We start from the raw sequence: 144,179 nt of genomic DNA, 5'->3' as shown, positions 1-144,179 counted from the left end.
GGGCGGCAAATCCAACACACTGAAGGCATTTGGTCTCAGTAGAAATTTCCACAACAAAACACATCTCTTCGTCAGAGTGAAAAGACGTGTTACTGCACATGCATGAATGCTACAGGCGTGTTTACTGCTGAGCTTAATTCAGTGGAGGAAATTGTTGCAAGACTGTTTTTTCCACTTCCACTTTATCATTATGGAGCAGCGGCAATTGTTCTCGTTGGAGCCTTTGTGTCCCAGGCAATTTCCACAAATCAGTGTTGAATCTTACAAAGCTCTGTTTGACTATTTACAGACATCTAGTTGAGCAGGAGTGGACCTCAACATTACAAAAATATATATATATTTCTTTTGAGAGTGGAGGAAAAATGTTTTTTTTCAAGTCAGCTTAAATACAACAGTTACAACATCTGTATGATATGATGCTTATACACAATCACATAACACACTTTTGTTGAGCCATGTACTGCAGTTATTAGTTTGGACAGTGATACACCCCCTCCCCTAGAATTCATTGAGCAGCGGTACGCCAAGACACAAAGCAAATTACCAACACTACCAGACGAAAAGAGAAATGAACAGGGAAGTATAATTCTGCCCTATTTCCCTCAAAAATAACTTGAGATCAACTACTACATGAAATCACTACATTAAACATTTACACTAATAAAATCACTTAACGGTCAAAAAGAGATTATCATATCTCTTTTGTTAATCTTTTGCTCTCCAGTATTTAAACCAAAACACTACATTTTAGTTTGTAATCATTATGTCACATCTTCTCCCAGCATCCCATATGTTCACCGGAATCAAGCTTAACCATATTACTTCTTTACTGGTGGATTATTTTATTCACTCAAGTGGCCGTTTGTTTAAATTCCTCCAACCGTCATATGAAGATAATATTTTTGTTTACACTTCAACTACTTGAGAAGTTATTTACACCTGCTTCCAGACATAAACACCCACATTTCATTTTAATTTTGGTAAGTATAGAGTTGATTGTATATCATAATTGCAATATTGAAAATATAATAATAATAATCTCTCTGTATTAGACATTGTCTGGCAACAGTAACTGAGGGCATGGTCTTTGGGAAGTGTCCACTGGAGCCATGCTGGGTAAGAGGGGCACCCTTGCTGTGTCATCAGCCTGACATCTGAGAAAATGTTTATTTATTTATTTTGCAGCAGGGACCTGTGCGTCCTCTCTTACAGCCTCATTTTGTTCAAGCTGTCAATATTCACATCTGATGTAAAGAGCCTCTCAGAAGGCTTCTCACAGACTTGGTACAAATGAGCTGATGTTAGAGTTGCCAGGGCAACAAGCGCCATGATCTCTGATTGATGAACCACAATCTCAACCCAAGCATCAGGAAGTAGCTGGTGTTTATACACACCCGCAAAGATTCTTTGCTCCTGCACTAATCTGCCTACAGCTGCTGCACATCCTGGGAATTCAAATTACGTGTTGTTTTTTGGAGCAAATGGTAATTTCTCAGAACGAATACAGTGAGCGAGTCTGCGCATTTTAAGCTCGTAGATAATCAGTAAATCAGAGATACATTATACAGTTTTTACACTGTAGCACGGTCCGTCTGGAGATTTGACTGTGCACGGTTTACAAACAGCCTGCACTTTGCTTCAGTGGAGAGCGAATCAGATCCCTGAGGACAGGGTGAAAGACAAATCACGCACACACCAAGTTCATATTTTCGGCTGTGCAAGAGTACCTTACATGATTTCTTTTCCATTCCGGTAGCTTGGAGGCAAGTAAAATAGAAAACCCCCACCAAGCAGCATTTCCTGTTGATGGTATTAGCATCACCCTTCGATCCCTCACCCACCCACACCCCCCACCTTTCTCTTTCTGGCTGTCTAATTAATTCAATTCACTAGGCTTTATTGGCATGAATGTCAGGTGAACAATACTGCCAAAGCAGCAAGGATGATACAATTCAATAGTAACACAGGAGAAAGAAAAATAGGACCACAATTCATCCAGTAAAATAAATAAATAGATACCTAAAAGAATAAAAGGAAAAAAAAAAAAACTGTCCCTCACTCTCTTTCTCTCTCGTCTTCTGTCTCTTCAGAAGCATTGCAGCTTCACCAGAAAGCCATGCAACAATGTTCACTGACGGAATATCACGCCAGTGCCCTCATCAATCGAAGAGACGCTGTCAACACATGCACACACATACACAGACACGTGACCACTCACACTCCTTGTGATGTGTCCACATGCTTGACACCACAGCCCTGTTATCCCAGTGGAGCAAAGAGGGCAGTGCAGGGGGTTTTACAGGAGATCCGGGACCAAACTGTCTTTATTCATTCCCTCAGCCTGGCGGTAAAGCCCCGGACGCTGGTTGGAATCCCTGCCTTCCACTCTGCATGTATTCCTCCTTGTCCGTCTCCCTTTCTGACAAGTCTGTGCATTGAGCAAGCAACCTCCCAACTCCACCACAACACTAATGGAAGCAGAGGCCTTTATCTGGCCGGGGAACAGGATTTCATCTACAGAGCTGCCCCCCGGCTACGGTACACACAGAGGCATGCATTAAGCCGCACCGATACTCTCAGAGAAAAGGAAACAGAATTAAATTTAAAGGTAGCTCACACGAAGACAATGTGAGGTCCTGATGGTGCCTTTGTTTGTCTCTCCTCTTGCCATGTTATGCCGCATCTTGAATATTGAAATTAATAAGAAAACACGATTTGCATTATGGTGGTCACTCACCGAAAAAATGTTTGTAGATAATGAGCAGAGACACAGCAAAGCATCAGTGTGTACAACACACAGCAATATGTCACAAGTTCCATTCAAATTTAGACGTGCTGGGCTAAAATGATTGGCTCTTTAATTAATTGCATTATCATCAGCAAACACAGTGATTTTCTCCAAGCTGTGAAAGCTCCTGAGAGAAGACAGATATAATGTAGTTGAGGCCACAATCCACTCAGCCAGTGTAGGAGGAAATCAACAGGATGCAAAGGGCTGCCACATAGTCACAGTGCCCCCTACTGGCCGACACAGTATCGACATCCTGGGAAAGCAGAACCCTTGGTACCAGATCCAGCAGGAAAAAGGCGAGGGGAGGGCATATGTGCACACAGCAATGGGACACTCAAAGAATGGCATCCCCTCTAAATATGAAAAGGATTTTCCACCAAGTGTTTGGCAGTCCGTGCAGTGCTCATGCATACTCAATTTCAGGGTTGCATTTGATAGAAAACAGCTTTACATGATAGTGGGATGTGAATGTGTACAACTGAGATGGAAAATATTCAGCCCTCCAGCCTCCCATGTAAAGCATTTGAAGGATGCCAGGCGGAGGCTCAGGAATAGAGCGAGAGTGTATCCATGTTTGCACCACAAAGGTTCAGAGGTTTACACACCAACAGAGAGATGCGGGTATTAGTATAGCCCAAGCGTGCTGACTCTACATATTCAAATTTATGTATTTCTACGTCCTTTTACTCAACTTTATCAAAATATTCCATTATGCATTAACCCAGATTTATACAATATTATCTTTCATTAAGCTGAACAGCTAAGAGACTTCGCTTACAGGTCATGTGGAGAGAAAAGCTGAGGCGGATCCATCGACACTGAATAATGAACAACTGTTAGGAAACTGTGAGGGAGCAGCTGTGATGAGATTTTAGTGGGATATCGGGACATTTTGGGATTCACAGCTGGAAGCTACTATTGTATAAAACATGGGTGTGTTGGCTGTCTCAAACTAAAACTTGAGAAATCCTTTAGGAATTCAGAATCAAAGACAGAGCATAAGCTCAGCAGTGAAATGAATGTCGTTATGCTGTGATCTCAAGCACCGCTTGTGGAGCATCACATCACTGTCCTGGATCATTTACTGCTGTACAATCTTAACAATGATTAAAGGTGATTTCTCCTTTAACCTCTGTGTTCGTAACACAGCGACTGTCCACACCAATATTACTACTACAGACAGACTACTTGTGCCGAAGCAATGATGTTTGTTGGGAAACAGCAGCAGCAGAATGGGCATATGGGCTGAACTGAGCATATGCTCCCAGTGTTCATGCTTGAGTCTGTCTCGACAAATATGGCAGACCCAGGCCAACATCCCCGGGCAAAGATCTGCTCCTTGCCCCTTGCAGACTGCTACCAAGTGTTAAGAGTGTGCATTGCAATAACAGCCAATAGGAGGGAGGATACTGGATAATAGAAAAGCTAGAAACACAAAGGTTACTGTGAATTAAAAAAGCTGTTAATTGTGCAGAGTTTGTCTGACTTACTGTTGAGCTGCTTTAAACAACAGAATGCATTTATATACAGTAATATTAAATTATGGAATATTTAATCTAGTTTACAAAAAAAAAAACTAAAAGTCAATTAATGTAGAAATGTTTTTCTATTTTACTCAATGCTTTTTAAATCTCACACTTCTGAGTCCATTTATATAGCGTTGTGTTTCTTGAAAGGTGCTATATGCAGCTGTGGCAGTCTGTGTGTGTTTATAGTGCACTCTAACTTCAGATATCTCCAATCACAATAAAGTACTTTATTTCTTTAAATTTCAGGAAAAGTAAAAAAAAAAAAAGGGTGTTTGGGACTTGTGTTGGTCCATTTATTATCCACTGGTTGTTAAGTTTGTCAGAAGCAGTAACCCTGTTTCTGTCATCAAAATTTCATTGACACCTTTAATTTTAACAACACACTTATACAAGTTTGGCATTTGATTTTATTGTTGCCCTAAAAAGAATATAGCCTACACGGAGAAAGATTAGAAATGTACAAAAGCATTTGCTTTATAGATCAATCCTTCTACTGAACTGTATGACCTTAAATAAATCTGAGATAGATGGCATTCGATTGTCCTTGCTGGCAATACTTCAAACGGTTGTGTAGTATTTCACCAGTGGTGGTGCAGTTTTAATTTTCCAATTTGGAATTCCTGTGTTATAGAAGTTTTTATACTCACACATGGGGTAAACTGCTTCAACAGTAATATTCAGTTGAAGTGTATGAAGTGGTACATTTTGTAATGCATACAACTTCTGATATATTTATCATCTTAAATCTGGCAGGTTCAAAGTGTGTTTTTACAACAACTCTTAGAAAATTAACAAATTAAACTAAATAGCTTGAAGAAAAAAATGGTACAAAGCCTGAAGAAAAAAAGAGCAGCTTTCTCTGCACATTGTGCTGCACAATGCCTCTTTAAACTAGTTCTTTTTTTCTGACAATAGTGCAAGCACACTCTTGTGAAACCAACAAAGCTACGAGCATCTAGCAGATAACTCCTCTATTCTCCTCCTCCCCCTCCTCCCCGGCTGAAAGAGGAGCTCTGCTCTCTATGCTCGTTCCAGTCAGCAGGTTCACATGGACGCCATCCAACTTCCCTGCAGTCTGCGGGGGAACAGAAGGTCTCTGCAGTAATCTGTTGCCATTTCCTTTACAACTCGGCAATTAACTTCACCTGGTGACAAAACAAAGATTATTCTCAATGTAATCCAAACAGCAAATGATTTTCGTTTTGTTAAAAAACACCCACAAGGGCCCCCATGGGAATTCAAATGACAGGTAATTGAAGTTTAATGGGTCTCAGTGGCAATAACAAGCAGTAATGAATATTAATATTTTAAAGGACCAGTGTGTACAATGTAGGGGGATGTATTGGAAGCAATGGAATATTCCTAATTATGTTTTCAACAGTGTACAGTCACCTTAAACTAGGAATCGCTGCGTTTCGTTACCAGAGCTGAAGAGTGTGTCCTCTTCCACAGAGCCTAGCACGATGCATCACCATGTTTCTAATGTAGAACAGAACCAAAACAAAACTCATGAGGGCCACGGTGGGTTCTGGTGAAGGCTCTGAAAGGGAGGGCTGATGGGAGGAGTAGTCAGTCGGTTGCATGTACCCCCTTATACAGAAGGACCATTGTTGGATTGCTTTTCATCCCTGTGCTTCACACATTAAATTCCAATTCACTAACATTAGTTATGCAGGGAACTAAGGAACTATGTATATATATATTCTTTTTTTTAAACGTGTCGGTTCTGCTATTGAGACAAAAAGGTAATAGTGCAGATTTGCTAAAGAACAGCATTCTCTATTTGCTGCTCACACTTTCCTCATATTTAGCTAGCTACATGTATAAACAGTGTAGCTGATCAAGCTGTAATGGGGCAATTCAGTTGGTTGATTTATTGCTGCTAAACAAACTAATATAACAGCTGTGTACACCCTTGTCCTCAAGGTCTGCCTGAACATGTGCCTGACGGTTAATTGGCTGAACTGCTGGGGCTCAAACTGCTAAACACACTGCCAGCCCCATCTTTAAGTTTGTCTTTGGTAATGGCCATCAGTAATTAAATATTTAATTCAATTTCACAAGTAGTAATGCAATTTCCGTTCGACAGAGATACAGGAAAACTATTGACCGTAGACGAGAGGTCGACTGCCCTTCACCTGATGTTCTATCAAGCTATCACAATCATTGTGAAAATATATAGCCTGACTTAATTTGTAACTATTCATCAATTTGTCAACAATTATTCAACAGTGATTAAAGAAGAAAGTCTTCAGACTAGTCAAGAGACTATATTTACCATTAAGCCATATCATAAATATTCCATATAGGCTATAGTTATATTATGTTGATAAAATTACAGAACTATATTTTTCTGGCAGCATTTTTACAATATCAAAATTGAAAACTATAGTTGTGCCTGTACTAACTGTGCCACCCCCACACTTTAAATTCCCATGACACCCCTGGTGCTTCGTATGGGTTTAATAGTTGCACTAGTGTAACATACAAGAGGCTGAAAAAAGGTGTCTGCTCGCAGCAGCATGACCTGCTGAATGGGAGCAGGATAGCACAAGTTTTTTCAGACCCACAGTTCACAGTGCAGCCAGACTCAATGCAAAAACAGATGGCACACTTAGAGTAGAGGCGACACAGAGACACATAAGCCACTGCAGTAGTCTGGCTCTCGGATTCTTCTTCAGAGCAGACTGTAATTATTCAGGGAGAGTCGGCTGAGCTGCATGCTGTTTGTCTGCGTCACGCTCACACACTTCCACACATTCACGCTGGTACCTGTCCACAGGCTGCACCTGTCAGACAAAGAGCAGCCTCACTGCAGAAATAGGAGTTCATGTGCCTTGCTTAGGGTGTTTACTTTTTAAGCTGAAAAAGGTTTCCTTAAGTTATCTTGGGTTTGCACCAGTTGCACTACTTACAAATGTGCTTTTCTAATCATTACAGCAGGGATTCCTAATCAGACGTACTAGTACCCCATGTGTACTTCTGCAGTAGCCAGGGGGGTACTTAGGATTGTAGAGTAGCTCAACTAATTTGACAAAATACAAATGAATGTATAAGAAAAATATATCCACATATTGAGTCAGCTGAAGACTATGAGATTGAGTCTTAAGTCTGAACAGCTTACTCAAAGTCCAAACAGATAAAAAGTAATCTATCAACAGTTGAAGTACATTGATTTATTTTAACTGTTCCTTCAGTACTTTCAACGATATTATAGATAAGCTTTATAATGTAACGTACATCTATCAACCCCAGACTTGCATTTCTAAAACATTGGGACAGTTAAAAAAAAGTAACCATACACATGTAGGCTGCTATTTTATTCAGTTGCCTGATATGAAGGATCCATTGTGTGTGGAGAAAGAGAGACAGCTGTCAGTTAGCGGGTCTGGACAGTGGGTGGTTGATTAACGTACAAGTCTGTTTATCAGGTGGTGCAAATTCAATCATATTATACTGGGCGGGTGCAGGTATGAAAAACTCACTACGCTACTCATTGCAGCCTTTTAGCTTTTGCATCTTAATAACAAACAGCAAGCCAAGTTATTCATGAAAAGCTTCACTATAATATTTACATAATTTCAGGGAAACTAAGCCTCCCCTGTCCCCGTGCTAGCACCACCTATGGCTAACAGCTGATTTATAGACAGTTGAACAAGGTAGTGAAGTTATGGATAGGCAGTAAAAGAGGTTAGCTGGGAAAAATGTCAGGAAGCTTAAGTAATACATAAATGATTGAAATAGTTCAATTATTCAGCTTCTGCCACTAACTGGTAGTAGTCTGAGCACACACTTGACCAAACTGACCCAAACCTTTGCAGTTCAATTATATGAGAATAAATTGTTGTAACAATACCACTCTAATAAAATTAAGAGTTAAATAACCTCCAGTTTAAAACCAGTGACACAACAGGGGTCTTGTGCCTCTGCTCTTATCGCTCCGTTATGCCCAGAACTTGCTGTGTGTTATCTCAAGACCAGGATTACTTGAATATTTAACTGTGGCAGACAGCGTGCCAGGAAATTTCAAAAGGCCTTTTTAAAAAAAAACATTTTATTCTATATACCCATCTCCCGCCAGGCAGAGCCACCTTATATTCAGTGAACTCAATTAAACTCTGCTGCTGACCCATTTCCCTGGCAATGAGCTCAGGGAAGTATATGACAAATGGAAGTTCACGCCTGCATGTGCCCAGAGGATTGCAGCTTCAAGGAACACGATCAGATCAAAAGTCTGAGGTAAGCATAATCACATGCAAATGTCCTGCATGCAACGAGCTCAGCGAGACAAGGAAAAACACACTTTCACTCACATCCTTTTATTTTTCTACAATATACTACGGTGACCAGAAAAAGGCAAGGTAATCACTACTTGCATCTGGTTAATGCAAACAGTCAGAATGTGTACTGTCTGCCAAGACAATAACCTGCACCAATGATATATCTGCTCACAGAATAACTTGCAGGCTTCAAAGAGAATCTATTTGCAGATGAAGTGGTAACGATTTTAGGACACAGGTTCATTAAAAGCCATTTCCTTTTAAGAGTGGAAGAGAAAGCTTGTGGCTCTATGGAGTCCAGTACCGCCCCTATCCGCTCCAGCATTGGGCCACTGGGAAATTCCTGCAAGCCTTATCAGCGCTCCTTAACTATTCTAAACTGACATCAATTGCTGTGCCGGCTTGATCCCAGGGGACCTTGTTAGCTCCATTTAATGGCAAAATGAGCCAACTTCTAAGTCCTGTACTGGCACTGGGGGCTGCAAGTCCTGGCTGCACTGCTGTATTAGGTGGTGAATGTAAAAAGTGATCACACTAATTACTGAGGGGACACAGGTCTGGGAAGGCTAAACACTTGTTAGCGCATGGGACCAGTTTGTCTTGGCAGTCACAGACATACATTTCCATACAGCAATTGCATTATAAAATACCAATGGCATCTGGCATCACTTGAGTATGCATTACCCATGGTTATTGCTACAGTGTTTTTTTACATAGACTGTCTTAATGGCATACAATAGTAGTTTCATAGTGTACTATATTTGTCCTATTTTACATTAGACAATATTTTTTTAAATATTCAAATCTGGTTATGATGCAGTAACAGAATTTGCTCATCCCCAACAATCAGTCAGTGCCAAATCTATTCTTGTGAAGGTAAAACTAGCTGAGTTTTTCTTCTTTATAACCTACGACTTAAACCTTTCATATGTAATTTCCATGAGTCATTTACTGTAATGGCAATCTTGGAAGCTATTGGCTATCCTCTAATGACAAATTAGTCTCTTGGGGCAATGCCCAATATTTTGGGGCAGCGGATATCCGGGCCAAGACTCTCTTCCGTTGGCTGTAAATTGTTTACAGTCCCACTCATTTATTTTATCACGCAAGTCAAATATTTCTTCAAACAAAAACACAAACAGTGATACTTTTTGTAGGCTTTTAAATTTCAGATGACATTTTGGCTAATCTCTATAAAAAGCAATCTGCATATGAATGCAGATGAATTAAAAGGCTGATAGCTGATGCATTGTAGTGAATGTGTTCCATCTCTTTTGCTCTCCACACAGACTGTTTCCATGGAGGCAGCCAAAGCCTGCGCAAACGTGATTGGTCAAACCAGAAACAGAAACCAGAGGCTTCTATCTCCAAAGATGTGTCCCTCGCCTACAGATTCTGCATATTATTATATTATACTATATACTATACACGTAAATAAAGATAAACAATCTCATTTCGAAGTCATCTGTGGATAGTCTGAAATCATATAGTACAGATACATGTTGTGTTTAGGTAGACTGCGCTGCATCTACAGCATTTCTGGTGACAAGACTGTGAAGATGAGTTTTGTATCTTGCACCAAAAAGTTGGACATGTTTAAACCAACATGTATTCCAGGCACACTGTCATAGGAAAACAATTATGTTGGAGGCTTTGAGTCTGTGTTATCCTGATTTAATTAAAAAGCTCATTGCCTTAACAGGACACTTGGCCACTGTATGCTTTCATTCCCAGGAGCCAAAAATAAAACATTACAAGTAACAAATGTATTAGTTGCTGGAGATGATAGTTTTTCTGTTTGAAGAACTTTTAGTCTATAATAACTCAGGGCTCAAGACTAACTTTTTTCACCACCATCTCTGAACCTCTACTGAAAAACAATTGTAACTGTTCCAAAGTGAATTAAACCGTCCCCAAATCAAGGTTGTTTCTTGACTTTGTTAGTGGCTAAATAAAAACAATCAAAATGTTGAGAAAATAAATAATTCAATTGTTTTTGCTCCATTCAAGAAACAAGTTATACACTGGTTATGACAAACAGACAAAACCGTTGTCATACACTTAACTGACAAATAATAAATAAGACGAAGAATTTATTAACAAACCTTGGAGGGACTGCTTTCACTGGGTCATAGTGCTGTGCAGGAAGGCCATGAACAGAGCTTTGCAGGAGGCAGTTGAGCATCTCATGCGACAGGCAGGACCTCCAGTCTAGCTTGATCCTCTTCATACTGGAGAAGCCACAGCAAGAGGAGCTCATGGGGAGGACGAGGTTGATCTCTGCTACCACCTGCATGTGCTGGAACTGGCCGTCCCTTCCAATGGCTGAATCAGCCGTTGCTAGAGCACTTGGGAATTGAGGTGCCTATAGGGACGGGCGATGAGAATCTTAAGGTCAAGTCACTCTCGCCTAGCTGCCTCCATGGATTCAGAGTCCTCACATGTCTCAAGTATTGGACGGAAGTGCTCCATGAAGACACTCAGCTCAGCTGTGCCAAATGTTGCCAGATCAGTGGTCTATTCAGGTCGGTTGGACAGGTCAAAAAGTGTGGAAGTTGCCTCCAAAACACTGGTCTCCAAACTCTTAAAACACTGACACAAACCCCACAGAAGCTGTTGGTGAGGCGAAGCTTGAGGGCGTTCAAGGTGTCATCATCAGCATTGCAACTTCTGATCTGGACACCCTACCAGGTACTTCCAGCTCTCAGGCTTGGGCCAGAGTTTGTCTACGGTTAAAAAAAATTAAAAAAGCATTAACATTTTAGCAATTTATTTACCAAAAAACATGACAATATAAAATGAAATTACGTAATTATAAAATGTTTAAATGTGTATGTATACGTTTCAATGACAAACAAAATGTTAATATAATTGTATTTTATTCTAGCACTTAGTGGCACTGGCGGTCGATCCGTTGTTCACACCCAGCGTAATGGCAGCACCATCACAACAAAGTTTTTTTCAGGTTCTTTTCTCCTACCTCAACAGTCCAGCCAGAATGGCTTCCAAAATGCCCTGGCTATGGGCATGGTCCAGGTTAACAATCTGGAAGAGCTGGTTCATTGGTTTGCAATTCTGAAGGAAGGTGCTGTAGATTATCTCCTGGTCCTCCACTGATCAGTCCTCTGAAGAGTCAGACAAGTTAGAGAGGAACCTGGCTGCAGCTTTTCCTGAAGCTCCTTGATGAAGCACGAACCAATGGCTGTGATGAACATGCGGCATGCTTGGTCATTGCTATTGCCGAGGTCCAGGCCATTTGTTTGCCTCCTCTTCAGCAATGAAGTAGGCTTTGTTGAAGAGTTTCACCATCTTTTTTTTAATTTCTGCAACCATTCTGTCGAAAGCTGCCACTAGCGCTGATGTTTCTGGGTGAGCTCTTGCTTGTAGGGCATCTTCAGCTGATTTGTGTGCAGTTGTGACCGTGTGCTCTTTGATGGTCCTCACTCTGCCCTTCTCTCCAGTGACCCTGTTGAACAGGCTCCGTGGCCTGAGCACGACAGCTCCTGCATGTTTTGCAGTACAAAAGTTGTGCAGTTCCAGCAAATTCTATAAATAGGTAGCACTTTTTCCATTCCGTAAGAAATTCTCTTTTACATTTGGCTTCATAGCTTCCTTATTTCTGTAAAGAAGTAGAAAATAAATTAGTTTGATTCAGTCATTATTTCACGATTCATCATTATGGCATACTATTATTGCTAACCCTATAGAAAAAGTCACATCAAAATGACCATAAACAGCTTTATCCATTTTTAGAAAGACATTTCATTCCCTAATGTTATTTTTCCCCATTAACTTTTATTATGAATTCAAGTTGATGGATGTTACTTCACGTGATGCTTCAAAGAAAAGTAGGTTTAATTTCACTAAAACCATAATTCCTCGTTTCTTCTCCCTTTGTATGTTTTTCTTGTGTCCTCCCACCGGATGTGTAGGACAGACACAAGTAAAACATGCAATTAATGGAAACATGGATTAAATAAAAAGTCCTGATGCAGCCCTGCTGCTGTGTGTTTGTTCACATGGGTTAGCTGTTAGCTTAGTTAGAGATCTTCTGATGCACCCTCAGTCCTGCCGGCTGCTGTGTTTCCATCTACCTGCTGTTATTTCCGTTAGCCAAACACACCAAGGCGACATTTATTTTTCCAAAGGATGCAAGGGCAGGTCGGCTCTGTTAACAGCTAACTAGCTCTCCTGATGATGTAGATTTGTTGTTCACAGCATTATCAGGGAGAAAATGACTTGATGACAGCCAGGGAAACACCAGGCTTTAGTTAGCTAGCAAGTAGCAAGCAGCTGGCCAGACTGTTTCAATTCAATGACTAATAAAATATACATTTGTCCTTACCTCAGACTCGGGGTTTGTTGGCGTACTCTGGCTCGCTGAATGCATGCTGGTTCCCGTTTCCTGCCACAAGTGTCTGTGACTGGAGGAGGTAGATGGACCTGAGTCGCGGGAAAATGTCGGAATCTTCATATCTTTCGCAGGTCTGGTACCAATAAGCAAGCCAGTGATATTATTACAGCAAGACGCACTCTGTTGTTGTCAGCGCGTCATTTACAAAACAATCATTATACATACAAAAATCCTGTTTGTCCCGTAGGCAACCCGGGGATAGAGCTCTGTCTGTCCCAAACATATTTGGGACCTTATAACCTTAGTCTTGAGCCCTGATAACTATTACCATATTCTTTTTGTGAAAGGGGAGACAAAGTTCAAAATAGTTGTGGAGATAATGAAGATCTAAGGAAGATGACTCATCGCTGCCCTTTAAAAAGGCCTGCTGACATTTCCTCCATCTTGCCAATCAGATCTGCACAATCGTATCCTGGGGGTGGAGGCCTCTGTACTTTTATTTAGCTCTAGCTTGCCAAAATGCAGCCCCCGACTGGATGCTTTTTAAAAAACTTATATTAAGCAGTTGCTCTTCGAGAAGCTTTTTGTACTGTGGACAATACAATCAAAAGTATCAAGAGCAAGCCATGATGTAACAACTAGTTGCTCTGGTGTCATTTCACGGTGGATGACTGCGATGGGCAGGCTCCTAGTCTTAGTGTAATTGTAGGATAACATGGAGCACAGTGGAATTGTAAAGAGGCAAATAATGGCCATAAAGATTTGAATCTTATAAGCCACTGAAGACCTAATTGTAAAATTTTGTCACTACTGTGTTTTTCAGGCTCAACAGCTTACCTTGCTATCCCAGATGTTCAGCTTTAAATTCCATGTCATGAATTTTATTGTCTGAATTTTGCCAAACTAATTTGAGAGAGCTCATTGACTTTGAACAGTTTACATGTTGGGCACTGACTGAATCTGTGAACAATAAACACACACACACACATATATATATATATATATATATATATACGCATACCCACACACATATACATGTATGAATATGTGTTAAGATTGTGAATTTGCTTATCTTGAAATTGAGGACCGAAATCAGACCACAAAAATCACACTCGGTTTTCAAAGTAAAAATATTTCAGTGCAATACAGTTTCCAGTTGACGTGAATAAATTGGGTGTTCAATAACCTCAAATCGTTATTACCTTTATTTATTACTGCATTTATCTCAATTTAATAAACAAAAACAAATGCAAATATAGCCATAAGCGGCAATGAGCAGGTTCGAGCCTTAATTAGCTCAATAGGAGGAAGCGGCTCAATTAGAGGAAGCAGCACATTACATATCATTTAGCTGACGATTTTATCCAATGCCCCTTCCACTTAGTGCATTCAACATGTATGAGGGGCTATTGGGGGTTCAACATCTTTCCCAAGGACGCTTTGGCATGGGCTGGGATCCGAGCCACTGACCTTCTGGTTTGAGGACTACCACTCTACCCCCTCAGCCACAGCCGACTACAGGAAGCAGCTCAATTAGAGGAAGAAGCTCAATAAGAAGGAGCAGCTCAATAGGATAGATTTTTGTGCTCCCTATGTGCAAAACTTAAAATCTTTAAACATAGCTATTCTACAATCGGGTATAAACATCTAATTAGTTTCCCGATGATTAGACAAATATTTAGAGTTATGGCCAATTTCTATACACGGCCGTGTTTTTTGACCAGTCCGGATCGTTGATAATAGAAATGTGTATCTCAGTCTCACAATGCTATATACTGAATTTGGTGTTGATGGATAAAAAGAAAAATCTAAAAGTAAATTTGACATTACTGTTTTTAAATTAATGCAAATTAGCTAAAATCCATCATGGCGACAGTTATGGTCCAAGAAGCTTTTTTGTAGAAGACACGGCTGGATTTGTGTGAAATTTCAAGTCAATCGGACAAACTATGTGAGGGGCGTGGCCTGTCAATTGTGATAGCGCCACCATGTGGCAGATTGGGCAATTTTTTGGGGCATTACTTGTACAACATTCCCAATGGATGTACCAAGAATTCCCGCAAAATATGCAAATGTTTGATAGGTCACGCCCACTTCCACCAATCAATTCAGCACTTTAAATGTTCATTTGTAGTTGCCCCTAGAACATTCCTACCAAATTTGGTAAAATTTGGTAGGAATGTTAGTGGTTACTGCGCTATAGATTAAGGGAGATTTTAGCACCACCTATGGGCAAAACTCTAAATGCTTTGCTTGTTCCCGTAGACGATACAAACATATCTTCCAAGTTTGATGATTGTACCAAATGTTGAGGAGTTATTGCCAATGTCCTGATAAGCTCCGCCCTTTGCGAAAAAGTTGTTTGTAAATGCGATCATCTTTTTTGACCAATCCTGCTCATTTGTAATAGAAATGTGTGTGTATGTTGTCAGTCTCACAATGCTGTCTACTAAATTTGGTTTTGATAGGATTAAATACCAAAAAGAAGATATCCCACTACTTCTTTTTCAATTAATGCAAATTGGCGAAACATTTATAACTGCAAACTTTTTGGTCCAAGAGGATTTTTTGTAGAACAAATTGAGCTGGACTTGTGTGTTGATTTTTAAGTCAATCAGACTTAGGGTGCGAGGGGCATGGCTTGTCAAAATTTGTATTTTTGAGGACTAATTACAGCGCCATTATGGGGTTGATTGAGCTCATGTTTTACAGAAAGTTGATTCACATCAATTCCAGTTATTGTGACAAGTTTTGTGTTTCTATCTAATTCCATCTCACAGGAATTTCAGGTCTAGAACCTTAATTAACCGACAATGTATCGAAACAGATATTTAGAACCTCTAACCGACCCAATCTTGCTCATGTCGGTTAATACTTTCCCCAAAGCGTGCATTCACAAACTGTCGGGTTTCTGCTACATTCATTTTGCAGCGGCGGCCCGGGTACCTTGTACTGTGCCGCATGACCATGCTGCATGTCTTCCCTTCTCACTCCCCAGCAGTTATTAGGACAAGCACAGTCCTTGAAGTTTACTTTGTGTTTGTTTGATTCGCTGGATAGTTTGAGACACGTATTTAAACACGTAAAAGTCCAACATTTTTTTAACACGCAGTCCACCCGTTACGCATAACGAGAAAAGGCATAAAATTATTGTTCATTAATCAAGGTAAAGCTTTAAATAATCGTGATATTTATTTGAAGTCAAATCGCTCAGCCCTACATACAGTAAAAAGAACAACAAAGGTTTTATTTTTCATCCCTGACTTCTCCGTCTGATGAAACCTGTCGGGAGTTGATGTTATACAAGCAAACGTGTTGATCACAGCTAAATAAGCAGCGCTAAGGTCATCAAGAGCTTCTTTAAATGAGACAGGCTAACTGTTACCAGGGCAACACGCTACACCAACTGGCAAACATGAGATCCCCAGACAATCTCAACATGCATATGTCTGTCTCGCTCTATCTGTAGGATGTGTGGCTCTGAGGTTGTGTGTTTACTGGTGTACTTTGTGAGTGTGTGTCTGCTAAATGGGTGGGGCTGGTCCCCATGTGTCTGTGACAGTGCTCTAGTTCAGTGAGTCTCAACCTTTTCGAGTCACGACCCCCCCGGAATAATCACGTTGGTACAGCACTGGGACATTTAGCTCACCATCTGTCTGTCTGACACTCTTCACCTCTTCAGTAGCTCTTTTGGTGCCTCATCATCTGTCTGTCACGCTCCTCATCCCCTCCGCTCTCTCTCCTCCTGTTCTCTCCTGATCATAGAAAGATGAAATCAGTGTATAACAGCCACAATCAAATCTCTTTTCTTATTTGATTATAAACAACTTATGTGTAGATGTATATTAAACACAGACTAAGTTATTGGAACACTCCATTAATGAACTATTCCATCCCATAGGGGCTAAATACAGTAGACATCAATACTCATTATTCCATATGGTCTCACTAGCAGCCCCAATTAAAGCAGCTACAGGCCAGTACTGAACAGATGTACATCAATCAGCATTATATTGCTGTTTCTTACTCACTGCAGTGTAATCAGTGGATTCTGTGGTCTGATAACATCATCTACCCTCTTCCCTTCATCTTTGTGATTTTGTTGCTCTTTCAAGTTCTCTCTCTCTCTCTCTCTCTCTCTCTCTCTCTCTCTCTCTCTCTCTCTCTCTCTCTCTCTCTCTCTCTGTTGCATCATAGTTGGTCTCTTCCATGACACACTGGTGCTCCTTAGAATTAGTTTTATTTATGGTAATTCACAAAGCTACAATCATATGTAAATGTGAGCCTCGGAACTGTGTTTTCACAAGTGTTGTCCCTTGTGACAAAAACGTTTGAGAACCACTAACTAGGAGCAGAAGAGGCCTCCTCTTCACCAGCCTGAGTCCTGACTCATCTGCTGCTACAGCAACAGGAGGTGACTCTTCCTCCACCTCCTCCAGCTTCACCTGTTGCCTTCATCCTTTTTGAAAAAGCCTAATATATTCTTATCCTTTTAATCCTGCCTTGGTATCTGGAGGTGAGCAGTGATCCAATTCACTAACATTTAGAAGTAAAAAAATTGGATTTGATCAGCCATATCCTATTATTGTGGAGAGCTTTAATGCATGACTGGAATGACACATTGATAGTTTTTCTACATTTACATAAATAAATATATGGGTAGTTTGTTGTTTAAAGGGAAAGCAAATGTGGTGCAGGAGATTATTAACATCACAGACACCACCAAATCAACAGGACTCATATTACCTTATAAAAAATTGACTATTATCAATAATGGCCATCTATGTTACACTGTGCTCCAGAGAGTCTGATATTCTGACACCATGCCATGTGATATCTTATGAGTTAGTGGAAGAACTTAAAGGGGACATAGCATGCAAATTCCACTTTGTTAGTGCTTCTACACGTTAATGTGGGTATCTGGCATGTCTACCAACCCAAAAACTCTGGGGAAAAAACACTCGCGCGTTTTGTTATGGTTCCTCTAAGTCAGAAACGTCATGCTTGAGTGACTCGATTGAGCTTCCTGGGTTTTGTGTCGTAACAAGGCACTGGAAGTCTCCCTACATCGCTCTCCCATGCGTGAGCTGGAATTTGTGTCAACGCCACACAGCCAGCAGTGTGGAAGACTTCCGCAGTGTTCAGCACTACTGTACGCCGGGTTACAGTAGTTACGCCGGGGTACACCGGACGCGGAAGCGCCGCTGCGAGGCAGCGCAGCGCCGTTCTCAAGCGCGCAGCCGCCTGGCTGTTCACACGGGACGAGCATTCGGGGTTCGGGGTGAATGTCGGGGTTCGGGGGTAAATGATGGTCTTCATAGCCCCCCCCTCTCTTTCTCTCTCTGTCTGTCTGCTTGTGTGCTTGTAGTGGATGGGCAGAGGGGGACATTTAATTATGTGATTGGGAAAATTAAAACTCCAGGACAACAGAAGGGGAATACAAAGTATGGGATGCATATTTGATAATTGATATCATATAAAATATGTAATTTATATCGTTTAAAATCATGGGGGGAGAGGGGGGAGGGGGGAGGGGGGAGCTGGCTCATTAGCATTTAAAGGAACAGTCACTCAAAACAGGTCACTCTGTGGAGGGCTGTTTTATACAGGGTAAAAAGGGTGCTGTTTTAAATGATCCTTGTGGTATTTTGACCAAAGTATGTTAAAGACATTTCATTAAGACCCCAAGGAACCATATCAACTTGTGGTAAAATGGGCATGCTATGTCCCCTTTAAAATAATTTTGGAGGTTGTGTTTTCATGTGCGTTTATTTATTTAGGATTACTAAATTATTTTTCTTTTCTTTAACATGTCTAGATTTTTCAACTTTTTTGGTTGATTTCTCAAAGAATATTTTTTATGGATCTTGATGAAAAATGTTTAGGGGACAAATATTTATGAGTGTGTGCAATCTGGTGCAGATCTAAATGAAATCCAGATCTAGAGAATTTAAACTTGGTTTCATAAGGCGACTTTTGGGCCTTGGCTGATGTATGTGCTCTAGTGAGTACCACTCTAGTTAGTTATTGTGAGGATGTGTTGTGGCTTCTGAAATACAAATCGTATTCTTGATCATTTTAGTTTTAAGTTATTTTAATTGTGAAAAATCAGGGCATGAAGAAAGGTCAAAGTCAAAGTTTTTCAGTGTGGGCATAGCATCTCCTGGAAGAAGCACATACCAATTTTACTTGATTCATATTGAAATCACAATGGTACACAAAAAAGGGGGTGCTAGTGCTCATGCACCACAGGCTTCCATTTTGTGTTTGAGTTAACATTCCAAAAGGTACACAAAAAAGATTAATTTGTTCCCTTTTTTATTGTATTTTTTTTTTTCTTTCCAGCACTAGTATCTCAGGTTTGTACTAAAACACAGTGGTGCTTTGAGCTACATGCTAACGTGTTCACAATGGCAATGATAATTTATAGGTAAAAGGTTTTAACATGTATTAGCATTAGGGATGCTACGATGTGAAAATGTTTCCACCAGGTGATTAACTTGTGAGTGACAAAACCAGCGTTTCGTATAACACCAGACATTTTACAACAAGACGTGTGTGCTTAGTATCCGTGGAGCGCTCACTGAGATCTTTAAGGTCAGATTTTGCTGCAAGCAACCTCGCTCTTCTGCTGCACTTAAGTTTTGTGTGTTTCCCATTAACTATAGACTGTGGAGGCTCGCTTCTCATAATAACATAATAGCTATAACTTGGTGTTTGGTGCTGCGCGTCGTTGTAGATCTGTGTGTATAGCTCTGCTGCTCACTCCCACGCTCTCTTAAAGACACAAGGATCCATCTCTCAAACATCCATAACGCTTTCACTGTCCTTTGGCACCAAATCCTCGTCATCCTTCTTTGTCAACTCTCCTCCAAGACTCAGTTACTCTGTGGTGTGACTGACCTGCAGCTAGAATCAGAAATTTAACTAAGTTTATAACTGCAACATCAGACTCAGAAACTAGTATTTTACTTATTCGATTTCTTAAATTCGATGAGCGTGGGCATTACCACTGATAAACAAAGAGTTTTTACATCTGTAATAAAATGAAACAGACACTGGGGCTGGTGGGAAAGTTAGGTGATCGGTACGTTCCTGAAAGCACCGGAAACACTGACCTCTGATGAAACACCAATTAGAATGCCAACATTTGCTGATTAGCACAAAGCGGAACATACAGCTGAGGCTGAAAGGAATTGATTTACAGGTCCTAAACCAAAGTCCTGGACACATTTTGACATGTTGCTGGTCCTAGATCAGAGGTAGTGATCACCAATTCAACCTGAGAGGGACACACATGGACACTGCCTTAGATATATTTCATGGCAATTAATTCAACAGTAGTTAAGATATTTCACTCAAAGCAACTAATTTCAACCTCATGGTGGCGCTACAGGAAAGGTTAGGTGATCACCAAAGTCTACTTAGCATCTGTACCAAATTTAATTTAATTTATCAAATGTTGTATTTCCACCTTTACACATTAGGCATTCCTTTCACTTAAACACTGAGTGCAGGAGAGTTTGACAAAGGTTCGACATAATGATCATCAATTGTGAATTTATATCCAGTGTATTAATTTGTGTAGGGAGGCCTTGTATTCTGGTTTGAGCAAGTACTTTACCTCCTGCTTTTTGTGTGGTCTTCAGGTGTGGTAGGGACTTCTTGACTTGCTGCTGTGTGAGCTACTGGAAAAGTGTGTGTTCGTGTGTGTGCATGCACTAGCATTAGGGCAGGGTCACTGAGGAGTAATAGGATTGCTCGACCCCGCTCCCTCTCTCGACACCCTGGCAAAGACAAGCCTCCTAAATCATCCTCACATCTCTGAGCAAGATGGAGGACCTGGCATCGTCTCTACCCGCCCTCCACACTCGCTGCAGCCATAACCACTCTCCCCACTGTGGCACAGACACTGCTCGCAGCCGTGATTTCCCCTGAACCTCCAGGACAACTGGAATATTATCTGCTCAGCATTCTGCAAATATCCAATGGAAGGCTGTACTCTAGTTCATTGCAGCTGCTCCGCAGATACTGTATACAGGCTCTGCTGCTGATACTCAACTAAGACTCTTTGACTTCACCTTATGATTCTTAAGAGGAAGCAGCGAAGTGAAGGAGCCTATTCTGCTGTTATTCATTATTCATGCTCAGCTCTTATTCCTATTCAGGGTCATGAAGAGGCTGGACTCCTACAGTCCTTTCTACACATGAAACCTTTCAGCAGGTAAAAGTTCCAAACTCAAGACAAGGATTTGTATTCAAAACTTGCCTTAACTTTTATTTGGGACATTGAGATGGACTACTAGAAGTGCTCAGACAATGTACCCACAGACCTAAGCCAGTAATATATTGATAGAAAGGCCACAATGAAAGAAAATAGAAATTAATTCCACTCGTCTTTTTCCAGCAATAAATAGCTGGCATGTCTCAAGACCAACACAGTGGGTTTTTATCATGTATTTTATGTGCATTTTATTGTTTCGGTTCTTTTAAATGCATTTATACTTCTTATTCATCTTCTCGTATTTCTGTTTTTAATAGAATAGAATTGCCTCTGTATACACTGTGCTAAATAAATAAAACTTGCCTTGCCTTTTATATGGAAGTCCCAAACAGAGGGATATGGCTTTATAGTCACAGCTCAGAGCACCTATTGCAGACCATGAAAATAATGGCCAGGTTTTGCTTTTTGACCTCAGATGAGGACAAAGGTCCCCAGAGACCAAATTTCACCAAGAACCACAACTTATCATAGGATGCTTCAGACAATGAGCCCGATTATCTTTCCTTCCCAAAGCAGATGAAAATAGTGTGGGCAGGGGAAAAGAAAAACAAGTTGGGCCTGTCCAGATTGGCACTGGAGGACACAAATCACTATTGCAGCCAATCAACAGCAGGGGGCGCTAGTGCTCATGCACCACAGGCTTCCATTTTGTGTTTGAGTTAACATTCCAAAATTTCTAATTCCGCCTCAAACCATGCATGAACTTACCATAACAGCATTAGACAAGTACATAATACAATTTAGCTATAGTAACAAATTACCCTACATACAAGTATGGGGTAAAATACAAAATCACCTGAACAAGCCAGTATGAGTGAAACCAGTCAAGCTCTATACCAGTTACAGCTACCCACTTCAAGTCTACTTATTAGAGTGGCATTATTAGCTGCAACAAATGATCCAATATAATAGAAAGAAAATGTATAGAACAATATATCATAAAGTGTAATTTTTCTTTTCTCCTTACACATTTTTTAAAATGACAATTTAGTTTCTTTCAGTCCATTTTGTTTGTGCCCACACCTTTACTGTTTAGGTTTACTGTCACCATCATCCTAGTCTACTGATGCAGCAGGCAGTTATTTTCAATGGAAAAACCCCATAGTACACAACCTGTACCCTACCTGCCGCAATTAATGACAGACCACAGACTGTAAATAAAGATTGAGGACACCATCCCCACTTCCTCCTACTATCCAGAAATGAAGCCACATTTTTAATCTCAAGCTAGTAGCAGCCAAAGAACCAGACGTCTCCCTGATGGAGCTGAAAGCCTTAAAGGGGACATAGCATGCCCATTTTACCACAAGTTGATATGGTTCCTTGGGGTCTTAATGAAATGTCTGTAACATACTTTGGTCAAAATACCACAAGGATCATTTAAAACAGCACCCTTTTTACCCTGTATAAAACAGCCCTCCACAGAGTGACCTGTTTTGAGTGCCTGTTCCTTTAAATGCTAATGAGCCAGCTCCCCCTCCCCCATGATTTTAAACGATATAAATTACATATTTTATATGATATAAATTATCAAATATGCATCCCATACTTTGTATTCCCCTTCTGTTGTCCTGGAGTTTTAATTTTCCCAATCACATAATTAAATGTCCCCCTCTGCCCATCCACTACAAGCACACAAGCAGATAGACAGAGAGAGAAAGAGAGGGTTTTTTTCCCCAGAGTTTTTGGGTTGGTAGACATGCCAGATACCCACATTAACGTGTAGAAGCACTAACAAAGTGGAATTTTCATGATATGTCCCCTTTAATAAAAAGATAAAAAGCAAAACAGTAAATACTGGACTTCTATTTATCAGTTGGCCAGAAAACATGCTAATGTTGCTCCTCGCCTGCTCAGAAAAAGGTAACTCCTAGCATGTTAGCAACATCAATGTTAAAGGTGCCATAAGTTAGCTGGTGTCGTATTAACAACTTCTTTCTGCTACCCACGAGTTGGCAAATAATGATGGCCATTAAAAGCATTTCTAGTTTCACCTAAGCAAGAGTTCTTCATCTACCTGTCACAACCTGGGGATGAACACACAGGCCCCCTGTGCAGACCGAGCTCCTACAGTTCACTGATTTAAAACAAACTGAATACAGCAGAGTGGTGAGGCAACATGTAGAGGAGCAGCCCTGCAGGGGAGTCAGTCCAGTGGACAGATCCAAAGACACACACAAGGAACCACAGGAGGACATGTTGGGTCAATTCTAAATGTGCAACACACACAGGAAGTGATGGGTCAATGACAAACAGGTGGGAGAGAAAACTGGAGGGAAACGCAGCGCAGACAGGAAGTAGACTCACAACAGACAGAGAAGGACAGTCCTTTCAAAATAAAACAGGAAACACCTCCAGAGCCCAGGCAGCGTGTAACACCAACACTGTTTCTGTGTACAAGTGTGTCCAAAACTTACATCAAGATAAAAATAACTCTTATAAGTTGATACTTATCTCAATATCACATTATTATTATTATTATTCCTTTCATGATTTTTGTTCCTGAGTGAATGTTTTAAACTCTATGAGCAGAGAATGACAAACACTTGATTAATAGCAAAACATTGGACAAATCTGAGATAGATGAATAATGTGATATACGTCCTCACTGCACAATGCATAGGCAATATATCAATATACATTCAACTTATCTTATGTTACGTTGCTATTGATGAAATGTATCTATTGATATTGTTTAATTGCCTTACGTAGAATAGTGATATAAACTGGTGGTGTTCCCAATAGCCTTCACTTCTACTGAATGCCTGAATGGACGGACTGATTAGGAAGGGTCCTAGGAGGAGGTGGGACAGAGGAGAATGAGAGCTGAACTATCATCTCTAAACCACACCTATCTGACAAATGAGCTCTTGAACAAAGTGTTCAAGAGCAGTGTGATAAGAAACATACTATAAAGAGAGAAACATTTTTACATTTGACTTTTTCATTTGGTCCATGTCAATCAATCAGTCAAATTTTATTTGAATAGCTGATAGTCACAAATCACAATTGGTCTCATAGGGCTGAACAAGGTGCGACATCCTCTGTCCTCAACCTCAACAAGAGTGAGGAAAAACTCCCAAAACAAACCCTATTACCAGGGGAACAAAACCCAAACGTAGAGACCTCAGAGAGAGCCACATGTGAGGGCTCCCCCTCCTCGGTCGGACAGACAATAGATGCCACGTGTAACTGAACGCATCAACAAAATAACACTATTTAGACACGACTAGAAGAAACAGTTTTTAACATAATGGAGAAGTGTGTCAATGTTTACATATTTATACATGTCATCTTTGTATACAGTGTATGAGTGGGACTAATAAATGAATTTATCATCTGATTTTTAACCTGAAGCTTTAACACTGTGTCAGTCCCTGTTTCAGCCTCATTTAATTCAGAGTGGTTCTCCAGCTTTAAATTGGACAGATTTAGTGAATTGTGATTCAACAATAATTAGATCAACAAAGTCAAATCTTATCTTACGGCAGATAATTAATAAAGCTGATGTAATATGAATCTGCAAATGTTAATCATTATTGACTGAAGCATTACAGACTTATCAGCTGAGGAAGCACTTACAGTCTTTTATTCTTCTTGGACATTTTGTGTTGGTTTTTAATTTGCAATAATTACATTCCCTCTGTCTCTCACTCTCTGTTTGTCAGTTTGCAACATCAGCTTGCCATGTGTGTCTCAGAATCACTATGACAACCAGGAGCAGATGAGACTATCTAGTTTACTGTCGTTGAATCTCACTCATAAATTTACGGCTATACAACTTCTATTTGTGGGAATAATCCAAAAGGAGATAAGAGAGCTTTTACAGTGTTTTGCTCAGAGAAACAGTTTACTCTGCTTCCTATCAAGCTGCTGATTCCTTGTTTGGTCTTATCACGTTTCGTCTCTGGGGGGTTTTTTTTATGGTGAATGAGCAGGATAGAGAAATACTTTGAAAGGGCTGAAGAGAAATCCCACGGTTCAAATGATAAGTTAGAGCTGGGCAGCAGTGTGGAGGGATGGGATAGTGATGAATTTGGCTTGATGTACAAGATCCTACAGTTAAGGGGGGAAAAACATGTTGTGAAAACTCTACAGTGGAGACTTCCAGAGGTAAAACATTGCAGGGTGAGCAGGCAGAGCACTGTCTGCTGAGAAGAGCGGAGAGATTAGTGCAGCTGCTTCTTTATCTATCAGCAGGTACGAATGCTGCTGTGTGCCCGCACTGCTGTCAATCCATCAAGATTGTTGTCTGCCTTCTCCTCTGGCAGTGGTGCTCCAACGGCAGCACGGCCTCTAATGGGAACAGGAAATCCAACCATTAGCACAAGTGAATGATAGCAATTTAATTGGTTCTGAAACACAAACAGTGGATTTACGAGAAGACTTGTTTTTAATAAGGCATCCAAAACACAACAGACAGAAAACACGTGTGTCGACTACAGATCAGAATAACGGCACCAATTGACGATTTGTGCAACTGCCCAAGGTCCCCAGACCCCAGGTTGGTCACACAGTTTTAAGACTGTGATTACTCGAGTTGATGTGTGATGATGTGTTGGACTTCCTGTAGTCGTCAAGTCACAGTCCAGATCTTAAAGCACGCAAAGATGTGTGGCTCATATGGCTTATTGACCGTTTTGTAAAGAATGGGAATGACCAGATGTGCAAACTGGTGAAGTCTCTACCTCCGTAATGCACCGTCATAGCAGGGGTGTCACAACACAAACATACATGTTGTATTTTATATGGAATTAATCTTGTGAAAATATGCTTTCTAATTGACATTAACAGGTCGTTTCAGTTTGAAAAAAGTTGCATTAAATCTTCTTAAATCAAAGATAATCAAGACAATAAGATCTATGACTGACACTAGAGATTATTTTTATTATAAATTTATCTCCAAATACTTTCTTGATTTTTTGGTTCATTAGATTTGATAAAAGTTTAAAAAGTGCCCATCTGTAAATTCTAAAGGATAAAGATAATGATATAGAGAAGATAATCAGGTTACTATCACACAAGGCATTAAAGCAAATGAGCTGGAACCAACCCTGAGGGAGGGGATGCTCCTAACAGGCTCTGTAGCTTGTGTTTAATGACCATCACCACTCATGAAGGTGTGAAATATTCCAGGACAGGAATATAGCAGACTACTCACTGATCATGTGGATTCAAGGCAGTTTATCAGTGCTGTTAACTTTATTTCAATGTCCTGTACCTGTGGCAGAAAGTAACACTTTGTAAAGGCTGGGCAACAATAATGGACTCTTGAACAAATACATGAAGGGTATCTTGTATTTTCGGTCAATGTTTCAACCACTGATTTCTCAGGGAAACTAAAGGCTGTGTGGGATTAGAATAAACAAACTCAATACCATTCATTCATTGTCTTCCACTTATCCTGGGCTCAGGTTGTTGATGTAGCTGGCTAAGTAGGGTCCCTCTCCCTGGCCACACTTTCCAGCTCTGCCTGGGGGATCCCTGAGATGTTCCCAGGCCTGATGGGATATGTAGTCTCTCCAGCGAGTTCTGGGTCTACCCTGGGGTCTCCTCCCGGTTGGGGGTGCCCGGTAAACCTCCAAAGGTCAATACCAACAGATTATATAAATGATGCATGTGAGTAATATGTCATGAAGTGAATTTAAGCACTAAACATCTTGAACACATTGTAATGGCGGCTGTGGCTGAGGGGGTCGTCCTCTACCCAGAAGGTCGACGGTTCGATCCCAGTCTTCCCCATCTGCATGCCGAAGTGTCCTTGGGCAAGATACTGAACCCCGAATGGCCCCTTATGGGGAAAAATTCCATAAATGCAAAGTATGAATGGTGTGCGAATGGGAATAAACTGTTCTGTAAAGCGCTTTGAGTCATCAAGACTAGAAAAGTCTTGATTTACCATTCTAATGTAACACAGTTTTTGATTACAATATATTAAGTATTACTTATGTAGCAATTAAATTAGAATAAGATTACTGGATTACAGGAGACAAATGATGACACAACAACCATTTAAAATGTTCATTATTATTTTTTTATTATGAGTGAAATGTGACTTTACATTGTTTATCACCCAAAGGGTGAGAATAAAACATAAATAAAACATTCTTACAAAATGTTGCATTAAATCACAAATGGAACAATTCAATTTTTTTTACATTTGATTTGTTTTATACAGAAATCATATTTACACATTTGCCCTTTTTTTTTTTTTACAATGTTGAGAATAAAACAGTTGTGTACCATTTTATTTTTATAGTACAAACATTTCCTTCGTTTCAAAGCCGAGGTATAAAAGCTCTCCTCTCTTTCCTGAGAAGATGCTAGTTTCTACTCTAGTGCATTTTATTGTTAAGATTTAAGGCTACGCAGGGTTCACCTGATGGACACACTCATCTCATGGACAGGCCTATCATCATCGGGGAAGGAGTTCATTTTCCTGACTCGCGTCTGCTGATTGTCCCTTACAGAGAGAGGTTTGTGGTTCTGCCCGGTCGCTCCCTCCAACCGTTAGAGCTTCCCCCACACATTAAAGCTGCTGCTGACTGGTTTCACTGAATAACCAATTACAATCTCTGACAACTTATTTGTTTCTGCAGTCAATTATAAATGCCGTGGGGAAAATGTCAGAATGTGAGAACCCACGCTCATCACATTATCTCTGTATGGCAATGACCGGCTGAGAAAAATATGTCAATTTTGCATAGTAGGGAGAATATTTAAAAAAAGGAAAAAGAATTTAAAAAACCACACTTTTAGTTGTTATTGTTGTGTAAGAGACGGGTCTCATTTAGTCAAAGGTGCAGTGCTCCCTAGTGGTCAAATGACACCTAAAGCAACAGAGGAAAAGAGAAGCCCATTCCTCTCTGTTTCTTTGGAAGGATTACACCAAAGCCATAAACAAAAGACATGAAGCAACTAATTGGCTGGCCCTGTAAGCCTCTTAGAAGACACACTATAATAAACTGCCTGGACGTGAAGTCAAATCCTCAGCACGGACAGCGAGTTAACAATCAGCACTTAAACATGAGACAAAAGAGGCAGTAAAGAAGCAGATCATTGACGCTGCTCTGTAATTCAACGGAAAGAGTCGTTTTTTTCCCCCATCATGTTCAGTTTTTATTTGCTACCTGTCCAGCAGGTAGTTGTGTGGCCCACTCCGGGCTCAGTGGGGCTTCAAATGTTTAACAGGTCAGACAGGTCACCTTAGAAAAATAGCATAAAAGCTACAAGCCCCTTTTAAAATTCTACACTAACTGCATCATCCTTAATGTATTTTAACAAATTTTCTTGCTTTGGATCATTTTTGCTTTTCATGAGCGTCAGAGCGCTCTATTATACTCCGTAGTATACAATGCAGATCTTTCATACTGATTAAATACATCAACATGTTAGGACCAAAGTGCTTAACAACACTGATGTGTGTTGACTCATTTGAAATGATTTTCGTCATAGAACAGGAACAGGTACCATATTCTGGTGGTTTTAGATAATGTCCCTTCTCTTTTTCACTAACCAGCTGCATCCTCCACTTCCTAAAACTATCTGACGTGTGCGTCTAGCCAGTCTATTGAAAGAGAAAGTTAAACTATTTAACAGAGAGAGGCCATCAGTATGCTACCTGCAGTCACATGCAATTAAAAAACATGAAGAAAACCCTGCACTTGTCGGCGCTCAGATGAAAGATGAGGGCTGCATAAAAGCCCATTGACAAGCAGATAAAGCGAGGATCAAGCTAATATCCGTCCAAGGCTCTACAACACACTAACAGATATGAATTGAGCCATTAGACACAGGCAGATATGGCTCAATCCTTTCATTGGTGTTAAGTCTGGGAAAAACAGACACGAACATCTGAAGGGTTTCACTCCAGAATGGAGATATCCACGATTTGAATAAATTAAAACCTCATAGAGGATCGTGATTGATGGCATCAAATCATTGTCAAGGAGTGCTGAAGTTATCAGCGCTTAGAAAACTGGAGACAAAGTTAGAGCCAGTAATCACATCTGCTTTTCAAATTGCGTGTAAAGGAATGTCAGGCTCCATTTTTCTTTCAGTGTGGATTTATACAGAAGCACTTTGGAAAGAATCACTGGAACAAACATGGGGAACTGTTGCTAGGACACAAAGTTTCGGCAGATGTGGTTTCAGCCCTCTATGATTAATGAAGGTGATCAGGAGAGAGGCGTTTCCACTGCGACGTTTACATTCATCTGTTTCAACTTGCACTTGGATGTGTCTGTTTCTCAGAGGTTAAATCCCCATGATTCTTAAACTTATATCAACAGCGATTTGGTGTTGATGCCAGGACGGACTGCTGAAAGAAGGCTGAGGGCGTGAGAACCATGACAAGGCAGTCAGGATAGTTGGTGGAGATGCTGAGGCAACCCACTGTGAGACATTTTCACTGTGAGTTGTCACAAAAGCATATTTTTCTTCAAAAAGAAGAAATCATAATGACTTCTTTGGAAAAGGAAACAGGGTTTTTGGACAAAGACTATCTAAATGTGCACAGCTAATCCATGGTTCCTATTTTAATAAGCTGTGAGTGTATGTGGGCCTATTTGCATACGATAACAGAATCCCCAAAAATATGCTTCTTTCCAGAAACTAAAAAACGCTGTGTTTGTTTTAAAAACCTTTGCATGTGACGTTAATCTGTTATATGATCTAATTAAGAGAAGTGAACAATGAGTCTTTTCAATGAAAATTGAAAGGTGCTGAAAAGTCTGGTAGTACACTGCAGCATCGTGTGCTACTACTTAGCAAGGACATGTTCCTCTGGATGTCAGAATGGCATGATGGGTTGATGGTGATGATGATGATGATGAGGAGGTACCGTTTCTCTCAGCAGAAGAAGATCTCTCCATCAAGAGGAGGCTCGGGGCGGTGCTGGTCGTCTGTAAGGAGGAGAAGAGCAGAGTCAGTGTCATCGTCCCAAGAGACGAATCTTCCTGAGAGTGGGTTCTGTTGTAATGTTTATTCTCTGGGGATGTTTAGTGAGCAGCATCTACCTGCTTCATATTGATTGAACCCTAAGCAGAGCTCACAGCGCCGTCATCGAGCTCCATTAAAGAATTGACAGAAGCCGCCTCAGTGAGCGGCTCAACGTAGCTGTTCTCACTGCTCATGTGAGAGCCAGAGTCTCATATCCAGAATTGTATTTATTCTTTCATATTTATCTAAGATTTACTCAAAACAAATAAAAGGAAATCCTTGTTCCTTTGTGTGCTGCTGATCCACCTTATTCTCTCTATGATGAAAATCACCACGAAAATGAGCAAGCTGCTCACAATCAGGAAAAAAAGAAAAATAGTTGTGCATGGTGGTGAAACAGCTGCAGAAACACTCAAGTTGTCTGATGATGCACAAACTATTATGAATATGTGATGCTTATAAGAAATTACTGACACACTCCAGACAGGAGAGTAGTAGCAGTAGTCAATGCCTGATTAGGTCAATCTGAAATATTTAACAAGTGTGTGGATCATTGCTTTTATAAAAGGACATCAGGGTTAGTCTTTATTTGTAATGATCAGTACAAAGTCTCCTCATGTTACTCTGAGCTGCAGTAACTGTGAGGAGAGTAAGAGTAAGAATAGGAAAAGCATCAAAACTATTCTGAGGAAAGGAATCTTTGTGAATTGAATATGTATTTATTGGAATTAACTCTTCCTCTGTTTATTCGAAACACTTTTTTCAAACCAGAACATCTTTTTAGCATTTGTCACCATAATTTAAATCCTTTTTGTCCCTGTCGGGTTCCTGTAGGAATGATGACCCTAGTTTTCCTAAACAGTTCAACAGCGTGGTTCTAAAAGTAACATCTCCCGAAAAGAGGTTTAGAATATCAACCATAATATTTTAACCATCCAATATAGACCACAAGCTATCAACTGCGTTTTGAGAAAAACATGTTTTATTCGCGATGTCAAGGAGAAATACTACACTACCCACAATCCTCAGGAGTAATTGCGATGTCTCTGATTCATGGAGCTCGCTGTTACCATGGAAATATTGACCACAACCATGAAAATCATATCAGCTACAATCAGATACTTCAGCGTTACATAACTTCTATCACAGAGCGACCGTGAGTTCTATTTCTAAAATGCTGTGTTTTTTAGAGATGAGGAAAAGAGTTTGAAGGTGAAAATCACAAAAAGGCAGGTCATGTACTGGAATACAGTGTTAGTGAGGGACAGCTTGTGGGTTTGCACTGGTCATGGGATAAGTAGGGTGTATTTCCTTCACTCTTAAAATAACTATGTAGACAGTCTTGTAACTTTGCCTTTTTTTCATTTTCTTTTTGCTCTGAATCAAATGTTTTGTGGTCAATTTCATTTTGAAGTTGGTCGGCCTGGTTCCAGATTTAAAACTCTTCAATATAAAAAATTTACTTCAGCGACCAGTCATTCTAAAAGTGGACATTCACCATTATGCTGAATGATTTGATTGATCAGTAGTTGGGCTGTTGACACATTTTAATATCATCCTCTGATGTCAGCCATGCAGCAGAGGTTGGTGATTTCCCCTGGATAAAAGTGTACCAGCTTCGCAATAACAGAAAGTTAGGCCCTAAGTTAGCTGGATAAAATGAAGAGTCTGACTTTGTGGTACCGTTGTTGTGCTGTAACTGTGCAGCAGCGTGGGCTGTGGTAACATTTACAATGAGATAAAGAGGACAAAGAAGCAAATTAATGCAAGCTGACACTCAGAAGCCACGTTTCCTTAAAAGACATGAGCAGACTGTACGCCCATGAGAAGCTGTACAAGCTGGGATTTGTACTACTAGTGATTAAACTGTTTAACGGTCGGTGAAGTCATATTTCTCTGTGTCATGTGGATTTGATACAGATGCTTTATTGAAAGTGTAATGCTGATGATTTTATAGGTTTTGTCACGCATAGTTAAGCACAAATAAAAATTCCAGACACATTAAACTTTGTCAGGACACATTTTGTGGCCGGCTGTGGCTCAGGGGGGAGAGCGAGTCGTCCACTTACCAGAGGTTTGATGGTCCAATCCAATCAATTGATTGGATTGTCCAATCCAATCAATGAGCAGAGTTACTTTCTGTGGTCAAGTGAGCCACCGTTTGCAAAAGCCTGGACAAGTCCATCGCTGCTGAAAATGTGATGCTTGTCTATTTGAGGTGTGACCGATGCTTGGAGCACACAAAAAGTTAAAAAGTTTGCGTTCTTCCGAGCACCTGTACCATAACAACTCATATAGATAAGCATCAGATTTTAAGCAGCAACTGACCTGACTGTGTTTTCACACACAACAGCTCCCTTGACTGCAGCAAGTCACTCTGCTCGTTTCACTCAACATCCACTGTCACTCACTTCTGTTGTGGTTGTGCTACTGTGGCTTTTTTAGTTGTGATGTCACTTTTGCATTTGTTTACTGTTAATGCACTTGTGTGAGACGTCACTGACACTGTAAACTGGTCTTAAGGTTTTTAATCTTTCTGAACGTACAGTATTATCTACTATTTCCAATAAGAAAATGAGATACAACTAAATTCAATTTCATAAAACTTTTAAAGGCAATAGTTTCAGAACAAGAGTCAAATACTTATTGAATTTTAGGCTTTTTGCCAGAAATCTAAGTCAAAGCCATCACCTACTATTTTGGCTGATTATTTGCCACCTCTTTTCTCACGCCACACTGCTCGCTCAATGTAAGACACTAAATACTAAATGTAAATCCACCCTAACCCTCCCTCTGTTTCATTCTCTACCTGCCGTCTGTGCACTCCCTCCTTTGCCCTTCTTCTTCTTCTTCTCCTTCCCCTCTTTGCTCTTGCTCTTGGCCAGCTGCAGAAGGCTCTTCGAGATCTGGTTGTCGCCCTTGAGGTTGGAGTTGGTGGAGGATAAGGTGAAGGGATTGAGGCCCTTTCCTTTGGGCTTGGACTGCTGGGGCTGCAGCCTGGGCAGGGAGCAGGAGGAGGAGGAGAAGAGCTCCAGTGGGTCCGCCTCCAGAGACTGGGAGCTGCTGGGGAACTGGGATTCATCAGACGTCGTAGAGGGAGTCCTCTGGAGGTAAAAGAAGGAGATTAGACAGATTAAACAGCTGTTGTCTACATCTGCAAATGAATATGGAAGAGATAAGCTAATTTTAATGTTTGTGCAAGCATATCTTGAATAAAATATGAGCTCAAATGTTTCCAGAAAATACTTTAATGGCAGAAGAAAAGAAAGGTTTTGGCAGAAAAACTTAGAAATTTAAATCTGCTGTGTGTCACGCCAAGAGTGCTTGAATTTAAGCCTCCAATATGGGCATCCATAAAAAAACAGCTGAAGTGCCACTGAGTAAAACACTGAATCCTTCCCGGCTCGGTTCAGTAAGTGATCCTCTGCAGCAGAGGGGGCAACAGAAGAGGCTGTACTTCTGCAGGGAGCAACAAATCATATGATTATTATTATTGTTATGATTTCCAAGTGTCCCTGCTTACCTCAGCCAGACGGTGCTCCTCCATCTTGTCGAACTGCCGCTGCACGGCCTCCCTGTCCCTCTCCAGCTTCCTCTGTGCGTCCCTCAGCCTCTCCAGGTCTTTCTGGTACTCCTCCTTCTTTCTCTGCAGCTCCCGCCTCTCGTCCTCCACCTTCTTGTGCTGCTTCTGTACCTCCTCCTCCTGCAATGGTAGAGAGGTGCATTGATAGATCTATTTAAATTATGCAGGACACAGCATGGTTCAGACTGAAAAGGAAGGTAGTCTATCATTGTTTCTGTTGATTAGGATAAGTCTGATAAATCTGAAAAATGGCCTCTGCAATAATCAGTTCTTAAAGTTAATATAAGTATCAACTAGTGTTATCGCCTTTACCACCACCACCGATGGAGGGTGAAGTGTTTGAGTCTACAAAACACTTTTGGAGTTTCAGGGGTAAACAGCGTTGCAGACAAGTCCAATACAATTGAAGTAAATGGTGACCAATTCTTCAAACGTAATAACAGACAAAAAACATAAAAGGCCTCCATACTGCTGGATTTGGCGGCAACACTGATTCCCCCCGAAACTATCCCTTTAAGGGCCCCGAGAAGTGACCTGTCCCTCCAGACGAAATCATTTTACATTCTCAGGAAGAAAAAGGAAGACACACAATAGCAAACACAACATTACTAATATCAGTTCCACAAAAAAAACTTCCCTTGAGGGAAAAAAGACAAAAAATAATGAGTCATGCGTTCAGTTTTCAAACTGCTAAAAAGCCCATAAGCTGCAGTGTTTAGTCATAGCCTCCTGTGGTTTACATTCATCTTCCTTGAAATCTGAAGTATCACAGCAGATCTTCAACTGTTTAATAGCAGATCATCCCACTTCAGTTTCTCTGCCCGGTCCCTGCCTTCTCTTGGAGTTTTTCTGAATCCAAGCCAATTATTTGACTGTTTGGTGCTGCAGCGTATAAGAGCAACAACTTCAGCTTTTTATCTCCACAAACCGTGATAGCAGGTTAAAAGAGAAGTACCCATCTAAGCAAACTGCAAGTCATTCCTTACTTCGACGAAATTCAAGCAGTTAAAAAAGAGAGGCCAGGAGCAGAAGTGTAACTGTCAAACCAACGCTCTGTCAGACTGGCTGGAATAATGACAATAACAAGAGTGATATTTATAGATATATTGATGTTAATAACAATAGCAGCACCAGTTAATAATAATAATTATTATTATTATTATTTATTTAATCTGTTTTCACATGAGAACGAGTTTCCTCAAACCTTCATAAAGAAGTAGATCTGCTCTTTCTTGTCTACCATGGAGAAACTAGACATTGAGAAGAGATTTAGAGCAAAACTCATTAGAGCCGTCCTTGAAATGAAGGCTCTAAAAGAAGGAAAGGCGTCTCTGAGGGAACAAGTTGAGCAGCCCCAGGACCAGCTAAAAGAGAAGGACGATCTCTTACAAAAAGAGACCAAGAAACGTCAGGCTCGCAGCAAAGCCTACATGGACTGCTTGGTCGAGTGTCAGGCCAAGTGTGAGAGTCTGGAGGCAAGTCTGCAACAGAAGCCGGCTCAGCTTGAAAAAAGCTGGAGCAGCGAAGAGGAGGTCGATTAGGAAAAAAACAGGCTCTGAAGGAGCAGGTAGCTGTGGTCAAGATGATACAGAGGAGGCTTGAGGATGAGATCAAAACCAAGAACAAGCTCATCAAAAGTGAAGGCGCACTCGCACCAACGCCTACATTGATTGCTTGGCCGTGCTCATGCTCCAAGAGAAGGAGCTGAATCAGAGTCAGGCAGACTGTGAGAGGCTGGAGACGAGACTGCGGCTGGGGACGACTCCTACGGAGGGAATGAGCAGCGGAAAGGTGGAGACTGTCAAAACTGGAAATGAGGCTCTAAAGGAGCACGTTCACAAACTAAAAAGTGAACGGATGAACCTCCAGGAGGAGGTCCGACATAAGGAGGAGCTGATAAAGAAAGAAGTCAGGGAAAGACAAACTTCCACCAAATCGTACCTCACCTGCCTGGACAAGCTCAGTGAGATGGAGAACGAGCTGGAGAAGGTTGAGAGGAAGTGGAGGAGAAAGGTGGAGCAGCTGGAGGACGAAGATAAACTCCTGAACCAGGAGACAAATCCCTCTCCAATGAAGAGAGGAATGAGTGGACGTTTGTCCTGGAACCTCTCACCCTTTTTCCTTCCCCCTTTCTTACCCCACCCACTCGCCACTCCTCCCTCCTTCCACATGCCCCCTCTCACTCCTCCCCCTTTCCTATACTCCTGACCTCCAACCCCCCACCCGTAGTTTATATGTTAATGATGTAAATTATGTAATCTCTATATATAAATATAACGAATAGTGTAACATCTACCTGTGAGTGTGGTTTCTTTCTATATTTAAATATGACAGTTGGAGTTAACACATCATTCATGTGTGAATCAGTTTGGTGATGAAATGAGTGCAGAGCTGAATTTGGTGCGATTTCAACATGTGATTCTTTTATTTTAATAAACTTTGAATAAACAGGCAACCAGTGACGGGTGAGACGTTGATCACAACAACAGGGACACCAGGAATTGCACTGCACTTGTAACATCAATCTGACATTTCTGCAGAAGTCAGTATTTGAAATGATGCAGTTTGCAAACTTTAATTTCGTTTCCTGAACATGATGCATTATCATAAATATTGATCAACTCTGAAATGGGCATTACTCTATAATGAATCCAACATTGTTAAATGCAGAAAATAATTGTGTCTGTACCGCATCCGTCACAACATTTTCTGTTCTATGAAAATACAATGTTTTTTTTTGTTTTGTTTTTAACGAGATCCTGAACTTACTTTTCACAACTTGCAAGTTTAATCATTAAAATCACAGTGATCGGTAACAATGTGAAGCTGACACCTTTGTTTACTGTCAACATTTTGCTACAAGTTGCTATTATCAGCGTTTTGTGTTGATCGGTAAGCATTTATCAAGTCAGTTTGGCTCTTTGCAGTAGGAGTTTGGCAAATTGAAACTCTGACATGAAAACAGTCAAGGCAAATGTAAAACACAGCACAATGCTTCTGCTATGAGCCTGAATGGGAAAGATACTGCAGTAATGTATAGGTGGCCCATACGTCATTGTTATTTAGACAATAACAAGACTCTTCTAAGATTCACTAAAGCAAACTGCAGAGTTCCTGACACGACGCTCCAATGGCCTTTAAGAGGTAAATACAATAAAAGGTAAATTACTGTAAAATAAAAAAAATGCCAGGGGTCACATTAAGAGCTAGAATGGTACATTCCTCCACCAAGGCCAAATAATCCTACACATGATTGTCTAGTTCTCATGTTGTATTATAAAAGAAAATAGAAAATGGAACCTTAATGATTTATTTGTCATAAAACAAAAGTCAAAGAAATTGAAAAAACATAAATCATGCTTCTGCACAGATGTTGTGGGTTCTTTCCAGGATCCATTGCTCCACCAGGTCTGGTGGAAATTGGTTTTGTAGTTGCATAATGCCACTAACAAATAAACAAACAAATAAACCAAAAAACTATAAATAAACCAACTAGAATTGCACAGAGTAGAGCAGATACCTCCACAGCTCCATACTCCCTTAGTTCCCTAAGCATACCTGATTTTTAATCAAGATCCATGAATTATTCCCTGGGGAATAAGTGATAATGTCTAAAAACACCCAATCTCACAATGTCTTAAAGAATTCCTGATCCCTGATCCGGACCAAAGTTTAATGGTAATCAAACCAACCAACAAACAAGTGGACAGGGGTGAACATAACCTCCTTGGAGTTAATTACAGCTGCTTAGAAACACACATACATGACAACACACATACATGACAACACACAGGACAAGCAGAAAGTGATGTTTGGTTACCTGTATGTGCACCAGCACCTCTTTTTCATTCAGCTGCTGTTCTCTGATGTCCCACTCCTTCTCCCTCCTCCTCTTCTCCTCAGCATGAGCTGCCTGCTGTCTCTGAAGGGACGCCACCTCCTGCCGCTGCTTCTCCAGGCTGCGCTGCTTCTCCTGCTCAATCAGGGAGCTGGGCCGCGAGGATGCCCGCGACAAAGACGTGCAGGAGGAGGAGCGCTCGCTCAGGGCCTGCCGCTGGTCCTCTATGAAGCTGTCCTGCTGGACCACCACCGCCTGGAATCAACGGGACCAGAGTCACAACCGACAGAGATTAGAGTCAGACACACCACTCCTGCTATAGCCTGGTGTTTGGCGAAGTATTAGAGACATTCACATTTTCTCTGTATGCACCATAGTGTGAGCATTGCAGACTCTGAGGGTCCACATATAGTTCAGTTTTCAAATTCACACAGAGAGCTAAAGGCTTCACAGAGTTGCATCATTTCACGTGTGATGTGGAGCACATTGGTTACATCTTACCTGCAGAGCGCTGAGCAGCAGATGCAGATTGGAGACACTGTGAAGGACCTGCTGTTGGAAAACAGAGACACTGAGTATCACAGAACCTCAAAACATTTTTTTTCTTTTTCTTTTTACGTAACAGAAAAATGCTGTTCAGCTGTATAAGGAGGAAACTGTTTTAATGTTGCTTTGCCTACTGCTGCCCTCGACTCTGCTGGTAGCTGCACTTCATTTAAAACATCGACTTTTTCATTTAATCAGTAATAACAGTGGATTTCATGTAATGTGAATTTCATAGTGCAAGACTAATCCAGCACTAAACCAACTTCAGTTTAAAATGATGAGTGACCTTTTCTCCATTCAAACAACGACAAAGAGACCAGGCCGCCGAGTGTTCAGCTGCTGCCAGTGTTTACCAGGACCCAAAATTCTCCAATGAATGTTTATTTGGAACTGCACAGACAAACATTTATTAACCAGCCCATCTGCACAATGTGTTCTGGTACCACACAGAAATACATCATTGGGTTCTATATAAGGAATCTAAGAGAAAATAATTATCAAATTGTGTAAATCCACTATTGCAGGTTAATATTTCAAAATTAAACCCTTTAGCGTCTTGTTTATTGGATTTTTCCTTGACCTTTCTTTTGTTTTGTGTTAAATTACAATGAATGAAAAAGTGATTGATTTTGTGGATTTCTTCCCACAACTTTTACAAAATGTGATTTATTTTAACAGTTAAGATACATACGATTGAGTGCAACCTTTTTCACGTTATGTTTTTTTTTTTCTTTAACTGGTTACAGAATTGAACATGATCTAAACCATCCTTCAGTGTTTCTCATGAATTATCTAGACTGTGGCGGCCCACCACATTCTATTTTGTTCCACCACAGTTTCATAATGAACCAAAACTATTTGTACATGTCTCATAATAACATAAGAGATCTCTTCATGTTTTGCACCATTGCTGCATTGTGCATTGTATTGTGTGCAGCGCTATTGGCCGTCCATGACATTTTTACCATCTACATAGACAGTCGGACGTCATAGTTTCAGCTGCAGTTGTGAGATGCAATTATTCAGTTCTCTCTCTCACATGAGAACTTCTCTTTCACTCACTAGTGTGTGTCTCTCCTTGCATTTTGAATATACTGCTATTGATTGGAACATCTATATTACTGCAACTACAACCACTGCTGTTATAGCGTCCTATTCAGCTAATGCATTTATCGATGCTGCAAACAATGTTTTTGCTACAGAGTTTTGACAGTTACCATGTAAATAGAAGCTCTGATTGAATTAGAGGGGCAGGAAGTCAGTGTTACCTCACTGTTCCTCTTCAGCAGCAGCAGCAGGTTGGCATTTCCTCCCTGCACATAAACACAAACACACACTGAGTACAGCCAGAACACAGTAATGCACATCCATGAGTGTGTGTGAGGATGCATACTGTACAGTATGAATCGGAATGTGATTATAACTGCACATGTGGGTGTGCTGTAAAATGTTATCTGTATCTGGCTATGATGATGAACAGCTGATACAGTTACACAGCAGTGCTGCAGCTGTTGCGTTACAATATGCTGAATCCATAATTTGTTTATTTTTCATGTACAAAGAAAACTGTTAAGTATGTAGATATTATAGAAAAATGCTTAAATTAGCTCTGCATTGTATTTTTAAAGATGATTCTGACTTCTGCACACACTCCCTTCTTGTAGTGCTCTTTAACTCTTTAGACCAGGATGAGATCAAGCTTCTCTCACTGGTATAACAACGAATGTCCTGATGTGTGAGCTCAGAGACAAGAAAAGTGCATTTGTTAGGCAGCGCACTGCGGCCGCTTGGTTCTACTAAAACATTCAGAAAACAATCATGTGCAGTCCAGCAGCTGGATATACGCAGGATAAATGGCAACAAAGACAGGCGTCCAGACAGTGGCAGCAGCTAAAGGTGGCCCATTCATTTCCATTCACTATTGAATTTTTACACAACTGATGGTCGCCATTAGCAACGGGACCTGGCAGGATAAGTCAAGAGGCTAATTCACTGAAAGAAGACAAGCAGCTTAATTCATCTTAATTTATTGTTAATAATGTAGGACAAATGCACCCCCACACGCAGCCTCAAGTTTTCATTGAGGCGTGGGGGTGTAGCGGCTTCAGAGTCAAGAATAATTAGGCGGTGAGAAACTGACCTTCTTTAAAACGCTGTCAGACTCCGTCCTGCGCAGATCTCCCGCCGTATCCTCGCCCTCGTCTCTGTCTCCACCTGACATAAAGGGAAACCACAGGAGAAAAGATGAGGCAGGCAGAAAAGAATCCACATTCAGAGGCAGGTTTACTGCAAGAGAATATGAGAACAGACGTGGAATAAACAAATAATCATCTCACATACTGAAACCATGTGAATATATGACACGAACAATTGATGAGATGATTATATAAAGAATATGGTCAATAGGTGGTCATTTTGTTCCGCACTGAGTAGATAAATAGGTGTTCAACACAATCGCGACTGCAGATGTACAACAAATTCTGAACAATGAACACAGACCATTGTCAAAAGTGTTTCTATATGGTTCTATATAAGTGGAAAAGAGAATACCAGAGGCTGGTAGATTAGAGCTGGAAACTAAAGAAAGAAAATAGTATTTTTGAGGAGGACATTTTTTTAAGAAAGTGTAATTAAAAAGAGAGAGAGTTATAAAAAGAAGCATATAAATGAATAAAGAGGTATATGAACGGTATTCTCTAGCTGATCACACCCATGTCAACCAACTCCGCAAAGGATACGGATAATCTCATCATAAGGAAAAGCTAAAAATCACACCTGAATTTCAGATACAATTTTTTATTGTTTAAGTGTAATATTTATACGTATTTTGTGCAAGCTGACAATAGTGAATATGTGCTTATATGTAAAACAGATATGATACAGATAATTAAAGTTGGCTCCTTCATCTTATTCATATTTCTGATAGTATATGCTCTTCATTCACAGCCAGTTTCTTTCGGTGCTGAAAAACCATTTGGAAGTTAAAAATGATCCTGCTTATGTAAAATGTCTTCACTCTACATTCAACATTCAGTGTCTCTACTGCAGAGTGGAAGGCTCATCCGACTCACAGATGCGTTGGGCAGGCTATCAGGAGACAGACAGTTTACTTATATATGAACCTATGCAGTCCGCGGCAATGGATGTGGTGACAATCAACCAACTGATGTCATCTTTCTCTGAAGATTAAGATCTGCTCGTTCATTATTGTACCAAGTGGTTGTCTGTAGAGTGTGGATTCTTGGTTAAGTAATACTGAATGGGTTACCTACTTGATTTTCTACACTGCATGTGCCTGTAACCTGGAAAAACATCAGGCTCGGGTCGAGTTCAGACACAAAGAACAGACTGACGAACGGGTTTGTGTTGGGCTCTGTTAGTTTCCTCTTTGGCTCGGACAGAAGGGCCCGGGCTACGCTCTAATTCTTTATTTTTGTAAATAATGCATCATGAAGAACTGCTGACCTACATTTATGCCCTGTTTGTAATGTTAAATGTTACATCCCTTCTATAAATGATGCTTAGCCTGTTCTTATATTCATTTATTTACTATAATACTATTATACACATTTAGTTTTTCCTTTGCCTTTTCATTACCCTCCCTCCATGCTCACACAAATCTCTTCACCACTGCTAAATCCTCCTTTAATACAATTACTAATGCAGTTCATTGGAGTTTTTGCTTTTAATATCATCTCATTTATATAATCATATTCAGTGATTGTCATTTGTTAACATCTCTGCTCCTTAAACAAAATAATGCGTAAAATGTAGTGTTTCACTGGTAGAAAAGCTATATATTGTTGTGTACTGATGCAAAAGTGTGGACATCATACAGCTCAATATCTGCCACACTGTCAGTAGAGTCCCACTCAGAGTTTGTGAGCCACAGTTCAGAGGTATCGCCCCAGGCTATGAGCCCCTTTGGAAACTTCTGCTCTACTGTCCAAGGCTCTGTCTAAAATGTTTTATCTAACTGCACTTAACAGGGGTTTTGTGGGAAGTGCCAGCCGTAGTGGATCCTGTTACTTGACTGCTAAGAACCCCTTTGAGGAGAAAAACTGAAATATTTAACTTTTCTACCCGTGGAGGACTTCCAGCAGTGTCAGCGCACATTTGCAGTGAAGTCATTGAGCCTGTACAGTTGTCTGGATCAGCAGGTGAGTTGACTGTTACAGGGACTGTTACAGGGTTCACAGCACATTTGTTAAACACAACATCAAAAGGCGTTCAGCAGCAGCAGACTTACTCTTGCTGCTGTGCATCTGGTGACTGTCGAAGCCTCCGAAAGTCTCGGCGCGACGCGGCAGACACACCGGCCCCACCCCTCCTCCTTCCTGGACACTGGCCATCGCTCCGCCCAGGCTGCCGTTCACCAGTGCCTGTAACGTCTCCACTGTCACACACACACACACACACACACACACACACCCACACAATGTGCAGGTCAGTAAGTGAATTATCCTGGCTAACTGTGTTACACTTCAGCTCTGCACTCATGAATCCCACCAGGCACTCAACCTGGCATAGGCTCCAGTTGCTAAGCAACTATTTGCAATCTGTTTGAACCAGAGAGCTCTTTTACTACAAGTTTAAACATCTTTTCCTTCAGAGATAATATATACTCTCGATATACATATGCAGTATCCATATGTAGCGTGCAGGACTCTGAATTCCCCAGTGAAAATAAGGAGAAACAAAGCTGTTGATGGTGGATGTGAATCCACAGTCAAACTCAATAAGGACAAAAAGCAGAAGAAATGACATTACTCCTGCCAATTCACATATCAAATAAGGACAATTACTGCCCTAGGCTTAAGAGGGAGGAGGCGAAAAATACATTCTGTAATACTGTAGCTAAACCTTCTGCTGAAAACCATTTCACAACTTTTTGTTCATAAATCTTTCCTGCATTAGAGCTGCAGACAAAATGTCACAGTTGCCAAACCTGCAAACTTTCTTTTCCTGCAGCATTATTTAGAAATCAGTGAAAGAGATGCATTTGTGTGCACTTTCTCAACCAGCCCAACATGATTTACCGTAATTCAACTCTCTCAGATGGCACCTACAAGAGTTTGTTGAATTTCAGGCTAGACTCCGACGACAGGAATTTTTTTAATCAGGTTCCAACACCAAAATAAGGAGAATCTGATATTCTTCTCTACAATCTTAATCATGTCCATACAAGATTAGAAAAAAAATGGTGAATCACACACAGGATATTTTTAAGATCAGTCATGTGACCTCAAGGGAAAGCAGATTTCAAAATGGAGAGTTGGCGTGAAGTGAAAACTTGCCCCAATGTTAATAAACACAGGCAGAAGGCTAAACTAGTGTGGATGAGAAAACGATCGGGAAGGCGAGGTCAGCACGAGTTATCTATTTCTGTAGTGAGATCAGTTATTATAGCTTTAACATACAGCAGTAAGATGCTAGCAGTTGTTAGCCTCAGAATGTTTTCCGATCTCTGTCTCTCTCACTGGCTGTTGTGGCAGTATTGACGTGATCATCGCCATTTTCAATCCTAAATATCAAACATGTAAGATCATTTTCAAAGCCGCCCCAGTGATTCTGTGGGCAGCTCAGGAGGCTGATGAACGGCCATATAACCCCTCACACTGCCAAATAATCTGGGCCGAACATCAGCACTGACTAAGATTCCCAAAGAAATTCTCCTGTGACTCTCGGTGGGACAGAATCAGGGTTAAATCTTCCTGGAACTCCTGTGTTCTGAGCCCAGCTTTAGTGAGTGAATATTATTTAAAATGCAAATGCACAGAACACAAGTTAGCTCTTGGTACGTCTAATATGCCAGGAGATGTTTGATTTATGATTACACAGCACTGCACTGCAAATGATTTACGACACTAGTGTTTTCTGCATCTTTTCATCAATGATGAGGACACAAAAAAAGTCCATTTCATTAGGTGAAAAAGTCAAACTGTCCTGAAACTAGTGGGATAAGTTTCTTCATGATTCAACCTGATCAAATGTTTTAAGGATACTTCTGACACTCTCAGGCTTGAAATACTCGTTATAACGGTATTTTTGCAAAAGTTTTACTTTTCAAGACCCGCTTATATAAATTTAAAGTCAATTTCATATGCAGAGAATGCAGCCAGCTTCTTTTCCCCACACTTCATTCTCTCTTTGTCACAAAATAAAGTATCTCTCTCAGTTCACTTCTCAGCTCACGCTGCTTTCTTCTCATACACATTTGATGAACAGGGGCTGCCAAAGCACCAAGCAGAGCTGTAATGAAATCCTTAAACACACTCTGGCTTCTTATATGTTTTCTACACGCTCTCTTTAAATCATCCCAAAACACAAACATCATCTTCCTCAAGCTTCTGCTCCCTCCGACTCTGTTGAGATCCAACTCCCACACAGATTACTTTCCAAATAATGCAAAAAAGGTGAACATTTTTTAGCTAGTAACCATTTTTTATTTAACCTAGCTAGTGGTCATCTGGCCCTCTACAGGTTGGTCCAGATGGAACTTTCATGCAGACCCAAAAACAAATAGTAGAGGAAATGTTTCACAATTGCATTGCGACCTTTCGGCAGAAATGTTAAGGGAAGCGAATTTGCTTGAAAAACTACAGAGTGGTGTTATGTTTGTTGCTAAGTTACTGTTAATTTACCAATCAATGTTAATGAATGATATTCGATAGCTCCCAGACAGCCCTTTAAAGCCTTGAGGAAAGACCATGTGAGGTGAAAGGGACAGATGGCTGCTGGCATTCAAAAAAGGTTTGCTGATTTTGCCCGTGACTTACGATCCAAATTGCACTCTATCTTGGAGTAATATCCAGTCATATATGAACACACTAACATGATATGCATGTTTTTTGATCATTGCCACTTATTGTGTTTTCATTCATTGATGATTTTTATTAATCATTATTACCATTACTATTTACCATAAAATATATGGGAAATTGAGATAAAGCACTGCCACTCTTTTCTCTATTCATTGGGGTTCATTCTACCTCAGTGCTGAGAACACTAGAAGAACAATGCATCTAGAGCCCATACAGGTATATGATAAAAACTCTCTTTCTCTCTTACCTTCCTGCAGGGCATCCTTCATGATAGACGCCCCCCTGGGGGGCTCCAGGCTGCAGGCTGATCTGAAGAAAAGCTTGACCTGCTGGCAAGCGTCTGTGGCTGGAGTCAATCCCTCCCACATGCCCCTGAAGAGCCGCACCTTCTCTTCCAACAGGGACATGATCTCTGTGTCTTTCTGCCTCAGCAGATCTAACCAGCAGAGACAGGTGGGCAGGAAAAGAGAGGAGGATGGTGAGAAAAATGTTTTGTGACATTAGGAGGCAAATTCATCCCAGTTTTCATTCTCTCACCTCTCATCTCCTTGGCTTTAGTCTCTAGTTGTCTCTTGTCATCTTCTGTCTCACTGGGAATCCCTTCATCCTCATCTCTGTCCCTGTCAAACCGAGAAAATAAAACATGTTATGTTAGTATTATATAATATTAGATCCTTAAACAACACTGAAACGAGGTCTGCATACATCTAAAAGTCTTTATCTATACCTAGCTATTAAAACATCTATAACAATTGCTGATATCAGTTAGGCTATAAATACATGAACAAATAAGTCAATCGTATTCATAGTATCATAAATATCAATGCCTCAGGTATTTGATAATTAATTAAAGTTTGTAAGGCAAAAATGCATTTTTCAAATTTTAGAGACTAAGCAAGTCTAATTATATAATTACTAGCTTGAGGCCAATCGATGATCAATCATTATGTCCATCATTGATATCACAGGACAACACATTAGAAAAACCTGAGAGTTCCAAAAATGTGATAGATATTATGTGTTTGGTGGAAAAGCCCGTCCGTCTATCGGTGGAAAACTTTTTTTTTTAATCTCTCATTCCTGCCAATAGCCTGATCTCAGTTTTATATTTTGATGGAAGTCAGACAGGGAGCGAGAGGGACAGAGTATTAAATCTCTCTCCTTCCCGCTGGCTGTAGTGGAATAATCCTCTGCTTATAGAGAGCTGCCCTTGAAGCCAATCCAGCATTAGACTGTCCCTGAGTACACCCCATCCCCAGGTAGAGTAGTGCTAATCCTCCTGACAGCACAGTGCTCTCCTGCAGCTTACCGTATATTACTATCTAGAGACCCGGGCCCGGTCTAACTCCTGGGTTACACCACAAATGTACTGCTGGTGAACTCTAAAAGGCCAAACATAAATGTAAAGCACTATGAAATTTGTTTCGCAATCGTGATTATGGGTTAGAGTGAATGGGGTGGGTCAGGTCAGTGTCTACATTTGGATTATAAAATTTAGATAAAAAAATACTCAATACATAAAACATTCAAGTATGTGCATATTTAACCTCAAGATGTTTTCATATAATACACTCTAAATATACTCTACTTACATGGACTGCATGGCGTCCTGGATCAGCTGCATCCAGGTGTTGCGTTCTTCTTTCGAGCTGGCCAGGACCTCCATCATCTCAGGCTTCTCGATGCCCGTCGTGATGAGGAACAGGCCGCGCTCTTCGTTAGCGACCTCCCTGATGATCAGCTTCTGGAGGGAGATGACCGTGGAGCGCTGGTCCTGCAGGGAGAGGAAGGTGGAGAAGGATGGGGAGGGATTGGAACAAGAAAAGATGACAGTGGGAGGGTCAAGGAAGAAAGGGGGAGGGAAGACAAATGGCGACGGAGGGGAGAGGATGGTGAAGGCGGGATGAGGGGTTGGGAGAGAAGAGAAGGGGGAGAGGAGGAAAGTGATAATTAGTGGAGGAGAAAAAGGATAGCAAGACAGAAACAAGTGCAGTGAAGACAGAAAGATAGACAGACAGAAGGAAGGTCAGTCAGAAAAAAGGAGGGTTTATAGAATGAAAAAGATGTAGAATAAAGGGTAAAGAAGACAGAATAAGGTTCTGGTTATCACCAACATTAGATTCAGCTGTCTTATAGCATCTGTCATCTGAAGCACGTTTTAGTGCAGTAACACCACAAACCGCTGTTTCATGTCTGTTCTGTAATACTCGGAAAACGTAACCACATCCCCACATTTTCCCTGATATCTCTCGTCTGAGGTTTAAAGAAATAAATATCTGTGCAGAGATGTAGTCTTAAAGTTCGAAGTTCAAGTTAGAGCCTTTTTCAGTACAAAACTCTTTTTGTGAGACTATCTTTCCACTTCAGCTCAGCAAAGAAACTGTCTGTGGCAAGATGGAATTCACACTAAAAAAGCCACAACCTTGGATGATGCCTCTGATTTGGCTTATTCAGACTCCTGAAGCTTCATATTATTGACCACAGACTCACAGAAACATATCATATCTCCTGTCTGGGTGCTGTGACGTCTGTTGGTAAACCTCAGAAGTGAAGCTGACCCCTCCCCAAAACTCACTCAGGGTCACGTGGCTGCCATCTATTTAGAAACACATGTTTTCCTCTTTTTCAATGTCAACAGGCAGAGCCTTTTTTTAATGATGGATGTGATTATTATGCCAGAGAGAGAGAGAGAGAGAGAGAGAGAGAGAGAGAGAGAGATATGATGACAGATCTTACCAGCATGGCGAAGACATATTTTTGGTCTTTTTCTTGGAGGAAGACAAAGAAGTCTGACAGGAGTAGAGCGTGAACATCTGGAGAATCATTGGGAGAAAAATCGATTTAAATAAAATGACATATTTCCATATTTTACTTACTTACAAAGACAAAGAGTCAGTCGGACATACAGTAAAGCTGCTTACAGACATGCACTGAGGGACAAATGTCCGAGTGAGAGGCTCAGAAGTTTCCCCAGAGTTTCTCCAGCCCCCTTGTAAAAACTTTGGATAATGTCTGCATGAGCCCATGTGATAAAACAGCGGGAAATCCTCCACAGGATTCACCGCAAGTGAGTGGGTGTGTTGATGACGCTTTTAACACGCGAGAGATGCAAAAAGGAAAAAAACTAAACGGAAAAGAATACCAAACTCGTAAAAGACACAGACGAAGATGTCAAGACTGCTTTTGGTTATACACGCCGATGTCGGTGTCAATGTGCTTTTAACAAAAACATGGGATCTCTGCAGCAGGATTAATACATTACATGATCCAGCCTCTATCTACTGCATCATCCCTCACCTGAACGCTCCAGAGATTTCTGCACTGCTGTGAAGGCGTCTTAGCAGAGAATCCCCTGCTACGTTGTTCATATGTGAAACATAAACTCCGGAGAAATTCCCGGACCCAATTGTGGGGACATTCTCCGGAGTTGATGTCTGAAAACTACTGAAGCATCCTCACCCTTTAACCTTCCCTGGCTGTTCTTCAGCTGCAGAACTCCGTCGTGGATCAGCCTCCTCCTCAGCAGATCCTCCCTCGCGAAGATCTGACCGCTCTTCGTCATCATGATGGATTTGCTGTCCATGCGACCATGGAAATCCTTCAGACGCCGCCTTTTCTCGTGCTCGTTCACCTTGCTGTCCACCGCTGCGATCACCTCCTTCACCATGCGCACAGCATCCGTCAGGTCCTCGTACTCTTCCTCACCCTCTGTGTTGAAGAGAGAAGTTAGAGTGGCAGCGGTGTAGCCTCAGGTTACATTACAACTATACCGTTAAACACTTAACACCATACCTCATTACCAATGGGATAAAAATCAAAGCTCACCATCAATTTGATTCACTTGTTTTATGAGAAAAATTAAGACTTTGAAGGTTTATTTTTATACAAGTTCAAATCAAGCACTGGCTGAAATGCTGGTAAAATCCATTTTGTAATTTAATGTCTGTAGACTAACACACTAGATCCAGATGGGTCTAGTTTATGCACAGCAGAAGGTGCAGTGAAACTTTGGTACCCATTTGGCATTTAACTGTGTCTGCTTTTCAACTCGCTCACAGAGAGAGATGAAAACATTTTCTGGTTTCAGATGATGGAGTTAGACACACACATCTGTATTAAGTCGTCTAACCTTCTTCCATGTGACTTTTGCCTTTTTCATTCTGATCTGTTTCTCACACCTGTATATTTTGCAGCACAAACCAAAATAAAACTCAGTGGAGATTGAGCTGTGCCAACGTTGCACTTGAGGTCACCAGATTTCTGAATATTTGTTTGGCTCGCCCACATTCCTCCTCCTTGACAAAGGGGCAAGAGTTCGCTGTGAAGTTTCCGTTAACGTTAAGATTATTGCATCTCAAAAATATACACAGTTATCTTAAATGTCAGTCCAAATCATTTGTATGCAACGCTGCCGGCGGTCTCTCTGACTCAACAGTTTCTGCTCTTCTGCTTAAATATAATATAAATATTCTGAAAACATCTCCTCCAAGTGTTCAACACTGACTTCCCACTTTCCTGAAAAGCTCCTTTCAACATACAATTAATGGGAATTTAAGATGTAGAGTATAATGCATTTAACAATGCATGCTGATGATTACCTATATTACTAAAAGCAGTTTATGCAATATGGATATTTTGAGGTGGGATATGGTCTGAGAGTAACATGGCACACTAGATTAACAGAACATTTTATTTGATTTATTTTGGAAAGTCCTGACCTGACCTATTGTTTCTGTTGCTGATCAGTATGACAGAGCTGTGCTGAACTGAACTTGTCCGTCAGAGTGTGGCCACTTCTCTACTGGCTTTTCTCCTAACAGTCTCCCCCCCGAAAAATTTCAAGTGCTGCATATTTTATTATGGAGATGAATGGCTAAATGGGGACCCAGTGCCTGAAGTAAGGGAATGATAGAGAACGTATGGTTTCCAGAATCCAGAATGTAAACCAACATTTTGTTAAATATATATTTATTTGCTTTTTCTGTGCAGTTTAAGTGCAATACCACCAGCAGGTTGTTAACTTAGCTCAGCACAAACGACTTATGGTCAGTAAGAAATTGGGTTGCATATACACACAGCATCTGTTGCACTTCTGTCCCTCCTGGGAGAGGGAGCCCTCACCTGTGGCTCTCTCTGAGGTTTCTAGGTTTTTTCCCCTGTTAATAGGGTTTGTTTGGGTAGTTTTTTCTTACTCTTGTTGAGGGACAGAGGATGTCACACCTTGTTTTGCCCTATGAGACAAATTGTAACTTGTGAATATGGGCTATACGAATAACAATGAATATAAAAAATTGATTGAATTTGATTGATGATATAGGTGTGAATCAAGATTGAGATTTTAATAATTGATCATGCAGCCCTAGTGCGAAGCTAAGCTAACTTGGCTCTGGCTGCTTTTTCTGACAAGCTAAAGAGAAGATAAATAAGTGAATAATAAACAAGTGTAATAGGTGAAATTAATAATTTTAATGTTTTGTCAGTGTAGTTTAAATTTCTGTACATGTCAGTTCTCGTTAGGTATCACTTCCTGTGTCACGATAAATGTTGCATTATTATTTCTGTTCAATTTTACAGACTGAGTAAAGGTTTGGGGTTTTAAACTTTTCTTTTTTGGTGGTAGATCAATTATGTATTTTATCTCCTCACTGTGTACAATGAATAAGCAATATATCGATTTATATTGGACTTTTGTTGCAATGCTATAAATGAAAATATATATATATATATATATATATATATCAAATTGTTGATATAATTTTATCGCCCAGTCCTATGTAAAAGTATTTACTTGTTTCATGAACAAATCAGCTGCAGAGTCATTATGTCTTTACTTATACTTACCATCTATGTTTGAGTTTTGGACTCTACATGTAACATTTCCTCCCAAAGAAAAATATTTTCCCCTTGAGGCTGCTGTACTTCAGTCCTCTACAGCACTAACTGTACCGTGTTTTATAGAAAAAATAGAATATAGAGTATAGAATATATTAGAGTTGGCAAGAGAGATTCTTCTTGAAGCACCTTAGGGATTAAGTCAGAGCTCCCTCATCCCACATGGAACTATAAACAGGCTTTGGGGAAGGATTAGAGAGAATGTACACAGTGGGAGGCCAACTGACGAGAGCTGCTTTAAATCAGATATAAATATGGTGTGAAATATTTGTTTCCTAAAACAAGTGACACTTCGGAGTTGCATCGCAGCATTACGACTTTAACGGCTCAAACACCTTCTTAAGTGTTTAGATGTGCTTTGATCTGCAAATCAACGTGTTACTCTAATGATCTATAAAGCTGCAACATTTTCTAGATCCTAATGCATTAATTGGACTTATTCTGTCTTATTCTCTGTCACTGGTTTATGGAAAAATCCTTTAGATGAGAGCATAATTAATGCAGCTCACAAGCAGAGGGTTTCAATTTAAAGACCAGAAACTCTCTTAAAGAATATGACAGAATATGATACTTTACTGCCTTTAAATCTATGACCTCATTTATTCTGCATTCAAGTGGAAAGAGTGCCATACAGTACTTTTCACTCATCTACTTTTCTTCCTATTTCTCTACCTTAATAAAGTGGGTAAGTCAAACTATAGGTTTGTGACAAGCAGGTATTGCATCAAGTTCTGCACTGACTGTACCTGTGTCTTTGCACACCAAGTCTGTACATCCGCCATCAAATACAAATCGTACACAGAAAGGCACAGAAAACTGCACACTGAGTCTAATGTGTTTTATTATTCTATTTGGTTCGAAAATTAGCAGGAGATCAAATGGAGTCAATTCATCAGGATGAATTTTTTATCCTCTTACATCTTGAAAAAGTCAAAAAAGAAAACTATTGGGTCCATCCAATCCTGAGTAACATCTTTTGAGTTGTTATGACAACTGAAGGCTACCACAGGTTCTCTTTCATGTTTGGAAGGGGAGGGTGAGGTGAGGGGTGTTCAGCTGCAACATGCAGCTTCACCACTAGATGTCACTAAATCCTACACACTGAACCTTTAAGCCAACTTCATCCTTCATGTGCACACAGTAAAATCATGGGTGAACACTGAGACAACACTGTTGTGGAGCTCACCTCTAGTGTGCTGTAGCATTCTCTGAATCAACACCGGGTACTTTGTTATCCTCTGGGTCACAAGCAGGATGCATTCTGGGATACCAAGCCTCCGCACGATGCTGCTGCTCATCTTTTTCTGGAAGAACCAACAAAAGGTCCCTTAGCAAATCATGCCCACACAACAGGTGGCTCAAAATGAGACAAGGTTTCAAATAACCAATGAGAAAACATAAAAACATATTTTCTGTAGAAATATAATCAAATATTAAGAAGGTGATTACTGTGATTATGGATGTGGCAATGACACAAGGCTAGAAAAACTTAGGCCTCTATAGTCGGGAAATATGGCTTTTATACAAATGTTTATACAAGTGTTTATATTACAAACATGGATTGAATGAAATGTACTGTGTATGCAAACAAATTATAAAAAGTAAGACAGAGATAGGAGGGTTAGCATTAAAACATATTTTAGATAACAGATGTTAGACCTGTCACTCAAAAGCAGAACAATGCATGCATGAGATGACACTTCTCCAGACAGTAAGTATACAAAAGCATGCAAAATAAAATGTGATAAACTATACATGCTGGACAGAAGTGACTAATATCTAGAGACCAGAATGTCCATACACCAGTTGATGCTCCCATAACCTTATTTATTTTACCTCCCAGGTAGGTAACGTTTCGGTGGATAAAATGAATACGTTTATCTGAGCATCAACTAGTGTGCAGACATTCCTGTCTTCTACTCCAAATGGTAACACTACTCTACAATAAATGTATGATAAACACATCAAGGTCTGAGATGGAGGCCTTACTTTAATGAAGGCTTTGAAGCGTTTGTCTTTGGTCAGCAGGTCCTTGTACAAGTTGACTGCTTCGTTGTGGCGACTGCAGAATCTTCCGTAAATCCTCCTCATACTATCCCCGCTGGAGCCAGAGAACTAGAGCAGAAAATGAGAAACTTTAATATGCAACATTAACACCACAAGTAAACGCTAAGGTAGAAAGCTGAAACTCTGTGGATTAGGGCTCACATTATCTGATTTGAACTGAATTGTTTTGTTTTAAAAACTTTAACAATATACTAGGAGAAATATAAAGAAAGTTTTTGCAATATTGAATACCTAAAGAATTTTTTATAAAAAACACAGACATATATGAAGCAATCGTAAGGACTACGAGAACTTGGTATACTACTAAACTGGAAAGGTCCCAAGAGGGTAATACAAACACAGTTGCACATGCACACACGCACGCACGCCCACGCCCACACACACGCACACGCACACACACGCACACGCACGCACACGCACGCGCACGCGCACACGCATGCACAAGATCCCGATCCACCCACTCCATCCCTTCTCTGACCTGGCTGACCAGGATGTCTCCTATCCTGTTGATGATGAATCCTCCATCCAAGCTTCCACCTTCTAGCTGACACTCTCTCTTCCTCTCCAGGAGGCGCAGGAGGTGCTGCGTGTGGAGCTCCAGGAGTTCGTCTAGAGCAGGGAACAGCTTCTCCACTGTCTGGAGCTCCAGCTGCGCCTCCTTCTGAAGGCCTTTACTGTACACTTCTGACATAATGCGCAACGTCCGGATGTGATGCATCTCCGTCTGCATCAGCTCTGGAGAACATACCAGGATATGAGACTTAGTCACACAATGACATAAAATGCCGTTTTAAATGCTTCCACAGATGTGCAGTATGTATCTGCCTCTTTCTTTGTCAGAAAACTATAAAGAGTTTAATTATATCCGTGACAAGATGTTACTGCTTGTTTTATTTCGCCAGGAATGAGCCACTCAGAATCATTTCAATCAAATGTATTTGCCACAATTATTTAATTGAAAGCTAAGCTTGATATAGAAACATGTGGGCAACTTTACTGTATAACCTTATCAAATGTTCCTTTTTTCCACGTTTTGTTTCATCAGTGTTGTGTAGTGAACTGTACCGTAGATGACATCTTGTCTCTTCACCAGCTCTTTGTCCAGCAGCTGCATGTACTGCTGGTCCACGCCCAAACTCCACGAATCAGCTTCTAGCTCCTTTGCCTCGGCCTCAAACTCCCCCAATAGCTGCCCATCCATCATCTCCGTCCCTAAGCCAACAACACACATTGCACTTAGACTGTTGTAATATAAAGCTCATTTTGTATTTAGTGGATCATATCAAATGCATTAAACAGCTTCTGACACATTCATTTTACATTACCTTTCACTTAAACTTTTTGCAAGCGCCGTTATAAGCCTAAAATGTTAGGTTACAGTTTTTCCCCCAATTATTCTGACACTGAATTACACTGATTTCAGATAAAAAAATAAAAAAGTTGACTCTTTCTGATTGAGGGTGCACATGTGTGTGTGTGTGTACTGACCTTCATCAGTGAGTGATTCCATGGACTCTGTGACCTGGTTGGTTCTGTTGAGGGAGTCAGTGGACTGAGAGAGATACCGCAGACCTTTAATGGGCATCTCATCAAACACCGGACTGAGTGGGGAAATAATAATGACAAAATGTTTTTAATTAACAGTGTTGTTTCATAACCAGTCATGACCACAGAGACACATTAAGATGCGTAAAAAACATGGCACACTGTGGATGCAGTGGTCAAATAAAAATAAAGCAAACTAACACCAAAAGCTGAAGCAATTGAAATGAACTTCATTTCATTTAATTGGAAATAGGAACCTCAGAGTCTCCTCATCCCACTTTATTTAGATGCACTTAAATATATATAGACACACAAAGACACACATATGCCAGCTCACCCAGCGATGTTGCTTATGGACAAACTCTTGGACAGGTTGTTGCTGTGGAAATTCATGATGCTGGTGGTTCTCCGAGACGATGGGATAATCAGAGACGAGTGATCTTCAGGGGACAAGATGGCCGACCAGGGGCGCTCCCTTGGCCCGCCAGCTGGACCAGAGACAGACACACAGTGCAGTTAGCAACAAACCTCCAGTCATCCTTAAAGGATCCTTGAGGGAGCCCTTATACTGCCTGTTTATTGTGTATTTGCTACAGTTGAATTTCACAACAGAGTTCAATCATGCATCTCCAATATAACAACTTTTAATAAGAATTTTGTTTAGCTAATTGAGTTTTATGTACAGAAACTATACTTTTTGCTAAATTTGGCTCAAATGACTGTTAAAAAATGACAATTACTCTGTGAATGGTTACAGAACATGATGACTACATATGGAATCCTACTTTGCGTTGACACTCACATTTGTTCCTCATGGTGACTGTAGAAAAGGAGCTTGAATCTGGGACAGAAAACTGCTGCTTGGGCAACTGGCCAGAGAAACAGCATAAAAGCAAAAATGATGAGCTCAAATCAACATTGGCGGCAAGACAACAGAACACTATAGAGTCGGTGGTGGAGTAAGTGTGAGGGGACATTTACCTTCATCTTCACCTTGGCACAAACAGGCAGGCTGTCCCTGCAGCCCTTGTGGACGGAAGCATTACAGTCTGGAAAGAAAAGCAACAGAACGCATGATGAATACAAGCCAGCCGGCTGCCGGGGGTGGGGGGTGCTGAGGGTTTTGTGGAAAGGTGGGGGCTAGAAATTCTGACTGGGTTTCATAGGCGGCCAGGAAACTCCACCAGCCCACTAATGAAAGCCAGACTGGAGCAGCGCGTGTGATGCAATCGAGAGGTAATACTTTGCATGGACGAAGGGGGGGAAAAAATGAGATGAGGCGGTGGAATGACACATGAGCATAAAAACTGAATTGCATGGGAACGTTTCAATTATGTAAACATTCCCAAATCACCATTTTGGAACAAGGGTCATCATGCAAGAGCACTAAAATAAGATCTGCTCTGTAATCTGATCCCGTTTAGTCGTCTGTTTTCCATTAGAAGTTACTGCTTTTAGACTGGGGCTGTAAAAGCAGAAAACTGTTGATTGTTCATACAACTGAACAACCGAAGCACCAGATCAGGAAGTGAAAGCAAGAGGACTATCTCTGCTTTCTGTAAAGAGAGAGACGTTTTTTTTAAACACACACGTTGCACAAGTAAAACCCACAAACTCACTAAATACATAGTCATGTTAAAATGTATAGTGCATTTCCGCTCTTGGGATTACATCATCACAGCTCACAGTGAGGGTGAGGGTGAGAAAAGTATAAAAAGGCAGTGATACTGGCAGGGTCAAAATTTCCATTTTCATTTCCCCCATAACTTGAAACTATGACCTCATGTTACAGTGAAAAAAAAAAATAAAGATTTGGATAAAAGTATCTACCTAGTAAATTATGTATTGTATCTACATATCTTCCTATATATACATATTCCTGCAGTGTTTTGTCTTAAATTGTCTTTCTTGCGGCATTTTCCTGTGTGTTGCACATGTCCAACTAATTCCAGCTAATCTGAGACAAAGGATCACTGTACTTGTCTGCTGAATGGACACCAGCCAGACATCTGCAAGCACAAGCCTCCAGAAAACACCCTCCGACATGTCTGTGGCTCCAACAATCCGAGTCAGAACGCCTGAACACAACGAGAGCTGTATCTGTCTGAAGTATCAGATGCAGATTGGGACCGCCGAGAGGGTCGCTGTGTTGCTGCTGTCTACTGCAGAACTAGTTTCTCCTTTTCAGGCTGTCTCGGGGGTTGCGCCAAAATCTTGTGCAATAAACTACATCCTCTTCAGAGCTGCTGCTGCTCCTGCACCAGTGGAGAACAATGCAAAAGATGTTTTTCTGTCTGTTACGAAAGCCTGACTGGGACATTAGAAGTGTGCCTTTAGGGACTTTCACTACTTCATACTGATCATGGGGGTGATGCAGACTAGAATGAGCCGTTTAAAGACAGTAGTTAGTATACAAGCCATACAATGTGTATTGAGAGGTACTCTTTTAATATAAATGAATGTGCATAATAAGTGTTTTCTAACAGGCAATTTAGATTTTCAATTTCTAGAGCAGTGCCTGTTCTAAACCTTCCTGTATGGAATGGGCTGTTTACTTGGCCTGCGGTGATGCTGGTTACAGCTTTCTTTCTGAAACTGTAAAAGTGACCTGCAGTAACCGAGCCGCAGCAAGTTAAGACCTGCTGCGGGAATCAGTCCACAGAAACTTGACTGCTGCACAAAAAACTGTTCATTCAAAGTTGAGTGATGCTCGACTCAGTACACTGAACCCTAAACTGGAGAATCAGTAGTTGTTATTGTGGACGCGCTGTTGTCATGATCGACAATATAGCCGTTTTCAGACATGACGTATGGGTAAAATCCGGAGAATCGTATATGCACAGACGCTTTCACAACAGCATCAAATCCAGTTGAATCCAGCAGGGGATCCCCTGCTATGTTCTCACATCGACTTCTCCTATATTTCTACAGACATTATTCTATGAGGTCAGGAGGATAAAGTCCACAGAAACTGCCGAACGTCTCACTTGGACATTTGCGTTCACACATTCACCTCATGCGGAGAAAATACGGAGGAAGTATAGAGTCCTGTGCATATCTAAAAGCAGCTTATGACTTGTGTTGATGACTCCCAGCCGCCCCGGTTTGCCTGTTCAAGGTTTATTAATATTTAGCATATATTCCATGTCCAAATCTCACTAAATAGATCCCAAATTTTTTGGGGCCATTAAAAATACACATGTTAAGTGTGAAACCGATAAGATGAACAGTTCACGAGAAATATGAGCCACAGACAGACAGAGAGTTTGTGGAATTTGTAAGTAGATGATTAACTAGCAAACAAAATAATCATTTCATTTATCTGTAAGTTTAACTTTTGACTGGTAGGCTATATACAAATATAAATAGGTGAGCAATAAGCAATAAGTGCATGGTCCAAATGTACTGACTGAGCCTCCACAGTGAGTTGATATGACCTCCCCTGCAGCATTATTCATGCCTAATGATGTACAGTAAGTTCACTGAGGAGGTTTTCTTCTCCCCTGTCTTCTTCTGTTTCTCCTCATTGTGTTTGTAACAGTGCAGAGAATTTAAATTTGTTTTCAGATTAGAAATGAATTTATGATGAAGTGAATACTATAAATAAAGGATCACAGGATTTAATGGGTTTTAAACAGACATGAAACAACAGGAGTTAACAACAAAGGAGAATACAAAAAACAAAACCAAACAAAGGTTCTTACGTGTGCAATGGAACGCCTCTTTGCTGGTGATAGCTTTGCTGCACTGGGAACACTGGGCCGCGTGGCCCGAGCCGACTGCAGTGAACAGGTGACCGTTCACTGTCTTCTTGTCCTTCTCTTTGCCTTCTTTGTCTTTCTCCCTCTTATCTCGCTCCTTCTCCTGCAAACACAGAATCATCCCGGTTAAGAACACGTACCCACGATGAACTTTACCTCAATAATTACTTAAACTTTTTTTTCTCCAGCCAATTAGAAGTTTAGATAAAAATAACACTGTAATTAAGATTAGACTAATTTACTAGGCATCAAGAAAATGTCTCAGCATTGGACTAGTTGCTTATGTTAAATTCCAATCTGAATCCAGCAGAGCAACATTATTACTTTGATGTACTACACAGCAGGGGGGCTCTGCGTATTAAGTGATGCATTATTTATGCTGACAACAAACTGTCTCATTAAGGGACTGTTTTAAATGTTGCATGTTTTGTTTCAGGACATTTTTCCATGTTTGTCTGGGATTTTCTCTCTAACACTGACATATTTGATACATTTTACAGGATAACTTGTAGATGTTTATAACGTTGGAGACGTTGGTAAACAGCACAAACAGTAAACATATTACCATATTAATAACCAAATTACATGTTTTTCTCAGCTTATATTCAAACCATTGTATGAGACGCTCCTGCCGGATGCATGACTACTGTCGGAGACACGCTGTCTGGGAATCAAACCTTTGACCTTTTCTACAACAGGGCAGTCTTTCTGCTGCCTTGGCATCGTTGGACAAGGTCATCCTCGGCTGTTGGTCATATCTGTACACTGAGCTGAATCACAATCCCATGAAGTGATGCCGAGAAGAACAGAGCTCTTGTTCTCTTGGATTTACATCACAGAGCCTCCACCCAAACCCAAAGGAAATGGGAAAATGGAGTTTCCAGCTCCTTTTAATGACCAGCCCTGGGCCTCTTGGTTTGAGGGCACCACAAAGCTCTGACACACTGGAGCTGGTTTGGTTCAGACGAGTCGGGATGCCATAAGACAGACTGGATGACAGCAAGCCTACGTGTTTATAGCCATTACAACACTTATGTGTCATTTGTTCTCAGTTTCTGCAGCAACAGCTGTTTAACCAGTGGTGAAACACACTGAAAAAACATCTATGAATGAACTTGAAACTTAATAAAGTATTTTTCACAGTAGCTAGAAAAAAACAAAAGCAAAACAAAAACAGTTCCACTTATTAGTAAAACACAGGAAGCAAAGGACGATTCTCAGCACATTCCCTTTGGCTACAAGCGAACACAATGGAAGAATGAATCACTTGTGACATCTAAACCAGCGATTTAAACAAAAAGATGTCCTCGTGAAATATAACGTAACAGGCAATGACTTCAGCGGAATAACACTTCAGCCACGAAAGGAACACCGGTCACTTTTAACACATGATATTGTGACAGTCTCTCTCTCCGTAATCTGACTGGGAAAGCAGAGCTTTCTGTTCTGTTAGCCTACCTCCAACCAACTTTTCCATCTCAGCGACAAGCTATGGCTCCCTGTGAATCTCCTGTATAACATCCCTGGATGTGGTCGAATGGCTGAAGCTACAACCAGCACAGAGACTACATCAGGAACACTGAAATGAGGAAATGACTGCATGGCTACGGGAGGTGCTATTTCTGCAATGACCCTTCGGTCCAGTTATCACACAACTAGACACTATGACAACACAGCACAAACTAGTTCCCCCAGAACATTCACACTTTTGATTTGTGCTGAAACTGTATCTCGGTAGTGTATTCAAAACAGAACAGAAGTAAAAAATGATTTAGATGTTTTTAATTCTGTCCTTCTTATTCACATTAATTCAATAAATAAAAAAGTAAGAGAGAGATGGGTGCTGAGGGGCCACTTTAACTGTCACTAAATACATTAGTCAATTATGGATGAAATTCAACAACCCCAATAAGGACATCAACGTTTTGTAATTGTCTTGGATTCTAAATGACGTATAAAATAATTTTGAGCTTTGACGGGAAGCGAGCAGCTGTAAGCATGTTCCGTCATAACCCTGTTTCTTTAAAAGCAAAGCAGCGACCAAGGTTAGTGAAGACATAAGAAAACCACAAGCAACTTCATCTTCCTGTTTTACTTCCTGTTCACCTCTGTGTCTCTTTGCAAGGGCAGACACATTTTCAGAAAGCACACAGACATTTCACCCCACTATTTATATCCCCAATTACATGGTTCAAAACTGTAAATTCAAGACTTTAAGACTTTTTAATACCACGAAACAAGCTGTTTGATACTAGATTCACAATCATACCGACCAGATAATATGGAAATCAGTAGGGCAATATGGCCTTGAATTATTTATTGTCAGGACATAGAAAGATGGATTAAACAATTAAAAATGACAAATTCATTCAGCAGTAGCAGTTGCTGCTAAAGGTCTAATAGGGATGACGGATACGCCGAAAGACTGCGCAGCCTTCTCTGCACACAATGTACTGTCACAACACTCCCACTTTTAGCTTACAGCCATGTAATGTCTCCTGACAGCCTGCAGCTCGATACAAAAACATTTTATAACTAACATTACTGCCTGTTGCGGAAAAGAGGAAATATTTTTTACTTTTGTAAATTCAATTTAAGACTTTTTTGCCTCCTTTTTTGAGGAAACTGAATTCAACTGTTTTTAAGATTTGTGATGACCTGCAGATATCCTTTTATCAGTGCAATTTAAAGGTATACGGGTTCAGGATTATCATTATTCATAATGCCATTTCTTAAGTCTCACAGGGAAATTACATTTAGGTAAATCCCCTTACATGCTTTTGTTCTGTATGTAAAAGAAAGATGACTGCGACCACATCTTCCACCTGAGATGAGGTCTGTGATGTGAAAAATGTTGTGGTCTCAAAAACAAACCCACTGGGGAAATGTGAATGTCGGGACATTACAAGAAACACAGACTTGCCCTAAAGCAAGACATATAACCCCCGGTGACCCAACAGGAGCTGCTCAGAGACCAGCAGAGGAAGATGCACAGGACAGCTTCCAATGTGAATGTGTGCACACATACAAATGTGGAGCAGTGTGAGGCTGAGAGGCAGCCAGTTGTTCAGTCATCCTTGCTTGAACAAATAAATGTTTAAGGAGGAGAAGGCCATGAAAGGACACAGAAGTTTGACCAAACAAAGTGCAGACACGGAGACTCAGCTCTGAGGAACAGTGCATTAAAGAGGCTATAGAGTTATAAATACAGAGCAAATATAGTCTACATTCAAAGTCCTGCTGCAGTTTTATTAAGGAGAACTAAATAAAACTCCACGTTCTCTCACCCTGGTCTTTTTGTACATCTTGTTCTTGAGGTAGCTGAAAGTCCGGCTGACTTTCGTCACACTCTTTCCGTCAGTGTCACTCCGCAGAGGCCCAGGCTCTTCCTCTGATATACTGAAACAGACACGCACACACACACATGCACAATATCCTTAACAGCAGCACTTTACATCACATACCTGTTCTCTAATTCTGAAAATGGTTGTTTTTTGGAATGGAATTTTTCCCACACAGACTCTTTATAGAACTATAATCATCATAGCTACAGTAAAAAACTAAAGAACTGTTTTCTGGTGATGTGTATTTGCAGGACTGACCTGTATGCTAGTGACCCAGAGGTGCTGGAAAACGACCTCATACCTGGAAAGAAACAGGAAAGGATGTAAGCAGTAGAACAAAGATTCAGGAGGTGGTATAAACAGGACAGGTTTTTTTTATTTGCTAAGGAAATGGTTCTTCCTCTGTCTATTTTGGGCAGTGAAAATCTCTGTTTAGGGGTTGAACACACTTGCAACTGTGCTGTCCTGGTTTCCCCTGAAGTGACGGAACGACCTTACAGACCTAATAGTTAAAAAAATCTGTCTGTAGTCCAGAAGCCTCTCAGTTCATGTCCTGGTTACAAGAGCTGGACGAGCAACACAATAATGCCCTTGAGCAATGCACTTCACCTTTAGGTACCCTCGGCCAGCCTGTGTGGAAGCTGACAACAAAATGGCTCTGGCACCGACGAGGGTGGCACGAAAAATAAAGGCCAAAAGCTGAAGCCAGTTCTGCCTTTAGATCCAGTGCCATTAATGGCTGCTAGACACTGGCTCAGAAAAGTATCTGGCTGCCAAACACCAATGCCTATGAACTCTGAAAATACAAAGTCATTTTTTCCCACAGTAAATGATACTCATTCTGTCAAAGACATGCTGGCTGCCACTACATTGTTTTACCCGAGCTCCACCCACAGTCCCCTACAGATTATCTAACTCTAGTAACTGCAGCGTTTTTCCCAAAGAATTTGATCCATATCGGTAACGGAGTGCAAGCAAGTGTACGGCAACAAACGCTTTTGTTCATTATGAAACTGGGGCGGGACAATTCAGAATATGGAGGGTCGCCACAGTCTAGATAATTAATGGAAAACACTGAACTGTCACTGTTCATTCTGATTATAAAATATATGGATAAATAAAAATACCAATAATAGTAATAATTAAAACAAGTGAAAATGAGCCAAAAAAAATCACCAGAGACTCAGTTGGCTTCAGCTGATCATGGGTATGCTTCTTTTCGAAGGAACTTCTCTGCCTCCTTCTAAACATCATAATTTATTCCAAATATTCGGACTTACACAGAAATATGCAAAGAATTGCTCGCTCTGCTCTGCATCAGAAAGTCAAACCCCCAAAACCGCATAATGAGGGCAAAGTTTTGGCCTTCCTGTGTTGCTAGCAACATAGTCAAGGAGACGGAGAACACTAATGGAAATATCTCACAGATAAGAAAAGGGAAGGAATGGCTCTGCGACTTTGACTAAAGGTGACAGGCTCACATTTATCTGCAGGGAAGAAAGAGCTTCTTCATTTCACCTGCACTGTTTACGATCATTCCTTTCCTCTTTCTCTGCTGATTGTGTTTCATTTTTTGCAAAGAGACAAATCCAAAGACTAATCTTGGTGAAAGGTCAGCTAAAAACAGGGCCAGGTAGGGAGACAAGAGATGCCAAGGTCTTATTTAATGTTGTCAACTGGAATTATTAACACAAAGCGTGCTGCCTATGTGAAAGGTAGTTTTCTACACCAGTGGCTTTGCTAGAAACTAATTGAACATTCACACAAGCAGCATTATATGGGCAGTAATTAGGGGTTTCCTTGTGAAAAGTTTGCTGCATCTGAACTTTTGGGCTCCATCTGCCTTCAGCATCGAGTTGTGTTGGGGGCGAAGTGCAAATCTGGCATAAATCCTACAGAGAGCACTCACCCTCTACAAAAGTGTTCAAATGGAAAGGTCGCAGCAAAGTTTAGGCTGTATATTTCTGCATACTCTCTAAGAATATTAAACATAATCCATTATTTGTATTTTGTGATTGAATGTTATGATATTTTTTTCAGAGTGGCAGATTTCCTTCAGCCGACCTTGTCTACATCTAATCTGAGTGGTTACAGAAATATTTTTGACACCTCCAGAGAGGCTGCATAAACACAATACTTCCACTCATGGGTGAACATCAATCCATCCATTATCTACTATGCTAAGTATTTGAGGGTGGTTGGGGAGCTAGAGCCAATCCCAGCTGACATTGAGGTGGAGTACACTCTGGACAGGTCGCAAGCATATCACAGCATACAGACACAAACAACCACTCACACCACCCACTCATATTTACATTCACACATATGGACAATTTAGAGTCTAGCTAACCCTAATCCATGTCTTTGGATTGTGGGAGGAAGTGGCCGGAGAAAACCCACGCAGACATCCATACTATTACGTTTGAAAACTGCATTTTAAACTAAAACGACATCTGTCCACACGATCATTTTGGCCCCTTATCAATTTGAATCCCCTTCTAACATTCCTGAGAAAGGATGTCACGTGACCACTCAAGTGTGTGCCGGGGTACACAGATTGCTCAAATAATAGCTAATCTCCTCCGCATGTACGCAGTTCTATCATTGTAAAATTCAGAGTTCTACTGTACAACAGCTGTTAGCAAAGACAACAGGGTCAGCAACGCTCGTAATTGATTATCCATGTTGTGTTCCACACGTGTAGCCAAGGCTAATGCCGGCTGTTTCCTTTTAGAAGGGGATCATGTCATAGAAGAGGAATGAGTGAAAGCTACGCCATGACAAAAAGACCCAATCACCAATTGGTTGTGAATGTCTATGTCGTCTTTTCCAAACATCTCACTTTCTACCCATGCAGACTGTGATTAAAATGGGACCAGCAGCGTTTTCAAACTTCTCTGTTTTAGCAGCTTTAAAAGACTGGAGTAGTGCAGACACCTGGCTTATCCGTAGCAGAGTTGATGTATTTTCAAATGAAAATGTAATAGTATGGATGTACCCTCAGAGATAACATGCACCCTCCACACAGTCAAGCTGGGATTCAAACCGGGAACCTTCTTGCTGTGGGGGGACAGTGCTGCCCACCACAGAAAGGGAAAAAGAGAGAATTACCGCTGGAGCTATCTATCTAGTGAGCTATTGCCGCACAAAGGGTGGACATCTGGACACAACTATTGTTTGGAATCCGACACCACAGCTACTTCCTACTGCAGCTACTGTGCGTTTACGGTACTCACTTAAGTTATCCTCATCCTCACTAGATGAAGAATCCCCGTAAATGAAATGAGACTTAGATTTGTTGAGGATTGGGGAAAGGTTGAAAGAGAAGGAAATTCGCCTCTTATGTCTCAGGCGTCCCACCGCTGAGCGGGAGGAAGCAAGGGAGGAAAGAACCAGAACAGGATCAGATCACTTACGAAAGAATAGTAACTTCATGGAAGCAGTGAAGAATGGTAGGGGATATGAGGTAGAATTGTCAGGATGGGGAAAAGCTTAAATTTCTGACAAATTAAATGGTGCCAAGACCAAGTAAGCTTGTAAATAATTGATTGAATAAACAGGAACCTTTCGATTTTACTTACATACTTATTTCACAACATTTTTATCTAGATAGAAAACAATGATTTCTCTTCATCTTAAAATGACTGATCTAATATGGTAAAGTAAAACAGTAAGAGGACCATATGAAATTCTCTTTGAATTATTTTTTTTTTATTGTTTAGCTTAGTTATTTACCACTTTATTAAATCTAAAAGTATAAAAGAAAGGCATCTATTGATGCGGCGGAATGTTACAAGTATTGGCCGTGATCAGTAATCATGGCCTCACAGCTTGTCACTCACCATCGATGTCTCTCTGGCTGATGGCGAGCATGGATACAGACTTGGTGAGGGGCAGGGTCATGGCAGAACAGCTATTTCGCAGAGGCCGATATCGCCTCGATTTCTGCAGGAAGAGACACAAAGTTTAGTGTGAGGTCACATGACAAAGTGACTGAAAAGGACAGTAAACCATGCATATATGACAGATATGGAACAAAACATCACCAGTCGCTTCATGTGAAACAGGAACGAGGAACTCTAAGGGGAAACTAGACAAATGGTTTGTGACGTTGTGTTGACAATTTGTTTTAAATTCAATGAGAGCGGAGTGAAGCCCCCTGAGGAGAGTAATGTTTATTAAAATCGTACTAATCCCAGAACTGAAAAGTCAGAAATTTCCCCCAAACTGTTTATGAGTCTTGTTTATGTGCGAGCTTTAAACATCAGTTTCTCCTCTCATGTGAATTAGGCTGAGGAAGTTTTTTGAGGATCCCTCTGGGCCGACTGTGTGACAGTATGAAGATATGACATCTAAAGGACAAATCTAATGAGTTTGTGTGTTTGTGTGTGTGTACTTGTACTTATATATTTGTGGGGGCATTTTGAGCATAGACCTTACTGAGTGAGCACATTTGGCCGGTTCTCACTTTTTTAAAGGCTCGTTTGAGGGTTAAGATTGTTAAGGTAAGGGGCTGGCATTATGCATTATGACTATGAGTGTCCTCACTAAGATATAAGTACAATAATGTATGTGTGTGTGTGTGTGTGTGTGTGTGTGTGTGTGTGTGTGTGTGTGTGTGTGTGTGTGTGTGTGTGTGTGTGTGTTTGTTAGCTGACCGCCTCTTGTAGTCTTTCATGCTCCCCCAGCTCCTCCTGCTCCTCTGTCAGAGAAACCAGTGAGCCCCTGTCGTCGCTGTCTTGTCGGGGGATCCTTAATGGCTCCAGGATTCGGGGCCCCTGGGGGGTGGGGCCCCTCAGTTCTTCTTGCACCCCACTGAGCCCCTCCAAGCTGTAGCTGTGTGGACAAGCAACAGGCAGAGGTGACCTCAATATACACTGTTCTTGTCAAGGTTTACTGGTTACACGCAACTACTGTACTGCATCAAACAAAAATAGACATGCACACATGCACCTGTTGATGGACTCACACGCACACAGCCCCACACACGCACACACACACACGCACGCACGCACGCACACACGCACACGCACACACACACGCACGCACACACACACACAGCTGGTCCTGCGTAGTGTTTAGCCAGCTGAGTTATCACCGGGCTCCCTAGCAGATTTATAACTGAAGCAGGTGCAAATGATTTCCTACATCAGCATCAACATAGAGAGCTGTGATTTACAAACCCAATTACATCGATCTATGACTGGAAATAAGAGGCCTTGAAGAATCCAATACAATGATTATGGAGAAGTAAACTACAGCTACATTTCAGGATGAGCTATGCAACGGCTCCGGCTGCAGCTCTATTCGCTTCAGGACAGATTCGGTGATAGTTAAAGCTGCAGCAGTAAATCTCTGCTATCTGCAGCCCGTGGCTCTGTATGGCACTCCATTATCCAGCAAATCATCAGTCCAGCACATTCAAACATCAGTAACCTAAACTGGACCAAGAGAATCATGACTTGGTGATTATCAGTGACCAGCGATGGAGCAGCACTCACTGAACCTCCGGGCTGTGAATGCAGTTGACTATATTTGTCATATTAAGGTCTCCATGCTGCCAGTATTATTACATACGAGCCTACAGAGCCAGAAGGTCCCCGGCACTGACACATAAATAAAACCAGCAGCTGCAGGAAGTGACTGACTGTTTGAATGACAGACTGGCTGATTAACTTCCCTGACTGACTAGGGCAGTCATACATCCACATGGGTATATACACCCACAACAATGACAAATGCAAATCAGGCAGCATTTAAATATGACCAATTCAAAGTAGGTCAAGTGCTCTTTGCAAGACAAAGTAAGAAAAACACACACACACACACACACACACACACACACACACACACACACACACACACACACACACACACACACACACACACACACACACACACACACACACACACACACACACACACACACACACAGTACCTGGGGGATCTAACTACTTCCACACCGTGACTGTGAGGAACATCGGGAGGGCACCAGCTGATGCTGACAGAGTGTGAAGTGGAGCGGTTAGTCAGCAGAAGAATGGAGGCGGACAGGAGAGAGGACTGATGGGAAGGTGGATAAGCGAGTATGGCAGAGTAATAATGATGCAGATAGTGGCGGATGTGAGGAGTTGCAGGGACGTCGGAGGAGAGCGACGATGTTCTGCCATCAAAAGGACTACTGCTCAGAGCGCAGCATACAGCTACGACAATTTCACACCATCACACACACACGTATTTCCTGCTGCAGCATTATGGTAACATCACACCCAGAGAGGAAGTAAACTCGAAAACAAAGATGTTAGTCTACTGATAACACTGTTGAAGCCACTGCGGCAGTGAGCAGTGTTGTTATTTCAGTCTGAATGTGAAAGATACCATCCAAGGAGAGCAGTGGTCTCTGACAGTAACAGTCAGGTCATAATTATTACCTGACAGACTGGCTGATATTAGTGTTCATTATTAGCTATTCACAGTTAGCACTTGCAGTATGTCAGCTGGATTCACAGCGCGCAAATGTTAAAGAAGCAATAAGCTCTTTTTTATGTTGATGCTCATCAGAATAAACGTAATCCAGAGTGAGTCCGTGATGCTCTGATTTTGGCTCATTGCAAACAATAAGAACTTATTGATCGATTGATTGATAAGAATCCTAATATTTCAGAACAAGATAAGAATGTTGAAGAAATCAGCGACGCTCATATCTGAGCTCAAAGGGCCATGTCTGACCTACTCTCTTCCATTGGCTCATACTACAACAAATGGAAACCACTAATACAGAGTACAGTAAATGATTGACGCAGTCTATACTGTAATGATATTCTCCTCTCACAGTATCTCATTCTGGTCTCCAAATAGGATCCTCTGGTCTCTGAGCCCATATTGTTTGACGGCGAATTAGCTTCTGTGGGCAACAGCTAATATTTTGGGGCTTCCTGTGTAGACAGTGGCTATCGTAAGATGGTCAAGCTCCGTCTTCTACTCGCCATGCAATGTTTACAGTGCAACTAGTTTTTATTACACGACTTAAACGTTTATTCACACAAAATACAAACAGTGATAGTTTTTGTAGGTGCTTTAGGTCCAGACGACATTTTGGCTAATCTCTATTAACAGCTATCTGTATATGAATGCAGATCAATTAAAAAGTCAATACTTTCAATGTGTTCTGCCTCTTTCTCTCCAAACTGACTGTTTACCTGCGGAGCGTACAAAAGCCTGCACAATCGTGATTGGTCAAGCTAAAAATGTAAACCAGAAGGCTTCCGGCCCCAAATACCTTCACCTACAGATTATGCACATTCACATGCATAATTTCTAACCTCTGTAGGGCTTTACTGCTACATGTTGCTTGGTTCCCTATCCCAAAGAACTAGACTACACCTACACTGCACTACACATAGGTCTGTTATCACCAGCCTCAAGGATGGATGCCTTGGCCAATTACAGGCGCAAAACTTTCTCCATCTTCAACAACCATCACGACAAGTCTAGGTCAATAGTTTGACTCAGCCCTAAAGAAATAAAAAATCTCTGCTATCTGTCATAGCAGCACGTTCACAAGCCGTGGTGCATACACAAGCCTTAAGCACAGGCCTGTGTGGAGCCACCACAGGTGCAAATCTTAGTGATAGTAGCAATAGTTAAAACTTTGAAGGCTGAAGTGGAGAAGGGTTCCACGCACAGTCATGAACAGCAATTGAACAGGGGTCGATGACACTGACTCATTCCTCATTGCTGCCTCCTCCCTCTTTCCTGCTTGACTTTAGTGCAGTTTTTCACACAGTCATTCTCGCATCTAACCATTCTGCACACAAGCAGAAAAACTTCAATCTTGTTTTTACTGCGGTGGCACACCGTCTCCTCCAGGATTGAACTCAAAACTCCACTGATGTCTTTACAGTTTTGAAAAATTCCCTACAGAAAGTTTTTACACCCAAAAAAATGCTCTGTTGTCAGTCTCTGGCCAACACAGTCCTGTGACTTCCCTCTTTCTGTGTGGCTGCTTGTTACCACTGCATTACAATACACCAGTGTGTCTCAACCATAGATTTGCCACAGTACATCGTGCACATTCCAGCGGGTGAAAAGAGCAACATTTTTCAGAGCGGTAGCCTGCAGGGATGGAGCGCAGTGCAGCAGAAGTTCAGCAAGCATACATTAAAAACAAAGTGGGAGATCCAAACACAGAGACGCACACACACACAGGCTACACCTACATGAAAACTGTCATTTCATGTCACCTAGCAACAAGCGTTAAACTGACTGTTGTGATTCATTGGTACCTTCTCCTGTGAAAGGTCGGCTTCCCCTCACCAGGGCTACGGATGGAACTGCGGGTGATCAATGAGACAGAGACAGGAAGTGGTGGATGATGTGTGAGATGAGTCAGGATATGAGGGGATGGCAGGTCATTAAGAGCATAATCAATAAATGAACAATTTTACTGATGAAGGGTCTATAAATATTCTGAGGATATAGCTCTGAGGCACACGCCACCATGTTGGAAGAGTCGTAACACATCACATTTATCCAGAGTAACAATCCTAATAGATTTAATAATTAATGAATAGATTTTGGGAAACACTTGTTTGCTTTCTTGCCAAGAGTTTGATGATAAAATTGATGAGAGCAGATGAAAGCTTGGTGACAATGGCTGTTTCAGCTGAACCTGAATGTCGTAAAAATAGCAGCTGTTAAAGAGACTAAAACAGTTACTTTTCTATTTTCACTCCAACATCGTGTCACGGGCCTTTTATTGCCAGACAACTACTCTGCAGACTTTCATCGACAGGTCGCTGCTCTAACATGAGTGTGAAGCGATATGTGTTAACTGATGACTACTGTGCGTGATGCTGAGGGTGTGAAGTGTGTGGCTTTAAGTGTCTGTGCAAGTTGAGGTGTGTATCTCTTGGCTCTTTGTGCGTCTGCATCTGTGTGTGTACAATTTTGGCAGCTCCCTACAAACATCAGACAAATGGCAACGCAGCTGGTCACAGCAGGAGGAATAACTCTACATGGCACAGAGGGAGTGACATCAGCGCATCCTAATAATACATCTGCACTCATCAGGTCTGCTGACGTCTAATGACAAACACCAGACTAACACAAGCTGCTAATGTCTGGACAAAGAACTAATATTGCTCTCTCCAAATCAGTCAACCTTTATCCACAATGTAATTAGAAATCATTCATCGCAATGAATGGATTTTAATTTAAACCTCTGCACAATCTCACCTCCGTTGGTTCATCTCGCCGTCCCCCCTGTTGTTCTTTCCGGGACCCCAGCTGTGGCGGCGAAGAGGCGACAGGGAGCGGATGCTGTTCCGGAGGAGACAAGAGCGCCGCGGCACCTCTGTCACTCTGTCTTTGGCCTCTTCTTCAGCTTCTCCCGCTCCTCCACCTCCGTCCGGACCTGCAGAGGTAGCCCCTGTCCGTACGCCCTCCTCTGGGCTCCAGTTGCAGCCCAGGTGCTGGCTGCCCTCAGGACTGGAGCTGGACGGGCCGACACTGGCGGTGTCGTCTGTGGAGGAACAGGAGATGGACACCTCGCTGGCACTGTCTCCTCCTGTCACTGGTTCGTCATTCTGCAGACATAACAAAAAAAATAAATATATATATATATAGTATAATAATAATAATAATAATAATATAAAGTAATAATATATACAATATATTTATATTCTTAAAATTCCTACTGCCCTGCATTGTTTACAGACAGGGAACTGTCAAAGTAAAAGAAACTCCATCCAAAAGTGATAGTTTACCATGAGCCTCAAGAAACCTGAGTCAAACTCCAACAAAATCTTTATTGATTTATTATTTCAGGGACCAGACATGTGTAAAAGTAGTGTTTTTTTAAGCACTCACTTCTGTCCCTCATTTAATCAAGGAGTGCCTTTGTGGAGAGAGAACTATAATTGGCAGTGTTAGATTCATGCTCTGCTCAGTCACACAGGAAGAGAAACCTTTAACCCTGAACAAGAAAGTAACTTACGGGAATTCAATATAGTTTCAGTTCTGTCAGACACATAGAGGTACAATAGAATAGAATACAAAACAAAACAAAAGAAGAGAATAGCCTATCACACTGTACCCATTAGCATTTCTTCACCAAAGCATGAGATGAATTAGGAGGAGTTGGAAGAGCTATTTAACCCACAGGAATGGCATATAATGAGGACCAAATGGCAAGGCTGAGGGATAATGAGCCAGAGCCGATTTATAGCAACACTGCCATTAAAACAAGCACCAATAAATAATGGCTACCATGTGAAAACAAATGTTATTTTCCAGGAAAATGTTTCTACTTCTTTTCTAGGTTTATACATGCCTGTTTGAAAGGCTGTCATTGTGATACGAGATTTGTCAACTAATATGCATCTTTGCAAATGATAAAATGCAAAATTCATGGTGGGTTTTACCTGTCTGACAGCTCTGTGACACAGGTAAGGAGTATAACTATGAAAGGAAATATTACTGTAATTGCGATCTGGCCTGACTCTGGTGGGAACCAGCTCCTGTGTGCGCACACAGGTTTGGGACAGTCCATTTAGAGCTAATCTGTAGGTGTGAGCTTTAACTGGGGCTATTGTGCAGCCAGCTGCAGTGTGAGAGCCGAGCATAGAGCTGCCTCTGTTGGGAGAGCGGGGAATGAAAGATCTGCTTTATGCTGCATACACGACTTCCTTTGGGAGAGAGAGGACGCATGAGTTTATTTGTGTGTGTGCGTGCGTGTGTGCGCACGCGCGTTCAGACTGCATGTGACTGCAGTGTATGTTTGTGAGTCACATGACTTTAGCTTCAGAGGAGAATTCAGCTAGGTTTTAAACTTGATTGCATATTTTCGGCTTTTAGACGATGCTCACATCCTCACACATTATAATTAATGAGCATGTAAAGTTATACTAAAAGAGAAATTTACAGTCCTGCATCGTGTAAAGGAAAGACAATTTCCCTACAGAGAGCAGTAAAGACATTAATCCTCTCAATTCAGCCTTCAGTCTTTGTTTGGAATCAAAGCTTGTGGACTTCATGGCACATTTCACCCGCCATTGTCTCTCTGCAGTGCCCTACCCCTCTCAGCATCATACTGTAAACTCCCAGGCAGCTGATTCCTTGCGCTGACTCTTCCCATTGTTGTTTACAACAAAAAGGGACATGCGGTTCACATTACCATAAGCATGTTTCAAGTGCCCAGCACAGCAGAAATTGAGAAATACCAGTATTTCAACTTTAACCAAAGGGCGCCCGACTTCAAACAGACTTTCAATAGCAGAGCCGAGTGACAGCAGGGACCAAGGCTTGCACCTCCCTGGCAGCAGCAGCATGGAACTGCTGGGCTTAAAAAGATGCTTAGTAGATGTTTGGCATCTCAGCCTTGGGTGCTGATATATAAAGAAGCTGAGCACAGACTGACAAAATAGCTTTATATACAGCCTATAATCCCAATAGGACAAATCGCAGGGGCAAACACAAAATGTTTTCTGACTGAATGTACTGTATGTTTAGACTGGAGCCATTAAAGGTGAACACTGCAGCAAAGTTTGTTTGCTTCTTCTTATTTTTATATTTATATTATATTTTTATATTTACTGGGCTCTGTAACAAGCTGGTTCAAACTCATACAGCAACGCAGTTTATATTACAGGGATTTGAGCCTCAGATAAACACTATTAGAATTGATCTCACACTGATTTCCAGGGAGTGGACGGTCATTTCCCCTGCTGGCAAATTCATCTAATTGGCAAACCAGTCCAGCGTGTGTGTCATGGAGGTGGCACTTTCCCACCCAACCCTGGCTATGAAAAGAAAATACATCAGCAGTGTGTCCGACCTTTCTGAAGACGCTGTCATATCCGGGCTCTACGTTCAGGAAGCTCTCTATGTCGCTGCCAGAGTCTCTGTGAGCTGTGGAGGGACAACTGGTGGTGCTGCCGGTCCTACTGGGCAAACTGGGAAACGCTGATGACTGTGAGGATCCTGTGAGACAAAACAATAACGTGTTAACGATTAAATGTCAGATGTTGACAGGAGGAGAGAAGAAGAGGAATGTTAACCATAAAACATTTTAAATTAGAGGAGAAATCTTGACATTCTGTTTGTGTGATTAAACTTAAATTCCATGTTAATATTTTCTCAGTGAGAGCACTCACTCCAAAATAATATATTTTCATTCACTGCTCTCAAACACAAGCAGGTCTGTTAGACATCAGTGCAGGAATTTGAGAAGGTGTGAAAAGCCTGCACGGATCAATGGCCAACTGTCCTCACTAAAGCCGTCTGTGCTGAACTGCAAAGGCAAACAATTACTGTTTGTGTGTTCCAAAAGGTCTAAGGGCCAGAACTGAAAATCTCACTTAGAGAAAAATTGCTGAAACTGAAAATGCTATTGATGCTACGGAGAGTGCAGCAAAAACAGTTTTTTATGACAGCGCAGCATCACATATACCATTAGTCACCCTGAGGCCAACTGCACCCTGATGTTAGAAGTAATTTACTCTTAGTAAACAGTTGTTTGCTGAGGAGGAATGAGAAATACCATGCGGACAAGTTTGAAGTCTGAACATCAGCTACACTGATGTGCACTTAAGTAGGTCACTTTTCCACCTGAACCACAGCCACCGATGTATTACATTTAATGTCTTCAAGACAAAGCAGCTTCAACAGAATGGTCTCGTAGAAAACTTTTGGTCTGAAGTCCCAGGTCGCTGCCTCTCAGCAAGGCCCCAATGTTTCTTAACCACAGCAGCTATTCAGTAGCAACACACCATGAGTCATTTTTAAGTAAAAATAAATAAAATAGCCCCCTTACCCAGCGAAAAGCAATCCATCCTCAAGTCTGCACACAGAACAACACTTCAAATGCAATGGTGTTTTGCAGCTTTCTGTACATGTAAGGACATGTACAGATAAGTATCCCACAGCTGACTAAAAGAGGAAGATTGTACCCGCAGCCACAGACGTATAACAGCAGGCTGACTTTAGCCAGCTGCCAAGAACAACTAGATGAGATCATTCACCGGGGTTTGTTATTTTGCATCATTTCTCATGTCTATTTTCTGCGTGAAAAGCGGAAGTCGTTCTTTATCCCTCAGGCTTATTTATCGTCCCCTGCAGTCATGTGAGCGGGAGGAAGTTCCATCTGTGCATGTGCGTGTCCTGTATATGTGGCCATACAGTGTAGCCCCTTTTCCACTGGACAAAACACCCACTAAAATCTGGCTTTTTTCTGCAATGGGATGGATACAATCAGCATTCACTCCCAAGTCAAATGAGTGTGCAGTAAACACTTTATCAGCTCCGATCGGCAGTAATGAAAACGTGACACTGAGGCCAACACACTAATTTCTTCTTCTTCACTTTGTCAGTCTAGAAGCTGATCCTCCACCTTTCTGCGCAGTGTTATGACGCACATTGAACTTCCGGGCATTGGCGGATTAGAAGCACTTTACGTTTGTGTACTTGTGTTTTTTACATCAACAAAAACAATGTGCAACAGTTTTTTCTTCATATCGTGAAAGATGCAACGCTGGCAAGACAGCAAGGTGAGGGAGCTTCTCAGTCTCAGACACGGTTGTGACGTCGAACATGACCCACCAGGTTAAAAAAGAAAAGAAATGCAAACTGCTGTTGGCAATGGGCAAGGAGTCAATCACCTTTATTTAGTGGATTTACCAGCGATTAAAAAAATCTGCGTGTACTCGCAAATGTTGGTGTAGAAGAGGTATACGAGTGTCCTCATAGAGGTGTTGCATTCCCACCAAAAACATCCAGAGTAGAGAAAACTAAAAATGTCAATATTTACTGCCAAGTTAAGGGATTATGAAAGTTTCCATCAACTGCAAAAATCAAATGTGACTGATCTTGAGAGATGAAGAAAAATGGCAGCAATTTTCCACGTTAATGCTGAACCAGGTCAAAGGTTGCAGTCAAATAGTTACTGTTGTTGGTGTTTTATGAAGAAAGAGGAGGCCAAGCAGAACTCGGGAGGAGAAATGCTTAGATGAATGAAAAAACTGAAAACTAGACATCATCAAAAATAATCTGTAGAAATGAGATGTGGTGATTAATAACAGACAAGACAAAGTATCTAAAAGGCCTCCTTGTCTAATAACACTCTTCTGTACATGTTCATACTCTTAGTCCACATAAGTCGCCACTGAGGCTACCTTAACGGATTTCCCTCAGTGCAGATAAAAGCAGCACTTATAGATTAAATGCCTTTTTTTCCTTTTACCCTTACATTTCCCTGTCCAATATTTTCTGAGAACACGACAGGTCAAATTTGTTCCAGTTTCTTTGTGTGACTGTTTGTAGATGGTGACAGAGCTGAGAAACCACAGAGGACTAAGCACTCTGGATACACTGTGAGGTCTAAGACTACATCACACTGCTCAGTTTTGTTTGAAAATGCATCAACTCTGCTGCGGATATGTACTCACTTCGGAGTTTTTGGAGCCGCTAAAATTGAGAAGTTTGAAAACTCCCGTGGCTACAGTTTAGTCAGGTCAGGCAGAAACGGAGATGTTTGGAAACGATGACATAGACACTCACAACTGCTTGCTGATTGGGTCTTTTTGGTCACATCATAGCTTTCGCTGATTCCTCAGGATCCTATCACATGACCCCTTTCCAGAATAAAACAACTGGCATAACCCTCAGCTACCAGTGTAGAACACAACATGGATCATCATTTACAAGCGCTGCTGACCGTCATGGGTTTCTGCTTCTCGTTTGTAGCCTAGCTCTTTCTGCAACTAACAACCAAATGCTTCCTGTGCACACCAATAGGTGCATGCCCAGAGTACAACAGTGGTTATGTAATATGTGTTTTCAGGTGTGTTAGTATGGACAGGGATAAAATCAAGTACAGAGCCAAAATGTTTGTATGGATAGTGATCGTTTTAGTTTGAGATGGTTGTATGGATGTAGCCGTAAGCACAAACGTTGTGCAGCACCAACTTTTTTAAATTTTTGTGTTAAAGTCTGAACAAGCAGAGCAGGTCCTCCAATCTCTCATGTTACCAGCTGGATGGGGCTATTACACAGAGGAGTTCTGAGAATCCTGAGGGTGGTACAAACATGAAGCTGCAAAATAAGCTCCAATTAGCTGAGGAAGAGGCCATCAGGGGGTCAGGAGGTGGGATGTTAGTGGGGGTAACAGACATTACTGTATGTTTTTACACGGCATTAATGAGGAAGCTACATTCAAGAGACTCACACCCTCAGGTTTTGCTTACAGACGTGTCACCCCAAGTACTTATGAGGTCTAAAACCTCAATGACTACCTTCGTCGCAGCTGTCGTCCATGTTTGTTTTCGCCAGGTGACTCCCTCACCCGTGTAAATTATGAGGAACGTCGATCTAGAGTGATGTAAAAGTCGCATTGAATTCAGAGATGGGTCACATGGCGGTTCAGGCTGAGGACGCGTTTCAAAAAATCTGATCTGTATCTGATTTAGACCCACATATGAAAGTGACCAAAATCTGATTTGAAAAGATCAGATTCCATGTGACTATATGTCATTAAACAATCAGATCTGGGTCACACAGGGGAGAAAAGAATCTGATTGTGGCCACTTGGGCCCGCTGTGTGAACGTAGTCATGTTCTTTACTTGAGAGGATGAACTCATCAGCTGTTTTCATAATTGAGTGGAATTAAAATTGTGCATTTCAATTGCACTATGTTGCCCATATTTGAGAACTGATGCAATAAAACATCATTTGTAATTACAGAGCTTGACAAAGCCATGAAAGGACATTATATTTAATTCTGATTATGAATGTGGTCTTCAGAGGTCTCAGCCATTCAAATCTTATTATTAAATGAAATTAATGTCTACATCCAACACAGTAGAGGTGTGTGACTCTATTGGCCACATTGTGACATGCAGAGGATTATTTCTGTTGTTTTCCCTTAGGACACGTATATAAAAGAAAATCTGCAGTAGAAAGGTCACAAGTTTAATTGCTGCAGTTCTGTTCATCAAATAATCACTGAACACTGTTTTCACAGGGCCCTATGTATTATGTTGTTTTATTAAATAGACTGTTACCTCATGGCTTCATTAAAAGCAGGTTTCTTGTAAATTATGCTGAATAACATCACAGTCCAAACACGAAAGCTACACTGACCTTTGACTGTAAGCGCTGCAGACAGTGGAGCGTTAACTTCAACACGGTGGATGTGGAAGTTAATGTAAAACCATTTTAGCATTAGTTCTTCATTTGCTCTTAGTTCCTCTGTGAACGCGTGTGAATGTGTGTGTGTTGGGTGGTGGTGCTGACCGTGGTGGATGATGGGAGGGTTTTTTCTCCACTACCTCGCACCTGTCCACCAAAACTAGCAGGGGACTGTGAGTTTTGTCAGCTGTCTCAAACACACACACTCACACACACACACACACTCTCCCTCTCACTCTCTCTCACAGACACAGACACACACACACACACTGAGAACAGGTGTAAAGTTCTCTGATGACATAGTGGGTGGTTAACATTGTTAATGTAAATTAGTTCATACAACTGGAGACTTTATATTAACTCATTTATTTATATATCTTTTATTTGACTTTCATTTGGAGAGAACAGTGGGCCCACCCAAGAAAAATATTACATTTCTAGATCTCCACAGGGGCAAACAAAAGAAACATATTTTCATTTTGAAACACATGAGCTCTTTTCATAGCTCAGGAGATGCTGTCAATGCTGAACCTACTCAGGTCAAACAAACAGTTACTGCTGTTGGTGTTTTCGATGTGATGTTGGTTAACGAAAAGCACAACTGAGGAGGAGAAATGTTTGTTGTTAGAGGAATGTAGCAGAGGAAAAACTGAAAAGTCGCTATGATGCACAAAAATCAATTCGTAGCAATGAGAACCTGGTGATGAATAACAGATAAAGCATCTCCCTGTCTAAAAACACCCATCCCTACATTTTCCTACTGTTAGTCCAGATAAGTCACCACTGAGGCTATCTTAACCGTTTCCCCTCAGTGCAGATAATGTCAGCACTCCTTTTACCCTACATTTCCTTGTCCTGTATTTTCAGAGAATATGGGAAATTAAATGTATGTCTTTGTGTGACTGGGCTGGTTGTTTGCAGATGGTGACAGCAGCCAGTCAGTCTTTCTACAAAGCTGAGAAACCACGAGGGACCCAACACACTGGAGACACCCTGAACAGGTTGAGCTGCACCAGCTCCTTTTTTAGTGTTCAAGTCTGAGGGAACAGAGCAGGTCCTATGCAGTAGATGGACTGAATTAATTCAGTATCATACCCAGTGAAGAGCAAAACACATTCACAAAATAAAATAAATTAAAAAAAATATATATAAAAATGAGTTGATTCTAGGCAATGTTTTGGAGCAGGATAAATTGTATATACTCAGAACTCTTATGTTAATAGCCCAAATTATTACAATCAACTTAAGTCTCACTTACTAACATATAACCAATGGACCCAAAGACTTCTGTTATACTGTACCTAGTTAACTTAACTGAAGAATCTAGGATGAGTGAAATATGTAAATCCTGTCATATGTCTAAATCTTTCCACTTATTTAAATGCTCCAACATAATTTTTGTACATAAAGTTGTTTAAGATTTTTTCAAAGGAACTTGTTCCATTAAATGTATTAAATTATTGAAATACCTAATGAAAAAAGCTTCTCATTTTCACTGATATATAATCTCTCCTTCCTCGAACACATTTTGAAAAGTACGCTTAACCATAATGTAATTTCAACCTTCACTTTTACACATGTCAAGACCACCTTTTACTCCCATATCTTTGTCTACTCACTGTTAGATTTTTGCCTTGAACGCAAGGCACACCCAACGTGTCTCCTTCTATATAAATAAGGGTTACTGAATTGAGTTTAGGAAAAACAGGCTTCACCCGTGATAAATGTAATATAGAACATAACAAACAGCAGTGTGCAGCAGCAGAAGCGTGACTCTTAACACAGCCTAGTGAACCACAGGCAGCCAGGCAAGCTGTGGCCTTCCAACAACACATTAACCATAGTGAAGCTGGTCCAGCTCCATCCTAAATCACAAACTAGGATCTGTACAAATTAAATTCCTGTATATAGTCTGTTCTGCACAAACCTCTAAACCAAGTGCTCTTGAGTCATGTTTGTGCATCTAAACCTACTCCATATCTGTATAGTATGATCTGCTTTTGATATTAACAAATACAGAAAGAAGTCTTGGCAACGTAATAGGGTTACACACTGACAGATAGCACACAAGCAGAGCCTCACTGTGGTCGCTGTTGTGATTTTAACCTTGACCTTTATTTGCAAGTCATGTTTCCTGAGTCAGCCCATTCACAATGACCTTTGACAGAAGAAGGTCAGTTCCCACAACTCCCTCCCTCACCATATGGTTTTCTGTTCTCTAACCAAGTCTCATCTAGGGTCTTGACTGTGAGAGTTTAGAGCTCTGTCTGAAATAAGTCACCATCCATTTATGCACTATTTTTCATAATGACAGCACAAAGAGTTGACCATGATCATCAGAGTATCACGGCCACTTAATGGGGGAGGTTGATTTGGAGAATACACTTGAAATAGTTCTAGAATGAAGTCCTAATATTACGAGAATAAAGTCACAATGTTAAGATAAAAAAGTCAGAATATTACAAGAATAGAGAATAATAAAATAATTATTTTAGGGTGTCGAGGAGGGATATCAGAAGATTGGCCTGTTGATTCCAATAACAGTATATAGGCTGTATAATAGTTGGTTAAAGTTTCACAAATAACTAAATACTTCATCTTTTGGCTCATCAGCACAGCATTATCATAGGTATTATAATGTTCTTCTCTATTAGGAATTGATACTGAAAACAACTGTCTTCAATTTGGCTCTGTAATTCTTGAGCATGTTAGCAGGCTAATGTTTGTTGCTGAGCACAACACACAAAGTAGAGCTGCATGAAGCTGGTGGGAATGACTTCAGTTTTGTAGGTACTTCTTCACCAACTGGATGAAACGTTTCGGTTTCACCAATTCATTTCCGTGAACATTAATAACACTATAGGTGGGAAGCCTGTCTACTGTCACTTTAAGTAAATCAGGCACAGATTTCAGATACAACTTTAAAAATGTAGTGTTTCTTGTATTCTACTGTCTCTTATGAGTGAACGGTGGATTAGAGATTTACAAGCAGCCAGATCCCTGCTGTGGTTACCTTCTGTTGCTATCCTCAATAAATAAGCATAAAGAGAGACACAGTTGGAGAGAGACAAAGACAGAAACACAGAAAGAGAGAGAGAGAGAGAGATTGATGGAGAGGTATATTTCCACCAGAGAGGAAGTGATGTTGACTTGTTCCAGCTGCTGCACAGGAAATCCCACTCTTACATTATACTTCCATCTAACACTCTAACATTTTTCTTTCTTTATCCCTCTCTTTTCACCTTTATTTCCCTTCTATTTCTTCATCTTGTCCTTTCGAACCTATCTTTTCTTCTTCCTCTCCATCTGGAGGACGGATATGTTTCATCTGTTTTCCACGCACATAAAATGCAGTTTGTTCTCAGTCTGATCCAGTTCATCGATCTGTTGGCCTTTTTTTTATTGAGACTGGTCTCTGTTGACAGACTCATCTTATGGAGGTCAAACAATCACTTTTTTCTTATCTTTGCCATAGCTCTTCCCCAGGCAGACATATGTGTCAACATCAAAAATTTCTAAGATTGAGCTTCCTCCTCAAGTCGTTCCCCATATACTGACTAAAATAAATTCACAGCTGCAGAGGCAACAATCAGCTGTTTAATGACACGTTGTTTTTGGCCAAAAAAGCAGAGAAGCTCAAGGGGACCTCAACATCCTTTCACTTACTTTGGTCCAGAGTGAAACGTCTTGACAAATAGAATGGATAGGTATGAAATGTACACAAATCCGTGGTCCTCAGATTCAAATATATAAACTTTGGTAAAACCCTGTCAGCACAATTCGTACCACCATGAAGTCAAACTTGAAATCCATGCAATACTTTGCTTTGTAACTGAAAACTTGCAAAACCTGCATCAGTCTCTGTCGTGTCTTTTATGCTCATTAGTAAATGTTATGATAACATGCTAAAGTGACCATGGTATAATTTTCATTATAAGCATGTTAGCATGCTTACCTTAGCATTTAGTTGACAGCTTCAATGCCTCAAAGGGTATTTTGTTAGAAAATTCTATGTCTTGTTAACAATTAAAAGACATTCATAAAAAAGTGAACTGGAATTTAAATAAAATTGGGGTAGAGACAATTTGCTTGTTAGAAACACATAAAATGCCAACACAATGTATCGATATTTTCAACTATGAGAAACTTGCCAAAAACTATTGCAGAGCTAAGATGACATCTGTGACCGCAGGGTTTCTACTGTCCATCCTGCTGTTTCTCTTCACCACCACTGGCGTCAACATTAATTAGCTCTGTTACATTGACTGGGTCTCTTCCAAACACTCCAGAGGGGCAAGTGGAATACAGCAAGGGTCAACTGGAACCACACCAACTTATCCACCCTGAGCTGTTGGCAAAAATATGTATCAAATCATTGACGTGCGCATGGCGTTCATCCACATCCTTGTGCACAGGCTGTCTGAGCGTGAGATACAAACACAAACACATACTGTGCAGCTCATCAAAACTTTGCCTTACAATGCCAATGCTATTTAGATGTTGCACAGATGACCCTGGCTATTTACTGACACATACTGTATACTCTTATTGATCCAATTGCCCTAGCCCCATTCTTCCCAGTAAAATAATCGCCTCCCTTTCCTCTATCTGTATGCTAATGTTCAACGACTTTTAAACAAACAAAAGTTAATTAAGCCAAGTCTGCACAAAAGGATTTGCTCCAACTCCAACATGACCTATAAGTATCAGTATACAACATTTTGAAAAGTCGATCTTCATAAGGACAACAATCGACCATGCTCAAGACCCGCACAACATAGTTGGCTTCTCATGCTAATGTGTCAATGCTAAAGAGAAGTACATGGAAAAACACCTCCACAACCAGATGAACCACAAAACCGTTCTCAACACATGACGTCACTCAATGCAAAGTGAATCAGCAGCATTACGGTTAAAACTTCCAACTCATATGTGAGATTCCAGCATAAGGCAGCTTAGCCACAGGTTAAAGGTAACAAATATATCAGCAGAATTACCATCCAAACCACAACTCAACTATTGGTTGACAAAAGGCTAAAGGTTACAGAGAGAAGCAGAGCTGATTATAATTACCACCTTTGTAAATTTGGTTGTACTTGAAATTCTTTGGCTCGAGTAAGGCCAAAGACCGAAAGATATTTAATGACAGCAGAGAAGCATAATCAGAGGTTATCAGGCTCCCTAAAATAAAAACATTTAACAGCCAAACCTCATCCTGTCAAAGTCTTGATTTAGTATTTCACACATTTTCTTTTGAGTACAAAAAAGAGGCAGACAGAGGCTGTTGAGCTACAGTATTGAATATAACAAAAAATGGCTGTTGTCAAAATGCAGAAGCTCAACGATACAAGTGTCTTTGCTTTGTGTCAGCGACATTCAAGCAGACTGCTTGAGGAGTCACCGGGCCAAACATAAATTTGCCATCGTGTCAAACAAATGGGTTCCGTGAGACAAGGGATATAAACATCTTCCATAAACATTAATGCATGACTGACCCAGCGTGACACATTTGTCACTGATGGGAAAGTAGCCTCGCAGTAGAGCTTATAGAAACAGACATAAATCATCTTACATTTAAAAAGCAATGCACAGAACAATGTACAAAAAGGCTGTTTGAATACATAACGCCTTTGAGACCAGCAAATCTGGACAAATAGTGGCGAGCAAGGACTCTTACCTGAGTGCTGAGTGTTGCAGGGCTGATTGAACGACGCCTCTCTATCTCGGTGGATCTACAGAGAAACAGGAAGACACTGAATCAGCCTGAGCAACATGTGATTGTCACCCACAGAGAAATTATGATGCAGACTGATGCGTCTGTTAGGAAGTGTTGCTCGGCTCACAGGATGGGAAGCAACGATAAAACACTCTTTATAAACGCAGGCTTGAGTGGACTCATAGGATTTAGCAGCTACACTCCGGTTCCATCTCCTAGAGGAAGTGTTCGCAAAGATCTGACTTTGGCCTGATTTCAGCCTTCAGAACTAACAGTCACACTGACACACAAACACACACACACACACACACACACACACACACACACACACACACACACTGCCTGTCAGAGATCTGTGGTTGGCTGTACACACACAACTCTGGGGCTCTGCTTCCTCTGTGGTCTGACTGTCTATAAAACAGCTGTGTGTGTGTGTGTGTGTGGGTGTGTGTGGGTGGGTGTGTGTGTGTGTGTACGCGCAAGTGAGTGAGAGAGCTGGTTTTAGCTACAAAAGCAACAGGCAGCCCCCCTCCCTCTTCGCAGGCAAGACAAAAGCTTCGACAGTTTGGCCGAAGCTGTGCAGACGTGACTGACAGCTCTGAATGTGAAGCTTACAGACTCAGAGGAGCTCATTGTGTTTTAATGAGCTCCATCAACGAGACGCAGATAAAGATGATGAGCTTTGACTTTGAATGTGTCTCTCATACAAACCAAGTGAACTGAAAACAGATTAATAATCTATTAACAAAGCCAGATTGCTAACACCAAGCTCTTCACGAGAGACCCCTGTTACAAAAGCCTTATTGGCTGACAACATGGCTTTGTTTTTTGGGGGCTCGAGTGATTTCTGAACTGCAGCTACATCGACTGTAGTGGAGAATTGATGCTTCTTCCTTTAAAGATGTTTATCATCTTTCCTCCATCAATGGTTTTCCTTTTTTCTATGTTGCTACAGTAGCTTGTTTCCCCCATCCTTAATTCTTCCCATTTAACTCTGAACCCCAGTAAACCCAGGTTAAGCCCGGCTCAGATCAACAGGCTTTAGCGCAGCCCTTTAAACTTGGCTGTGTACAAAGGAACCTCCAGTCAAAGTATAAATAAGTCACTAATCTAAAGGCCACAACCTTGTGTGAATCAGGGGAACAAAAAGATGCAGTTCCACCATGGGCCACCAAATCAGCTTTGAGTTTTACACACATATGGATCCAAAAGTATATATTGACATTTATCAGGTCGTTGGTTGTGAACAGTCCACTAGTTCATTAGAGTTATGCGGAGAAGAAACCAATAATGTAATATGTCAATTTTATTAGATTTACTAAGATGTAAGTCAGTGTGGAGTTTTCTGAATGAGAAAAGGGAGCAAAGGATCTGAGATAAGACAATATAAGGACAAGAAAACAGTGGAGCAGCAAATAATTTATTAGTCTGACATTTTTGGAAATACGCTTTGAAAAAATGCAAACGATACATCCCACCCCACCCATCGACCCAAGAAGCCGACTTTTCTGTGATTCACTCGCTAACTTCGGACTATCATAGAGCTGACTGTGAGCAAAGGCAGGGTGCACGCAGTCACATCAGTAAGTGGTACGCCAGCAAAGATTGGTCGTGTTTATTGCATTTCTTCTACTTTCGTTTTTTCAGATAAACTTATTTATTGATGCTTTTGGGATGTGAGAAGGATTTGAACAAATATGCTAAAATGTGTTTCAGAAACAAATTGTCGATTCCGACCTTTAAGATCAAAATGTTCAGTTGATAGATAACTAAAACATTTTGTTAATCTGAGGAAAATTATATTGCAATTATTATAATTTTTCATCGCCCCACCCTACTTGATACCACTCTCAAATCTGTCTGCTACTTACAGGGCAGAAGACAGTAGGTTAGCTGAGCTCAAAGAGATACAGTGACCATATGCACCTTAAAAACTCACTGATTAAAATCATTTATCTTGTTTGTTACACTTGTACAATTTCCCTGAGCTCAGAAAGATCAAATGGTTGTTTTACATACCGTCAGTCCAAGATTCAAATATGTTCAATTATCATTCACATGAAAACAGATAAAAGCAGCAAATCCTCACATCTGAGAAGCTGGAACCAGAGAGTGTTTAGTATTTCTACTTGAAATGTGCTTTTAAATCTATAATTAGGAGTTTCCTCAGATCAAACGGTGCATTCAAATTCATGGCAACAGCCTCAAAATGTGTTTACATTCTGTAGTTGCCTTCTCATTGTAAAAGTTCCCCATTTCCATGTGGGATTTAAATTGCCCACCTACGCCTTATGGGACAGTTTCACTAAAACAGAGATCTGGAGGGAAAGATGTTAAAACTAAAGTGGAGGACATGCACAGCAGTTATTGAAGAAGAGAGAAAAGCGGCCGAAATGAAAGGAGAAAAGTCAGGAGATTAATCAAATCAAAGCACTAACAGACACAGGGATGAGTGATTCCCAACCAACGGGCAAGGTTGACACTCCCAGAATGCTTTTGGGGGGTGAGGGGGCTGAGCATAGTTTCTAAACAGCCAACCCTCAACTGTCCCACTGCAGATTACTGACAAGCCTGCAGAGAGCCAGAGGAACACTGAGCTCAGTTGTTCTGGCTGGGGAGTGGTGTGTGCATGTGTGTGCGTGCATATGTGTGTATCTCAAAGATCCCACTGTGATCATACACTTATGCATTCCCACACAACTTCTTACATACCAACTGGCTCCATGCGCACACACACACACACACACACACACACACACACACACACACACACACACACACACACACACACACACACACACACACACACACACACACACACACACACACACACACACACACTCGCTTGTGCTCCTTTATTTCACTCATCAAGCATCACGTGCACACCACAGCAGAAATCCCACACACACAGTTGAACGCACAGACAGCACACACAGGCTTTTTTTTCTTTTCTCACAGCTGTGTTCAGATATCAAACAGAGCCCACTGAGAGAGAACAAACACGCTGACGAGGAAAGATTAGCTGGTCACTGAGGGCGCAAGTACACACCAGACTAACACACACATACATGTAGAAATGCTCGCACAGGTTGTGCTCAAAAGAGGAAAGATTGCCAGTGATTGCTCCAAATTACAAAAGGCTACAAGCGGGGAGCAGTGACAGCAGAACTTCAAACAGAAACAAGGGAACCTGCATGAAACGCAGGCTGAAGCCAAAGTAAAGGAAACAGCAGCTCCAAGTATTTTCTCTTCCGACAGTTTCCCCACCATGAACCAACAGAACAACTTGAGAGTGGAGGTTCTAGATGTGGAAGTGCCTGCTATAGATTAACTTAGATACTCTACACTTGTATATTTTAGTATTTTATTTGTATTCAACAACTGTATAAAACACACACACACACACACACACACACACACACACACACACACACACACACACACACACACACACACACACACACACACACACACACACACACACACACACACACACACACACACACACTTCAAGGGCAGTTACAATAACTGCGATATTCTACAGGAATTAAATCTTTTACTTACACATTTATTTATTCTTATTTCATTACATTATATATCATTTATCTGACGCTTTTATCCAAAGCGACTTCCAATAAGTGCATTCGTATGTCTTTATACTGTCTTCCAATTTTTGTGATTGTGTATTTTCTACACATTTTATTCTATTTTAACCTAAATGATGGAGGTTGCATTTTCACCCTGTCTGGCCCTATATTTGTTGGTTGGATGAATGGTGACCAAAAGATTGAAGAATGAAAGAAAACCGATCAGTCTGTACAAAACAGAAGCTTCTCAAATATCATAGCTTCAACTTCTCCTCACTTAGTTCAGCACGGATGGTTACAGAGCAGCAATGATGCTGCTACGAAAGTTAGTGATTATCTTAAGGACATGTGAGCTTGAGGAAGCATATTTTCCTGAGAGAAGCCCAGAGGACATAAAGAAAAATGTAGTAAGATCAATGAGGTCGTAAATACATTTTGTTCAATACAAAAATCAAGAGGCATAAAGTGTGAGCCACAAATTCCTCGAGCGAGTGTTCCAGCAAGTCAGTCAGCCTGTGAGTGAGGAACCGACCCCCCCGCCAAACTGGTAACTTGAATTCAGAACAGCCCAGTGCATATTTGCAGTGTCGGGGGAATCCAAACTGTACCCAGTAAAAACACATCTGGTTTAAAAATAAAAAGGCAGACTAGTGCGAGTGAGTGTGCGCAGCGGCAGACGGGACTTGGGCGGCTGCCTTGTTTCTAAACAGGCAGGCGGCCAGAGAGGTTCCGCAGGGCTGAAGGATGCCATGGCGGACTGAGTGACTGTTTCCAGCCAGGTATGTAAACCCAGTTTGATCCCTGAGGGCGGCTGGTTGCAGACATGAGGACAGAGTGTTTCTCTGTTGTACACTGGAAGTGACACTCGGAATTCAACCAACCAAACACTTACAACAGGATAAAAGACACATCGGCCCCTTATAATGACTGTTGAAGGTTTTTGCTGGGATTTTAAATCAGTTTTTTAAGACCACTTCTGAAGTGCTGCTTCTACTAAAATCCTGCCCTCTTAGCTTCCCTCACTGGGGGTGTGTCAAAGGTCACAGGCAACTACAGAACATTGCTAAAGTTGAACTGACAGGGAGTTTTTGCTAAAGAACATTTCAGGGTGAAGGGAAATTGAATCTCAGTCCTCTGCTTGTTTTAAACACCGGAACACTTGTTTCATTCAGAATTATTTTCTCAGTGTCAGAGGTTGTTTCTTTGACTTTTCCTGTGACATAAAATGATCGAGAATATAAGAAATTCGCTAAAGAGGCAAACAAAAGTCTAATAAAGCGCAAGTAGATTTGGAGAAGTGTTCTTTTCTGCCTATTTGCGACCCATGTGCTGAAACCACATGTGCCTGTATATACAGTAATGCTATGCTATTTAGTGTAAAGGCGTATTCACAGTTACTGTTCTAAGTAAGTGGAGTAATGATGTGTTTTGTGACTCAAGGCCAGCAGAGATGCTGGGATGTGAAACGCTGGTTGGAATGAAGTCATTTGGCCGAATGCCTGTTTCCATCTGAGGCCAGAGGAAACCGTTAGCCCGCCACTGCCTCTTTCCCACACCATCCCATCTCTCTCCCTTTCCCTCTCTCTCTCTCTCTCTCTCTCTCTTTCACTCACATACACACACATGAACACAACACACATTCTCTCATCCTTGCCATTTATTAAGAAGAGCTGACATCAGGAACAAGTTTGGAAAGTGACAAAAGACCAAGGAGAGGTGTTACATAAAAGAGAGCAATCCACTTCATGCATATGTTCCTCTCAGTACCTCCAACTCTGCTTTGATCTAAGCGTAGATGTCACATTCAGCAAATGACATTCAGATGGTCCAATGACGTAGGACATAGTTTAGTCTGTGCATTATGATGATGACTCCAGCTTATGATCGTAGTTAAGAGTCATCAAACTAGAGGAAATATTGCAAATAGCAAAGATTGGAGCCATTACCTTAGTTTAAATAAAAATCTATCCAGCCTTGTTTAGTAGTTTAGATATTTTTGGGGGCATTTTGCTTTTATTGACGAAACAGTTCAAGCGTGACATGGAGGGAGAGAATGGGGAAGACACAGAGCAGGGGCAGATCCAGGGGCGGCGGCACCGGCCCCAACTGAAATCTGATTGGCCCCCGAAGTGGAATTGTTTATGGATAGTGGCAATATAATTGGCCACTCTGTGTAAATTGTGGCCCCCTTATGACCCCTGATTCCTGAATCCCACCTGGTAGTGTGGGCTATAGCTTTTTTGTGGATGGCTGTTGGCTGATACTTAGTTTTGTCACCTTTATAGTTCATAGATTTTGAAATGATATTACTATTTATACTTCAATACCAACAGAGGTAACTACTGTCCTGTACAACCAAAAGGAAATTCTGCTGTGTCCATGGTGTTTTGAGGGGTTCTATATGTGTCGAGCAGGGAAACTGCCACTTGGGCTTTAAATAGCTCAACTTTTTGTGGCTATAAAGATCCCATTTAGAAAGCGCCCATCAAACACCCAGTTCACGTGGTTTGTCACAGAACTGTATGGTACAGTGACACAACCTTTGAGAGAAACAGAGATACTAACTTTGCAGGGATTCAGTCATTTGAAGAGCATCAGCCGTCTTTATGTTATCTTTTAGCTTTATAGTTTGTCAGACACTCGCTCACTGTCCAAATAAGCCTGAAAGACCTGAAACTGTCTGAGCCTCATTAAGTGCCATACACAGGTATTCCATAGAGATGGGTCGAGTGGAGGCATCTGTCGTTGTGTCACTTACAACAGACCCATGCAGAGGCAAGAACCACACTCCACCCCAAAATAATCAGCACCCTGTGTCTGGAGGGCCACTATCAACAACCATGCAATCATGGCTGTTGATAGTGGAGCAATACAGCAAAGACCGGTCACTACACAACTGGAAGTCGACTACTAAAGCACATTGAAGCACTTTGTGACAAGTTATGATTATGTTTTACAAAGAACGACCATTTTTTCCAGACAGCTTTTTAGGAATAAGAGTCATTCTGCCTGGAAGGAGATTACGCTGCTGAATCACTTCATGAAATTCACTTTAATGGATTTAATTCATGAATCATCTTTGACCTCCCATTTCTGGTTAACTTATAAGATTTCAGTCCTGCTTTTAAACTTCTTACCTCGCATTTTTGCTTTTGCCTTTACTTTTTTTTTTTGTTTTAAGCACTTAACAACTGTTTTCAAAGCTTCTCTCCAAATGACTGTTATTACTGTAGCAGCAGCACGACATTACATTTACTACACAACTTTGTTTCAAGTGCGGATCGGGAGCCTACCTTTATCAAAACCACGTCTACAGCTCTTTCTCCTTTGGCACGGAGACTGTACCTCCGCTTGTGTCGTTCGTACATTTTCCGTTAAATATCCAGAGCCGATTTACTGAGCAGAAGGTTAAAATCCAGGGGAAACACCACTGAGGAGAGGCAAAGCTGCCTGCTAAACTTCACATCTGGCCGCAGAGGCAGCCTCCTACCAGACTCCAGCTCTGCTCTCTCACTCCCTCCTTCTCCTCTTCCCTCCCTCTCTTTTCCTTTCCTCTGTCGCCTCTTAACTTCTCTCCTCACTCTGCCTGACTCATGCCTCTGTTGTCTCTATCTGTTTCTCTCACTGGCTCTCTATGAAGGCTGTGAATGTCGCTCCCTCATCCTGTGAATCAGCCATCCAAAGTACTACATTGTCAGTATGACGGATGACAGAAGGACATTATTACAGTTAGTATGATTCAATCTTGAGAATTTATGCTGTTGAGATTCAACACCCCCTGCTGGACGAGGATATGTTTGAGGACACCAATAAGGAGCCTTGTGCTAGACTGCACCTCTCTCACACAATGTCCCTCTAACTGGATGCAGCTGTGCTGAAAGATTTTGGGAATAATCAGGCTTGTATGTCTATCCAGAGACAGAGGTTACAACATAGTGCAGGGGACACTTAACATTTTTGCACATGTAATATATATCATGAAATTAAGAATATTATTATTATTACTATATTTTTTTAATTAAATATGGATATATATGTATACGTGACAATATGGCATGTTCGCACATTAATTAGAATAGCACATACCTCCACTGAGGAACAACATACTGTACCTCTTAAATTCAATCAAGCTGCACAATATTTCACACACTTAAGAGACCCTCTGGAGAATTGGGTCTGGACTCTCTCCAGAGTTTGCCTTTCACCCATGCACAATGCAGCGGGAGATTCTCTAATCAGACACATTCAAAACAGCAACAAATCCTCCGGAGGATTCAGGTGAGGGGTGGAGCAGCAGAAACAGGATGTAACTTGTTAATTCCGCTGCAGAATCACATGTTTTTGTTTACAGCAATGGTGTCCAACCTTTTCACCAAAAACTCTTTTGACATCTAATCGTTGTCTTCTATGCGTATGGCACCACTTTGTCATCCTGCAATATTGTTTTTTTTATCTTTTTTGTGTCGATTAGAGTTAGAAAAGTCATCAACACACCCACTCGCTCACGGTGAATTCTGCAAAGAGTCTCCTGCTGTGTTTTCACATTGGCTCCTCCAGAGTGTCTGCGGACTGTATGCTGGGGGCCAGATTGAAGAAGTCCGCAGAAACTCCAAAGGTTCTTACTCGAACAGTTGCATTCACTCATACAGTCGCTGCAGAGAAAGAGTATCTCCGGAGTTCAGTGCATGTCTGAAAGCAGCTTCATAGATATTAGTTCCCTAAACATGCCTGTTTTTTGTCTAGATCCATGAATTATTTCCAGCGGAAAATAAGTGAAAATGTCAAAAGAATTATCCTATCTTGAAATGTCAGAGAAATTAAAAAAAAAAAAATCCTGGATCCGCAAAAGAAATTCAATAGTTTCCTCCCTGACCCATACTGCATCCTTAAACCAAGTTTCATGGAAATCCGTTCTGAAAAACTTCATTTCAACAAAGCATACAGTATGTATGAGATTATAATAATATCATATCATTATGATACGATTCTGTTGGAAATACAGAACTCAAATCCCCATGGCCTTATTAATTCTTCCTGTAATTAGTTGTCTCAAAGGCAAAACTCTTTTTCCACATGCACACGGGGAGCAATGATACATCACAAATCAGACAGGGACAATAACAGCGAGGTTAACAGTGGATGAGCACAGACTTCTGGGTGTGTGCACAGATAAGTTCCACGCATGTGCAGATGGTGAAATTTATGCAGACCCTCACTGCAAAACAGACGTGAGAAGTATAATTTGGGTTTAAGAAGGAGAAGAAGTGTGATATTGTGAGTATGGATGGCTTCCTCTGTCATGCTAGGATAAAAAAAATGCTACTTTAAGAGCATGAAAATATGCTACCCCCCCCCCCACTACTCAGGACAGCAGCTGGACAAGAGTTTACTAAATCATCTAGAAATATTCTGCCCCTTCACTGCTGTCGTCCATCAGATCTCTTAAGGTACCTTTATGTTCCTTCATAAAAATCATATATATCCTGGAAATAGTCACACATATTTGTTATTATGACAAACAAGATACATGGCAAAGATCTGTGATATTTGTATCCCCACCACGTCCCGAATCCAACGTACACTCCTGAGTTTAAGAGTCGGCCTGCACTGTGTGGTTGAGCACCTCCTGCAGGATACTCAGATCCATGTAAACCTGTGGTTTGTGGGGGCTGGGACGCGAGAATCTGCTCTGACATCAGGTCCTGGCCACAGCTGGCCAATATCACAAAGCCGTGAATCCCTGCAGCCACAAACAAATCAAACCCTTCTCTAATCAAAACTCTGACCTTCACTGAGTACCAGGTGTTCCATGGTCCAGGGGAAACACGGCGATCAATCTGCTCAGCCAAAAGAGCCACAGAGTTTGCACAGAAAATAGAAAACTTTGAATGTAAACTGCTGTTTGGTGGGATGAAAAACTGATGATCTCTAAATCGCTCTGCAATAGTTCTTAGTGTACAGCCAGAGGAAGTAAGTGGAGCACATTAACTCTCCAAACAGCTCCCCAGCTTGTCTTTTTCCATCTTTTCTCATCATGAAGAGGGGAAACTGCAAGAGGGCGCGCACACACACACAAAATTATTTGAGGATTTATATTATACTATGTTAAAAGAGAAATGCTGCTCCATCATATAGCCTTGGCCAGTGACCGAACAATAGTCTTCAGTCTCTCTGTGAGAAAATATTTATCTGTCTTCAGAAGCCAGGGAGTCAACTGTCATCATATCACTGTGCATTGACACACATGTTCCACCTGTAACTGATACCTCTTCAGCGTCCTGTTTGAACTAGTGAATTGATAATACTTTTAATGTGTATATTTTTTTATTATTTTAAATCATTTTAACTCAGGGACTTGATTGCAGTTTATGAGAATTGCACTTTTTATTAAAACCGCTGGATTTTTGTGTTGTATTATCTGTTCATGTTCACACAGGTACTGAGAAATGTCATTTCGTTCCACTGACAGTTTTACAGATATGGCTGGAATGACATAAATAAACTTGAACTTGATTCCTCCTGATTCTCATTATATTCATCTTGACTGGAAGCAGTTGAGGAACTAAATAGTGCAAGTCACTTGGTTTTTACTTCTGTATAAACACAGGAAACGATACCTCAGGTTCTGTCTGTATAGTTGATCAGTTAACTCTGGTTTATTATACTGTGTTATAGAGGCTTTATTACCGATAGCTTGCATATTGTATAAAATAAATCAGTACTGCATACCCCTCATCTTGCTGTAAGCATATAGTTATTTCTTCCTTTTCTGACCCCTGGCTGTGAAGTTCAATTATTCAATTATTTCTTTAACCAAAAACGGCAGCTAAAATGTACTTAGCATCCCCAAGGCTACTGCTGCCTACTGCCTTGTTACACAACAAGACTGTGAATGCAGCCACTCCCCACATAAATACAAGCAACATCCGTGCCCAAATGTGTTTACTGAACAGCTTCTCGGCTGCAGCACATTTACGTGGACAATTACGTTCTTCCTCTTTGCTATGACTTCCCAGTACATATTTATATGAATCCCACCCCACCCCCCAAAAAACTTAGAATAATATCAATTTATCTCATGCCTGTGTGTTGGGTGTTTTACACTCTTTGGCACTTTGACAGGACTCGCAGCTGCAGAGGAAAAGCGTGTTGTTCTGCTCTTGGGGTGTGATTTAAGAGAACTTTGAAGCTGCTGCGTTTTCTCGCTAACTACAAGTTCCCGTACTCCAAAAATATGAAACACAGACGCCTCGGCTGCTGATTCATCCGCGACCAAATTATCTGCTGTCTAAACAGCTTACATCTTATCAAACCACCAACGCACTCTTTGTGATTTTAATTACTTCATTAACCTTACACGTCAATTCAGGCAGCTAGTTGTTGTTGCTGTCATTAAGATTCTGTTATCCAGTCAGTTTCATTATCTGCTGCTGTAATAACCCATGACATACAACGTTTTCTTTGCTTTATTATATTTTTCAAATAGTTTCACATGATATGAACTATTCCTCTTCAGTTATAATAACAATTTGTATTCCTATTATCGCAATGAATGTGTCTCAATTGATCAAACTGTTTGAACTAAAGTACTATTGCTACATGCCTTATCGTTACCTTCTCATCATAGAAAGTACAGGAGATTTTAACAGGATCAAGATGCAGGTCACTACATTGTCACTGTGGTCAAGAGGAGAGGCTCCAACAATGCCACTGGTGCTACATTGCCCTCTGCTGGCTGCACCGCCCTCCTGCACACATCCCCCTGCAGTCAAGCATCTGGCATTCAGAATAAGCCACTGACCCAGACCACAACCCAGGAATAAGCAGAGCCACTCCAGTCTATGGCTGCTGAGGAATCCGTCAGTCAGCAACATTTCAGAGTAAAGTCCCGGCCTGTGAAGATCACATCCATGTGCTCTGAGGCGGCTGAGAGAGAAAACTAACTGCAAAACATGACTCCCATTGGACGAGGCAGGGAGATTCTGTTGGATTTAATGGTAAAGTAAATGTAGAGGTCAAACTTAAGGACACTTCAGCAGGTAATATATTCCTTGTTGAATGACTGCACTAACTAGAATTACAAAAAAAAACAGCTGACTAAGCTGCAAGTCTTCAAACTGAAAGCTTTTACTCAGAGGGGAAAGTGTTCCAGACAGCTTTCTACCTCAACTTCCTGCAAATCTCTCAAGCTTCTCATGAGCAAACCCTGCCTCCACCTTCTCTCCCAAAACCTTTAACTACTTTTCTTTACTTAAAATTAAATTCTTAGCAATTCAAGCCAAAAAAGAATTACACTTTTATAAAAGATACTATAGTTTGTCACTCTTAAAGTAAGGGAAAGAACAAATACAATTCATCTAGTAATGGCGTGTGTATAATACAACATGATAAAGTACCTGACACTCTGGAAAGCCTCAAACAGGACAGGATTTAGTTTCTACTCATCCACACATTCACTTTCAACACTGAGGAAACTACTAACAAAAGTAGCCCAGTGGAAATTTTCTGGCCATGACCTGTGTGTTTCTTTTCATGCATACCTTTTCATTAGGTTCTGTTGTGGACTTGAAAAATGCAGGTTTAACTTCGCCTTGGCTTTTTCAATCTGTTGTGCCAACCAGTCATGCAAACAGGATGCGGAATAATTCAATTATAAAAGAAAGGAAATGAGTCACACCCGTGTCATGTGAGCTCTGGATTAAACTCTTGTCCAACACTGCAACTTCTAAATGAGCTGTATTTAGACTCCGAGGACGCAAAGAACAGCGGCAGTTGAAACCATGCAGCCACGTTAACGATCGATGGCAACATGTACTTGTGTGATACACGTTGAGTGTGATACTCAGTGTGTTTACTTACTGTTTAATTTAAGTGTTTAACTTCTGATTAATCCTCAAATTTCCCAGTGTTTGCAAATTATTATTATGTTTATTATCACGGTAAAGTCTACTATAGGGATTCGACAAATACCATTTTACCTCGAGCAAAGAGGCTTTGTTTTTGTATGTGTTGCAGGATTCAGCAAAACTACTGGACGGATTACCATGCTGAGGTAGAGAAGAAGAACCCACTCAATTTTGGTGCAGATCCAGATCAGGGGGTAGATCCAGCAACATTTTATTCACTTTCTTTAACATGGTGAGATGGAACATTTTGCAACATTTATGTTGATTTCTCTGAGAATAATTCATGAATCCTGATGAATGGACTGATATTTATGAGTGCAATTTGGATAGAGATCCACATAAATATACAGATCTAGTGAATTTAGATATGGTTTCACAAGCAGTCTGTTGGGTCTTGGCAGAGTTATGCAATCTCTGAGTGCCATTTTACAATCACTATTTCACCACCATCTATTAGTATTGGCTGTATTATTTGTTGATTTATTTTCATATATGAAGGCGGTGAGTTGGGTTCAAAAGTTTGAAAAAATGTTGGATTTGGATATAAATGTATAGTTGTTGGTTTAGAGTTACTTTGCCTTACATGCCAGACTTTTGACAAACACAAAAGACACAGGGTTTTCCCACTATATAAACTTTAAACAATTTTTTTATTGAGTATTTAACTGACATGTTTGCTTGATGATCGTCACCTACTTTTCTTTCCCGTCATAAACCCTCTTGTACTGTATGTTTTGTTGTTTGTTCTTAATTCATCTTGCTAACCAGAGATTACCTGTTGGCATCAGAGCTCTCGCGTTGCTTTGTAGTTCCTCACTGAATCTGATTCACAGAACTTTTTCCACAGCACACATGTCACAGCAGGAGAAGCACAGTGGCTACGTCCTATCAACAGCTCAATGAAGCTACATGTGCGTTTGAAAAGTTAAATATCTGCTGTAAACTTCAGACTCAGGCCCATTTTTCCCCAGGTCATGTAGTCGCTCATGGAACTGGTTACTGGTTGCCTCTTTGATCATTTCCTATGCCAGAGGGGTGTTTCAAGGCTTTTGCAAACAATGACTCAGCTTGGACTCATGTTAATCCAACCTGCTTTGACAACAAAGCAGAGTCTGATAGCTGACAACCACAGCACAGACTTGAAGCTTACCGTGGAGAAGTCTGTTTCCTCTGCTGTGTCATTTTCTTCCTCCCCTGCAGCAATTACAGTGTCTTCAGACTTGATGACATCTTCCTCTGGAGAAATGCACACAACACAATGCAATCAGTCCAAAGGCAAACCCTCAGAATACAGGAATCAATAACAAGTGTTCAGAGCGAAAAGGAACTGAGACTTGTCTATTCTCACTGCAGATACACTGATGAGGTAGACGTTGTACAATAATGATGTGGCAGCTTTAGTTTATAGTTTTTATTTACTTCTAAAACTCCCATTGGGAGAACAACCATTTGAATGTGAGTGAATTTGTCATTCTTTGATTATAAAAACAGAAAGCAAACAGTCCACTGATGATATCATATAATTATTTGAGATGGATTCTTCCTCTGGAATCTGTCTTGTTATGTAAGTGACCATGTCTGAGAAACAACTATCCATAATGGACTTTTAACTTTTTGTTTTTAAGCCCCCACTAGAATCCCAGTGGATATTTTACATCTTTATACTCAAAACTTGAAACAACAGAAACCTTGTCTCTGGCAGCCTCATGACGCTAGGCTGCTGTCAGGCTGTAAATACATTCCCTTGCTCATAATGACACCCCGCTCTCTACGTGACGCACAGTTCCAGCCATGCCCTTGACCTCTTTTTATTGGACTTGGGTCCAGTACAATTATTCCTGATGAGTGAAAATTGCCAACAGAGGAGAGCTGCAAGTTCACTTTAGAGAAGAGAGACTCTGCTGGTCTCACTTCCTGCTTTGCGCTCACATCCCATGTATGTTTGTTCTGGAGAGCACAGCCTTCTGGCTCCGCGTGTAAGACTCGGTCACATGCCCTGGTAATGTGACTGTGTCTGCTGACATACTGCAGCCAGGGAGTGCATGTGTGCATGAGACAGAGCCTAACAGGGAACATGTGAACATAAAGGGAAGTTTTGTCAGACTATACCTGGCCTCGGGTGCCAAAGATATAAAACGACTGTTACATAACATGTCACCATGTATCCTACAGTCCCGACATAAGCTGATGTGGCAAATTGAATGTGCTGTCAAACTTTAGGGAAAGTGTTTTAGAATAACCTACTTTTTTTAATTAAAACAAAACGCAGCCATATATCACGACAGGATGTCGCACAAAAGCCAAATATCTGCGAGCACAATTATGGTGGGCGACATTGCACTTAGCTTTGTGGAGCTATTGCCATTAATCACTGGAGGAGTTCGGAATCTGATTTAGCATATTTGTTTAGAAAAAAGGCTTTGACAAACACATGGCCCAGTGATGTATGTGATAGTGTCGCACTAGAATAAACCTGATCTCAGACTGAAATAAATCAGTGTTTGCTCACCTTGGGTTGCACTGCTGTGGCTTTCTGAGGCTCCATCCACTGCATCAGACGTCTTTGGATTTCCATTCAAATCATTCTCAACAACAGGTTCACCGGCTGTTTCATTGTTTGGAGAACGTGGTTCTGCTTCTGTACAGTCTGAAAGCAGAGTGATACTTTGTGATGAAGGGACACTGATCTCATTCTCTGCATGAGTTAATCCCTCGTCAGGTGACGTTTCTTCTGTTGTCTTCTCTAAACCATCCTGTTTCTGTTGCTCTGGCACAGATTGCAAATGCCCATTCTCCTCTCCTGAGGCCACCGGGGATTTATCACTGGTCTCTGTTGACTGAGGATCACCTCCAACTGGGACATTCACTTCGATCTTTTCTGCAACCGACTGACATGGTTCACTTAGGACCGTACAGGTGACCTCCGGTGCTGAATGCTCCATCTCTGCATTCAGGTCAGAGCAGTTAGCCTCTCCGGAGTCCTCACTCTCTGACAACACGGGACCCAATGACAGATCCTCTTTGGAAAGTTCTGGGACAAGTTCCTCTCCTGTCCCCTCCGGGTTCAAAGGCTCCATTGTCTGAGGGCTGGGTGGCAGTTGTGATTCAGGCTCGGTGCCAGTCTGGTTGCAGTTGGTCAATGTCGCTGCCCCGTCAGCGTCCTGCTCCGAGAGGAGCCCTGCATCCACAGTGGGTGGATCGCTTTCACTCTGATTCATATCATTTGATTCCTCCATCATGGATCCTGCTGACGACAGTTCTGATATCTTGCTTTGAACCAAGTCCTGCTCCTCTGCTGTGGCACCGTCTTGAGTGGGGTGGAAGATTTCCGTTGTGGAGCTTCCGACTGACCGGAAACTGCCATCGTCATCACTGGAGAGGCTGCGGGCCATGCAGTCAACTTGGTCAATCTGTGTATCTTCTGTGGAGTTCCCGGCGGTCTGACCATCTGCTGTGTTGTCAGATTCATCCAAAGGCAAAGATGAGTTTTTGATACTTTGTACAGAAGTTTCAGCTACATCCTGACCATCCAGCTCTTTACCATTTGCTGTTCCAGTACAATTCTCAGAATTGGTGTCTGGAGCCAAGCCCTGCTGCTGCTCTGTAGCGTAATCCCTCCCAGCTGTTTCCTGGTTTTGTTCCAGGCTGTTTATGTCTGGTGGAGGTTCCCCCTTGTGGAGGCTTTCTATCACGAGACGTGAAAAAGCAGATTCAGGCTCCTCGCTTACATCACCGCTGTCTATCAGTGATGGATTGGGGAGGTCCCTTGAGGCTGATACCGGGTCTGTTAACCCTTTATTCTCCATCTTCTCCTCGTCTAAAGAGAGTCCATCACAGAGTTCCTCACTCAGTTTCATGTCTTCTGTCCCGACAGTCACCTCTTCCTGAGCGCAGTCTTTCGTTTCAGAATCAGAGTTGTCAGAAACGTCTGAGCCCTCTAACGACGGAATCTGGCCCATGACTAAAGCTTTCTCGTCTCCACCGGGCGTTATTGGATCGGTTGACTCTGAGTTGGTCTCCTCCTCCTTCCTCCTGGCTGTGCTGTGCTTCTCTTCCTGCTCAGATCTGTCCTCTCCCTTTGTGGCCTCCTGTCCTTCCCGGATCCCAGCCTCTCCTCTATCAGTTTCCTCTGCCTGTTTACCACAGCCTGCTGGTGGTAGGATTCCCACAGTGAGATTTGCCCTTTCTACCTCACTCTGAGCTCCTTCACTCCTGTGACACAAACTCAAACTTTGGGTGGAAACAACAGGCCGCTCTCTTCCCTCCTCCTCTGCTTGGCAGTAATCTCTCCCAATGTTTGAACTAAAACACACCCGCTCCTCTGGGGAGCGAAGGCCATGGTCCGCAGGGCGTACATCTGATGTTGGAGTACTCGCAGACAACCTCCTGTCTTTCTCTGCCTTTCCAGTCTCACTGTGTCCTGAATCAGTCCCGCTGCTTTCCACTGGGCAGTTTTCTACCCAGCTGCCTTCAGTTTTTGTATCCAAACACTCCGATGCTGTGGCAGCCTGCTGTAGTTGCTCCACGCAGGTTCTCTCTGTTTCTATGCCATCACAACAATCGGCAGCTGTGTGCAGACAATCGAACTGCAGCTCCAGTACAGAAACTCCCTGTAGAACATAGAGAAGGAGGAGGATAAACGTTAGCTTTTTCCTCAGAGAAACCAACAGAGCTGCTGCTCCTTAGCTCTTATCAATCGGCAGCTCACTGATTGCATAAGGTGTTCCACCGGTTATACAAACTGAGTTTGAAGGTTAGAAAAATGAGGGCAGAGAAAAGACAAACAATCCAACAACGTTTAGTGGCTGCAGAGCTCCTGGGTGAAGCCAACGTGAGCAGAGATAGCATGTTAGAAGGGCAGGGTGGTGTGACTCACCTTGGCATGGAGATGGCATATCAGGTGCAGCAGCTGCTCCACACTCTTCTGAAGGGTCGGAGGTTCGCGGCCAGGGTGGTTTCTCAGTGTCAGAGTATGTGTGTTCAGCCTGGGGAGGTGACAAATTACCCGGGCATCTGTAGAGACCTGGTGGACACCGTCAGCCCCTTTCTCTGTGTCCGTGTTAGCCCTGTTGTGAAAGAGACACTTGCATCACTCTGAACGGTCTATACAGCCTGATTGGCTCACACAGCACAGAACTGCTTTGAACAGCCGATCCAGGCTCACACATTTTCTTCAATAATCCACGTGCTTGCTGTTTTTTTTATTTCCAGAGATAGAAAGGCCAACAGTCAAATTTTGTGGTTGTTATTTTCATCTATTTTAGCCTTTCAGCAAGTAATCAGCCAACCTGCACAGATATTGTCAAGTAATAAAGAAGCTAGTAAATGTTAAAAAGTTCTAGACGTTGTAGTCGGTCAAAAAAAAGTTTTTTCCTTTCCTGGTAAAATACGCCCAGTGATTGCCTACATAAAGACCACTCCTTGTTGATAAGCTTTCCAAGAAAACTCCCGCTTGCTGCATTTGCTCGAAGTGTTGAAGGTAAAAGTATGTGCAGTATTTTTGTTCATAAAGATAGTGCTGTAAAGAGGAGACACCTCCCAGTCAGGCGGATATGTTTGCGTAATCCTGGGTGGATTGCTTGAGCTGTGAGGCCTGGGCGCTGAGGTCACTGGCCAGGCTGAGTGACTTCACTTTTCATGAGGGAAATGTAATTACCGACACATAAAGAGAGAGAGAGCTGTAAGTTGTAAAGCAGCTCAAGTGCACGCTTGGCAGTGAGCGCATTCACTAAGTGGTGGCTGTCTTTCAGCTTGTGGCATCTTCATTTTGAGTTAAGTGAAAACTATTCTGCGGCAGATAAGTGAAGTGCTAAGAAGACATAAACGGGGTCCATTTCCACTTTAAACCGTGTCTCAGTTCATTTACCAAAGAGCCGTTTAAGGTCTCATTATAAAAGGATGAGAACAATTTGACCTCAGGAGTCAAAGCATTGTTAGGGATAATACCTGTCACCTCCAAAATAAAAACACATAAATACCCTTGCAATTAAACTGGAGAGGGACAACACTGCAGTATGTTTTGAATTACAGTTAAACATAGTCAGTAGACTCAGGAGTTGTAACCAAGGCTTTTGTGTTGAGGAACGATTCCCATCTATCAATCATGTTCCCTCGGAAAACAATAATGGCAGCCCACAACTTTTCAATTAGCCCTCAACTCTCTAACTGCAGCTCAGAGTGCTAAAGCTAGGCTGCAGTGTGGCTTTGTGGTGATGCTCTGTGGATACTTCCATTGTTCCATGAGAACAACAGACAAACTATTTTGCCTCACAGAAGGAGGAACCTACGCCATCCACCCTCTGATATATTGACATGAGAGTGTTTGTACGGAGAAGAGAGCAACGTTAACTGAAACTCTGAACTGGTTTCACTGTCAAACACTGAGGAGACAGTCTTTTAATGTACAATTAAACACCACATGTGATAAATCCTATGGAAACAACATGTGTCTACATATCAAATATGTGTATGTTTTTACCCAAGCTTACATTTTGTTTTGAATAAAAGCTCTGTATATTCGCTCAGTATAAAGCATAGCAGCAACAAAAACATTGTGCTTTTACTTTGAAGACAAACAGGAAGGGATACTGTGAAATTTTGTTGCCAAGATGGACATCTGAACCTGTCACATGTCAGTCCGTCTGTCAGTCCAATATGGTGAAATAAAAATAATAAAATTATCAAAATTATCTGGCAACGAATTATGACCCCCGGTGTGACCCAGTTACCGAAGACCAGGTTCAGACAGACACAGACAGATGAATGTGGAATAAGTAGTATATATATATATATATATATATATATATAGATATATATATAGATATATATATATATATATATATATATATATATATATATACACAGATAGAGATAGAATCCGAAAAACTGTTTTCATTTCACACTGATCAGCAGCTGAAAAGACAATGGATAAAAAACGGAGACATGGGACCTTGTTTCAACGTTAACTAGCATATTTACACAACAGCCATGAGGGCTGGTTTTATATTGAAATATCAACGTGTCTTTTCACCTGACCTCAGAAATATTTTGAGTGAGTGACGTTACGTCACATAGTTCTCACTGGAACATGTTTGTGAAGTGTTCAAACAGTTTACACAAACACAAAATTTTGTTTCAAGCACTTTAGCATTGGATCAAGCATTTAGCGTTTAGCATTAGCTTGATTCCAGTACATTTTACTTCCAGGCTTAAATAATTGGGTCCCAGAGGTGCACTGATTAAAATGTCTTTCCCATCACACAGTATTAAACAGTGGTGTTAGCAAGGAAGTGCTTGGCTGCTAACGTTAGCTGTAGGGTTAGGGTAGCTAATGCTATCAAATATGTCTTGAAACATGGTCCTGTGTCCATCCAAATATTAACTCTCCATTGTCTTATTAGTTGCTGATCAGATAGAGACCTGTGAAATGAAAACAGTTCGTCAGACCTTGTGTTTGTGACTCATAACAGCATTTGAGGAAAATGGCCACTGTGTGAAAATGGTCTTTAGGTTATTATTTTTGAAGCAATGTAAAACTGAAAAGAACTATAATGCTACGTTTTACCTAATATACGGTGGTGTTGTTATACAATAGCTGTTTAGTGCCTAAGGAAATCAGTTTGTTGCTTACTTTGTTAAAAGCTCATGGAGACGTCCGTGTCCTCGCAAAGCAGCAACGGCGGATGGGGTGTGGCCCTGTCTGTTGGCCAATCGCAGGGCTTCTGTAGCTCCAGGCTGCTGCAGCAAGAAGTGTGTAACCCGGAATAGACCTCGACGAGCGGAGAAGTGCAGCAGAGTCTCCTGAGGATTCAGTTCTGAGGAAGAGAGAGAGGATGACAGGTGTAGTAACACAAAAAGAATAAAGCTAACAAGAAGCAGAGAGACTGAGGAGAGCAAGGGTCCAGGTTGCCAGTTTGTGGTGTGGTAGCTGACATACCATCACCCGCTGCAGCTTGGCAACAACACAGTGCTGCCTAATGACACCAGTACAGGATCCATGGTGACCCAGTAAACACACAGACCTCTACACATATACAGACTGATAAAACCACAGCTTGGCTCTATCTTTAACAGCGGATCAGTGCATGTGTTTGTAGGCCAATACAGTTGTTTATGAACCAGCATCTGATGTTTAATGTCATAATAAAACCAACAAATCATAGCAACAACAACAATAATAATGATGCATGCACAAAATCAAACACCATTCCATCTAATCAGAGGTGAGCCCCATTACGTGCACTAGACACCCATTCTTAATTTAAGTCCATTATTGGCCCTATATATCAGCTGAACTCCTAAAAACAAACCCTGAAACCCTCCCTTTACTCTTCCACACAGACAGTAATGGAGATTCATGGACACACACACACACACAGGTTTGCGCAGCTACCCATATTCAGACCTTACACTGACTTCTATTCATTGAGTACACCCTAACCAAAACATTATCCCTAACCTTTACCGTGACCAATTCATGCCTAACCCTATCCATAACCTAACCACAATTAACTTAATACCCCTAACATTAACCGGGACCTCAGAAATAACTTTATGCATCATCAAGACTGGGCTTTGGTCCCCATGAGGTCTACTGGTCCAGACAAATTCAGTGTTAATAGGTCCTACAAAGGCAATAAAGACAAGTAAATAAACACACTAAAGAGGCAACAAAAACAAGTACACACACTCTATAGCCGTCACAAAAAACAGTTACACACATTTGTGTACTCACAAAGGAATAAAAGCACACACGCAAACACGCCTCCATCTTTCTGCCAAAGAAACAGGAAGTTGTCAATGCTCTCTTTACCATTTAAGCCGGACTGCATGGCGTTTGGTTATTTCAGACTGAATCTGTTTTGTTGCAGTCAGCTGCCCAGTTACTTCTGTTACTATTAGTATCTTTTACTGCCTGACCTCTGGCAAAATTAAAAGGGCAACCCGACACAAGAGGTAACATTGTTTAAAAAGAGTGGGAAAGTGAAGTTCACTAAATGCTAATTTCACAATGAAAAGCAGAACATACCGATCATTAGAGAGCAATTAAAAACCCTATTAGATAAAACTCTGGTATTTAAAACTGTACATGCTGGGAATTCAACGTGGTGTGATGATTGTAAACTTCCTAAACATGCAGCCAGAGTCAGTGCTCAACAGAGAGAATGCTATTGTTCATCAAACCAAGCTGGTCAGTATTTATTTATAACAGCAGCAACTAGAGGAACAAGAAAGATAAACCATATGCAATCCTGTTGCAGAGTCCAGATTTATCTGGACAGTTTTACTCCTTTGCTTTAAAAAATAAAAAAAATAAAACACATTTAATTGAAAAAGGGGGAAGAAATCCATCTTGCACCTTCTTAGTAATTTATTCTATGATTTTAAACTGTGGGTTGAGCAGCTTTCAAAAGTATGATCAGTTATAAAATAGTTTTAAAAAAGCAACATAACAGTGAAAGGGGCAAACAACATATTTAGTTTCTGTTATCAGAACCACAATAATCATTGGGGCAACATTTACAATGCTGTAGTCGTCTCTGCTGATGAGAGGTTTCACTCCATTTACCGCGAGCCAGCCTGCCCTGATGGACCTCAAGATAATTGGTCAAATTTAATGCTCCACTTGGCCAAACTATGCAGGACTGGAATGTGAGGTGCCACACAGCAGAAAGAATTGCTTCGCTGTCGGGTTTGACAGTGGTTCCTTCAAACCAGCTGCCATAACAGCCACAACATTTTTGTACAATGGCATCCGGGAGGCTCAGCTGGGAAACACATGTAATTACAGTTATGTGCTGCAGCACAGGACCAACATGAAGTGGGTTAACACTATGTTGGGTCACCATGAGTCACCGAAATAGCTTCACTATTCCTTGGCAGAGATCCAAACACACTGGCTGCTATAGTTACTGTAGCTTTAGATACACAATGGTCAAATGTTTTTCTTACTTCATGTCAAATTGCTAAACAAAAACTAACATTAACAAATAACAGAGCAGTTTCAGTATCAATTTACCTAATATTTTTGTTAATTGAGGAATTCATAATTTGGTATAAAATATCAGAAATCAAAAGTTTCCTGAGCGACAAGTGACGTTGTGCTACCTTTGTCCAACCATCAGCCCAAACCCCAAATGTATAAAGAGAAAAGCAGTGACAGCAGTGAAGAAAGCAGTTGAAAGCAGTTGTTTCTTCACTTTGGTCCAGACTGGAATATCTCAAAATCTGTGGGACAGATTATCTTGAGATTTGATAAAGAAATTCTTACACTATCCCTTGAGAGATGACCTGTAAAATAGCAAATGCGATTGTGCCCATCAGAGTGTGCTGGTCTTAAAATGAGGTGTGGTCACGCACATTGTTTGGTGTGGAGTCAGTGGTGCAGCATTAGGGTTATTTTAAGAGCGCATTATCAAGATAGAAGTGTGTGCCAACATGAGCAGGCACTCAATGTTCATACACTCTGCCTGTTACACACACACAGGTGGTCTGCTTGTGTGTGAAGGGAAAGCATTGTTTCTTACTTCCTGGCAAATCCGCCTTTATGATAGCAAGCTTAAGCGGAAGGGCACCTGGCTTTAGAAGGCAATGGGAGATGGCACGATGGCATGATTAAAGCTAGGGTTGGCAATCCTGGAAAAGCTAGCAGTTTTTAGTTTTTTTCCAGACAACTTTATTGATTGATGCCGTTTGTATGTGGAGTTTTTTAACACATAAGATTAAAAAGTGTTTCAGAAACAAAATGCCAACTCTACCTTTAATCAAGAGACTAAGCCCAACCTTTCTGAACTATCAGATGTGGACATGCCCTACATGCAGTTGCACTATGCCATTTAGACTATGAGCTCAGATTGTTAAAATTAAGTCCTTAAGCTTGTTGATGACCAAAAGAATACAAAAGTGAAACTTTCAGTATAAAATAATTGTTTCAGCAGGAAACTACAAAGGCTTTTGGACACTCGTGTTCATTCATTCAACAACCAGCACATTGCTATTGATTGACAAGCCACAGGCTATAGATAATTTGACAGCAAATGTTGATAACTGTTCAAAACTGATGAATTAAGTGGGTGTTGTTCACCATTTTTAATGACAAGCGCTGTTCTTTCAAGAGAAGTGAATTTCTCGGAGGAAAATAAATGACTGGCAATGGTGAGATCATTGACTGCTGTGTGTCCACAGCGTGAAGGATGACTGAGATAAACCACTGTCACCTCCACCTATAGTCCGCCGCTATCCATCATCCGACAGATCTGATAAATGGAGAGCAGAATTGTACTCCTCTTCCTCCCCACAGTCCACTGCAGCTGAGCGTCTTGTATTGAGGCGCTGACATATTGTGAAGCAGAGCCTATTAGAGCATACATCACTCACCGCAGCTGGAAGCCGCCTTCCACATCAACAACATGACAACAGACTTCAGTGCAAAGGAGACAGTAGGCGCGTGCGCGCATGTATATGTGTGTGTGTGTGTGTGTGTGTGTGTGTGTGTGTGTGTGTGTGTGTGTGTGTGTGTGTGTGTGTGTGTGTGTGTGTGTGTGTGTGTGTGTGTGTGTGTGTGTCCATCTCAAAACAGCCATAACACTTTTCATAACATTGGATCTTATCTAATCAGGAGGGAGTTCATTACTGAGAATGAGATTTGATGAGTTTTCTGTCCAGGCTACCAACAATGAATAAAACATTTGAAAGAGGGTGGAAACTTTCTATATCCGCCGTACACTGACTGAGTCGTTTTTTGTCAGTTATGTCTAAAATCCTGCTGGTTTGGTCTCATCTCCAAGTACAAGCTAAACCATGAGCTATTATGTTAACAACAGCCAGAGGCAGCAGCAGTGCTCAAACTACTCCCCAATGTCTTGTTTACGCTGCTTCACAGAGAGCAATTATCTCACAGAGGTTATCATCAACGTCAACTCATTTCGCTCCCTTTAACTGATTAAAGTCATCAGAGTCAACGGCTGGGAAAAAATTGGCACTTTCATTTTAATAAAGATGTATGTTTGTTTGTACTGACATACACATTTCTCCCAACCGTACTGCTGTGTGTCTGCGCTGCAGCACAGTGACACTAGGCTCTGATCATATAATTAAGCGTGTGAAACCCGAGCATTGGTTTTGCATTTAACACAGCAAATTAAAGTACTTTTTCTGCACTGTTGGTAGGTATTTAACACAAAATGAGCAAAGTTAAACACTTTGTATATAAACATACAAGTCATATACCTCTTATACTCCAAATTAGTAGGTATACACAGTTTTTTTTAAACACTGCTCAACTCACTTAATAAAGATGATTGACTCCTTTCCTATAAACAGTAGAGGAATTTGCTTTTCTGTCACCCAACAGAAAATAGTAAAAATAAAGTAAAGTAAAATATTTTTGTGTTTATAAAAAAATAAATGAAAGCAGTGATGATAGCATCACTGCAGCACCGAATGAATGTCCCGCATATTGTTAGGCCATATTGTGCTCCAATAACATTCCTCATACTATGTTTACAATCCTTCATTCACATGCAGTGGAGATGGTTTTTGCGAGATGTGTGTTATTGAAAAGGACCAGATAATCTCCAGTAGCATCAGAAACGTGATAGAAAATCAGCATTCACAGCTTATGTTGTATCCATGTGCTATCAGCTGAAGCATTGACTTGTAGTTACATTTCTCAAGGGATACACTCAAGCCAACAGCAGCTACTTGTAACCCTATTATTAACTACATATCATACATTGGGGCGGCAGTGGCTGAGGGGGGGGGGAGCGTTCAGCCTCCAACCAGAAGGTCAGTGGTTCGATCCCAGTCTTCCCCATTCCAAATGCGTAAGTGTCCTTGGGCAAGTTACTGAACCCCAAATTGCCCCTTATAGAAAAAATTAGATGCACTGTATGAATGTGTGTGTGAATGGGTGAATGGTAATAAACTGTACTGTAAAGCACTTTGAGTGGTCATGAAGACTAGAAAAGCAATATATAAATACAGACCATTTACAATTTACATACCATTAAATTATTAGATTATATATTATATCAAAGTAGGAGTGGAAAGGTGGTACAGTGGTTAGCACTGTAGATCTTGCTTCAAATCCCAGTGTCTGTGTGGATTTACTCCAGGTACTTGTAGCTTCCTCCCACATTACAAAAACATGCAGATCAGGGTTAGGTTAATTGGAGACTTGAATTGTGAGTGTGAAATGTTGTTTGTCTCTGTTTCTTGGTGATGAACTGGCGACCTGTCCTGGGCGTATCCTGTTTCTTGCCCAATGTTACTTGGATTGGCTGTAGCTCCCCCATGACCCTTAAAAGAATAAGTGGTATAGATGATGGATGGATTATATTAAACTCTAAGTAGCCAGTTATAAGCTAGGAATTCCCTTCTAGTACACAAGATGTCCTTGATGTTTTGATGTCTTGTCACAACTCAGTGATGTACTTAATATTATTGAAGATAACTGATGAAAAATATATTAGAGAGTGGTACAGTATAAGCATAAAAATCTGTATATATTGCAGACATACTGTTGATGTGTTGACACACAACAGGCACAAGTCTTCAGTTTATGTGCCCTGCAGTTTGTATGGTTCTGGTTGCTGGAAGACTCAATGAGTTTTTCCATACATGGAAAACTCTACAAAGAGTGTCTACAGTATCATGTGTTTCCAATTTATTTTAAAATGATGTTCTTTCTCTAATTGCATTGTAGAAATCACGGCATCGTATGATTCAATTTAAAAGCTAGCAAGTAACTCCTGCTGGGTTTTGTCAAGAAACTTACTTCAAATTGTACTTTTACATTGAAACTGTGGAGGTCAGACAAAGTTTGTGTCATGAATGATTTCAGACTAGTGTTTTGAGACCTGAATAACTTACACATCCATACAAACTACCTTTATGTGTTGGGGAGGGTGATGGCAGACCATGATTAACAGCAGTAATTTTACTGTTATTGTAAAATGTAATTGTAGCACTACTCTGAAAATGCCAAAACAAAATGCTGAGAGTGATCAATCGTCCTAATTGTATTGATCTGGGGTTAGCACTGGCACTGTGAAAGACATGAGCCACATAAATGAATACACAAAAGAGGTTTCTCGTTTTTTGACTTGTAAGTAAGCTAAAATTGTTCTGTGCATCATCTTTATTCATACAATATCAAATCATCACAGATGGTATCTCTACATCATTGCAGAGACATCGTCTATGACTTGTAATGTGCTAGGACATGACATGTTACAGTCAGCCCACTGCCCTCCAGTCTCACCAGTGCTGTTGGTTGGTTTGTTTCCCAGTAAGGTCCATCCCAGAGGCAGTGCGAGATGCTGGAGGGCCAGCGCCAGGCTCTCATCCAGACGTTCACACTCCCGCAGAGGAATCTGACACTCATCCAGCAGCAGCGCCCCATCTAGGGCGTCGGCCCGACCCGCCGTGCTCACCTGTTTGGAGGGTAATTGCAAACATGAGTCAAGTTTCCAAAGGTGAGGCTAAGCTGAGGCTTAGTCTAGAAGCGCTCATTTTAAGGCGCTCAGCATAAGCCTTAGCACAGAGCATTAGCTTAATGGCTAAAATGTAAAATGTAATTGCATGAAGACAAACGATATAAAAATCCACATGCATTTATCATACTAAACTCAAATTAGAACTGTGCTGTGTTGACAAAAGCAAACAATTAACTTTGAGAACTCAAGACACATTCTATCTTGTCATCCTCCCTGGTAAACAGACTTACTACTACATTTCTATGGGATGATAACAAAAAGATTTTTTTAAAAAAGGACCATCAGTCATCAGACCTTGCCAGAACGAAACCCGGACATGTTAATCTTTCACTCTGCCCACATTGCTGTGTCACTGTGTAACCATGGGTAACAACTTTCTTCTTGCTCTATGACAAACGTCAGCTTTTGTTGTAATTTTACAGCTAATACAGAAATGGAAATGACTCGTCTTGTTGCTCACCAGAAACTGGGCCATGTCAAAAGCCAAATCCTGGACGAAGCTGAATCGTTGCTCGCCCAGTGGAGACACGCTACCCATGCTTAGGTCTTTATTCGGGGCCTCGGGAACAACTCGGGTGAGAGAGCACAAGGTGACCAGCACCCCCTCACAGCAGTCATGGGCTACAAGATGATACAATGAGGAAAGAGACAGGAAGAGAGGAATGAACAGGTAACAAAATGAAATAGATATCCGTTTGGCTGTGTATATGGCAAAGTCTACCACGTGTATTAAACAAGCCTTTTATAATGTTAAGTGTAGTTGGCAAACCCAATTTTCTATGTCTTTGTGTTGCATGAACATTAATAGTTGTTAGCTAGTTGTGGCTAACATGGCAAATTTAGATACAAAAAACAATAAAAGAACTGTAATGGTGAATGTGCAGTGGCTGTGACCTGTGAAGAAAGTCATTCAAAGAAAAATAGCTGAAAAGAAAAAATCAAAACATGTCTATCTGACCCGAAAGTCTCCTAATGCGTCCTTCATATGTGAAAAGCACAGAATTCGTGTCTGAAAACGGCTTGAGTCTGAGATGTTCTGTTATTTGAATAAACTCTGTACATTGTACAGGTTTATCTGGAAGAGGTGATGAAACCTTCATACACAGTCACAGTACACAAACGTGCATTGAAACCAACATTATTATTCATTAGACATCACAATTCTTTAATAATAATAATCAGCTACAGCCCAGTGTATACTGGTTTGAATCCAATTAAATTCATATTATTAAAATATAATATTTGACTTGGTGTTTTTTAATTCATCCCACTACAACCTTTTCAGCAGTCACAAATCAAATTTGACCTAACAGGTAATTAACACAAGACGGTATCAGTTAAACGAATGTTTATGTTAATGTATTTCAGTTGTCACAACCAAAGGAATGAACAATGAGGACTGTAGTGCTCAAACATGGCCAATGTCAAAACACAGCTAACAGGGTGTAGAGGCTCTACATGTATTCAGTGGCTTCCTGCTCAACATGGTCGTCTAAATGATTTTACTTCTGTCTAGGAGATTGCAGGAACATTTTCAGAACATCCAGGCACCTGTTAAGAGCATGCAGGATGCAGGACGTGACTTATAAATTACACTGCAAAAATCAAGTTTTTAAGTTCTCAAACTTTGCTGTCATTCAAAGCTGACATTGTCTGCATCTTCTACATGTATGACACCAACACATTTTTGTCCCAACACATTTGTGTTTTGTCAGTTTTGCATCCCTCATGTGTCAGAAACATGCCCACTCACTTTGCTGAAAGCTTCCCTGCCGTATTCTCACAGGGGCTCACTCGAAAAATTGCCGAATTGCAGGATTGCCGAAAGATTTTACTAGGGGGCTGGCAGGAAAAGTTCCGTAAAATGTGTGGAGCAACTGACTCAGACATTTGCATTCTCACATTCAGCATCTCCAGAAAATTGCATGGTTTAGCGCATGTCTGAAAGAAGCTTTATTATCTCCTATCATTTACTGTGTCCGTGTCTCTACAAACAATCTCAGCTCATTAAACAAACAGGCGCAAGTTCCTTGCTCAAAGGCACCCCAAACTACAGACCTTCTGGTTGGTCACAGGATCGGCCCTTTGGAAGAAGCAGTGAAGCAGAACTAATCTGTTTGAGGAGTCACACCTCCTTCCTTGGCGTTAATTCAGGCGAGCTCTTAACAAGATAACAGTTTATCATGTTCTGCTTTCTTTTTTCCTGTCAACACCTCACTCTTGAGGAAAACAAAGAACAATGTCTTTTTAATCTGTCCCATCATTTAATATTTTTGTCTTTCTCAACATTTGGACACCCAAACCAAACAACTATTCTGCATTTTTGCCACCTATTTTCTGTGCCCTGGGACCTTTGAACCTTCATCTCAGTGCCACCTGCTGTTGCTCATTCACCTCAGGGGGAAGTATCTCTGAGTATTACAGAACTGGCTAAAAGTGGGATGTGCTCCGAGGAGAGTGACGAATGAACCAGGCTCGATAAAACCTAAAGTGAGGTGAAAGGACAGTGGTGGTGGTAGTTGATGATGAATTATTTATCACTTAGACTTTCTTCCTCGCCTACAATAACTCCTGACTGCCCCGTGATCCTGTTCCTAGGAGCAATTACTGTTTCAGACAGCGATGTTGTGGCATGCTTTGGCATCCCTTAATGTTAATGTTGGGTATGTATAGCACTTGATCACTATAGAGGATTGACCTCTATAAGATGTTGTATTGTTTTCACTTTTTGGTAAACATGACCATATTGTTGGGGGGATATTGACTGACTCTCCCTTATATGTTATTGATCTGCAGCATATGAGTTTGCAATGATGCTGCATTCAGAGAACTTTCCTTTCATGTTTTATTTACCTAGACTGAGCTATGGTGCCTACAACAATGACTTTCAAATAGATTTATTATAAATTCATTACTGCAGGTGGAGCCACTTTCCCACAGGTCCATTAGATATGACAGGGAAGCTGCAAGGCATTGTGGGCAGGGTGGCTTACCAGGACACACCGCCTGCAAGGTGTCATGACTGCTCCTTTGGGTGCTGGTCAGGTGCCTTTGTGTGCTGCCAGCAAACAGAAGGAAGTAGTCCACGCCCTCCTCATCCGCAGCCAGCTCTTCATCAGCGAGCTGCACCGTGACAACACACTGCCCCTGCAGAGACAGGCAGACAGCAAGAGGAAATGACATAGAGAAGAAAGCAGCACAAAGACAGAGATGTCAACAAAATAGCAGGAGAAAAATACATCTAGACAAAATATATATAAAATAAATCTATCTTAACAGTTATTTAGAGAGACATCAAAATACATTTGCATACATTATTAATTCATCATATCAAAATGGAGGACACGAGTGGTGTTTGTAAATCTGTTCTCCTTTTCAAGCTGAGGTAATGTTGAACTTCTGTAGTTAAAATAGTTTAACTGAAATAAGTTTGAAGAAGAACAGCACCTTTCACGATCAAGCAAATTGCAGTTGGTTAATGAAGAAGAACAAAGACCCTGTTCACACTTGCTAAAATCCAACTTGGCGGTTCCAATAAGACGCTGAGTTATGGCTCCAAATTTAAATTAACTAAGGCCCCAAAGACACTTGGTATTAACATGTGGTTTTAGTGATCCGATCACAAGTGGACAGCTCGGAGTGCGTGCATTCACACCTGGCCTTTAAAATCTGTTAAAACACCATTATAATGTGGTCCCACTTGATCGGATCTCAGATCGGATCTCACCTCCACAATTTAAGGAAAGTATCGATCATTATGTGGTGATCAGTGCTGATACCACCTCCGAATATAATCTGGAATGATCGGCTTTATATATCCGATCTGAGTGCGCTCACACCTGTACTTAGAGCTGTCCACTTGAGATCGGATCACAAAAACCACATGTTAATACCAGGTGTGTACAGGGAAGAAGGCATTTGGATTTGATTTATCAGACCACATTAGGAGTTGATCAAGGAAGCATGCACCTTTTCATTAAGCACTGCTCTAACAAAAAAGGTGAAGGTTACGAATGCACCCCTGACTCCATTAAAGACTAGTTGGATTAGATCACGTATCTATAGTACGACAAAGCTGGAACGTGTGTGACGGTCCAGGTATTTAAAACCACAAACAAGACAAAAACTACCACTCCTAATTAAACTCAATCCTCCTTCTCTAGCAGCGCAATTAAGCAAGTGTATCTGTGTATCAGCCATAGACGAATCAAATGGATTGAAAACTGCCTTATCAAACTGGACCAATTTTTAATACCTAAGGATTCCATCTCATCATTGTCACTGAGCCAATAAGCATGCAGCATGCTTGTACCATGATATTATAATGCTGGTAGCCCCAGACACTGGTATTTTTTTGTGTTTTTGTGTGTGTGTGTGTGTGTGTGTGTGTGTGTGTGTGTGTGTGTGTGTGTGTGTGTGTGTGTGTGTGTTTTTGTATTTTCAAAGACTTGCTACAGTGTGAATTTCTAAGTGTGTACTTAAACATAAAAAATGAAAAATGTGGCTCCATTTTATCAGGCTTGATGCCAATAGCACACGATGGAATGCAGACTATGTGAAAAGAACATTTCTGCCAAGGCCGGCAACACAAAAACTCTGATGAAACATTTGAACATGCATGAAAAAAATTTAAGCGCAGAAGCAAAGACAGCCATTCTTCAGAACAGCCTTCTTCACAATCTACACCACCAGATTCCAGCGCCGCTGACTGGGAATCCAACCACCATTGATCACTTAAGATGCATTTAAGTCCAATTCCTGATGTCAGTTATGAACTACAAACCTTCCCAACTGGATCATCTAGAACTCAAAATATTAACAGGGCCACAGAGTAAGTGCTTTGTGGAGACTGCCAGTTTTCCCACAGCCACAGTTGTTTGCAGCAATTACACTAATGCATCAATGTTAATACGATAATGATTTATTGATGCTGAAATGCAGCACATCACATCATTAACAATCAAACACAGAGGCACAGGACAGGGATGAAAAATTGAGGAACAGCTTGACTTTTTGAAGAATTGATGAAAGAGCTCTGTCAGTAAAAGAGGAGGAGTTGGAAGATGAAAAAAAAGTTTAACAAAAGGAGGAGGCAAAATGATTAACAGCATCACTTCTTTATATGTGATTTTATATCAACTATTCCAGCTTTTTCACTGGGAAATTAAAGTCAATGGTCTTTGCCAGACCCCTGCTTCATACTGGAAACTCTCCACCTGAAGTCAACTGCAGCAGTTATGGAAATAAATGCCAGTTATTGAGTGTATTAATTCACTTTCCACAACCATATGTTCCAGTTTGGAGCACATGACACAAAGCACTGACCTTCAGTTTGCTGAGAGTTGAGTAAGAGTGTCAAGATATTAAAAGGAGATATGGTGATGGTGGGATTTCTTTTTATTCTTTACACAACTTAAAACAACCAAATGTAAAAGAAATGGATTAAAGCGTGTGTTTGTCTGCAATGTTAGCTTAAACCTAGGGTTTGTAATCCTGGAAATGCTAGCAAGAGCCTGACACACTTTGAAAAAATGCATCAAAGCTACGCCCCAAAACACATGAATGCACACTGACAAATGCTAGAAGCTGACTTTTCCATGACTTGCATGCTAACTTCTGGCTATCGTCTCTCTACTCCAGCGGTGTATGTCTCTCTGGCTGAAGACTGGTCATGTGCAGTGAGAGTACGCCAGCCAATCATCGCCGTTCAATCCGATTGAAATGATTGGTCGTGGTAATTACAGTCCTATGAGGGCCACAGACACACATTTTTCGATTTTTTCGGTGTCTTCTACTAGTATGACACAGCTTTTTCTTAGGGAGATATTTGTTTTCTTTTTGTTCTTTTCATTTTTCGCGCGTTAGAAGTGTAATCAACCCCCACTCGCTCACGGTGAATGCAGGGGGGGGATCCCCTCTGTGTTCACACATCAACTTCTCCTGCATTTATACTGTCATTATACTAGGAGGCCAGGCATATGAAGTCCGTAGAAACTGCGGAGCGTCTGACTCGGACATTTGCATTCACACATGCACCTCCTCCAGAAAAAATACGGAGGAAGAGCGGAGTTCAGTGCATATCTAAAAGAAGCGTTTTTGAACAACCCATTTTCAACTACCTCATACACTGTTGCGGATCCGTGTAGAAGCTGGTCATTGGTGTTCAGAGCTCATACAAAAGTTAGGAACTGTATCCTGCTCTTTACTTCAGTTGGGGAACTGGCTTGCCAAATTTTAGAATCAAAACAGTTTAAATATATTTCGGACAACATCTTGTCTCAGACTACTGTACATTTTTCAAACCAGATGATATAAAATGTCTTGCCAAAGTATTTATGTTCCAATGACAAAATACAATTATACACAGATCATTGTGGTGCCTTCTTTTTTCCAAAGTGACAACTGGATGCTTTGTGTGTGAGCGTTGTGGGATATGATGAAGTGTCATCTGAGGACAGACTGAGGAGGAGGAGAAGCAAACAAAATAGGGATATTGTTCGAAATTAGCTGTTTTCCACTGGGGGACGGCCGCTTGTCAACAGCGAGGAGGGATAATGCGACATTTCATCCCACTTGATGTGACCAATGTTGCAGTCCTTTCGCCAGCCCAGTCCAATATGAAACATCCTAATATGGCAGCTGGTGAAGGCTAGTGTCAAGGAGAGCTCAACCGTCAGGGTTAAAGGTGCTTCTTATGAGGCGGTAGCCTCAAGGCCTTGCTCCACAGCAGGGGGAACAGCAGGTAGACAGCAGTGAGGCTTACCAGTAGCTTTGGGATTGTCATGTCTCTGTTTGGCAAGCCGCTGATGCTGGTGCTGAACAATGTGAGGGAGAAAATGTGCTCAAAGCTGACCACATAGCCAGAGGCCACAGGAAGAGAAATAGCCTGCAGTAACCTTCTGAGAGCAAGGACTTAATGCACGGAATTGCATCATGGAGGATGCATGCTTTGCTATGCACAGAGAGTCTCAGCTTTAACCAGCAGAGGCACTGGCATAAATTAGATGTAGATGGATGGAAGCCAGCAGGCATGACATTATCTCCATTAAAAAACTAATCTCTTATCTCAAGTCAATTAGCAAAGCCTGTACGATACATAGCCTGTTTTCCAATGGTCAAAAAATACACTAACACCCACTAATGTGGCTTTTGTCTGCAATGTGAATGGATACAATCAGTAATCACTCCCGAGTCCCACTACTGTGTAGTGTATCAGCTCAGATAGAAAACATCTAAAAGAGGTAGGTCAGACAGAACATTTGATATGTTGGCCAATTAAAGATATATACTGTATTTGTGTATATATTATCTAACGTGTAAATATGAAACTTTTTTACAAAACATAAAGCAGAAAAAGATTGTGGTAATTTAGAAATTGTGACTGATCTCAAATAAAAGACAAAAAATGCTTACCAAATGCTGCTGCTAGCCAACTACAGAACCAACAAAACACAAAAAAAAACTATTATCTCTTTTGCAGCTACAAATCAACACTAAATGGCCAATGGGTGCTGAAAATACAGTCTCGTTCAGACTCTAAATTACGTTTTGAGGAACTAAGAGGATTGGAACCAGAGTGCATTTGTGCATTGGAACTCTATGTGAAAATAAAGACGTACCAGTGTAAAATAACTTCCATATCCTCACTACAAAGGAGAAGCAAAAAAATAAATGTACTTTATACGATTTGGTGGAAAATCCCCTCAGTCACAAAACCAACCAGGTACTTTTTGACACAATAGCTGCTTAAATTATTTGTGACAGCAGCACAGCTGCCTCACATTTTGTCCAAAGTAATATCCATCCATTATTAATGCCGTTATGCTGTTTATTTTCAACCAAAAAAGACACAAAATTTATATTTTTCAATTCTGCTCTGGTTACTTTTTACCTTCTCAGTTATGATTGCTTGTAATCAATCTCCTATGAATCAATACTTATGCAACAGAATAAATATTAAACAGTTGAAAACAATATCAACAGAATAAGTGTCAGTCAGAAGGCTCATGTGGTGGTAGAGGGTGGAGGTAGAGAAAAAGAGATGTGAAACATCTGCCAGAGCTGCTGCCGGAAACAGCTGCACAGTGCAACCTTTGCAAAACATGCAAACAAGCTGCCCCACCCTGCACACACACACACACACACACACACACACACACACACACACACACACACACACACACACACACACACACACACACACACACACACACACACACACACACACACACACACACACACACACACACAGTAACAATAGCTATGATGCAAAAGAGAACTCAGCAGAGTACATACCACCGTCAAAGCCCAACAACTCTGAGAAATCAATGAAAAAATATTCTCGCAATTTTAAAGAAAGTGAAAAACAATTCTTGTATCCACTCACTGATCCAGATCCGCACAAAAGTTTAATGGGTTCTTCCTTGACCCATATCACATCCATCCACCAAGTTTCATGGAAATCGGTTCAGTAGTTTTTGCTTAATCCTGCTAACTAACTAAAAAACAAACAAACACTGATGCAAACTTAACCTCCTTGGCTGAAGTATCAATCGCATGCTAGCATGCAAAAAAGAAAAACCTCTACGAAACTATTGTGTGTCACATCTTAACTCAGAAAGGTACACCAGCCGTTTTAAAGCAATGTGACATGCACAAATGGATTTCTTTCAGCCACACCGTATGACCGTGCTCTGCTGGTAATAAGTACTTAACAAAGTGACCTGCTGAGGTATTGACCTGCTAATCATGGAACTTCAATGGTGAACAGGCAGCTTTTAGGCAGCATCAAAAGAACAGCTGGAGGCTATGAACCCACCCCCCTCTTTTTAAATATGTGTGAGTGTAGCCCTTTCCACACATCCTGCAAGTGTACTGGGTTCAGCTAACCAGGTAAGGCAGTGCTTGGTTTGAGGCCTTTGGACATACTATTATGATTTCTCTCTGAGGCTAATTTTAATGATGATTTTAAAATAATCCTCTCCTTGCCTGTATATATATTAGTATAGGCAGCATAAAGTAGAGATTTGTTTCAATTCACTAGCACCCAAACTACTTGTGAAGGAATCCTGTGACATGATCCCATGTTTTTTCCTCATCAGTTTCTTAAACACAAGAGATATGTCTACCTTTTACTTAGTCCTGCAGCATAGACTTTGCATGCAGAGACTCTCTAGTATTGAAGAACACCCTCATTTTTAAAGACTTTCATCAATTAAAAGGAAACAATCATCCTTTAATTTCTATACCGATTACCGGCTAAATTACAATCAATCTTTGACCAAAGTCATTCTTAAAGAACTATAAGACATCTACCTTCAGCCTCATTACAATGGATTTAAGTTAGGTTAAGTTGTTTTCAGACATCAACAAAATTGGGTTAAAATATTTTTCAGACTTGGTCTTTCCCATGTGTAGAACTTAACAGGAGGTTCAGACATGTTCATAACAACAGGAAAATGTCCAGAACATTCAGGGGAGGGCGGATGGGTAGAGCATGCAGGAGGCAGAACACGATGTCTAAACCCCGCTGCAGAAATCACAGATATTATTTCACAGCATATCGTCAACGTTGTCAGCTCTTGACAAACGTTCTTGAATCTCAACCGGTGCGTGTTAGAGACGTCATCAACACGTGCACTAGCTTGCTGTGATTTTTTTCAAATGGGCTCACTGAAACCTTTTCCAGATATTTCACTAGATATTTTCTGGTGCAACTGACTCGTGCATTTTTGTTCTCACATACGTCTGAAAGCCATTTTAGTGAATGAGAAATTCAGACAAAAAAATCGGAGGTTATCCTCTTAAGTCAGTCTTGATGGCAGAATTCATTAAATGTGTCTTTAAAAAGCACAATTACAGGTCAAATACTTAACCCCTATGAGCTTTGTCACTGTGAAATGCTGTGAGAAGTATCCAAAATCTGATGACTAACTAGCCCCTTACTACATGCCTGGTTCCACTGAAGAGTCAGACTGTAAATCACAGATAAGGTTGTGTCTGTGGTTAATGTATGAACCGGTCTAGCCTTTAGAGACATACACCCACAAACACAGAGATGCCTCTGACCTCTCTTATTTCCTGTGTGCTTTCCTTGCCTACTAGACTACTCAGACACACATTATTTTTCCAAACTCGACACACATCTGGGTAAATATGCATCAGTGCAGATTTTGCAATTCAAAGTGAAGATATTTAGGGATTAGTTCAACGCTACCATTTTGTCTTTAGAAACAATTCAACCCCCTAAAAGCGTTGAGGAAAAAAATAAGTTCAAGGTTCAGTGTGTTGAATTTCGTAACTGGTGAAATTGCATGTTGCAGCTGAATACTCCTCACCTCACCCTCCCCTTCCAAACATGAAAGAGAACCTGAGGTAGCCTTCAGTTGTCATTAAAACTCAAAAGGTGTTTAGTTTGGCCAGTTTGGCGACTGTAAAAAAACATGACGGCCTTCGTAGAGAAAACCCGCTCCCGATGTGAATATAAAGTATTTTCATATGCAGGGGTCATTCTAGGGTAAAGAAAACAACAATTCATACAATTTAGATGATTGCACACTAGTGAAAACATCGCTAGGATTATTTTATATAAAAATTTTGCCAATAGATCTATTTCACTTAAATCTTACCCACTGAACCTTTAACAGAACCTGTCTGTTTCTAATCTATCTGTTACTCAGAGTTCTAAATCAGCCATATATTCCCATCATACAAAAAAGGACAAAAGGAAAAATAAACGCAATGCTCTGCCAGGGGAAACTAGTCTTTTTTTTTTTTTGCTTTATATACACTGCTCCAATAAACTCAAAGGAACAATCGTCACAATATAACACCAGGTCAGTTAAACTTCAGTGATATCAATCTGTCCATTTAGGAAGCACAAGTGATTGTGAACCAATTTCAACTGCATTCGTGCAAATGAAAGTGGCAACAGGTGCAATGAAGAGGCAAAAGCAAGACAAACTCCAAAAAAGGGAATATTTTTGCATGTGGTGGCCACAGACAATTGCTCTCTCCTTATTTTGCTCTAGCTTTGTGTTCTGCTAGTGTCCTTGTCACTGCTGGAAGCATGAGGCTGTATCTGCAGCCCAATCAGGTTTCACAGGTAGTCCAGCTCCTCCAGGATGGCACATCCATACGTGCGGTCACAAGAAGGTTTGGAAGCAGGTATAGTGGGTCCTTCAGCGACCTGAGATGGCCTCAGCAATTAACTTCATGTCCTCCACCCGTACCACCTTATCGAGCTTCACTAGTAAGCAGACAACCCAGGCACCTGACTCCAGAGATGTTCCAGACACAATCAGATGAGATAACAACCTGAATTGGACTCACGCTTCCTCGAACCCAAGCCCATATAAGTGGGAGGATTGCGTCAGGAGGGAATCCAGCGCAAAAACATAAAAAACAATGCCACATCAAATATGGGCATGAAGATCCACTGTGGCAAACCCCTGATAGTTAAAGCCAAACGAAAGGAACTATATTCTAAAAAAAAAAGGTAAATCTCCCAGTAGACATGGGAATGTTTAGGGATTGTCAACACCTGGGGAAAGATAACATGATCATCATGTTGAAAGACCCTAAAGTCCAGGTAAGTGGTTACAACAAGGACAAATCTAAATTAAAAAAACCCTAAGCTTTGAATGATATTATCTGCAATTTGACCCTTAACTCATTGCACATGATCAAAAGGAGGCGTAGAAATTTTGTTGAGGCTTGAGAAATTCATCCACCACATCCACAAAGGTTCTCTTGTTGCTCCGCTCTGTAGGGAAATTAACTGCATAAAATCGTTGTTTCTGCAAAGTAAAGGCCTTTTACTTCTTTGTCAAACATCCAATACCCCAGGAGACACAGTAGCTGAACAAAAGTAACTTTGAAGTAGGCTACAGACTTTTCTTTCTCATTCACACACACAAATCATATGAATGGATGAAGCCAACATACTAAAAATAATTTTAAAAAATTCCAGTTTTTATATCAGCAGTCTTGTTTCTGTCTCATGTTAGTCATTTCTTCATAAATTATCTGGGTCTATTTTTATAAAATCATCAGACCATCAAGTGGTTCTTATTTCATCCAATTGATACCTTGTAAAACATGATCACTGAATAGACTACACAGTGGAGGGCAGTGAGATGAGCACAAACTGTTTTGCATGTTCCCCAGCCAAACATTAAAATAGCAAGTTGATTTCCATGCAGCCCAATGTTGTGTTCTCAAATATCCTCCCTGCACACCCACACAGCTGATTTTAGCTCTCCCAGTTAATTTGACCTGTTCCTGGTTTGAAGTCCAGAAATGTTTGGCTATTCCAGTAATTACGTGAGATCATCAAACTGAAAATTAACAAGATGGAAGTTGTCTACATCCACAGTCCTGAGAAGAGGTCTGAAAGTGAGAACACCTGTGTGGGTGTTATGGGGTGTTCAGAGAAACCGAAAAGTATACACTGCAGAAACTGCTGCTTTGGAAGTATGAACGGTGATACTTACATACAATGGAGCTTGCTGTGGATTGAGTTTCATGTCCCTGGACACTGTAAAAAGAAGAAGCAAATGAGACATTATAGCTGTGTGGTATATTATACTATATAACATATTGCATTCCACTATATCTATAAATATAGATATCATACAAAATTATATAATAGATAATACCCACTTTGGGTAGTACAACAAGCTGTTAACATAGCATTAACATATTAGGACCGTCTAAAGCTGATATGGCTAACATGTTGCCTGTTTAGCAGCAGACACGGAGCAAGATTAGCATTCATTTTGAGCCATGTCTCTGGCCTCCCGACAAATATTCACTCTCATTGTTGTATTTCTTACTAAATTTCAGAAAGATAACGAATAAACACATTTCCCCAAATCCTTAAATGTTTAGTAAAAAGTGTTATTTCGCAATGGCTTCAGATAATTCTAGTCAACTTCTAATTTGTTACTGTTGTTCTTTTCTCAGCTGAATGAGCTGCTGTAGTGTTTAACTGGAACAGAACCCTGCCAACAAACTGCTCTTGATTACAAGAGATACCTTTTTTCAACAAAATGCATCTAGTCAGAACATTGTTGTCAACAAGGTGACAGTTAAGCTTGACCCTGGCAGTAGTCCCAACACTGTTAATAGTGCATGAGTACAGAACATGCACACACTGATTCCCACATGGGAGCACACGCTCTCATCATCCTACCTATCTGTGCTTGTTTGTTTTGCAAAGAGGCTGCAGCAATGAGTCCCGCATCCGCCAATCACCAATTAACTTATCATTAAGCATAAAAAGCCATGGAGCTAAACCACCAAAGCACAATACTTTGCCTCTTCTACGTGGGTTTTTGCTGGACAGATCAGTTAGCAGGATTTAGCAGCTCATGTTCACGTTTGGTTCCCCACTCCCAGTCACAGGCCTCAAAGCTGTTTTCTGGGCACAAGGTCAGGAGCAGTGGGTGTGTAATTAAATCCAAACAAACATATTACAGCTGTACACTTGAGGACAAATGGATTGGAAACCTTTGTATTGAACTTTCTTGAAGAGATATTGCTTGCATTCATCTATGAGTCAAGGGACTGGCCGGCTTTGAGAGCCTGTATTCTCCTCAGTTATTTGGAGAGACAATTTTCTTTTGTTTGCTGTTCCCTGGCACTAAAACAAGTCCTTGCTGCTGGCCTCAGTGGTCAGCAGTGCATTAATCACATGCACCCTACAGCGGAGGAGGCGGCGACAAAAGGCCAGGACCTAATGAGTTCAGCAGAGTACACCAAAAGAGTCAACGCTGGACTAAACAGTGAGCTGAGGCACAGCAAGGCCAATTCACAACATTCAGCCAAATCCAAACATTTTTTTCCACTTTTCTGCTAAAATAAATGGGCTTGAGCTAGAATTAGGCGGATCAAGTAAGGGGATAATCAGTAGCTCTAATAATACTCTGGAGTCTAATCCTCTTGCCTTAAGTGCACTGGGCCAGGGACCAGCTTCCTCACCACATGCACGACTTTGACTAATAAGACTCTCACATAATGTCCCCAACAGCCTCACTGGTTGTTCTGCATTTTGATATTTGGGACATTTGTCATTTCCCGTTGCTCTCTATATGACCACCCTGCAGCATGTGACAACACATGGGTTGGGGTCTTGCTTCAAAAGCACAGATCACCTTTAACATTTCACCTATCTGATGTGCTATTGGCCACCAGATTACCTGACGTGCTGTATAATAAAAACATATTTGGTAGCAAGTAAGTATATTACTACATTAAGTTTTCATTGTTTATGACAAAATTGATAACATTGTTCATCCAGGGAAGGTTTGCTGAGCTCCATATATGAGCTCCACTCACTCCACTCTGTATATTCACACCTGGCAGGTGCACACAAGAGCTCAGTCTGCAAGGCAATGGTCACTTTCTAAGCTCAAGAGCACATCAACAGTTGTTAATTGTATTAAATGTAAGAACGTGAGGCAATCTGCTTGTAATCACTTTTTATATGTCAAAGTGTGAATAGATTGGAATGTAAATTATCCAGGAAAATCCTATGGATGTCATGTTTAATGTTTGCTTCCAAGTGCCTTGCCCCAATGTCTCTCATCTGCTCTCCTACACTGCTAATAATGTGCAACATGAGCTAACATTAGCTGAGAAATAGAGTTCGCTAATGTCAGCAAAGGACCAGCTCCAAGCACAATGCAGACTCCAAAACAAACTCTGCACATGTACAAAAAACTATGAGGCAACAGGAATCTATTAGTTCAACTTCACAAGCCTATGATATGATAGGTTCCCAGCTGATAACAATATTACACTTAATAAATAATAAAAATAAACATTAATCAACCTAAAGTCTTGCATAGCCCAATTTCTCCACACCTATACATGTAGTCTTAGTCTAAAATATAGTTTATAGACAAAAAGTCGAACAACAGTGCAACTTTAGTTAGCACATCAATGATGCTGGTCACTCATGTTCAGTCTCATGAATGTCACGTTTTGGTTGATGGTCAGTAAGAGCGCTTGTACCTACCGACGGAGTGAAAGCATGATCCCAAGAAACATGATACTGACTGGAGTTCACTTCCAAAACTGTGACTGATAATACAGTTTTTATCAATATTATTCATAGAACCATGATTTTCAAACAGCAGAGTTTGCAGCTGCAAGTTCATGGTTGAAGACACTTCAGCAAGAAATATGACTCTAGAATGCAGTATTCTCTTGCATGAGCCAGTGAAAGTTAGCATCTGAAAGTAAAATACTATTTAGGCCCAGCAGTGAGTGACTGAGTTCAGACACTGAGGTTAGAAAGATACACAGGTTCACTAACCTCGAACAATAATAATCGTTAGCAAATCGAGGTAGAAAACATTTAGCTGCAGCTTCTCATTTTATCTGGTTCTGAGAGTCGTTGCTATTAAAATAACAGAGGTGGAAACCGGATTGTCATATCAGCAATTTGTCACCAATTACACGTAGGTGTCTGTCTGCAGATGCTACAAATCAAACAGAGTGACACATCTTTTTTCTAGTGGGTTGTTACATGTCACAGTCATGGGTGCTATTCTCTGTCATTCATATTTAAAGTTATGTATTTGAGTAACATGATCTTCAGAATACACTGATTTCTGTATCACAAAAGGCTGCAGTATTTTCACAGAGGTAACCAAGTTCCAAGCAATTTACTGCAACAAGATATTTTGGAGCTGTGGAAAATGCTTGAGCTTGGTGGTCAAGTTAAAGTGTAATGCCATAAAATGGAGAAAAAAAATGTAGAATCGGAAAGGATTGGAAACCGACCATTTCTACGATTTCTTAAGTGATGAATAAAACGGATGAGGACTAAACTGCACAAAGTTTACGTTTGAGTAAGCCCAACAGATGCCAATATTAAGTTTTGGACTTCCGGTTTAGTTAAGAGAGGAATGGGCCTGAGTGACACTGACATATTTAGAAAAAGCCATTATCACCACAGAAGCTCTATATGAAACACATAATCTCGTAAATTCTTCAAACAAGGTGAGGAACCTTAGTTAACAACTTGTGCATCATCCTCGTAATTTAGGAATAAAACCTTGTATCCAAACCACACTCAGTTTCTTTCTCTGGTAACAGAAGAACCTTGAGAAATGACATTCCCTAAGCTCAACCTACGGCCACCCGACACCTGCTTATAGACATTGCACAACCCATTAACTCCACCTAAAACATTGGGTGCAGCCAGCCTTCTGCCAAGCTCCTTAGAGTCTTTATAATGGCAGAAACTGCCTTTTGAACTGCTACTAAAACAGGATTCTCTTCCTGTGCTGCATGAAGGCCACAAAGAGACAGGGCATCAGCTACGTTCAAGTGCATAGCCGTCACAAATGGACCGATAAATCAAGAGACAAAAGCCCCTCAATGCTGAAATAGCAGTAGTAATGCAACGAGTCAGGGGTGGGAATGGACCCGTTATGGCTTCCACAGGTCCCCTGGCTATCAAAATAAGCCATAATAGCCATGTGACTGTAACATGAATGGGAGGATGAATAGGATTAGCTTCACAAATCATTAATCGGACTGTCTCCTACACCTTTCCCAATAATCAGCTGAGGCTGAGGATTCCCCAACACAAACACATGCATGGGACTGATTATGACAACAGCTCATTAGCTAATATTGAAAACTCCAGCTCTGCCTGTGAATGTATTGCCCATGTCTGTGCATGTGTAAATGTCACAGGTCAAGTAAAAAACAGTATTTGTACTGTTTAGCCACAGGAACAGCTTTATTTCCCTTTAAATGATTCATTCAATTCTTTTTTAAACAAATCTTTTATGTATTTTTTGTGTATGCATTTTATTTATTTATTTATATTCTAACAATACATGTCTGTTGCATCCTCTTCAGTCATGAGATGATGATCATTTCTAATGTAAGTTTGAAGCAAAACAAACCAGTTATTCACTTTGTTGCGTGTAATCATCTCACAAGACCAACTTTTTTAAATCCTTCTGATCAAATGCAATCTACTATAAGATCTGATGGCATTAAAACATGAAAGTAACCCAATGAATTGGTGCGAGGAACAGTAGACAGTTGGTAGATCAGAGGGGACTGGAGGACTGTGACGGCATCAACATAATCTTTCCCGTCAGCACCACTCCCCCAGGGACTTCCTGTAGGAACATCTGAGTCTTGTCCAAAGGCCACAGTCCTTTACAATACTAAAACAAATGCATGTGTCCATTGCAGGTCAAAGTTGAAGCAGTTGGTAGGAGCGGAGGATATATAAAAAATCCAAAATGCATCAAAGGCAGTGCAGTTTCAACCTTTAGAACCTATCTCCTCCCAATAAACATGATCCATGTGCCCTAGTGTAGCATTGCACTTTAAAACATTACATGGTCATTATCGCATTCTGTTTGGTTGATCTACCCATTTATTTTATCAACAAAATGACATCAATACTGGGAAGGAAAATTCAGAATGACCACTGTCTGTGCATTTCATTGTATTTGCGGAACTTCATCAAGAATGCGTTCACCATTGTGTTTCGTTAAAATGCTTAAGAACAATTTAAACAGCTGCATCTACTTCTATTCTATGAAACATTTCTTCGAAGCTCACCACAAGTGACAACGAGTCGTTCACAATGAACGTTCAAAATGTTGCAAATGAGAGTCGGCACCCTGAGGCTTATAGGAGCCGCACACCAGTGAAAACCACCTGATTCTCAATAGGATATTAAGAGTTATCAATGATTTATCTCAACAACTGTCATTGAGCAAGGCATGTTAGGTCATTCTACTGGTACATCTCTAGGTTTTAATATTCACATCTGCTGCAGAAAAAGACCATCATCCTTTAGACCCAAAAACAGAAAGAGTAAGCCAGTAGCTGCTTTAATGTCCATTGTGCAGAATCACGGCAGATACTTGAAATGAAATAGGTCAGATTAAGTGAACTCGGTGAGCATAACAGGCTGTATGTGTTTTATCACCTCAAAGCTTTGTACTGCAGTCTTTCTAGGTCAAAAACCTCCCAATGGCAATTAATTAACTTGACGAATGTCAGTACAGATTCAAATTATGGGGACAGAAATCTCTCTGTGAAGTTTTTTGAATTTGGCAGTGCATAGAGAGTTGCAGTCAAGGACATGGAGACACCTGTAAACAGGGACAGAAGCCCAATATAGACCTGAGGTGTCATCCAATGCTGAGGCTCCATGATGACAACAGAAAAATAACTTAAGTCTCAGTGAGGAGCTGGACTGGGCTGGTACCCCACCTGTGGAAGGCCCGCCCCTCTTGCATAAACTAGAGAAGGACAATCTGGCCTGGATTCCTCACATTTTGCCTGTTTTTGGTCTATTTTTGTATGCTACCCTTTGATACATGCATAGATGCCAAACATGTCTTGTCTTAACATCACCTCCACATGGGATGCTGCTGGTTTTCCAACTGTTGTTGAAGAATTGTCCACAACAATGCCAGTTTTGGGGGTTCAAGACCCATCTGTGGCATTCTTGCTTTAGATGTGAGGCCTAATGGTACTGTAGGAGTTTTGGATAAAAAAAAACTCTGCTACCACATGGCAGAGGTGCCATGGAAAGCTTTCAGGCTGGTTTAAAGCCTGTCGGGAGACAGTGTTCATATGAACTCTCCATGGTTAAATGATATTCATCTTCACTCCTCTTATTCTGTAATTATCAACTTGTCTTTGGTACATCCTACATATTTAATTTGATTGAAAGACTGGGAGCTTGAGTTGCTGAATCATATTTTCCATTTTTAAGTTGCTGTGGGAACGAAGACAGAATGAAAGCAGACATATTTCGGCCAAATAACCATATGTACTTTGCCTTTAGTTTTATTCCAAACATGAACAATATCTCACTCATAATATTAGACTTCTAAAACTCCTGATCATATATCACTCAGACTCATGAAAACCACAAGTTTCCTCAATTATCAAATAACAGTGGCAATCAAAGTCTTCAAACATGGGACACTGAGGACTGGGGCTCAATGTGACTCAGAGGTTTGATATTTAACTCAAGACATTTGTTTAACCTCTCGTGTGTTCTCCCAATAGTCAACCATTAGTTACTGGCCTACCACTACAACATGACGTACACTGACTGCACTCAGCCACAGCACAAGCCACCATAGTAACAGTGTGTCTGCTTTGTGTTGAACACTCAGCTGATTCTTTTTACGGTTCACTATCAGCTCTGCTCTTCTGAGGCTCGTCTAAATTAGTCAGGGCTACATCACATTATCAACAATGCAGCCACAGTAACTTGGACACACCATGTTGACTACCATTTAGATAGTCACGGCTGTTTGATTTAATCTAACCTAGCTATTGTCTCTATGGACAGATATGAGGCCTTAGTGGTGACGCGACCGCACCCGGCCAGACAAAAGCTGCCTCTGTGCAGAGACTGCACACAAACGCTGGCTGACAACACAAGGCCAGGGGATGAAAGGTCTCCTCAGTGTTTGGTGACAGTTATTACCCTCTCCACTGAAACCAAATACCTGTGGGCCCAGATAGCATTATCTTATTGTGAGGTGCACTGGGGGCCGGCCTGTAATCAGGGCCTGAGCCTTGATCAGCGCTCCTCCCCAGGTTTGATGCCATCCCCTCCCCACTGTTTCCACCACCATGAGGCTATGAAATGCTATGAGTCTGTATGCATATTAAAGGAATAGTTTTTTGAAGAAGATTATATAACATCTGTATAGGAAGAAAACACCAGAAGCCAACTAACTTGCGTTATCACAGAGATTGGAAAAATAGGGAAATAGGTACAATAAATCATTAAGATATCTCGGTGCAAAAACTGCAGGTTATAATTTGACAGTGGGCAAAAAGTAATTTATTTCTTTGCTTTACAGTTTAATTTTTTATAGATTAAACAAATGGGACACTGTGTATTGATTGGTGACCTCAAGAAGTGCTGGTGGGCAGTTTTATTACCTTTGTTCAGAGCAAACCTAGACGAATCCCCTTGTTTACAGTTTTAGCTTCTATTAAGCTAAGATGGTTGGCTGGTGTAGGTAGCTTCATGGATATGTAATTGGCTTCAATGTTTTTAGCTTGCATTTGGCAAGAACATGAAATAGTGGATTTTACAAAATGGCTGACATTACATTTGAGCAATATGAGAGCTTCTGCTTGAAGCAAAGGGACTCCTTCAGAACGAACAAGCTTGGGCAGATATAAAAAAAAAAAAATCATATTATATCATATATGTATCAAACATGTTATATTGTGCAATTTAACTTGTTTGAAGTCTGCTGCACTTGGCCACTTATTTCTTACAGAGTGAGAGCAAGGGTAAGGGCGATTTGACAGTGTTGTTCAATTACAATTAGACAGTTAAAATAAAATAAAATAGGAGCTCAGGAGCAAAGAAAATACATAGAAAGACAGCGAGACAGCTGAGTTTTAGAAAAGGAAAGTGGCTGTTCATCCCATCTGGGAGGTAAGAGGTTTAACCTGGAGAATCCTGAGCAATGTTAACCTCAGTCGCATAGCAGGCCTGATCAGATTAATATAACCTACCCACTGCAGTAAGGGCTGTGTATTGTTAGGTTACATCATTTCAATTAACAAACCAATTTAATTGATACGCATCAAAAGGCAGTTATACAACAAGACCAATGAAGGCATATATTACATACAAAGCTCTGATAGTGACCACAGTGGCTTTGTGGTTAGTAGTTGCATTATAGAGCAAGAAGGTTCCGAGTTTGAATCACAGCTCTGCTCCCATTTCTGTGAAGCAGAGATATGCAAGTTTAGTCAATCAGAAACTCTAAATTGCTCACAAATATGCACGCATTTGTGTGTTTACCCTGGGACACAATGGTGACCTCCCCAGGGTCTTCACAATGAGTTACACTTCAACCAGATGACACATAACCAACAATCCACTCTGTTTCTCTAGAAATGGTTACGATTCAGAGAAGTGTGGAACTTAAACCACTGCAGTGGTTTAAGGAAGTGCAGTGCAGTAGTCCTCACTTCCCCCACTGATTCATCCTTTAAGTAACAAGCAAGTCAGCCCACAAGAACACTTTATGTCCCTAACAGCTAACTCTGGGACTAACTACAGCTTGTTCAAGAACATCGACTTAAGTAATGGAGTAAATGTACTGAATAGAAGATATTGACATTAATGAGTTGCATTATGGGAAATGTAGGATGCAAGATGTTGAGGCTTTGCCCATTCTAGGGATTAGAATTCAAGATATCTCAGCCTCTGCTGCTTTGATTTTGCCATTTTTCTTCTGACAAGTTCCAAATTTTACAATTGTGGAATACGTATTTTCTGAAATACTACTGTACAGGTAAAAAATCATAGGGCCCATTATAATGTGTCATTATAAAAAATTGTGATTTTACATTTTCATAAAATATAACCAAATTTAAATGTACAAATTCAATATCTATCTTCAAGTAATTGTATCTTGTATCTAGCACATCTGAGACAAGCAGAGATAAAATAAACAATTTCCGATAAGCGAAGCCCAAATACAACTAAAGAGTGGACTCTTTGCTAACACGTGTTGTGATCACAGAAACACAGGTTGCTAAGCAGAGCAAGTGCATCACAGTCAGACTTTGCCCTAAAGGATATCATCAAAACAACAACAAGGAAGAATAACCTCAAATTCAAGATGTATCTATATACATATTAAAGCTTTTGTTTAGTTGACATCAACACCTACAACCTAATTTACCGAGTCTTGTCCAAGACCGCTTACTTAATTGTTCCTCTACCTTTGTCACATCAAACTACTGAGACACTTTAAAAGCATTTGTCCTAGCTAATACAGCACACATGAAGACATCGATGGAAACCTTACCCACGGTCTATCTGATGAACACTGCTACTACCAAACTCCTTCAGGTGCACATTAAATTCATTTTAAGCTCATCAGAGTGAGCAGGTGTGTTTATACTAGGCAGGTATCGTCAGCAGTGGGCATGCAAGCTCTCACCACACTGATTACACAGAGCTAAATATGGCTTTGTGCTAACACAGACAGTACGCAGATCAAAGCGCTGATGTCAGAGGGGAGAGGCGGAGTCTGCAGGCCACCGGTCAGGTGACTGCTGCAACTGCTAGTGCAAGTCCAACTATCCTGCCTCTGCTCTTTGACCATCTTCTTCTGTGCTGTAATCTGAAGCATAGGGAGAGACAAAGCCGCCATCTCTTAAGGCAAATGACAAGATTTTGGAATTGATTCAGTTGCAATTCTATTCTACTTTATTTGTTGAGCCCCAAATCACAATGTGCGATATCTCAAGGCCTTTCACATAGTAAGGTCGAGACCTTAAAATGTTGGTGGAAAAGGCTAACAGAATAGTATGTCAACAGTTGCTCAACCTTAACCACTGAATCACAGGAAACGGACATTGGTAATGATGCGTTTTTTCTGATTTAGTACAATAAATGTATGTGTATATTAATCCAAACTGTCCAGTAGTGGCAAAGGTATTCAAATAATTAACTTGGCAAATAGCAATACCACACATTTAAAACACTTTGACTGTTGCTTGGACCAAACAGAAACCTAAAACTCGGAAATTCTTCTGACAACTGTCCACAACTATCAAAAGTCCCCCAAATAATTTATGAAAATCTACTGTGCACTGGACAGAAAACTTTTCTTAACAACAGCACAGAGGAGTCCTGGTGTTTGGGGAGTTACAAATTGAAATAAGTAACAAGCTACTTGGCTTTTTCAGATTTTGTTTAAAATCTGTCCATCTGTCAAACGTCTTCCTCTAGTCATGCCAAGTTAACATATCTGCTCGGATCCTAAGTAACACATCGCAGAGATATATCAAATCGTGAGTACTGGTGAGTGACACACATACAGTGGACAATAAGTAGTGCAGGGATAGTACCTACACCTACCTTGGGGTCCACAAAAAGCATCACAAAAACACCTGCATGCAGCCATATTGTGCGTGGCTGGAATAGATTCACAGGCAGGAAATTACAAACATTACCTGTATATGTATTGAGGTCTGATTTTAGTATACATGTACATAGAAGACTTCCTCCAAATGGCTTTAATCCAATAAACCAATTCCATACTAAAAATCCATATTTTACACCCCTGTCCTCAGTGTTAGATGTAAGATCCCCATGCTGCAAATTCATAACACAGAGTTGGAAGCAATTTGTGCACTTAACTTAAGCCTAACCCTAACTTACCAAACAGAGTGGTCAATTTAACTTTTTCTCCCATAAACTTAGTGCTGGCACATTATGGAAAACCTTTGCATCACCACAGGAACGGTAACAATTAACCACAAATTCTGTCTGATAATTTCCAGCAGAAAAAAAACACAACTCCAGGGTACAGAGATTGAACAAGCTGCAGAGAGGGCGACTGTTATAGAACAGGCAGCGTTGCTGCTGTTTGGCATGCTGAGAGGATTCCAGCAATTCCAGTCTTAACAAAAACTAAGTCAAGGCTTTATTGTGAATATCAGTAGGGAATTCAGCAGTCGCCCTCCCAGGCATGCAAAACCCGTCCCTGGGATAGCTCTAAATCATGAACTATACCTGGAAAATTTCCTCTAATGCCTCCATTCAACAGTAAATACAGTGTAATTACAAGGCTGACACTGTGCATATCCTCCATCATCATTAAATTAGGGGGTTTGTGAAGATGAGAAATTGGCTGGGTTCAGCTTGGAGCCAGCAGAATCCTCATGGTAATTTACTGTACTCTGAATGGGAAGCCAACTCCTCTTTCATTTGTTTCTTGTACTGGAGCTAAATACATATTTTTGACTGGGACGGCCTCACAAGTGAGCCTAACATTTGCTGGGAGACAGAGAGCAGAGTAATAAGTTTTTGTTTTGTGCAGGCACAGTGTAGATGTTCCCTCCTGATCAGTCTCAGTCTCAGTCTCAAATGAATACAAATGTAACTGTGGATAGATGTTTACTGGTTTGTTGAGTGTTGACAAACTAACAGCGCAACTGCAGCTCACAAGGTCCGATATTTGGTAAACAAGCTTATTGCCTTTCTGGCAGTATGTCTGTGCATTACATTTCTGGCTACATACAGCAATGGGTTAGCTTAGTATAATGACTGGAACCAGGGAAATTCCTTTGTACCAGGGGGACTCTACCCATAAACTTCCCAGAGTTGCCACTGGTTGCCTGGAAATGGCTCCCAGCCAAGAAATAGTCTGGCACATAATTCTCCTACAAACCAGCACATTTTTATATTTACATTTCTGATTTTTGGAGAGTACGTTTTGAACAAGCTAAAATAATATTTTTGTCTTCATGCTATGCTAAGCTAAGCAGTTTCTGGCTGAAGCCTCATAGTTTCTGAACAGACTAGAAATTAATATATTCTAATTTAACTAAGTGAATATAATTCAATAATAATAAAATCAATTTCGGACTAAGAAGGCTAACATGTTGAGACCCAACAATATCAAATTATGCAAAGAAACTTGTATATTAGCATGGCAATGAAGAGTCGAATAAATTGTGGCAGAGGAAAGTGAAAGATCTGCAGTTTGTTGTTCAAGTCTCAGGACTTTCCGGACACACATGCATATATAAGCATCATCCACACATTCTGATGTGTAAACTGCTTTTTTTTTAAAACAAAGATGATCTTCATCCAGATGAGCATTGGATCTTTGCATCAGAAATTACATCCATCCATTTTAACAATGGGAAAACATGTGTTGGTGTAGATCGTCTACTCAGTTGGTTGCTTAGCTGCAGTTGACCGTTTCTTAGCTTGAAACAACAAGAAGGTGGAACTGTTACTGAAGGTAAGGGTTAGTAACACTTGTGATTCATTATCCATGTTGCATTCACCACTGGCAGTCACAGCTGATGCCACATGATATGGCGTCAAGGTGTCACATGATAGAGGAGTGTGACCTATCAGGGTAGGCTACATCATAATTGATTAGATCCACCCAGGAAGCAAACATGGGTCATGCATTTGCGTCATCGTTTCCAACAGTCTCAGTTTCTGCCTGCAGACTAACACGCAAGCATGCAGTTTATAAAGTAAAACCGGGCCAGCAGCAAGTATGGACTCCAGGTGTAAATGTAACAAACGTGAACAAAAAGTGATTCTGTAAGTCTGATGCACCTTTACAAAGTAAGAAAAGGTGTATTCCCTTCTTTTATAAAGTCCCCTTCTCTGCACAACCAACTGTGATACAAGGATGGAGAAGGGTTGGGATATTGATATATGATGATTTCTACATTGAAACGTCAATATGGATGATAACATCGAAGATGGGGTGTCACAGCTTTACTGAGCTCCTATGCTAATATTCATTAGCTTTAGCAAAGCAGTACAGAAAACATTCCGCTCCACTGTTAAAAAAACAAACGTGTTGGTGATTTGTCATATCAGCTTTACTGTAACTTATCATCTTGATGGCAGGTCTAAATTAAACATGTTGACGGTTTGTTCAACATACAACACTTCCAGTATTTGTCAAAGAAGACAGCATCATCCATCGACCCTCTCACCATTGGATATGCTTACATTCAGAGGCACCGACTCAGATTTACAGACCAATCCACTCAGACATAGAAGAAGCAGATGACTAGGTTTCCAAAAAAGACAACGAAGGTTAGAGTTAAGACTGACTGTAAGAAGCCCCTGCAATGACAGCAAGACAAACAGATGCTTGTCACAAACTGTCTGAGGAGTCAAAACCAGTGATTACAAGGCTCATGCCACCATGTTAGAAGGGTGATAACAACTGTATCCAGTCCCTGTCATCCATCCTTTTAGTAGGAGGTATTAAAACAAATGTTGTTAAAACCTGTCTTTCCAGATGCTCCTTCACATTACGTTAATTTCCTCAGGGCGCTGGTTGTAAATGAATCATTGATGTAGAATCCAAAGATCCAGTATTATTATGGTAGGGTAGAGAGAAGGGTTGAGTAGAGTTCAGTGTGTGCATTAAGACAGCATAAAGATTAGGAACATGAGGCCCATGATGTGACTTCTGAGGAAACCTATGAGTGCGTTACAACACGGGAAACCAGAGGGCGGCCATGTTTATATGGCTGGTCCTTTGAATATTTTTAAGTGGGTGAGGTCAAGCGAGTGCAAATTAATTAGTAGGCTACTGTTTTTTCTTACATGTGTGCAGATTGTCCCACGGGCATGAAGAAATAAAGCATGAAGTGAAATCAGCTCATGCATCTGGACTTCCTGGATGAGAAATAGCTCTACAGAGTCCTGAAATGTCCCAGCAGTGGCTTTATAATGGTCTAAGTGAAGTTTTATTTGGGAAACTATCAGTGTAATGATTCCCATGAAGACAATTATGGCTGGGAAGTATTTATCATTATATCACTATTGTTGTAAAAAGTACTTTTATAGCACAAAGTGGATTTATATTCTTGATTAATAAAGCAATTTAATGAATGCTATTTCTCACAGAACTGCTTGTGAAATCCTGGAGAAGCTGAAAAATGACCCTTTTTCTTTACTTAATTACTATGGAGAGCAGCATCAACACCACATAATATATTTTAAAAAACATACATGTTTATCACCTATTTTACATTTAAAATGTGGAAACTGGACGATGCATTCATTTAAAAGAAAGCAGATGTGTCCAATTTGCAGAAAATGAGTTTCATTTTGTTTTCTATTGTGAACTGCTGAATGCTGTTTTATAAATTGAAAAATGCCTCTATATATATGGATGATGTGCAAAGATTGAGTTGGCTGCTTACGTATGAGCCCAGAAGGAGAGAAAAAAGCTCATTCTTCAGTCAATTTGAATGTGTAATAGTTCTGTAAGCAAAAGCAAATTTAGAATTTCTTTTGACTGTTCTCTCTTTTGTGTGTGTGTCTTTGCTTGTGTCTTTTTCCCACGTTAATTATGGGTGTCTTGTTATCCAAAGAAGGGATGGGCCAAATGCATTGACATGACACAGAAGTAAAAGAATACACACAGGTATATTTATCATTAGGCCTAATATTAGTTATTTACATATATATTTGTAAATCCTAATTGTCTATGTCTCAATTAATAAGGCTAGGCACTTTTAAACTCATACAAAAGACTACACCTTAATGGCTTTAACGTCTTTTCAGAGATGTTAGCATACTTAAATCACGTTTTTTATATCTCCTAACTTGGAATATACAGCTTATATTATTCCTTCTCAATTTTTGTTTGTCATTTGATTTTTTCTTTTCTTTTTTGGGGTATGTCTTCCACGTGTTTTGTTCAGTACTTTTTTCAACTCTCAGAGAATATTCCTTACTGACAATAACATCTTTTTTGTGATTTTAGCATACTTAAATCGTGTTTTTATATATATATATATATATCCCACACTTTTAATATACAGCAAATAATAATTTTATTATTTGCCTATCTTCTTAGTAACATGTATTTTTTCCCACATGTTTTGTATGGGTGTCTTGTAATCCCAAAAAGGGATGGACCAAATGCATTGACATGACACATAAGTTAAATATACATGTATCTATATTTATCGTAAGGCCTTGTTATATTAGTTATTTACACATATATATATATATAGATATATATATATATATTTCTAAATATTCCTTCATGGCTTTGACGTCTTTTTAGTGATGTTAACCTACTTAAATGGATTTTCTAACATACAGGTCTCACAGACTTTGACTTCATGTCGCATATTTCTGCTCCGGAGCTGTTGTTTGGTATGTTCTCACAGGTTTGTGGGGCGTCTGAGTTCACAGAAACGTGAGAGGTTGCCACATTGGCCCTGAATGAGGAAGGATGTCATGGCTACCAAGCAACAAGTTAAAAGAGCCATGGAGCTGCTCGTGTTGAACACAGGAAGAGACGAGCTAGCGCCACAGCTCAGCGGTGTTAGCTTGTGGTAGCAGCTACATGTGGAGATGACTCCTCTTACCTTAAGCAAAGGACGCAGCTTTTGGACGCATAATAATCCTGCTAATGGCCGAAGTTTGAGCGTGAGAAGCGCGCGGCCGGAAAAGTCCTTCAGTGGATCTCAGAGTAGAGAAGTGTGAGGGCTTTCTTTTTCGTCAGTCAGTCCCCGGAGAGAAACATGAGAAGTGAGACTTTCTTACAGTTGTTACTGTTTCCCAGGACAACTCTGTGGGAGGAGTCAGCGGCTATTCTGAGCTGTTCCTTCTCTGCGCCACTTCTACTTCTCTACAGCTGCTGAACAAAGCCCAAACAACCGCGATCATACTTTTATTTATTCATGTTCACGTTCATGTAAGTTTACAGCAGTATGAGTTGTGATTGGGACTTTTCCTCATAAGGACACGGGGTCGTGGTCACACTTCTATCGCAGGATGAAGCTAGCACACATTATATCAACTTCCTGTTTCTGTTTTCCATTTTAAAAGAGAACATCACAAGGTTCGCTGATGGTGACTGTTCATTAGATGAAAAATAAGTGCCATCTATTGTAAGATGTCTTTTTTAAACCAACTAACTTATTCTAATGGTGTTCTTCCTTTTCACTTTGTGTCGTCGTTCTTTGTCTTTTTACAAGAGTTCGTGTAGATTTTTGGTGACTGCTGCCAAAACCAGTGCTATTGAGTAAAACATTTTCAATATCAACATACCAGTCGATAAATATAAATATATATATATATATATATCTTTAAAAATGAGACTGATTCCTAAGATTAAACCAAAACAAAGAAGATCCTGCACACTTATGCCACTCTATGCCACAGAGAAAAACATTTCCATCCGGAATGGGATCTTCGCCAGGTCTTCTCGTGGATGATAAAGAGAATCACCCATATTTAAAAAGTGCACCAAGTGGGCTCTGTGGTGGCGAGTGTGGATATCTATTTCAACCACTACAGTTAAATCTTATCTACCAGCACTCACAAATGCAATAATTCAATTGGCCAATACAAGTCTGAGAAAGCTAGGATAATATATTATATAAAAAAAAGGACCTTAAAATGTACGATGGATTGGTGGTCTTCTTTTTGGCTTGTTGTCCTTTTTTGATTTTTGTTCCTTTGTAATGTTGTTGCCGAGATTTTGCCCATTTATCTCTGAATTGTGGAGTGGCATAAGTGTGAAGGCTCTTCTTTGTTTTGGTTTAATCGCTCCGGACCGCCTTGCACCTTGCGGTGTGCGTTTAGTTCCTTTCTTCAATGATTCCTAAGATGTCATTTTTAAACCCTTGTGGCAAAGACATGTAATTAAGGATTGATATTTTGCAGTTAAACATGAATTTTATTATAAGTAACTATAAATAAAAAGAAACCACAACTATAACCAAATGTATCCAACTTGAATTACTAAAATAAACATGTTTATTTAAAATATAAACACAGTTTTCATATCGGCACCTATCAGCAAACATAATTGCAGATGCTGTGAAATCCTCACATCGGCCGATATTCTCCAACCGATATATCGGTCAGGCTCTACTTTTTAAAAGACTTTAAATGACTTCAACTCAACATAAACAACATTGGGCTATTCTCTGCATCATCAGCATCACTGTGTAGCACAGCTCTTTGTTTTCATGCTTGAAATGACGAGACTTCATGTCACACACGTGTTGTGTTGAAGTCTGTTTCCCTGTAGATATGTTTCCTCTTACATTGTCCTGAACCTACCGTTACCATAGACCTAACCACTGTGTGTGTCTGTTTTCTGCAGAGGTAACAGACACCTAGCAGACAGAGCAGAGAAGACCAGCTACAACAGATTTGTTGTCATTTTAACTTTAATGTGCTTTTATTGTGAAGGTAAAACTGCAATCCACACAACGTCTCTATGCCACCTGTCAGTGATAAAGAAGTTTCCATGTTCCCAATAAAGGAAGACAGATGTGGAAATAGTGTTATTGCACAACATGTTCAACTATAAAAACTAAATGCATGAATTGAACTGATGTGCTGTGCTTCCTCCTCCCCGGCACATTCCCATTCCATTTTTAAAGTTGTAAAAGAGCAACTGTAAATCCCATTTTGTATTGAGGGCTTTAGTATCACTACACAGGGATTAAAAAGCATTAACATGTAAGCTAATTTCAGTTACTCTGTAGGAATATAGGCCTCAATGCTACATGTAAGGTCAGACATGTTACATGACTCTGTATGAGCAGGGTGTCCTCCCTTTCATCTGTAGACGTTCATATTATGGGCCAATTACTCAGAGGTGGAAACTACACCTCCCCGTCATTTATGTATGAATCACATATACTTGGTGTGTCCAGTGGTGCAAACATTAGTTATGTGTGTGTAATACTCTGCAGGGAGGTTTCAGTGCTGTCTCATCATGACCATGCGTCACCTTTTATCCAAGGGACAAAGAACACTCTAGTGGTTTGAACTGCCCTCTGCTGGTTCAAAAGGCTCCTGCAATGACACATGACACAAAGGTCCTGGAACGTATTTATTTCTCACTCAGACCCATAACATCCTGGAAAAGCAGATCCACTCACAGCAGTGACTGGTTTTTGCCTCTCGACAAAGCAACTCACTGAGTGTCTGTACTTGACTGAGATGGTTTCCTTGTGCTCAGATATGATGGCCCTGTTTAACATTCAAATGTCTCCAATCCTCAGTGGCCCACTGGTGTGAAATGTATTCTACTCGACACACGACTTAAAATGATTCAAATGAGTAACCTTAGTTTTCATCACGTTTCTATGCAGAAGGGTATCTGGGAGTGCAAAGCAGGGCCACGCTCAAAAGGAGAATTCATTTCACCAGCACTGGGCAACCAAGTTGAGTTTTATACCTTTAATTAGTTACTGCTTCAGAAAAATGTATCAAATTCAGCAGAGCCTCTAAAGAAACATCACATGAAACTGGATAATGCATAAGGAAACGGTGTGTTTATACTCTCCAAATTCGGGTTATTCTGGATCTTTTGAGTGACAAGAGCTTTTATAATGCGGCTTTGAAATACGAACATCCAATGGCTTTCAGTCAACCATCTCCAGCATGTGAGCCCACACGTCCAGATGAAATCCCTGTTAATAATTTAGGAGTGGTCCCTGGGGGCAGTAGAGAAGGCGTTATGTAAGAAGCGAGCAGTGAGTCTGAGGGCGCTGATAGTCATAAAAGATTCTAGAGTCTGGGAGTCCAGATTGACAGCTTGACACTGTAAGAGGAAGAGTGACCTATCAGGTTCCACTCAGACTTAGTGGACGCTTCGCTCTCAGCATAGTTTATCTGTTGTTATGGATCGTAACTGTGACAAAAGCATTACTGATGAATCACACTGCTGTCCTCCCGCTTTTTAAAATAAATGCTTGTTGCCGTAGAGAGAGAAACCACAATAAATACGCTGTCTTCTGCCGTGGAGCGTCTTCAGCTGCAGCAGGTGAAAATAGAGACGTACATTTAAGCCTGATGGAGGGGCACAAAATACATCCTGTGCACATTTGTGGAACAGTTGGTACGACTCCATTTTTGTGTTTGTGGGAGAAGGAACATTCTGATGAATTTGGAAAGGACGCAAGCTGTCACTGGTTGACTAAATTACACATATGCATATTGGAAGAGCAGTTATAGCTACGGTAATATAAATACAACAAACTGCATCACAGTCTTTAAAGATCAACCTTCTGCAAAACAAGCTGCTATATGGCACTCATCAAGCCAGCATGCACACAGTTATCAACACACCAGGTGTACACTTTCCATCACGACTGAACCACAGTACAACGGCCCGGCACGCATCCAGGCCTTCCTCCTGTCACCAGCATGAGGTCGGAGCATTGTTTCCTTCCTCACACAGGAACCAGCCGACGCTTAGATAAATGGCAGGTGGTATTGAAAAGACTCCTCGTCCACCGCCATGCTAAGCCGCCTTCAGACACATTGCAGTTTGGAGCAGGAATGGAGGGACGTGGGGGGAATGCTGAAGCAGGGGCTGTCCGCCGGCTGCCAGAACATGAGCGAGACAGGGAAACAAGTACGACACAAAGAAGTACATAGCTGCCTTTGTGCGGTGATAAAAAGAGGTTTTGTAAGTTGGAGGACTTGGATGGAAGCGATAGTGCTGAAAAACCCCAGCCAGAGTAAACACTTGGATGGAGACAAAAACACACTAGTTGTGAGGGGAGGTAGAGGGGGGAGAGAGAGAGAGGGGCGAGAGGCATATCATTTGGCTGAAGTGCCTTCAGAGTGCTGCATATACTGTCTCACTCTTTCAGTGGAAAGCTTCTTGCACTCAGCAGTCCCAATCCGCATTTTTGCTCCCTCAGTCTGGGCCATGAGGATTTTATTGTTTTTCTTCAGTTAAAGCTGCACTGAGAAGCGTTTACAGTCCAGATGAAATTGTGTGAACTTCAATATCCAAATGATTTATCATTTATCAATACATTTCAAGCTAATACAACATTCTGACCTATCTGCTGTCAGTCAGGTACCATTAAATTGGTACTGTCTTTCAGTTCAAGTGATTTCAAACCACTGTCATGAATGTTATCCGTTTACGTTGAACACGAATAGCAGCGAAAGTTGATGTGTATTTACAGTTGATGGTTGCAAAATGGCTTGTTAGCGCCCCCTAAAAATATTTATGACAATCGGTAGGTATATGTATCATGGCCAGTTGTTGGCGATGTTGATTGTGATGTACAGTTTTTTGCTTGGTTTTTGCTATTTGTAGGGATTCTACTTTAATGAACCCCTCCAACAGAATAATCACATCAACTTCAAATTGAGTTTGTGGAAACAAACAACCTCCACAATGAAAAGTTGTGCTAATCGTAGGTTTTCCTTCAACAGCCATTTACATATCTTCTAAATGTACGACTGATTTTTCACCAGCTTGTCGCTATTTTATATTAATAGTTAATTTCTGGCAGCAGCACAGTTGGTTTGTTTTTTGGGGGACTGAAAACAGCTGCCTGGACCAAATAGAAACATGGTTGATGAGAGCAGTGATTATAAACCAAAACATTAAAGTTATGAAACTTAAAACCCAATCAGTTACACGGCTTAATCATTGCTATAAATGACTGAGCTGAGTGAAGTTGCAAGGTCAGGTAAATAATTCACTGTGTGTGTACATCACTGTCACTGACCCTTCTGACATTATATACTTTATTGCACAGTTAACAACATACCAGTCAGGTTGCTGTCGTTCAGCTGGTTGGATTTTCACTCAATCTGCTCGTTTTTAAGGATAAATCTATTGATGTTTTTAATTGTGAAATATCCTATGAAATCCTAGGACATTTCAATAAATGGATACAATAAATAGATCCTATAACAAGTCTCTCTGGATACATCTTATTTCTCTCTGCCGCAGACTTCTATTGTTGTTCAGGAACCATTAAAAACACATCAGTGAGCCACTGTTGAAACCACTGGATGAAATGTTGCTTCATTAAAAGCTGAATCTGAGTTAATAAGAGCACCACATGTGTATTCATCCACAGCTGAAAATAATCGGCAACAATGGAATCATTAACTCCTCTTTGAGCAATGTTTACCAAATATTGGTGCCCTGCTGTTTGAGGAAATTACTTAGAATTAAAAAAAATTAAATTGTGATAAAGTATCAGTAGACTTTCAATAAGAAGACAATGAGAAAAATATAGAAACACCTTAATCCTTATCCTAAAGACTAACCCACTTATTTATTGTATGCCCTCTTATTAAAGGAATGCAACTTTATAAACCATTAACAGACTGAGCTATGGAATATCAATGTGATCAAAATGTTGCAT

The 144,179-nt window shown here is 40.8% G+C and overlaps 1 protein-coding gene across 9 annotated transcripts; it reads right to left on the bottom strand.

The window, feature by feature from the left end:
* Window positions 1-27,249: 27,249 nt before the first annotated feature.
* On the bottom strand, window positions 27,250-138,605 carry LOC118105787 (A-kinase anchor protein 13). 9 transcript variants are annotated; one of them, XM_035153622.2, is made up of 41 exons: window positions 138,399-138,605; window positions 122,966-123,009; window positions 113,465-113,618; window positions 110,932-111,092; window positions 110,237-110,408; window positions 103,604-103,787; window positions 100,850-101,039; window positions 98,483-100,583; window positions 97,124-97,209; window positions 83,442-83,496; window positions 73,415-73,560; window positions 70,816-71,165; window positions 69,864-69,911; window positions 67,517-67,579; window positions 66,237-66,414; window positions 65,421-65,523; window positions 64,815-64,940; window positions 61,837-61,879; window positions 61,522-61,633; window positions 58,178-58,337; window positions 55,455-55,522; window positions 55,276-55,342; window positions 54,811-54,961; window positions 54,417-54,529; window positions 53,994-54,140; window positions 53,407-53,663; window positions 52,851-52,976; window positions 52,048-52,165; window positions 48,429-48,677; window positions 47,706-47,782; window positions 46,562-46,743; window positions 45,507-45,589; window positions 45,217-45,405; window positions 42,395-42,541; window positions 40,286-40,359; window positions 39,363-39,458; window positions 38,101-38,151; window positions 37,582-37,854; window positions 33,702-33,881; window positions 32,988-33,282; window positions 27,250-30,141 (listed from the first exon to the last, which is right to left on the bottom strand). In XM_035153622.2, the coding sequence occupies exons 2-41, from the start codon at window positions 122,996-122,998 to the stop codon at window positions 30,089-30,091; spliced, it is 7,461 nt and encodes a 2,486-aa protein (XP_035009513.2). In that variant the 5' UTR covers window positions 122,999-123,009; window positions 138,399-138,605; the 3' UTR covers window positions 27,250-30,088. The 9 variants fall into 9 exon arrangements, with proteins under 9 accessions (XP_035009513.2, XP_035009522.2, XP_035009533.2 ...); XM_035153631.2 differs by having other exon boundaries at window positions 38,101-38,148; XM_035153642.2 differs by having other exon boundaries at window positions 39,414-39,458.
* Between the last annotated feature and the right edge of the window lie 5,574 nt (window positions 138,606-144,179).

The sequence above is a fragment of the Hippoglossus stenolepis genome, chromosome 1 (genome assembly GCF_022539355.2).
Source record: "Hippoglossus stenolepis isolate QCI-W04-F060 chromosome 1, HSTE1.2, whole genome shotgun sequence".
In the NCBI taxonomy this organism is placed as follows: domain Eukaryota; kingdom Metazoa; phylum Chordata; class Actinopteri; order Pleuronectiformes; family Pleuronectidae; genus Hippoglossus; species Hippoglossus stenolepis.
Note: the sequence above shows the minus strand (reverse complement) of the source record. Positions and strands in the feature narration are given on the sequence as shown.

What these genes read in the sequence shown, in the direction of transcription:
- LOC118105787 (XM_035153622.2), bottom strand. Translation starts at nt 122,998, where the DNA reads ATGAAACTCAATCCACAGCAAGCTCCATTGTAT. An exon ending in GCTTCAAAGCCTTCATTAAA is followed by an intron (nt 52,166 to 52,850) that starts GTAAGGCCTCCA and finishes TGGTTCTTCCAG; the next exon opens with AAAAAGATGAGCAGCAGCAT. An exon ending in AGGGAGTGCACAGACGGCAG is followed by an intron (nt 30,142 to 32,987) that starts GTAGAGAATGAA and finishes TCCTCCTTACAG; the next exon opens with ACGACCAGCACCGCCCCGAG.